General features: G+C 33.1%; 1 protein-coding gene and 2 non-coding genes across 3 annotated transcripts; 2 read left to right on the forward strand and 1 right to left on the reverse strand.

Moving 5' to 3' along the window:
* Nucleotides 1-33,378: 33,378 nt before the first annotated feature.
* Nucleotides 33,379-116,081, reverse strand: TECRL (trans-2,3-enoyl-CoA reductase like). The gene is made up of 12 exons (XM_049790025.1): nucleotides 115,848-116,081; nucleotides 101,277-101,328; nucleotides 90,826-90,870; nucleotides 88,631-88,734; nucleotides 73,364-73,479; nucleotides 68,738-68,843; nucleotides 64,420-64,492; nucleotides 49,502-49,545; nucleotides 47,115-47,172; nucleotides 36,605-36,690; nucleotides 34,563-34,608; nucleotides 33,379-33,506 (listed from the first exon to the last, which is right to left on the reverse strand). The coding sequence occupies exons 1-12, from the start codon at nucleotides 116,079-116,081 to the stop codon at nucleotides 33,379-33,381; spliced, it is 1,092 nt and encodes a 363-aa protein (XP_049645982.1).
* LOC126033136 (U6 spliceosomal RNA) lies at nucleotides 93,191-93,297 on the forward strand. The gene has a single exon (XR_007504290.1). It is a non-coding gene; the product is annotated as a U6 spliceosomal RNA (small nuclear RNA).
* LOC126033315 (small nucleolar RNA SNORA51) lies at nucleotides 100,710-100,843 on the forward strand. Its single transcript, XR_007504423.1, has one exon. It is a non-coding gene; the product is annotated as a small nucleolar RNA SNORA51 (small nucleolar RNA).
* Nucleotides 116,082-144,179: the final 28,098 nt, after the last annotated feature.

The following is a 144,179-nucleotide window of genomic DNA, read 5'->3' on the forward strand; positions in this document are numbered from 1 at the left end:
TCTCTTTCTTTCTTTCTTTCTTTCTCTTTCTTTTTCTCTTTCTTTCTTTCTTTCTTCCTTCCTTCCTTCCTTCCTTCCTTCCTTCCTTCCTTCCTTTCTTTCTTTCTTTCTTTCTTTCTTTCTTTCTTTCTTTCTTTCTTTCTTTCTTTCTTTCTTTCTTTCTTTCTTTCTTTCTTTCTTTCTTTCTTTCTTTCTTTCTTTCTTTCTTTCTCTTTCTTTCTTTCTTCTTTCTTTTTTTTTCTTTCTTTCTTTCTCTTTCTTTCTTTCTTTCTCTTTCTTTCTTTCTGTCTTTCTTTCTTCCTTCCTTCCTTCCTTCCTTCCTTCCTTTCTTTCTTTCTTTCTTTCTTTCTTTCTTTCTTTCTTTCTTTCTTTCTTTCTTTCTTTCTTTCTTTCTTTCTTCTCTCTCTCTTTCTTTCTTTCTTTCTTTCTATCTTTCTTTTTTTTTGTTTGTTTTTTGGGCCACACCTGTTTGAGACTCAGGGGATACTCCTGGCTATACACTGAGAAATCGCTCCTTGTTAGGGGGGACCATATGGGATGCTGGGGGATTGAACTGTGGTCTGTCCTAGGCTAGCGCTTACAAAGCAGACACCTTACCTCTAGCGCCAGAGCAATATTATATATTTTCCCCTTTATGGTGAGGTGATATTCTGTGCTCAAATATTACTCCTGAAGATGCCTTTGCCCCCTTTATGGGGCCACAGAGAAAATACTGATAAGAAAGTGCAAGGCAAGGTTCCTCTTTACTTGCTTTATTATATTTGTGGTACACTTATTCAATATATTAAAAAATTATTTCAATTGAGATACATTTTTAAAGGAGGAGCCGGAGAGATAGCATGGAGGCAAAGTGTTTGCCTCGCATGCAGAAGGATGGTGGTTTGAATCCTGGCAGCCCATATGGTCCTCCGAGCCTGCCAGGAGTGATTTCTGAGCACAGAGCCAGGAGTAACCCCTGAGCTGCCGGGTGTGACCCCAAAACAAAAAAAAATTGTGTCTTTAATGAATATATTTATTTTATACTAAAACATATATTTATGTCCATACCATATTTAAAAAATTACACAGCTATAAAATCACTATATTTACAAATAATGTAAATCACAATGATTATAAAACTGAACGAAATAGCTATGAATTAATAGCCCAAAATTAAACAAAATATTACTCTTTTTATTCATTATTTTCTTTATAGATTTGCTTATAATTTGGCTAGCGCAGTAATGGCCTCACCCAATAAGGTGGGTGCTGAACCCTGCTGTGTTTTGGTCACAGAAGAGCCAGTATAAAAGACTGCTTCCTTACTCCCTGTCTACTTTTCAGCACAGGACAGCCAAGAAGACACCATTCAACACAATCTTTAGGTCAAACCTAGTAAGCGCCCCCCCCCCAATAGCTGCAAACAGAGGAGCACAAATACTCTGCTTCGCTCCCTGGACTAATGTATCTCATACCCCATGAACCCACGCATATCAAATATAAAAACCACTATATAAGGGGCTGGAAAGATAGCATGGAGGTAAGGCGTTTTTCTTGCAGTCAGAAGGATGGTGGTTCGAATTCCGGCATCCCATATGGTCCCCAGAGCCTGCCAGGAGCGATTTCTGAGTGTAGAGCCAGGAGTAACCCCTAAGAGATGCCAGGTGTAAACCAAAAACCAAACAAAATGCAAACAAACAAACAAACAAAAAAAAAACCTATGTAAGTTTTGCAATGTGGAATCAATTCCTGACAAAACCACACATAGAGAATGAAGGTGAGTTTAGATTATTAATTTGGAGGATGTCAAAGAACTTAAAACATGCATAGATCGATCTAAACAGACCACAATGATAGAACTCAAAAAACTCCAAAATCAAAAAACAGGTCTGAAAAACTCAGTAGTTGAAATGAAAACCTCAATAAAAAGCCTTTGCTGGGGATTAATAGTAACTGAAGATGGGGTCAGTGAGCCAGGAAATGAGATGAAGAACAACATCACACAGCAGAAAAGATTAGAAAAGCTCCTTAAAGAAAATGATCATGCAATGAATAAACCACTCAAAAAATGTGAAAAGATGAAAATATAAGTCGCTGATAAACTCAAAAGAAAAAAATCTGAGAAATCATTGGCGTCCCAGAGACTCAGGAAGACAATAGTAAAAGTGTTGAAGAAAGTGCAAGAAGAGGAGTAAGAAGAAGAGGGAAAAAAGATAAAGAAGAATGAAAAGAAAAAAGAAAGAAGAATGAAGAAATGGAGGAAGAAGAAAAGGAGAAAGTAGAGGAATGGGAAGAAGTAAAAGAGAAAAATAGAGGAAGAATACAAGAAAGAAGGGAAAGAAGAGAAGCATAGAGAAAAGAAGACAAGAAAAGGAAGAACGAGAATAAGAGAAAGTAGAAAATTAAGAAGAGCAGAAAGAAGAGGAAGAAGTAGAAGAGGAAGAGGAAGGAGAGGAGGAAGAATACGAAAGAAGAAAAAGAAATGAAGGGAAAAAAGGAAAATGGACTGAAGATTTATTTTTAATTTATTTTCTTATAATAGTGTCTGTTTAAGCACCATGATTATAAACACGTCTGTAGTTGGATTTCAGTTTAAAAAATTAAATATAAGTTAGTCAATGCCCTAGATCTAAAAATCTGTTCCCTTAGCAAAAAGAAATTTGATAAGAAAACCTGACTTTTTGCTAATTTCTTAATTTACATCAGTATGACACCTAGGCCCTGGCCAAAGAGGAACTACATTGCTATATTAAACTTTACCTTCATTTTGGGCTGGAGAGTTAGAATGGAGGTAGGGCATTTGTCTTGCATGCAGAAGGACGGTAGTTCGAATCCTGGCAACCCATATGGTCCCCTGAGCCTGCCAGGAGTGATTTCTGAGCTAAGAGCCAGGAGTAACCCCTGGGCGCTTCCCAGGGTGACCAAAACTCAAACGAAAAAAATTTATCTTCCTTTTATCCTCTGGGCTCCTAACTTAACTGTAGTCTATTCTCAGTTCTGTAAACCACCTGAAGCCATGTTATTGTTTTAAAGTTTAAACAATACACATTAAAAAATTTCTGTTAACAGAGATATGTTGTACTTTGCAAAGAAACGAAGTGTAAACATTCTTTTTATACATGTGACTGGCAATATACTCCTTATGAAACCCTTAGTCTAGATATTTAACTTAAAATGCTGCTTCTCCCATAAAAAAAACAGTATAGAGGGTTATATCAGTTGTTTGCAAATTTGATCAGAGTTAATCTAGAATACTGAATACTAATCAATAGGTTTCATAGGACTATACTTGTGTGTTTCATAGGTCTATACTATATTTGTGTGTTTCTGTGTATGTGTATGTCTGTGTGTGTGTATTTTGGTCACACACAGTTATACTCATACCTATGCTGGCTCTGTGTTCAGATCTCATTCCTGGTGGGTTCAGGATCTATATACAGGACCAGGCGTCAAACTCCAGTTGGCCACAGTCAAGGCCAACACCCCACCTTCTGTATATCTCTTTGGGCTACTGTATTTATTAATCATAAATATAATTTTCACATAAATAATGGTGTATGATGTCTGTAAATTTGACTAACTTCCTTTTAGAGACACTATTATTTGGGAATGTGAGATAGATTAAGTATTTATGGAAAAGTCATAAAAGACCAAGAATTAAACCTTTCAACTTACATGTTTCGAGCTAATGCTTTAATAAGAAAGCTGAAAAAATCAATAAATAAGAATTGTGAGCACAGCAATTTATTAATAAATTAATTATTAAGGCATTGGAGTTAGTACAGAAGTACAACATTTCCCTTGCAAAAGGCCCAACTGGGTTCGTTCCATTCTATTCATAGCATGGGACTGCATGGTCCCATCACCACTGCAAAAATTAATTCCTGAGTATTAGAGACAAACCCAACCCTAAACATTAATGGGTGTAGCTCCCAAGTATTAAATATGAATTTTTCTCTTATAATGAAGATATGAAATATGTGTTAGATATTCTTTTATTGACCAGAAATTGACAAATATATGTTTTGATATTTTAGTATGATACTTTATGACATATAATTTTATTGTCATTAAATATTTTAATATTTTTTTAAGTTTCTTAAACACCTTGATCATTTTCTTGCAAATCTTTTGCATAGTTATTATTCATGCCACATGGTTGGGTGGAGAGACAGCAGATTTGTATATCAAACGAATAAGCAATAACATTGATATAAATCATGCTATCTTAATAATAAACTTTAAACATATACATTTATACATTTAATTGTGTATTTTCAACTATATGACAGACACTTTCAATTTAAATGTTTATAAGCAAAGTCAATTAGTTAATTGGTACAATTTATATAAAAATCTAATTCCTAAAACACATTTTAATATTATATTTTTTCCCCTTTTTGGTGAGGTGGTATTCTGTGCTCAAAAATTACTCCTGAAGATGCCTTGGGCCCTTTTATGGGGCCAGAGAGAAAATATTGATAAGAAAGTGCAAGGCAAGGTTCCTCTTTACTTGCTGTATTATATCTGTGGTACACTTATTCAACATATTAAAAAAATTATTTCAATTAAGATACATTTTTAAAGGAGGAGCTGGAGAGATAGCATGGTGGCAAAGTGTTTGCCTCTCATGAATAAGGATAGTGGTTCGAATCCCAGCATCCTATATGGTCCCCTGAGCCTGCCAGGAGTGATTTCAGAGCACAGAGCCAAGAGTATCCCCTCAGCTGCCGGGTGTGACCCAAAAACTAAAAAAAAAAAAAAAAATTGTGACTTTTATGAATATATGTATTTTATACTAAAACATATATTTATGTCCATACCATATTTTAAAAATTACACAGCTATAAAATCACTATATTTACAAATAATGTAAATCACAATGATAATAAAACTGAACCAAACGGCTACGAATAGCCTACAATAAAACAAAATATTACTGTTTTTTCATTATTTTGTTTATAGATTTGCTTATAATGTGGCTAGCTGAAGTAAAAAAAGACGCTAGACTCAGGGGCCAGAGCTGTGAGAAGCACTAGTGCATTTGCCTTGCAAGCTGCTGATCTATGATGGACTTCGGTTCGATCCCCTGGCATGCCATATGGCCCCCTAACGAAAAGCGATTTCTGAGCTCATAGCCAGGAATAACCCCTGAATATCACAGGGTGTGGTCCAAATCTAAAAAAAAAAAAAAAACTAAAAAATAAAAATAAAAAGTAAGTTCAGGGGCCAGAACAACAGCATGGCTGGTAGGAGGACACTTGCCTACACACAACCAACCCATATTCAATCCTTGACTTTCTAAATGATCCATTGAAGTAAGTGAAAGTTGTGATACCTGATGGTAAAACAGGGTGAACCCAGAGCACAGCTCAGTGTGACCCCCACCCAAATTAACAATTTAATGAAGTAAAATTAATTGAAATATAAAATAAAAAATAAACCATAAATGCTTAACCACCTCCTCTTTCAGATAACATATAAAATATTATGACTTCCTTTATTTAATTCTGTAAAGGGTTTAACGAAAATAAATATTTTGCTCATTGAAAAATCCCAAATACAACCTGGTTGACATTCTTAATTACACAGTTATTAAACATAATAGCAAAAAATAAAAAGTACTGTGCAGAAAATTTATAACAGCTAACACCATGTACAAAGGTTATATCCAAATGGATGAAAGACCTCGATATCAGACCCAAAACCATAAGATACATAGAACAACACGTAGGCAAAACACTCCTGGACATTGAGACTAAACGTATCTTCAAAGAGGAAACTGCACTCTCCAAGAAAGGGAAAGCAGAGATTAACAGATGGGAATATATTAAACTGAGAAGCTTCTGCACATCAAAAGAAATAGCGCTCAGGATACAAAAGCCCCCCACTGAGTGGGAGAAACTATTCACCCAATAACCATCAGACAACAGAATAATCTCCCAAATATACAAGGCACTGAAAGAAATTTACAAGAAAAAAAACATCTAATCCCATCATAAAATGGGAAGAAGAAATGGACAGACACTTTGAAAAAGAAGAAATACAAATGGCCAAAAGACACATGAAAAAATGCTCCACATCACTAATCATTAGGGAGATGCAAATCAAAACAACTATGAGGTACCACCTCACATCCCAGAGATTGGCACACATCACAACGAATGAGAACAAAGAGTGTTGGCGGGGATGTGGAGAGAAAGGAACTCTTATCCACTGCTGGTGGAAATGTCATCTAGTTCAACCTTTATGGAAAGCAATATGGAGATTCCTCCAAAAACTGGAAATCGAGCTCCCATATGACCCAGCTATACCACTCCTAGGAATATAACCTAGGAACACAAAAATACAATACAAAAATCCCTTCCTTACACCTATATTCATTGCAGCACTATTTACCACATCAAGACTCTGGAAACAGCCAAGATACCCTTCAACAAATGAATGGCTAAAGAAATGGTGGTACATATACACAATGGAATATTATACAGCTGTCAGGAGAGATGAAGTCATGAAATTTTCCTATACATGGATGTACATGGAATCTATTATGCTGAGTGAAATAAGTCAGAGAGAGAGAGAAAGAGTCAGAATGGTCTCACTCATCTCTGGGTTTTAAGAAAAATGAAAGACATTCTTGCAATAATAACTTTCAGACACAAAAGAGAAAAGAGCTGGAAGTTCCAGCTCACCTCAGGAAGCTCACCACAAACAGGGATGAGTTTCGTTAGAGAAATAACTACGTTTTGAACTATTCTAATAATGAGAATGTACGAGGGAAATAAAAGCCATAGGAAATGCTGGGATTTGAACCACAGTCCATCTGCATGCAAGGCAAAAGCCCTAACTCCATGCTATCTCTCCGGCCCCAAGATCCAAGACATTTTTGTAGGTTTTATTTAGGAGCTACATGTAGAAGAACTCAGACTAATTCCTGTACTATAAGACTAAGTCATGACCATGACAGTGCTGAGAAACATGCGGTTCTGGGGTCCTTGGGAGTTGGAATATCAAGTGTGCTTGATCTACTATACCTACAGTCCAAGAATCAAGGCATTTCATAATGTTTACGAGACAAAACATTAAGTCATAGAAAACTATAGTTTTCTATTGAACAACAATTATATACAATTAACTATTTTGTAAACATAAAAGTTGAATTCATAGAATTATGTGAATTGTTTTCTCTAAATGTTTACTCTTATAAATGCCAATTTGAAAATTTATACTCAGCTTTTATCTTTGCTAGAGTTTCTATGGAAAACAAAAAAGCATGTCAGAGAGATTTGGCCTGAAATGGAGGATGTTAATGAAGCCATGGAAAAAGACAAATTCTTCATTTAATACTCATTTTAAAGTAATATTTTGTACAACACTGCAATATAATTGAGGGACTTGTATGAGTAGTTCAGTATGTTAAATATATTATACATACATGGTGGTGTACACTGAGGGTGATTAATGTAGTAGGAAATTCAAGACATGAATCATCAATAAAAGGCACATTTTTTAAAAAAATACAAAATAAAAGTTAGTAAATATGGGTGTAAACATACATACATTATATACATATTTATGTACCCTCATTTGAATCACTCAGTACATTTATGAAACTGTAGGAATTACTGACATGGGAAATTTTTTTAATATAATTTTTATTTTGATCATAGTGGCTTACATGTTGTTGACAATAATATTTTAGGTACATATTTACATAAAATCAGGGGGGATTCCCATCTCCAAATTGTCCTCCCTACCGATCCGTTTTTCTCCTACCTCCCATTTCCTCTTCCCTCACCCCCAGGGCGGCTAGAATATGTGGTCCCCTCTGTATCTAACCTACTACTTAGTAGTCTTGCATTAGTTTGGTCTTGATGCCTCCCTTGTTTCCCCCTCTAAGTGGGGCAGGGCTAGCTAGTTCAAATTGTGTGGTTTCTGACATAGGAAATTTTTAAGGTAGATCAATCGAATGTTTCTCAATAACGGTTTTAGAAGAGCGTTTGTCTAATATTAAAGAGGTGCATGTCTTGGCTTAAGCTGAAAATGAAAAACCAACATTTAGCAAAAAAGAAAAAGTGGAAAATGTATTTCATAATAATAATTGGGGATGTTTCCGCTGGTTTTACTCGGCACAGTGTGATTTCCGATCTGTTCCTCGCAGAAATTTCTACATACAATGACTGGCACCACTGGCACCACTGACAAAAGCAGGTGTGAAATTTCCTGTCCTGGTCTCATGGACCTGCCCTCAAAGTTCCCTGGTAGCTCAGGTCTGGAAGCACAGAATCAAGTAAGAAAGGTTAAAACCAGATTACCTAATCCTCCCCATCTCCTCCCCAATTCCTGACCAGGTCATGCCACCACAATCCAGACCACTACGTTGGGCACGGGAAACCATGGCATTGAGTGCTGAGCTGCCACGCGGCTTGCAGCAGCCAAGGCTGTCTCGAGTCTCCCCGTGGCTCAAGGGAGCCAGAAGTGCCAGTGGAGTGCTGTTGGATAGAGGCAGCAGCTGGCGCGCAGCAGAGGTGTGCGTGCCTGCGAACCTTTGTGGCATCTCCCAGGAGATGCTGTGATGCAGTCGCACAGTGTCGCTGCTGTTTGGGCTCCCGAGGACCATTAGGCGGTCGTGGCGGCTCTGCTTCCAGCTCTGCTGCACTAGAATCGGGTGAATATTTATATAATTGCTCTTATTTTGCTCTGTGGTCCCTGGATTCTGTAGTAAGTAGGTTTTTTCCACATGATATCTTGCATATCTTAGTGCATGAGAGGAGTTTAAGTCGAGGAATTCCTCCTTCCCATCCACCTCCTGAGGAGTTTTTTCATCCAAGATGTCTTAATTTTGATGCTACTTGTTTGATGAACTCTGGAGTGGTTCACATCAATTGCAATGGCTTTCAGAAAAAGAATCTGATGTTTTCAAATGCATTGGGGCAATCTCTCAACTCTGTCATTCCTGATCATTATAAGCAATGTTTTAGGCTGACATGTCACCACAAAGTCTTGATAGTCCATCTTCAAATTTAAGTCAGCAAGACCAATTAGAAGCTTTATGGTCTGCAGTAGACCAAACCAATTTCCTCTCACTTATGTCTAGATACATCAAACAATGGGCATCAGAACACCCACATTCGGCTACTAAGCTGTGCTTTGTTCTAGAATGGACATGGAATAAAGTGAATGTCACCAAAGAAGAATTGGACAGACTGTGTGCGCCGTTATTTGATGGCTCATGCCATATAATTGATCCACAGACTATACAGTCTATTCATTGTTGTTATTTGCTTCTGTGCCACCTTAATGCAGTTCTTAATTGTTTGTTAGCAGAGGCCAAAAGCATGACTGAGGAAGGCATAATGAGCCTGAACAATAAATGTATGTTGACTCAAATCACATGTCAGTACATACAAGTGGTTCTGTGGTTCTGTCGTTTTGAGCTTCTACCAGAGGGCTTCCATGATGCTATGCATTTAAGAAGTTTATGCTATAACTACCCTGTAATTGAGGAGTACTACACCAGTTGTCGAGAGAAGTGTGAGAGTTTTTCAAGGGGGGAAATGAATCCTGATTACCTGATCATTGATGGACTGGTTTCTCGCCTAGGAAATAGGATTGAGAATTTGTGGGAAAACGATGAAGGAAGCACTGGAAAATATCCTCCTCCAAGTCTGCATGCACTGCTTGACATATACTTACTTGATGATATTCCAGAAGCAAACAAACATGCAGTTACCATCTATTTGCTGCTAGAAATTCTGTCTTGTTTTCCAAACAAAGATGATTTTGCCATTGAATCATTTCTTAAGCATTTTGCCATTTCTTATAGCCAACTGAAACTGATTAAAGGATTGTGGTATATAGACCATAAAAATTATGAGAGGGCTTTGGAACTTCTGCTTGACCCAGCCACAGTCGAACCTTTGCCATGGCAACATACAATGATTCTTCAAGCTTTCATAAGTCACAGTGAGCACAGAATCGCCCTCAGATATATCCATTCCATGAAGCCAACGATGTCCACAGATGGTGATGTTTGCCTTCACTTCACCATTTTGACCTATAATAGGTGTGTGGTTGAGGCCTTAAATTTGCTGCAGCAACATTCTAGTAGTTTAAACAGAAAGGACTTATTAAAGCACACTTACGACATGTGCCAGGAAGTGGGCTTGCTGGAGGATTTTCTAAAGATACCGCTCAAAGACACTGAACAGGAGGATTTGGTAAGAACTTTGCAAACCAGTCCTAGAATCAAAGAATCCTCTCCTGGAGTATCTTCTCTCCCAATACCTGATGCTTCTGTTGGAACCCCAATTGCACAAGCTTCACAAAAAAGTTCTAAAGAGCTGAATATGGCTGAGTGTCCTGTGCAACAGCCTTCTCAATCTATGAGGGTGTTTCTGCAAAGCCCCACCAAAACTCCTTCGGACCTATCATCTCATTTTTTGCCAGTAAGTTCATGTGTCAAAACATCTTGGGAATCTATTACCAAGGCTAAGGAATTACATTGCCTTGAAACTCCTCTTGTGGCTAAGAAAGCTAAAATTTCGGCCACAACAGTTAATGCTTCTGGATTTGCCAAATCTAGTCCTCAATCCATTTTAAAGTCTTGTCGTCCATCAACTTTAGCATCACCCTCTTTGTCTCCTGGACCTTCTCTTGTTCCTTTACAACTGAAGGAAACTACAATTTCATTGAGGGAAGAGGGCATAACTGCACCATGTACAACTGGAGTTGCCTATGACAACAAAACTAATAGATATGTTACTATACCACCACGTTCAATTCTAAAAAAACTGACTCACTGATGACCCGAAAGAAGGTATCTTTTCCCTTAGACCATCAAGAAAATGAAAATCAAGAATTGCATGTAAGGCTACAGGATACTGCGAGCTCTTCTACTGAACTAATTGCTGATGTAACAGAAAAAGGGCAAGATGGTAATAGTAATATGGTTGAGTCTGAAGGAAGTCCTCCTAAAATGCCATGAGTTTCTGTAATAAAAAATAATGAAAATTTCTATACCAAGTGTTGACAATGTGAAAGTAGCAGTACGACTGTGGTCTTTTAGTCAGATTAGTGATATTTCATTGCTTTTTTGACAATTGACTATAACTTGGATTTTATCACTTTTTTAAGGATTGTAATCAAACTTGTATTTAAGCTGCATTTCTTCTATGGAATATGGACCTTCTTGAAATGAACTTGATAAATGAACTGTGTAATTTAAAGATCTAAATATAATTCAGTGAATTGTATTCCTTTGCATGACTTTAAATGAAAAAGTTGACAAGAGAAGAAAATGAAATCATTAAAAAACTGAATATTGCATAATGCACGATATTATGTTCCCAATAGTAAAATATTAAAATACTTATTTACCCACTGGCACCAATCCATCTAGAGTGAAAGGAAAGCAACATCGTTTTAAAAGTCTTCGGGAATATGTCTAATAGTAATAGTAATATTGGACTCAGTAAACTTTGATCTTCAGAACCTTAGACTTTACTGCATTATTAAAATGATAAGTCAATAGGTGTCTGGAAAAATGTTTTAGAAAACATGAGGTTGATGAAAACACCAAAGAGCTTTTAGTGAGGGATTAATTCCTATTGATAATATGTTTAATTGAAAATAAATTGAAAATTTTAAGTGCATTTGTCTGTGTGTTCATTTTTACGTTAATAATCCACAAATTTTCATTTTATATTAGGTGATATGTACCGCTATCTCACTGAATAATTATTGCAGTTTTTTTTAATTTTTTGAAATTTAAACCAATCTAAAATTCGGTTTTAAACTTCTTCCACAGAGTAAACAACTCAGTAATATTTTAATATTTTTCTTTGGTTGGTTTTTTGTGCTACACCAGAAATGCTCAGAGGTTACTCCTGGCTATGTGCTTAGACATCACGCCTCGCTCGGGGACCATATGGGATAATGGGGATCAAATCCGGTATATACCAGGCAGTGTGCAAGGCAATTGTTCAACTGCTGTTGTATTATGCCCTTGCATTATCTTTTTAAGTTTTTGTTTTCTTTAGTGCTTTAATTTACAAAGCTTTAAAAACAGACTTGCAAATCCAAACCTACAACCAGTGTTAGTGTATTTTGACCAAGGACACAGGTTTCCATTAATCTCATACCACCTCCTTTATAAGTACCTTTTTATTTTATTTTATTTCATTTTTTTGTTCTTTGGGTCACACCCTTTTGCTCATACCACCTCCTTTATAAATATCATTTTTATTTTATTTTATTTTATTTATTTATTTATTTTATTTCATTTTTTTGTTCTTTGTTCATACCTAGCAACACTCAGTAGTTACTCCTGTCTCTACCCTCAGAAATCGCTCCTGACAGATTCGGGGGACCATATGGGATGCCAGAATTCGAACAACTGTACTTCTGCATGCAAGCAAATGCCTTATCTCCATGCTATCACTCTGGCCCCTGCATTTTATCTCTCAGGTCCCATTTGTCAATAATCACTTATTAATTTAGCTCACAGATTACCAGGATTGTTTTCTAATTATCTAATTATTATGTTTAAAATTATCTAATGTTTTAAACATCAAACTGTCAATACATGGTCTCTAGAGTCCTAGAATAAATAGTTTTTTGTTTGTTTGTTGTTATTTATTTTTGGGCCACACCTGTTTGATGCTCAGGGGTTATTCCCGGCTATGTGCTCAGAAATTGCTCCTGGCTTGGGGAGACCATGTGGGATGTCGGGGTTCATCCTATGCTAGCGCTTGCAAGGCAGACACCTTACCTCTAGTACCACCTCTCTGGCCCCAGAATAAATAGTTTTTATACAACAAGGTTACAATGATGTTAAAATAAATGCAGTGAACATACCATACTATTTTTAAAAATATCTGAAATACGCAAGGATTTTGTGTGAAATGAAGAAATCTTAACATTCACCACTTTTTAGAAAAATAAATGCACTTAAAATAGATAAATATGGCTATTTGTTATCATGTAATCACAAATGTATATTAATAGTCTTATTTATATGTGATATTTATCCTTTTTATTGGCATTTAAATAATGTGAAGTTACAGATAAGTATTTCCAAAATTAAGTCACATGAGCAAAACGTTGGTTTTAGCAAAAATTTATTGCAATTGCACAATTTTAAAGTAAAAATCGTAGTTTATGAAAGAGTTCACCCAGTAAATATCATTTTAGGAACAGAATATTTCATCTATTTTAAAGTACTCAGTTACATTTGAACTAAAAATTTAGAATTAAAAAGAAATAAATTACTAAACTATTTTATATGTGATCCAATTCATAATTCTTAATAAAGTTATAATACCTAAGTTATTAACTATACCTATCAAAAGATTCAAAGGTGTATCCATCCTCTAGAAATTTTATTAGCAAGTAAATATCCAAAATATACTGAATATTGTGTATTAAATGAACAAAGCAGACAAAGCTACAAAAATATTAAAGTGAATACATTAACTCCTTTAAATCCTTTTCTAAAAACCTGTATTCTAAAGCTGGAGTGATAGGCATAGCAATAGGGCATTTGCTTTGCAAGCTGCTGACCAGGGAGGAACAGACCTGGACTCCATTCCCAGCATCCCATATGGGCCGCTAGCATGCCAGGAACAATTTTTGAGCACAGAGCCAGGAGTAAGTTTGAGAATGCTGGGTGTGGTCCAAAAACTAAAAATCAATAAAATAAAATAGAATAAAATAAAAACAATCTTTATTCTTCATGTACACTTATTTACTAAAATATTTCATTTTAATGTTCTATTTCAAAGATCTATTTCTGTTAATGAAAAATACACATATTTTAATATTTTCATTTACAAAATTTTATGTGTTAATAAATAGGGTTCCAATAGCTCATATATTTATGTTGATCATATTATAAATATTATCTAATGCCAATATAAAGAATGGCATTAGAAAATTGCACCTGAGCAAGAAATATGAATAAATATAGTTTTGCATACTGTGTTAATGATAAGATATATTAATTTAAAGCAATTTGCAAGATTTAAAAAATTCTGTAACTACTTTGAAATGTTTGTTTTATTATAGTGAGATCTAAATTTGTTATTTGATTTGTTTTCTTTTTGTTTGCTTGTTTGGTTTGGGGAACATATCTAGATTTATATACTGAGAAGTTACTCCTGGTTTTATGTGCATCTTAAATAAATCTTCAGTGCTTGGGAACCATTTACCATTAAATAGTATCTAATCAGGTTCTACCTTTTGTAAGACTAGGACCTAAGACTTGTATCATCTCTTTGTCCAATATTAAATTTTTATTGTCATTTGTCTTCTAGTAAATACAAGACATTAAAAAATAATTTCAAATTTCATTTTCATTCAGTTATTATTTAAAATTTATTTTTGCTTATATAGCATTGTAACACTTTCCTTGAAACTATATATTTGTTGTTATTATTTTTGTAATATTTTTTGTTTGTTTGGTTTTTGTGCTACAGCAGCAAATCTCAGAGGTTACTCCTGGCTATGCGCTTAGACATCACTCCTGGCTCGGGGACTATATGGGATGATGGGGATCAAATCTGGTATATACTGGGCAGTGTGCAAGGCAAATGTTCAACTGCTGTGCTATCATTCATGCCCTTGTATTATTTTTTAAGTTTTTATTTTCTTTAGTGCTTTAATTTACAAAGCTTTAAAAACAGACTTGCAAATCCAAACCTACAACCAGCGTTAGTGTATTTTGACCAATGACACAGGTTTCCATTAATCTCATACCACCTCCTTTATAAGTACCTTTTTTATTTTATTTTATTTCATTTTTCTGTTCTTTGGGTCACACCCAGCAATTCTCAGTAGTTACTCCTGTCTCTACGCTCAGAAATTGCTCCTGGCAGGTTCGGGAGACCATATGGGATGCCAGAATTCGAACCACTGTACTTCTGCATGTAAGCAAATGCCTTATCTCCATGCTATCACTCTGGCCCTTGCATTTTATCTCTCTGTCAATAATCACTTATTAATTTAGCTCACAGCTTACCAGGATTATGGTTTATATGTACATAATTATTTAATGTTTAAAACATCAAACTGTCAATACATGGTCTCTAAAGTCCTTAGAATAAATAGTTTTTGTTTGTTGTTGTTGTTTTTTTATTTTGGCGCCACACCCGTTTGATGCTCAGAGGTTACTCCTGGCTATGCGCTCAGAAATTGCTCCTGGCTTGGGGGGACCATATTGGACGCCTGGGGATCGAACCGTGGTCGGTCCTATGCTAGCGCTTGCATGGCAGACACCTTACCTCTAGCACCACCTCTACGGCCCCAGAATAGTTTTTATACAACAAGGATACAATGATATTAAACTAAATGTAGTGAACATACCCTACTACTTTAAAAAAATATCTAAAATATACAATGATTTTGTGTGAAATGAAGAAAACTTTACATTGACCAATTTTTTAGAAAAATAAGTGCACTTAAAATAGATAATATGGCTATTTGTTATCATGTAATCACAAATGTATATTAATAGATGTATTTATATGTGATATTTATCCTCCTCATTGGCATTTAAATAATGTGAAGTCACAGATAAGTATTTCCAAAATTAAGTCAATGAGCAAAATTTGGATTTTAGCAAAAAATATTGCTATTACACAATTTTAAAGTAAAAAATCTTAGTTTATAAAAGAATTCACCCAGTAAATGCCATTTTAGAAACAGAATACTTAAACTATTTTAAATTACTCAGTTACATTTGAACTAAAAAATTAGGATTAAAGATAAATACATTACTAAAATATTTTATATGTGATCCGATTCGTAATTCTTAATAAAGTTATAATGCCTAACATATTAACCATGGCTACCAAAATTTTCAAAGGTGTATCCATCCTCTAGAAATTTTATTAGCAAGTAAATTTCCAAAATATACTCAATATTGTGTATTAAATGAATAAAGCAGACAAAGCTACAAAAATATTAAAGTGAATACATTAAATCCTTTAAATTCTTTTCTAAAAACCTGTATTCTAAAGCTGGAGTGATAGGCATAGCGATAGGGCATTTGCTTTGCAAGCTGCTAACCAGGGAGGGACAGAGCTGTACTCCATCCCCAGCATTCCATATGTGCCTCCTAGCATGCCAGGAGCAATTTTTGAGCACAGAGCCAGGAGTAAGTTTGAGGATGCTGGGTGTGGTCCAAAAACTAAAAGTCAATAAAATATAATAGAATAAAATAAAAACAATCTTTATTTATTATGTACACTTAGCTACTAAAATATTTCATTTTAATGTTCTATTTCAAAGATCTATTTCTGTTATTGAAAAATACACATATTTTAATATTTTTATTTAGAAAACTTCATGTGTTAATAAATACTGCTTCAATAGCTCATATATTATGTCGACATTATTATAAATATTATCTAGTGCCAATGTAAAGAATGACATTAGGAAATTGCACCTGAGCAAGAAATATGAATAAATATATTTTTGTATACTGTGCTAATGATAAGATATATTGATTTGAAGCAATTTGCAAGATTTAAAAAAAATTCTGTATCTACTTTGAAATGTTTGTTTTATTATAGTGAGATCTAAATTTGTTATTGGATTTGGTTTTTTTGTTTGTTTGTTTGGTTTGGGGAACATATCTAGATTTATATACTGAGAAGTTACTCCTGGTTTTATGTGCATCTTAAATAAATCTTCAGTTCTTGGGAACTATTTACCATAAAACAGTATCTAATCAGGTTCTACCTTTTGTAAGACAAGGACCTAAGACTTGTATCATCTCTTTGTCCAATAATAAATTTTTATTGTCATTTGTCTTCTAGTAAATACAAGACATTAAAAAATAATTTCAAATTTCATTTTCATTCAGTTATTATTTAAAATTTTGCTTATATAGCATTGTAACACTTTCCTTGAAACTATATATTTGTTTTTATTTTTTTTGTTTGAAGTTCTACCTCATTCATATTACTATTTTTTTGTTAGTGTTTTAAGGAGCTACATTTGGGTGGGTTTTTGATGCATGGTGGCAACTCCCCGTTGTACTCTGGGTTTTGTGAATGCTCAGGCCCAATAGTGCTACAACAGATAATTCTCATATTACCAAATAGACCTACACATATTTTTGACCGCAATTAAACCATATCCTCTAGTCTAAATTATATCAATTTTAAAAATAAATATCAGAGGGACCAGAGCGATAGTGCATGCCTTGCTCGCAACTGACACGGGATGGACTTGTCGCCCAAGTCAGGAGAGATTTCTGAGAGCATAGCTAGGAGGAAGCCCTGAGCGTCACCAGGTGTGACCTCCCGCAAAATGTAAAAATATAAATATCAGAGTGATATACAGTGGCCAAAATGTTTGCTATGCACCTATGTTCAATAGTAAATACTCCATATAGTGCCCCTACTCCCACCGTGAGTGATCTATGAGTGTAATAAGGCCAAAAGTATGCCCTGCGCACTTCTGGGTGTGGACCCTAGAAAACAAAATAAAACGACAAAAGTAAATGTCAGTTGTTTTTGACAGAGCTTTTTTTTATTACTATTTTTGTATGAAAACCTATTTTCTAATAAAAATCAACCTAATTTATTATTTTAAAAAGTTTAAAATTGTCAAAAATTGTTAGGTGGTCATGAAAAAATTGAATAAAACATATACAATAAAAAGTGAGCATAAAAGTAAAATATATTCTTACTTTAAAGGTCAATATAGTATACTAGTAGAAAACCAAATTAATCATTTTGAGTAGTAATAGTTATGTTAAAAAATACACAAGCTAATATGAACAGTCATCAGATATGTACAATAATTCACTAATTTATAGAAATACTATATACAAAACACTTTCACTATGTTATGTGTAGAATTCAACAAGAGACACTTCCTGAAGGGACGGAGAGACCAAACAATCTAGCTATCTAGGAAACTAATTTTTAGACAGTAAGAGAAGTAAAAGCAAATGTCACAATTTTATAGTTGCTTTATAAGTCCAATTGTATCCAATTGATGGTATCCAATTGATGTTAAGGAGATTGATATCTTTAACTATTTGGTCCTTTGTAAATTTTAAATCATATCATAGTTACAAAATTTTATATCTAATATTAAAACATACAAATATATTTTGTTCACCATTAAGTTAGAAATTTTGTTCAAGTCACATCTTTGTTGTAAATTTATCAAGAGAGTAAAGTATGTATATACAACTGTAATTTACTAATTAAAAATGGTATTTTTCATGTTATTAGTAAACATAAAGTTTGATTTGCCCCAAACATTCTTACTGTATTTTATTTTAGTTGAATATTTAAATGTTATTTAAATATATATTTAATAATTATTATAATAATATTATCCCTTTATTATATTATTTTTAATTATCTCATCATAATTATATTAATATAGTTACATTATATTTATATATAATATGATATATACTCATATATAATATATTATGCTATAATATAATTAACATAAAATAATATAATATAAATTATAATATAATTATATTATCCCTTTATAAGAGATAATTGGTATCCCTTTAAATATTATTTTTCTCTGTTACTAAACTTAATATCAATAAATAGACTTGGATCTGATTATACTTCTAATATTTTAAAATATGTTTTTTTATCAGTGATAAAGATAGTAGCTGGTCAACTACTTATAGATGAGTGAACTCAGACCTCTCTTTAATATCATGCACAAAGGTGAAATCAAAATGAATTAAAGATCTTAATATTAGACCTGAAACCATACAATACATAGAAGAAAATGTAGACAATAAAATCAATGACATCAGACTAAAAGCATTTTCAAAGTGAAATACCACTGTCCAAGTATGTGGAAGCAAAAGTAAACATATGGTACTATGTTAAACTTAGAAACTTCTGCACTTCGAAGAAAACAGTGACTAGGTTACAAAGGCTACCATGGAATGCGAGAAATGTTCACCCAATACATATCTGTGAAGGGGTTAATATCTAGGACATAAAAATTACTACATACAGATAATAACAATAACACACACACACACACAAATCTAACCCTATCCAAAAACAAAAACTAGGTAGAAAAAAATAGACAAACATTTTCTCAAAAAAAATATAGATGACCAAAAGTCACATGAAAAATGCTTCACATCACTAATCAGCAGGCAGATGCAAATCAAAACAATGAGTTATATTCTCATAGCACAGATACTGGTACCCTCTACAAACATAATAAAAATAAAAGCATTGCTGCCTGGCATGGATCTGGGAAGAAAGGGGCTGGCTCTCACTCACTGTGGGTTGGAATGCTGACTAGTCCAGCCTTTCTGGAAAACAATATTCATATTCCTCATAAGAATAGAAAGGGAACTCCCATATGATTCACTCCTAGGAATATACTCGAACAACAACCAAAATAATTAAAAAAATAAGAAATAACCCTTGCACTCCTATGTTCACTGCAGCATTATTTATATTAGTCAGAATCTGGAAATAACTCAGATGTCTGACACTACATGAATTTCTAAAGAATCTGTGGTATATTTACACAATGTTATACTATTTGTTATTAGGATAAATGAAGTCATAAAAAATTTTTATCACGGATCGACATGGATATTATTGTGCTGAAAGAAATGAGGCAGAGGAAATGGAATAGACATACAATTATCTTACTCCTCTCTGGGATATAAAAAAAATAATACAGTATGGTGGTGACATCCATAGGCAATCACGATAACCAGGTCGACCAGTCCATGGTAGGATGCTAGCCAAAAGGAGTGGTGAGTGAAGTTTAAAGAATAGAAGGGTCTTCTATGACAACAATGGCTTGAACTTATTACTCTAGAGAAGGACTGAGTGTTGAAAGGGTATAAAATAACCTGCATAATACCACTTTATTATCATTAGTGTAAATAGCAGTGTCAAAAAGGAAGGGGAAAAGAAAGAGAAAACATCAAATAACTCCCCCAGAGATATAAAGGTATTGGTAGGTGAAAGGGAAACTGGGAATATTGGTGCCTTGAACTTTGCACTATGAAAGGTTGGTGTACATCTATGACTAAAACCCAACTAAACACAATTCTGCAGCCATGGTGCTTAAATAAAGCACTTACACAGAAACATAGAGAGATACATAGATGACAGCTATATAGCTAGATAGAAGATACATAGTGATAAAGAGATTATATATTTAGATAGATGTTAATATAGAGAGATAGTTCGTTCTTTTTAAAATAATATCTTTATTTAAGCACCATGATTCAAACATATTTGTAGTTGGGTTTTAATCATTCTATTTGACTGTAATATAAATATTATAGAAGTGAATATATACAATTTTGGGAAAAAAACAGTATTAATTAGACTATTATTCAAAACAAAGATATTCAAATAATTATTATATTCATACTTAAATAATCATTAGATGCTAGCATTGGGTTGTTAGAGCTGAGAGCAGTGCATTCCATACAAAATTTGCAAAGGCACCACATCAACAAGCTCTGTGTTCATTTCAAAGTCAAAGTACGGGAAACAAAGATAATTTTTTTAGCAAGGCAAAAGGATTGTGAGGGTAAACGTGAGATCCCCATCATTTGTTTATCTTTGTATGTTTCACGTGATCTGAGATTCCTGTCTCTTGGAACTGTCCCTTCACTGCTCTTTTTACTGTTGTTGTTGTTTTGCTATTGTGGTGGTAGTTTTTGTGTATTTTTTTTTTGGTGCCATAACCATTGGTGCTCAGGTTGTATTCCTGGCTCTGTACACAAGAACCACTCCTGCTGTGCACAGAGTACCAAGGATCCAATTCCTCTCTGAGGCATACAAGGCAATGCTCAGCCTGCTGTATCATTGCTTTGGACCCGTGCTGCTCTTGTGTTAACTTTTCATGAAAAATGTTATATTTTCAACAAACCAAACATGTTGCTTCTGTGTATGTCAATATATACCATTCTCCAACCAAAGTGTATATATATGAGTGTGTAAAAACATTCTCAATGTTGTTCTATTATTATACTGATTTTATAATTAGTTCACTGAGTAAAATATATCTTTTCCATAAACACACATACATATAAATTTAAAAAATTAAAATATTATAAATTATAATTATAAAAATTAAAAATAATAATTACCTGTGATTTTAGATTTTCAGAGATTTGGGGAATATTATTTTATCTTATAAGTGGAATATTCCATAAAGATAAAAGAAATCAATAAAAAGTAATGTTTGTGTTTGTGTTTTTTTGAGTCCACATCCTCTGTGCTTAGGCCTTTGTGCAGGGGCCCAAGGAGAGAGCCCAGATCAGCCTGATATAAAACAAGTGCCTTACACATTGTAATATCTCCATGACCCCAAATAAATATGTTTTAAATATGATAATTAAAGGTACTGCGAAGTATGGCAGTATGTATCTAGTTCTCACTTCATAAATAAAATATATTTTAATATTTATATATTTAATATTCCATTCTTTATATTCCATGTACTTCAGGAAATAAAAAAATTGCTTAGAAAATATGGATTTTTATTTTTATTTATTTATTTATTTATTTATTTATTTATTTATTTATTTATTTATTTATTTTGGTTTTTGGGCCACACCCGGTGTTGCTCAGGGGTGACTCCTGGCTGTCTGCTCAGAAATAGCTCCTGGCAGGCATAGGGGACCATATGGGACACCGGGATTCGAACCAATCACCTTTGGTCCTGGATTGGCTACTTGCAAGGCAAACGCCACAGTGCTATCTCTCCGGGCCCGGATTTTTATATTATTTTATCAATTCTCTTTGACTTTTTAGTTTTATTTTGTTTTTGGACACATTCTCCTCAGTGTTTAGTCCTCATGGGGTTCACAGGATTATATGTGGTGCCAGAGATCTAACCTACAGGGCAATATACAGAGCAAGTGTTTTACAAACTGAACTAACTTTGTTTCATGAGCTTTTTCTTTAGTGTGTAGATGTTTTTAAACAGAGGTACATCTGAGAATTTTCAGCCATTATTGCATACATCTGTGCCTTGTATGAAATAGAGGCTTATAAGATACAAAATTTATGTCTATAAATATATTTCTAACTTATGTGCAGTCAAATTTAAAAATTAAGTGACATTTCAGTAGAACTATTTGTAAAATTCTAGACTAAAAACTTACTTTTATTTAAATTTAATTTATTTAATAATTATGCCAATGTGGTTCGTTATATTTATCTTTTGGACTTGCACAACTTTTGCTCTAAGGATTTTATAAATTAATATACATGCAGAAAATAAGTAATTTAGGTTTAATTTGTTTCAAATTGTACTATATTTCTAAACAACTGTAGATGAAATAGTATTTTCATTAAAATGTTGAGAGCTAATAACTTAATTAAGGAAGGTTTTTGACTTCCTTCATTTAATTTCCTAAGGGGTTTAATGAAAAATAATATTTTTCACATTGAAAATTCTCAAATACAATCTGATTGACATTCTTAATTAAATAGGTATTAAACATAAATAGCAAATAATAAAATAGTACTGAGCAGAAAATTTATAACAAACATGGTGATTTGTTTGTTTCAAATGCTAGGAAGCAAAGATATAAAAAGATAACAAAAATGTTATTTATGAACATTCATTTTTGATCTTTGTAATGTGAGCATAATATAGATGTTTATTGAATATCATTATAATATAATAAATATTATGTGCTGTCCCTTTGCAGATAATATTTTTGCAGCAAATACATTATTTTTTTACTTTATGTGTATTTTTATGAATATTTAATGCTAGCTAGATTATAATTGGAATATTTCCTTAAATTTTATTTTTCAACTATTTATACATAGATTTAATCTATGTGATTTACACAAACATAATCCAGAATTCTTAATTTATTTAAGTATTAGGAAAAAAAGTACAATGTTATCAATAAAAATAAATTTAAATTTTTACGTTATTTATGTTTTGTATCGGTAATATCTGAAGAATTTATATGGTTAATCACAAAAGCAAATATACAAGAAAATTAGTATTGTTCTTAAAATGAAGAATACATTATATCACCATATATTCCAAAGTACAGTAATAAGTAAAGTACAATTTAAATGGTTCTAAAGTCACTTAAATTATGCTAGATATATGGGAATATACAAATTAACTAAAAATTAAAATTTCTAACAAAATCATTTTCTGTACTAGCAGCTTTATTTCTTCACTTTATATGAAGGGTATGTATAACTCTACATTATATTTACCTCTTTACATAACTATAATAAAAATATTTTTATTAATTTAAGCATCTGCACATAAAAATAAATGTGATACCTCAATAAAAAATTACATTTTATGTAAGAATATGAAGATAATGCCAATATTATTAATCATTCAATTATTGTCAAAACTATGAAACATTCTTCATTTTTGCACAACATGTCTCTTTAGGCATTAAATAGAATACAATATTTCATTTTAATTTATATATATGAAAATTAGATATTAAATATATACTTATATTAAGTATAATTTAATAAAGTTATGCATAATCATAAAACATGTAATTATAATAATTATGTATATGTGTTATAATATATGCTGTATATTAAATAATATATAAATATATAATATCTGACATATATGAATATTTATAAATCTATTTATATACAAAGTATGATTTAATAAAATTAAATTGCACAAAATTCTGTTGATATCCACAATCTTTATTTTCAAATTTAAGCTAAATTGTGGTGTATGCCACTGCATGACTCTAAGAAGTATGACTATTACTATATTCCAATAAAATGCATTATATTTAAAAATAATTGAATATGACAATGTTAGATAGTGAGCCCACTAGGCAATATTAGGTCTGATGCCTGCTATCTTTGCTTTATGCAAGCACTTTATACTCTTAACAGTTTTGGAAAATAGAGAAAGAATGAAAAAGAAGGAAAAAAAGAGAAAAAAGAAAAAGAAAAAAGAAAAAAATGAAAGAGAGAAAAGCAAGCAAGTAAGAAAAAACAAAGAAAGAAGAAAGAAGAAAAAAGAGGAAGGAGAGAGGAAGAAAATATGGTAGAAAGGAACAAAGAAACAAGTGAAAGAAAGGAAGAGAAAAAATGAAAAAAGAAAAATGAAATAGGGATTTTTTGGACAATTAAGTGTTTTTTAAAATAAGGAACTGCTTTGTAAATTTATTATTCACACTTTCTCCAAAGTGCCTCATATAAATCAAGAGCCAAGACATTTTTTGTTTGTTTTAGTTTTTAGGTCACACCCAGCAGCACTCAGGGATCAGAAATCACTCCTGGGAGGCTTGGGGGACCATATGAAATGCTGGGATTTGAACGATCATCCATCTGCATGCAAGGCAAAAGCCCTACCTCCATGCTATATCTTAGGCCCCAACACCAAGACATTTTTGTATGTTTTATTTCAGAGCCACATGTAGAAGTACTCAGACTAATTCCTGCACTATAAGACAGGGTTTCTACTTCCCTCATTCAGTCACATTTTGTTATGATAGTACTCATAATTATTTCTGTGACTGCACTAAACAAGCCCTGTGGTGAGCTTCATGTCGGGAGCTGAACCCTCCAGTCCTCCTTTATTTTGTCTCTGAGAATCATTACACAAATGATTTTCATTTTTCTCAAAATCCATAGATGAGACCATTCTGTGTTTATCTCTCTCCCTCTGATTTATTTCACTCATCATAATAGATTCCATATACATCCATGTATAGGAAAATTTCATGACTTCATCTCTTCTGATGGCTGCATAATATTCCATTGTATATATGTGCCATAGTTTCTTTATCCATTCATCTATTGAGGGGTGTCTAGGCTGTTTCCAGAGCCTGGCTATTGTAAATATTCCTGCAATGAATATAGGTGTGAGAAGGGGAATTTTGTATTGTATTTTTGTGTTCCTAAGATATATCCCTAGGAGTGGTATAGCTGGATCGTATGGGACTCAACTTACAACTTTTGGAGATATCTCCATATCACTTTCCAAAAAAAAAAAAAAAAGGAATACAAATGGCTAAAAGGCACATGAAAAAATGCTCCACATCACTAATCATCAGGGAGATGCAAATCAAAACAACTATGAGGTACTACCTCACACCACAGAGATTGGCATGCATCAGAAAGAATGAGAACAAGCAGTGCTGGCTGGGTTGTGGAGAGAAAGGAACTCTTATTCACTGGCAGGGTTGTGGAGAGAAAGGGACTCTTATTCACTGCTGGTGGGAATGCCATCTAGTCCAACCTTTGTGAAAAGTAATATTGATATTTCTTATAAATTAGAAAGTGAACTTCCATATGATTCACTCCAAGGCTATACTTGAGCAACAAGAAAAATAAAAAACCATAAAAAGAATTTTAAAAAACACAATAAAAAATCCTTTTCACTCCTATCTCCACTGCAGCATTATTTATAAAAGTCAGAAAATAGAAACAACTCAGGTGCCTAACACTACATGAGTGTCTAAAGAATCTGTGATATATCAACAGGGTGGAATACTATCCTGCTATAAGGGTGAAAAAAGTCATGAAATTTGTTTATCATGGATAGGCATGAGTTAATTATTCTGTTGAATGAAATGAATCAGAGGAAAAGGGATAGTCATACAATTATCTCACTCCTCTATGAGATATAAAAAAACAGTTTGGGTAAACATGGGTATTATTATAATAATAATATTTGTTTTGACCAAAGTAGATTACAAATCTTTCACAGTATTATTTTAGGTACATATTGACATTGAATCAAGGGAATTCCCACCACCAAAGCTGTCTTCCCTCCATCCCCATTCCCAGCATTCATCCCATATCCCCCTTCCTTCTTATCCCCTTCCTTACCACCTGGGCTGGTAGTATAAGTGGTCCCCTCTGTTTCTAGCTTGTTGTAGAAATGGTATCAATTCTGTTGTCACTGGCTTTGGATTTGGTGTTTAAGTCCAATCATTTTTATTAGTACTTAGTGATCATACAACTGTTTGGTCTTGGAACCCTCCATTATTTCCCCCTCAATTTGAGATGTGGAACAAGATGGTTCAAGTTGTGCAGTTCTGTTTGAAGAAAAGAAAAAATAAATAAATGGGGTAAAAATCAAACAAGCAAAAATGGGCAGAGTCCTTCTAAAGGCTGTAAATGTCAATTAGAGAGAAGAAAGGGGAAAAGGAAGAGAAACACAACAATACAAGAAGAAAAATCAAACTAAATAACCAGAAAGCACCACAGCAATAAAGACAGCTACCACACAATGACAATGGTCCTGAAATAAAAACAAAACAAAGTACAGAAAAACGAAAACAACAACAAAAGAAAACCAATAAAAAATTATTTTATGCTGCTTCTTTTTTTCCCCCTGCACAGGCACATTAAACATTGGGTAAATTAGAAAGGGAATTCCCTTGGCCTAAGAGATACAGGGTTTCTCCGTCTTTGAAGTATACTGTCATGGGAATAAAGACTGCCCTCTATCATGTTCATTTACTCTTCTCTAGGACCTTTTGTGGTGTATAGAAAGCCTCTGCTCCATCATGGCTGATAAAATTAAACCTCTGTATCTAGAGATCTTGGTCTCTGCACAGGTCAAAGAATAGAGCCTATGAAGTCGTCTTTCTTTATGTTATAGAAGTTCTGTTCCATCATTGTTGCTTTAATCAGACTTCTGTAGTTGGTGGTCTTGGTTTTTGGACTGATCCTAGGATGAAGCCTAGGATAGAGTCTTTCATTTTGTTTCCAGAAGACCTGTTCAGTTGTAGTTGTCTTAGCCAGACCTCTGGCATTAGAGACCTTGGTTGTTGTACAGATTGTAGGCCAAAGCCTAGGCTAAGTCTTTTTTATTGGTCCCAGGATAAGTTCTCTCCCCATCATGGTGTCACAGTCAGTCTTCTGTAGATAGTGATCTTGGCTTTTGCACAGATCTAAGTATGGTGAGGTAAAACAACCTGCCCTTAGATCAAGTTGTTACCATTTCTTCATTATCAGAATATCATCTCAAAACTGGCGCATTGTTGGTGTCAGAGCAGTATTAAGAATGTCCCTGAGGGAGTTTTGTTCCTTGAGCCGTTGTGGAAAGCTGTATCTGTTCTTTGTCTGGGATCTAGGGATCAGGGTTGGACAGTTGCTGTCTAATCACATGGAGTCTAAGTTGGGTTCACATGACATATGTTGAAGGTGGGAGTCACTCGGTTTTTATTATTTCTTTCCTTCTGCTTGTGTGTGAGTTCCATTCTTGTTGATTTTTGAAATATTTAAGGTGTTCCTTTAGGTTGCTGATTTTGTCATTTTCCTCTTTTTCAATGTAGTCCTGTATTGCTATGATTTTCCTCCTAATTACAGCATTTTCTGTGTCACATAGATTTTGGGAATATGTTTCTTTATGAAGACTTATCTCAATGAATCTTTTTATTTCTTCCATGTTTTCCTTTTTGATCTAGCTTTGTTGAGAGGCATGTTGTTTAGTCTCCTGGTGTTAGATATTCTACACATTTTCTTTTTACACTCAATCTTTAATTCTGTTGTAATATGGTCTGTAAGGGTGCTTGGTATAATTTTTATATTTGTGACTTTATAAGTTAGTTTTGTGTCCTATAATACTGTCTATCCCAGAGAAGGTTTAATGAGCACTTGAATATAATGCATATTCAGCTTTTTGAGGATGGAAAGCCTTGTATAGATTCATCAATCCTAGTTCTTCTAGTTTCATATTTAGGGCTTTTACGACTTTGCTAGTGTTCTGCCTAGTGAACCTGTCTAGTGGTGATAATGGTCTGTTGAAATCTACTACTATCACATCTCTGTTCATATATTTCTCTAGGTTTGTGACCAGAAACTTTACATATTTTGGTGTCTCTCTATTTGGTACATAAATGTAGATAAGCATTAGCAGTTTTTGCTCTAATGTTTGCTGATCAGAAAGTAATATTCATCTTTGTCTCTGTGTACTTTGTTGCAATTGAATTCAATTTGGTTTGACATAGTAGGACTTTCTCAGCATTTGCTTTGTTTTGTTTCTCAGCTGCTTGCATAATTGTTTACCACCCTTTTACTATGAACCTGTCTATATCAAACTTTTAAGTGTGCTACTGAAAGCAGCAGATATCAGGGCTTATTTTTTTCTAATCAAACCCTCTACTTTGTGCCATTTGATAAGAGAATTTAGTTAATTGAAATTTAAGGAAATTATTGAGAGAAAGGGTTTTTGCATTTAATTGTGTAGGGTTGTCATTGTTACAACTGGTGATTTTGTTTGTGTAACTGATCTCTGAGTAGTTCATTTATATTTGTTTGGTTAGCACAAATATTAGAGTTTTTGTTATTTTGTCTAAGAATGTTTTTATCCAACCCTTTCAAGAAAATGAGAGTTTAGCTGGGTGGTTAACTCTAAGTTGAAAGTTTCTTTCATTCAGTATTGTTTATATGTCATTTCATTCTTTTCTTGCTTGAATACTTTCAAATGGAAGATTTGGTTTGATTCTTATGTGTTTTCCTTTATACTTGAATTTTTATTCTGTGCTACAGATTTACAGAGTCCATTTATCTGTTTTTTGCCATTTGGATTACTAAATACCTTGGTGTTGCCTATTAGGGTCTATTTTGTTTAGCATGCTTTTTGCCTTTTGGATGTGAAAAGAAACATCTTTCCTAAGGTTGAGGGATTCTCTGGTATTATCTACCTCACTACTTGTTCTTTTCCTTTCCTGTTTTCTTCACCTTCCGGATTCCTATAATTAAGAGGTCATTTTTCTGTTGTTTTTTATTATGTACATTACATTTTATTCCAGGGTTTTGCGCCTCGTTTGTTTTTTTTGAGATCTTTATCACTGCAGACTTGTAATTTGTCTTCAAGTTCGTCTGTGCAAATCTTTACCTGTATAATTTTACTATTATGGCTTGATAAAAATGCTTTTTAGTTCCTTCAATATCTTTTGTATTGATTCTTTCATATTCTGAAATAGTTCATCTTTGTGTTGCTTAAATTTTCCATCTAAAGATTTCTTAATTTTGTATGCTAGTGTCTCCTTGATTTCTATCACTAATGCATTAGTTTGTTTATAGGTTCTCATCTACAAAGTTCAGACTTTTTGGTAAACTTGTAGATTTGCCAGAATTTCTCTCCATAATCCCCACAGTAGATTTCTTCCTTAGTTTACCCATTGACCTTTACAATTAGTGGTTTGAAGTGATGGAGTAAGAGAGTGTTTAAGAAAGTGATCTATGGAAATGTTTGTATTAAATATATCTTGAATTATATATTTTAGAGGTTATTTTTTAAATTAACAACATTATCTAAGTATGATGAAAATATTTCATACTAGTTTATTGACTTTTTTATTTGGTCTATGAGGTTTATATTTTCTATTTTTTTTGGGGGGAGGGGGGTTGGGCCAAACCTATTGACAAATAAGATTTACTCCTGGATATGCCCTCAGAAATTACTTCTGGCTTTGGGAACCATGTGGGATGACAGGGATAGAACTCAAATCTGTCCTGGGTTAGCTCTGTGCAAGGCAAATAACTTACTTCTGTGATATAACTCTTTTTGTTATTGCTATTTATTGCTTTTTTGGGCCACAAAAACAAATATGAAAATTCTTCAAAAAACTGGATATTGTGCACCCATATGATCCAGCTATACTATTGCTAGGAACATAAAAACACAATACAAAAATGCCTTTAGCATACCTATATTCATTGTAGTGTTATTTACAATAGACAGAATCTGGAAACAACCCAGATAACCCAGATGCACTAGATAAAAGAAACTGTGGTACATATACACAATGGGATACTATACAGTTAACTGGAAAATTGAAATCATGAAATTTTCTTATACATGGTTGGGCATGAAAACATTTTATTGATTGAAATAAGTCAGAGGGAGAGATATAGACTCAGAATATTCTCACACATCTTTAGGATTTAAAAAAATGAAAGACGGTATTTGTAATACTACCCAGAGACAATAAAGTTGAGGGCTCTAAGTACTGGCCCATGATATGAAGCTTACCACAAAGAGTGTTGAATGCACTTAGAGAAATAACTACATTAACAACAACCATAACAATGTTAATGAGTGAGAGAAGAAGAATGCCTATCTCAAATTCAGTGGGGAAGTTGTATAGGAGGGGGATGGGAGCACTGGTGGTGGAAAGATTTCACTGTTTAAGGGGAGTGTTCTTTTTTATAACTGAAACCCAACAACAAACAGGTATGTTATCATGGTGCTTAAATAAATATATTATAAAAAAATAAGTAGTGTACTAAACTGTTTGTATAGGAGGTGGTTAGATTTGTATCTAATTTTGAGGTTTTATTTTTTTTTTTTTGTCAAGTGAGTTAATCTGAGTATAACAGAGGTATGCAATCTACTTAATTACTTTTTTTCTTCTGTTTTTGAGGTCTGTAAATTATCTAAGGGAATGAATTGTTAGTTCGAGCTGCCTAGACACGTATGGTTTGGGGACAGTGCAGTGGTTGAGCAAAGATAGCAGAGCTGATCAAGTTGCTGGAAGTTTGCCTCCAGGAACTGCTTTGGAAACCCAGACAGTGGCTTGCAGGTGAGGGGTTTGGGGTGGTGTCTGGTGTATTGAGAGGGGTTCCCAGTGGTCCCAGAGGTGCCCCAAGTCGAGCTGAGATTGCATAGTTTGAAAACTTGGCAGCAGATGGGCAGAGCTCAACTTATTGACTTTTAATAAAATTTTATTGATCATGGGTAATTGATTACATAGATATATTAAATGTATGTTTTTACTGCATTGTGACTTTAAAAACCTAACTCAATTTGATACCAATTTGCTAAAACTATCATAAGGGCATTGCCTCTTTAACATATATTTAAGAGCACATATATTTAGGGAAATGATAATATTTAAATATTTTTTAATAATATTTAAAAACAGTACTTTTGTTCTGTTTAAATATACTCATATTTTAAAAAGATCAGGGCATATTCTTATACACATCCAAATGTTCGTTGGTATTAAGGGAGAAATAATGAAAAAAAATTTAAAAAATCATTTCACTTTAAAAACTTAAAGAATGTTAAATAACATACTTTTCTCCTTCAAAAATAAATTGGGGCCAGAGCTGTAAGGCATTCTGCCTTGCCTGTGCTAGCTGAGGATAGACTGTGGTTCCATCCCCTGGTGTCCCCATATGGCCCCCAAGCCAGGAGCGATTTCTGAGCACATAGTCAGGAGTAACTACTGAGTGTCACCGGGTGTGGCCCAAAAAAGAATGTTCAATAAAGTGACTTTTGATCTCAGATTTGAAACAATTATATTAAAGCAATAAATGTCTCAAAATATTTTGTTATTATTTAAGGAGGATATCATGCCTTGTATTAGAAGTAATGAGAAACTCATTTTGATCTTAATATGGGCAGCATTTCAGCAAGGAGTTGAATAAACATAAAATAATTGATACTTCTCTTAACATAGTGAACAATGCAGAAAGTAAATTATTAAGAGTTTTATAAAATTAAACAATTTCTATAACAAATTTAAAATAATCCATTGATATTTTTATTATATGGGAAATTGCATTATAAAATTTTAATAAACTAAAATGTTATTTGCAAGTAATACCTAAAAATACTTGAATATTTGTTTCATTAGTCATAGGTATAATTTCTATTTTTCATTTATCTTGAATTCATTAGTCAGTTTAGTTATTGTCAAACATTTAATATTTTTACTCATTAAAATTTGTGTTATTAGAAGGTCGGTCTCGATACCTAATGAGTTAAGAACTGAGAGTAAAGAGCATTAAATAAGGATGAATAGTGGATCGAGATTGGGAGTGAATGATAGTAGGATTTCTGAATGGGGGGAGAATGGATAGTATATAGGAAGATCTATATACACTTTAGGCATGGGTTGTTTACTATTTAGATTTGGCACTGAGAGGAGTCCTCTGTCTATGTATTCATGCCCGGCAAATATAATACTGATCTATTCTTAAGTTGTTTTTAGATGTCTGACCCTAATAGGATGGGTATCAGCTCCTAAGGAATTGTTGAATTAAGATAATAATTAGCTTAGGTACATCTTAGGAAATAGAGGAAGGGAGACCAAAAGATAAGAGAGAGGAGAAAAGAAAAATAATTAAATACAGTAAAAATAAATCTGTGCAAAAACCAAGACCACAAATCACAGACGACTGATTAAAACAACAGTGATGGAACAGAATTTCTAGAACCATAAAGAAAGACTCTATCCTGGGCTTCCTCCTATGTCCTGTGCAAGTATCAAGATCTCTAGTTGCAGACAAATGATTTTATCAACCATGACCAAGCAGAAAGTTTCTTGGCACCATAAAAATACCTACGGGAGTGAAAGAGTATTTACAGAACCTGTAGTTATTCCCATGACAGTATGCTTCAAGGGCAGAGAAACCCTCTATCTATTAGGCCAAGGGAATTTCCTTTCTAATCTCCCCAACATTACTTGTGCCTATGCAAAAAAAAAAAAAAAAAAAAAAACACAATTTTATTTTATTATATTTTTATTTTGGAATAGTGGTTATTTTTTGGTTGTTGTCTTTATTACTGTGATGCTTTTTGATTTTTTTTGTCATTGTACTTTTGCTATTTTTTGCTTTTCTTATTTTTCTAGGGTTTTTTTTTGTATTTTTTGTGTGTTTTTGTTATGTCTTTCTTCCTTTTTCCCTTCCTTTTCTTAAATTGATATTTATAACCTTAGATGGACCTCTTCTAGTTATTTCTTGTTTTGTTTTTGCTTGTTTTTCTCTTCAAACAGAACCACACAGCTTGAATCATCTTGTTCTGCTTCATAAATTAAGGGGGGGGGGATGGTGTCAACACCAAACATTTGTATAAACATTGAGTAGAAATTTAAAAAAATGATCAGACATAGGAGCCAAATCCAAAGCTAAAGACAATAGAATCAATTACCCAATCTACAACAAGCTAGACACAGAGGGGAACACTTATACTAGCAGCCGGGGGGTGGGGGGATGCATGCTGGGAATGCCGGGAATAGGGGTGGAGGGAGGACAACACTGGTGGAGGGAATGCCTCTGATTCAATGTCACTATGTACCTAAAATATTACTGTGAAAGATTTTTAATTGACTTTGGTCACAATATAAATTATTTTAAAAAATTGAGTCATTAAATTCTGTTGGGGGGATAGGCCACACCTGGTGGCGCTCAGGGATTTCTTCTGGCTCTGTGCTCAGAAATCTCTCCTGGCAGTGTCAGGGACTTTATGGGATACCAAGAATCAAGTCCAGGCCCATCTCGGGTCGGTCCCATGCAAGGCAAATGCCCTACAGCTGTACTATCATCCTGAATCAATTGTTACTAATTTTTGGAATGTAACTATCAAACATCACGGATAGGTATTTTTAAATATTTTATTCATTTTTCATATATGAATAATAACATGTTACAATAGAAATGGAATTACTGATGATTTCCAATACATATATGAATTAAACTTCTTCAGATAAATCTTATGCTTCTTTTGCGCCCACAAAGACATCTGGATGCTCATCAGCAGTGTAAAAATACCAACTGAAAAATAGATTATTATTATTTTACAATTTGTGGTTCTAGCAACTTATATTTAAAATATTGTTTTCACCTAAAATATGTCTAAAATACGTCATATTTCACATAAAATATATGTAAAAAACTTTCACCCAATTTTCCATAAATGTATTTATTATTATATAAAGATGTACATTGATCACATGGTTGACTTATTGAAAAAATTACGAGGCAAAAATTACCCATATTTTTGATATATACCCTACAATATTATATAAAAGAAATTTTTTCTCTACTTCTTAATCAGAATATCCATCAGCATAGAAAATACCTCTCTGCAAATAGACAAACTATGACTCAAAAATGTACTGGAGTTCGGGGCCGGGCGGTGGCGCTAATGGTAAGGTGCCTGCCTTGCCTGCGCTAGCCTCGGACGGACCGCGGTTCGATCCCCCGGCGTCCCATATGGTCCCCCAAGCCAGGAGCGACTTCTGAGCGCATAGCCAGGAGTAACCCCTGAGCATCACCGGGTGTGGCCCAAAAACCCAAAAAAAAAAAAAAAAAAATGTACTGGAGTTCAACTAGAAACTAGAAGAGTTCAAATGAGTATTATAAATATGCCTTCTAGTTCAGGACATCTTTGCAACTTTTTTCTATGTGTGTCATGTCCCGTATTCAATAATATATATTCATACTCTCTGCCTCCCTTTACATGTACTCAGACACTTGATGATACAGCATATCTCTGAGTACATATAAAAGATAATAAGTGAAGTGCATTACTATCACTACTTAGAAGAGCTCCTTGTTTAATATTTAACTTTTAATTTAATTTTATTATCAGTAATTGTTATATTTAATTTTGCTTAATTTATATCAAGCTTTAATAAGATAAAAATACAAAACAAAGGGTTGTTGGATATACTTTAAAACTGTTGACAAATTCAAAATAAAACTGTATACAAATAGCAAAAAATTCTGCAAATTTGTTAGAGGTTAGTATCATATAAATTGTGTCCTCAAAAACAACCTTCCAATATGTGTATTTACTTAATATTATCATCAATAAACCTAAGTTACCTGGAAGTGTCTGTGTCATGATAGTGAAACTTATCCAAGATCCAATCTGTTGAATAAGCATAACAATATAAATAGCCATAAATAATCTTTAATTTTTCAAGTTAAGTAGAAAATATAAATGTTTAATTTTAGTATAAATATTGTTGGTAGATGGGGCCAGAGCTATAGCACATATGGAAGGCATTTGCCTTACATGTGACCACCCCAAGTTCAATACCCATTACCCCAAATGGTCCCAAGCACTGACAAAAATGATCAAAGAGGAAAATTATAGGTAGAAAAAGAGTCCTTAAAGTTATCAATTAAAAATAGAAATTTCCAAGAGTCAGTATTAATTTAATGTGAGAGTGACACAAATTTTCTAAGAAAAACTTTGGTTAAAAAATTGAAAATGTTATTTTGTTTGGTGTGTTGGTTTGTTTTTGGACCACATCTGGTAGGACTCAAGGGTTCTCCTGGCTCTTCACTCAGAAACCGCTCCTTGCACAGAGTGGGGGTGGGGGGCATATGGGATACCAGGGATTGAACCCATGTCCGTCCTGGGTTTAGCTGAGTGCAAGGCAAATGCACTACTGCTGTGCTAACACTCTGGCCCTTGAACATGTTTTGGACCAAAGTTGTGTACAGTGGATAACACATTTGCCTTGCACAGAACAGAATGAGATTTGATCTCAAACACCCGAGATGGTCACCTGAGTCCAGAAACAAGAGTTAAAAACAAAACAAAATAAAACGGTTTATATATTAGAAAAAAGTCAAACATTTTTGGGCTGTTTTTAGGGGAGTTGGGGAGAACACCAGATGCGCTTAAGAAATACTCCAGGCTCTGGGCCCAGAAATTATTCCTGCCCTCTGGGTTCAGAAAATGTAACTGGTAGCTTGGAGTACAATATCTTGTGTCAGGGATCATCAAACTATGTTCAGCCATTTACAAAGTGCTGTACTATCCCAACCTTTATTCTGGGTACTATGTCTAAAACCCTAAATATTTTACACTACGATAATAAAATATTGTTTGGCTATAATATATATGCAAGTAATTTTCTTTAGAAATAACAGTTGTATACATGGATGTACATGGAATCTATTATGCTGAGTGAAATAAGTCAGAGAGAGAGAGAAAAACGCAGAATGGTCTCACTCATCTATGGGTTTTAAGAAAAATGAAAGACACCCTGGTAATAATAATTTTCAGACACAAAAGAGAAAAGAGCTGGAAGTTCCAGCTCACCTCAGGAAGCTCACCACAAAGAGTGATGAGTTTAGTTAGAGAAATAACTACATTTTGAACTGTCCTAATATTGAGAATGTATGAGGGAAATGTAGAGCCTGTTTAGGGTACAGGCGGGGGTTGGGTGGGGAGGAGGGAGATTTGGGACTTGGGTGATGGGAATGTTGCACTGGTGATGGGTGGTGTTCCTTTTATGACTGAAACCCAAACACAATCATGTATGTAATCAAGGTGTTTAAATAAAAAAAAAATTATGCATTAAAAAAAAAAAAAAGAAAATAAAGGGTAATGAAGGTACTGGAGAAAAAAAAAAAAAAAAAGAAATAACAGTTGGTAAAAAAAAAAGAAATAACAGTTGGTATACCCAAAATTTTATGTTAGAAATATAATCTATGACTAGATCATTTGTGTCGTAGGTGTGAAGTCTTAAATGTGCCCCTATGATCATATAGCCCAAAAATACTTCAGATTTTTTGGAGACATTACATAGTAAATTAGACAGTTTTCCTTACTTGAATCCTGCTGAGTCAAATTTAGGCATATCATATGGTTCATTGATTCTCACTAGGAATGATCAATGCTCAAAAAAATAAAAACAGTGGTTAGCCCTGAGCATCATTGGTGTGGTCCAAAACATAAAACAAAATCTCAAAACCTTTTCAGTTATAATTTGAAATACAATATATATAATTAACTATTTATCTGACTATAAACATACATGTGTAAAAAAAGTACCTATCTGTAATGTATAAACATATACTCATTTATATAATCAAATAAAGTTCACTTATATGCATAAAAAATAGCATACCTCATAGGTGTAATTAGGACATGAAACCAGAAAAAACATCCACGTGAAGGGGTTGTAATTTGGACATGGAAGACAGGCATTATTTCCTTTTAGAAAGGAAAACAAAATGTCAATGGGTTAAATGTTGTAAATATGATTAATAAATAAATATATGATCATAAATCATGTACCACATTGTTATATCAAATGCTGTCACACATTGACAATTTATAATTTATTTAAAATAACCAAATTTCAATGTCTTCTATCACTGAGGAATAATCCTTTCACTTTTGACCTTAATTGATTGCCATGTTCAGATGAAACAAATGCACAACTCATCTGACCATTGTTTTAACATCATCAAAAACAATGCTCAATGTAAGAAGTACAAAACTGCAATTTTACATCTCACTACAGAAAAGGGCGAAGACTAAAGCAAGAGTACAAGAGTACAGGAGTTACAGCAAATACCTGAGATTTTGTTCAATTTCACATTACATATCTTATGAGTCACCAGATGTAGCTCTTGGATCCTATGTTACTGCAGGCTGAGGTCCCAATTATCTCTGGGTAGCCCGATTGGTATTATTTTATAGCTATATTAGGCAGATAACATATCTTATTTGGCATTATCAGAGTAACATGTATGTACACAAATATGGTCATATTAGTCAATATAGTCAATAAAAGTAGTCATATTGAATTAACAGTTACCAAATCACTACAGGGCCAGTGTAGCACCTCACCCTTAGTTGTTCACATCGAATTATCAAGCCATTGGCTGAGAATTATATGCAGGTCACTTAGGAAAATTTGTAAAGGATGGCCTTCGAACAAAGAGATTCAAAATGTCTTGCAGATCTCTCCCAGCTAAGTAAGCATCATATAAATATAGAAATTTTTGATCTATTTAGTCCACAACTCTGCAACATTTAAGTAGAACAAAAGCTGTAAAGCAGAAAATTACAACACTCTGAAGTTTTAAAGAATTCACTCCTCCTGTCTCTGGTTTTATCATGAAGTTATATACAATTTGTTAGGGATGACTAAATAGACTGTTGTGTGTTTGATGTCCAAAATATTTGTGATAGACAATTATTTCTTATAATTTCATAAAATATAGATGAGCTAAAAATCTTTTTCTAGGTATAATAATTGACCATGCTGTCATTAATTTTTATTATAATATGAATTTCATTAGAAGTTTTTTAAGTAGATAAATAAGATACATTAAAATATACTTACAATACATTATGTGATGGAAATGGCATAAATTGAAACATCAGTAGAATAAAATTGGTACTAAATTATGAAATAAGGGGCTGAAGTGATAGCACAGTGGTAGAGCATTTGCCTTACAAGCAGCTGACCCAGGACTTGGGTTCAATCCCCAGCTGTCCCATATAATCCTATTAGCCAGGCGTGATTTCTGACTGCATAGTCAGGAGTAACACTGAGTGTCACAGGGTGTGCACCCCCCAAAAAAAGAAAATTGAAATTAGTAATTATAAAATTTGTAATATGATCATATAATCTCACATAGTTCAATCAAGAAAATGTTTATATCACAGATATAGCCACATTTAAAATTCCTGAAGGATACATAGCAAGACTGAATTGGAGTTTCATTCAGGGATGATTTATATAGGATGGAGGCATACACAAAAATAACTTTAGAGTATTTTAGTCACAAATGAGGCTTCAAAACAAGTTAATGAGTATTATTCCAAAGGGGAGAATATAAAAGAAACATTTCAAAGCCTTCAAAAAAATCATCACAACAAAATAAACAAAAATTCTGTGATGTAAGACTGACAGTGTATTTATTAGTGGGTACAAAGTGTGAAGATCTTCATACAGATGTAGATGATAATAAGAATATCTATGAGAAAATGTAATGGAGTTAGATAATAAGACTCAGTAGATGACAGTTGGCATCTGTTGTTCATGCCTCATGAATTACTTTTCCTTTGCATGTAAATGCTGTGTGAATGCCCTATGGCAAGGAGAGGTGCTGGTTATTTTGTTCAGCATATTTGGTTATCTTATGAGGATAGATATAGCAGCACTATTCATGTATCTTTACATCTAAAATTGAAGAACCATTATCTGATGCAAGAAAGCACCAACCTCACTATATGTAAGGAGAGGTAGCGATAATCAAAGCACCTAATGAAAGAGTAGAATTATTCACAACTGACATTCATATTGGAATCTTACCAGAAATAGTTTGTACTCATTTCTTTTTTTTTTTTTTTGTGATTTTTGGGTCACACCTGGCAGTGCTCAGGGGTTATTCCTGACTCCATGCTCAGAAATTGCTCCTGGCAGGCATGGGGGGACCATATGGGACGCCGGGATTCGAACCGATGACCTTCTGCATGAAAGGCAAACGTCTTACCTCCATGCTATCTCTCCGGCCCCGTACTCATTTCTTACTGGAAGAAGAATCAGAAGATTGAGAACCTATTTCTTATTAGACAAATATCCTGACACTGATATTACACTTCCCTTCATATAGAATGACATATTTTTACTCACATTCTTCCTACATCATAGATGCAAATAATGTATATGTGTAGAACAAAGTCCACCTAAATATAAGTGACATCAGTACATTCCGATCATATTACACTAACCAAAACCCTTCATAATTGTTTTGCACTTTCGTTAACTCATTCTGTATGATCTGTATCCCAGCTTAGAGTGTACCACTAACCATGGACAGGGGCCAAATCCATGCCCAAAGTGTGTCCTTTAGTAAATACTTTGCTTTCTATCTCACAACTGAACTCTTTCATGTGACAAAGACAACAACTGATATCCGGAGTGAGGCTTATCACAACTATTTCTTCTAACCCAAAAGAGCAAACCAAATTATGCTAACCAAATTTCTGGGGCTCTTTTCATTCCCAGGCTCCAGGATTGTGGGAATGAACTATCAACCTTGAATATTAAGGTGTGGGGTGTAGACCAGCTTGGGTTTTGCAGAATTGGCTGGTCAGTACCCATTAACAAGTAAAAACTACCCATTAACAAGTAAAAACCCACTTGGATCATCATTGATTCTAGAAGCACCATGACACGGGCTTTTATGTAATATTGGAATAAATTTATAACTTGATATCAGGGTGTTGTATTATACCTCCTCTGTTTTGAAAAAGGCACTAAAAATTTCAGATAAAGATTCAATACTTCTGAATGACAGTCTTCAAATACTTTGTCGTTAAGTCTTTAGTATTTTTAATTCTTAGTTCTACAAAACTGTATCAGGATTCACACAATATTTGAACTATTATTAGTGTTTATTCATGATACACTCTTACTTTTCAAAGATAAATTTAAAGCCCTAAGAGTAAATAAGAGAGGGAACTTGATTTGCATGGCACTGCTCTGGATTTGATCCCTAATACCCTTAAAAGCCCCCAAAACCCTCTATCAGGAGTGATTCCAGAGCATAGAACAAGGAATGAGCTCTACAATTTGACCCCAAAACAAACTAAACAGGATACTTTGTTCAAAAAAAGTAGTATTCTAATCAAATCAACAGGATTTTATAGTAGAGTACAATCTACATAAGACTCCCTTGACCTCTGATTGAGCTTTGCTTAAAGAATATTTTTAACATTTAGCTAGTAACTTTGATTATTTTATTTTTATTTATTTTGGTTTGTCTGTTTTCATCTTTATTTTGGAGAACACACCAAGTTGTGCTCAAAGGTTATTCTGAATCTGTGCTCACAGACAATTGTAGTGCTCAGAAAGACATATGTGCTACCACTGATGAAACCAAAGACATTCCTGCGCAAGGTATAGTAAGTGTCTACCCACTTACTCTCTTTTTTTTTGTGTGTCTGAAATCTCTCTTTTTTCCTAATCCACAATTGTGCATACCCACCATTGTAGAAAAAATATTCATTTATATAGGATATTGTCATGTTTATTAAATAAATAATACTAAATTGACAAATCATTGAAAGTATTTGCTGATTTTTTTTTTAAAAAGACACATACTTTAGTTAATATGTGAGAGAAGTAACACAAGAAATATGCTGTTTTCTCTTACAATATACAAAGAAGATGATAGTTGGATAAGTACTTTCTAGTGTGAAAAAGTGAACTTGGTGAATCGAAATATTGAAATTTAAGACTAAAAGTAAAATATTTAGTTTGACATATAATTAATAAGACTTTATATATGAGAACTCCAAATATAGAAGCTGAAGTAAAGTCATTTTAAATTTCAGCTCTAAACATAGTGATTTTGAGCCAGATTGTACTGCTTTCAGGATGGACCATCATATAGAAGAAAACCAGTTGGAGAAGGCATGACTTAAGACATAGAAGCAAAGGTCATTAAGTTATGTCTTACAGAGTCATAGAATTTACAGCTTAAAAACATTATTTTAAAAAAAGCAAATAATCAAATAAAAACAAGACAAGCCCTCTCATTCTTCCAGAACATAGTACATTTAGATTCTTCTCTTCAATAAATCTATAAAACATATATTATTTCTCTTCAAGGGCAATATATATTTCAACAAATAAACAAAACTTGGCATGTGTATACATAGGGATGTATGAAAATTAAGAATATAAAGATAAAGGGCCAGAACAGTAGTGCAAGAGGTAAGGTGTCTGTCAGCATTGACAGTGGTTCAATCTCCTGGTGTCCCATTTGTTCCCCCAAGCCAGGAGCGATTTCTGAGTGGACAGCCAGGTCTAACCCCTGAGCATTATTGGTTGTGGCCCAAAACAAACAAATAAAAAAATAATAAGATAATCTCTTATCCAATAAAAATAGCCCCACTAAATTTTATTGGAAGGCAAATACACTGTGGTGCACACATTCACCAATGAATATAACCAATAATAATTTCCAAAACTCAAAATATATAAAGCAAAAGCACAAAAAGAATGGATTATAATCAAATAATGAAGAGTCAGAAATGTAAGAGAATGCATCTCTGTAATAATGTACCATGTTTTAGTATAGTTTTGCTGTGGGAATTTAATAGAACATGGTTTCTTAAAGAGATAAAAATCAGCCTTACCACAAAATATAAATTTAAAGAAACATACATTACAAAGTCAGATGTAAAATATTTATAATAACATCTTTTTCACCATTCCTTATGTAAGCAAAAGACTGTTGTTGGGTTTTTTTTTTGTTTTTTTGTTTGTTTGTTTGTTTTGTTTTTTAGGTCACACAGGCAGTAGTGCTCAGGGGTTACACCTGGCTCTACACTCAGAAATTGCTCCCGGCAGGCTTGGGGGATCATATGGGATGCCGGGATTTGAACCACCGTCCTTCTGAATGCAAGGCAAATGTCCTACCTCCATGCTATCTCTCCGGCTGTTTTCCTCTTTTACTACTAAAATCAATTAATACTAAATGAGAAATATGTCCCAAAATTTACCAACACTAAGATATAATACCACACAATTAAATTAAGTGATAAATAAAAAGCCTTCAGATGTTGCAGACACAATGATCACATGAATTAATAAAGGAAAATATTATTGGCATTTAATTTCTCAAAAGCCACATACAATTGAACTATAGTAAGTATAGATAATGGAAAGAAAATTTACACACAACATTTTAAGTAATGTGGCACTTGGAAACATGATCATGTAAAACTTTAGTTTCAAATATTGAAACCATGCTCCAGAAAGCTGAAGAATTTTAAAAATAATTAATTTGTTAGAGTCCAGGTTAAATTTGAAATATTTATAACCTTACCTCTATTTTAGTGTGTTAATAGGACTGCATCATATTTTGATTCTAAACATATGTATTATGACTACCAGAAAATTTTCAATGGACCTTCAAATATATAAATATAAATCATATAAATATGATTCATGTATTTGTAAAATTGATACTAAGAAACAGCCAAACTCTTAATAACATGTATTACTACAATACAAATTATAACAAAACACAAAATATTTTGTTTGTTTTCATTGTCATGATATAAGTTATATTTTCAAATTATATTACAATTATTTAATATAAATCTACTTACCTATTTTTTTACTTTTTTATACTTTTATTGTGACCAATGTGAATTACAAGTCTTTCACAATAATAATTAAGGTACATAGTGTAATTGAATCAGGGCATTCCCACCACCAACGTTGTCCTCCCTCTAATCCTGTTCCCAGGACCCCCCTATTTTGTTCCCCAGACTCTGAGTATAATTGGTCTCCTCTGTGTATAGCTTATTGATGATTAGGTATCGATTCTGTTGTCGTTGACTTTGGGTTTGGTGTTTAAGTCTGATCATTTTTATTTCTGCTCATTGCTCATACGACTGTTTGATTCTAGTACCTTCCATTTTCCCCCTCAATTTATGAGGTAGTACAAGATGATTCGAATTATATGGTGATATTTTGAAAAAAAAGAAAAGGAGAAAAACAAACTGGGAGAAGTTGGTCTAGAGATTAAAAATATCAATTTAAAAAAGAAAAACATAACAAAAACAAACAACAGCAAAATAAACAAAAGACCCAAACCAGCAACTAAAAAAAAAAGCACCACATCAACAAATACAACAACCAATCAATAACTGCAAGACTGAAAGAAAAAAAAAATAAGAAAAGACAAAATGAAGGAGGGCTGGTGTGGCAAGGTTTTTGTGTTTTCTTTTTTTAATTTTTTTTTAATTTTTATATAATTTTTATTTTGACCAAAGTGAGTTACAAATCTTGCACAGTGATATTTTAGGCATTGAATCAGGGACATTCCCATCACCAGTGTTGTACTCCCTCTACCCCATTCTCAGCATTCATCCCATATTCCCCTCTTATGGCCCCTGGGCTGTTAGTATAAGTGTGTTTAGCTTGCTGTAGATTGGGTTGCTGTAGATTCTGTTGTCATTGGCTTTGGATTTGGTGTTTAAATCTGATCATTTTTTTATTTCTATTCAATTTTCATGCAACTGTTAGATCTTGGTATCCTCTATTATTTTCCCCTCAACTTATGAGGCAGAACAAGCTATGTGGGTCTGTCTGAAGTAAAGAAAAGAAAAAGAAAAAAGAAAGGGGCAAAAATCAAACAAGCTAAAATTGGAAGGAATCCTTCTAGAGTCTATAAATACCAATCTAAGATAAGAAAGGAAAAAAGGTAGAAAAACAACAATAATACAAAAAACTCAAATGACAAAAAATAAATCAAACAATAAAACCTGAAAAAGCACCACAGCAATAAAGACAACCACCAAACAAAAACCATGGTCCAAAATCAAAACAAAACAAAGCAAAAATACAAATGAAAAACAAAACAACAATAAACACATAATTTGTGCTTCTTTTATTTTCTTTTGCATAGCACAGTAAATATTGGGGAGATTAGAAAGGGAATTGCCTTGGCCTAAGAGATACAGAGTTTCTTTGCCCTTGAAGTATATTGTCAGAGGAATAACTACAGGCTCCATGCATGTTCTTTAACTCTCCCTTAGGTCCTTTTGTGGTGTTGGAAACTTTCCACTCAGTTGTGGATGATCATATTAGGCCTCTGTAACTAGAGATCTTGGTATTTGCATAGGTCAAAGGATGGAGCCTAGGATGGAGATTTTTCTTTATGGTTCTAAAAGTTCTGTTCCATCAATGTTGTTTTAATCAGTCTTCTGTAGTTAATGGTCTTGGATTCTGCACCTATCCTAGGACAAAGCCTAGTATATAGTCATTCATTATGTTTCCAGAAGTTCAGATTGGTTGCAATTGTCTCAGTCAGACCTCTGGAATTAGAGATCTTGGTTGTTGAACAAAGTCTTGACTCTATAGGGTATTTTTATTGGTCCCAGGATAAATACTGCCCAGTCATGATTGTCACAGTCAGTCTTCTGTAGTTCGCAAGCCTGGATTTTGCACAGATCAAAGGATAATGTGTCTTCTGATTTCATCTTATCTTTAGGTGGTAAGGTAAGACAATCTGTTCTTAGACCAAGTTGTTGCCATTTCCTCAATGTCAGGAAGTCATATCAAAACCGATGAATGTTGATGTCAGAGCAGTATTAAGAATGTCTCAAAGGGGGACCAATAAAAACAGCCCTAGTCTAGGCCTTGGCCTATGATCTGTACAACAACCAAGATGTCTAATTCTAGAGATCTGACTAAGACAACTGCAACTGAACAGGTTTTCTAGAAACAATTAAAAACTCTATCCTAAGTTTCATCCTAGGATCAGTACAAAAACCAAGACCACCAACTACAGAAGACTGATTAAAACAACTGTGATGGAACAGAACTTCTAGAACCATAAAGAAAAATTTCATGATAGGCTCTATTCTTTGACCTGTGCAGATACCAAAATCTCTAGATACAGAGGTCTGATTTAACATCCATCAGGGCCGTGGTTATTGTGTGGTGGTTGTCTTTATTGCTGTAGTGCGTTTTGGATTTTTTTGTTTGATTTTACTTTTTGTATTGTTGATGTGTTTCTCTTCCTTTTTACCTTTTTCTCTTAAATTAATATTTATAGTCTCTAGAATGACTCTGCCCATATTTTGCTTGTTTGATTTTTACCCCCATTTTATTTTTTCTTTTCCTCAAATAGAACCACTTAACTTGAACCATCTTTACCACATCTCAAATTGAGGGGGAAACAATGGAAGGTACCAAAACCAAACAGTTGTATGATAACTAAGTAGTAATAAAAATGATCAGACTTAAACACCAAACCTAATCTCGACAACAGAATGAATACCCAATCTACAAAAAGCTAGACACAGAGGGGACCACTTATATAAGCAGCCGGAGGTTACAAAAAGGGAGAGGAATATGGGATGCATGCTGGGAACTGGGGTGAAGGGAGGACATCTTTGGTGGTGGGAATTCGAATTCCCCTGATTCAATGTCAATATGTACCTAAAGTATTATTGCAAAATAATATGTAATCCAATTTGATCATAATAAAAATTATTATTATAATAAATAAATTTAAGGTCGTATCAAAAAAAAGAATGTTCCAGAAGGAGTTTGGTTCCTAGAGCTGTTGCACAAAACTGTGTCGGTTCTACGTCTAAGATCTAGGGTTGGAAAGTCGCTATCAAATCATCTGGAGTCTAAGTTGGATCCACATGACATATGTTCAAGGTGGGAGATTCCCCTGTATTGTAAAATGTATGAGTTCTTATTCCTTGTAGATAAGAGCTTGTTTTTATATGTAAAAATATGCCTGTGCAAAAAGAAATGGTGCTATATTATATTGCTGGTGTATTCTGGGAGTGAGTGTTTCAGGCTCCATCATCTATGTGCCCTGGTTTTGACCTTTTATCCCAGGCAAAACTTTTACTTGTAGGTTTTTGTACCAAGCAGAACCAAAAAAGGTGAAGTTAAGGAAAAAAAAACACGATAAAAATATAACTATATATACTCACACACATATATATATAGGAAAAAGTAAATAAAAATGAGTTTAAATAAAGTAATTATGGTCATCACTCTTAAGAAGATAAGCTGCTATCACAATGTTATGTAATATACATCTTTAAATTAGAGTTTATGCTTGCTTATAAATATACTAATGGCATTTTTGCAATATTTATAAAACATGCAAAATTACTTATAGGCTTTTATTTTAAACTATAGTAGTCTGCAAAAAATGCAATGTAAAAATATCTTAAAATTATGTTAAAATTTAAAGTAGTTTAAAAGATAAACATATAGCTTTATATTCTTAGATATAATACCTAGATAATCATCATTTCTCTAAAAACTTATAATGAATTTTGCCTTATGTACAATAAGCAGTTGTGACTCTTTGTTTACCAATGAACTTAAATAAAGCAATTGGTTCATAAAAATATCATGAGGATTATGTGTTAGTTACTTAGATTCTCAACGTTTTTAAAAATAGTCTTCAGCAGACTCCTAAATTTTGGGAGAGAATTTAAAATTCTCTCACTAAATTTGTATTTATGTGCTAATACATTTTTTAAAAATGTATAAAGTACAATAATTAGAATGCAGTATAAGGAACAATTAAAAATAGAGAGGGTTATATCCGTTCTTGGCATTTAGATCAAGATCAAGTTAAACTAAGATTCTGAATATCAATCAATAGGTTTCATTTGACTATACTTGGTGTGTTTCTGTGTATGTGTACGTGTGTGTGTGTATGTGTGTGTGTGCCACACCAAGTAATGCTCAGAGCTATCTTGGCTTTGTGTTCAGATCTCATTCCTGGTGGGTTCTGTAATTATATGTGGTGCCAGGGACCAACCTCTACTTAGACACATTCAAGGTAAACACCCCTCTTGCTGTATATATCTTTGGACGGTTGTATTTATTAATCATAAATATGGTATGTGATTTATTTGTGCTGTGGACAAAATTCCTTTTAGATAAACTATTATTTGAGAATGTGAGATAGTATAAGTAGCATGGAAAATCATAAAAGACCAAGAAGTAAACCATACAGTTTAAAGTTTTCCAGCTATTGCTACTTTTCTTTTGAGCTTTCTAAGACTTTTTCTAATAGTATGTCCAAAATGTACTCAGAAATACAGGAATTACTAACCTGTGTGGTTGGAACGAGACAGCACCACATTGATGAAATGGTTTCCAGCTTCACAAATCTGCAAAACATTTGAATCTTTTAGAGTGTCTTATATTCATTTCTTAAAATGGTGTAGCCCACTTCCTGTGTTCTTCTTGTCACACAAGTCACATCTCCCAAAGTTACTTAAATCATATTCCCTAAGTCACTTAGGTCATGTTCCCAGGTCACAGAGTCAAGTCTTCCTGGTCAGATAGGTCAGGTCCTCAGACCTGATAAGTTGCAGGATATCGGGCCAGTGAGGTACTAGCATTCCTTTTGTGGGAGCTTCCAGAGCAGGTAAATCCCATTAATTATGTGACTGTCTAAATACTCATACTCCTTGATAATAAAGGGTGGTAGTCATCATCGTCTCACTGTAGTGGCTCTTCTTCTTGAGGCCTTCATAGACATCTCTGATCCCTGTTTTACACTCTGTCTTGACTGGCCTAACAAAGTCCAGAAAGTGTTCATGACCTAACACCCCTGGCCTACAACCTTGACATCAATAACAGAATTCTAAATAGATAAGTTCACTAATGCCATGGCACTGACTTACTCCAAAGACAGTTCTTATATCACCCTGACAACCGGACAACAGCAACAGTCTGATTTTAGGGCAGGGTTCTCTGCATTGCTAACTGATGGTGAAACAGAACCAGAAAACACAACACATCACTTGGTCTTTGACACAGGACCTGTATCTATAACACAGGACCAGGACCTATAACTACAGAAACCTGACACCAACAACTGTGAGGCTGAAGAACTGACCACCGAGAATAACTAGGATGTTAGACAACCTAGTATACCTGGAGCCTGGAGTTGGTCTTATGCCAAAATACTTTGGGGGTAAGATCTCCCTGTTTTTTAGGCCAAAGTTTTTTCTTTTCAAAATCTTCTATATTTTACTGTGTCTGTGCAAAGGAAAACTGCATCCACACACACACATTTTTTTTTAGTTCATCTCCCATCTCTAAAGTAAAAAAGCAAATGTCCTAAAGGCACAAAACCTTCGGCTATTGTATTCACGACTTTATTGGTAATACAATAATTTTCACAGATATAACTGCTATTGCACTCTCTCAGACCCTGCTTTTTCCATTTTTTAATTCTCTATTCTCTTTCTATTTCTTAATAATATTGCTTCCTATCATTCTAAAACAAATGTAGTATGATCAGTTATGTCAACTATGAGATACATTTTCTTTAAATAAAAAAGAAGATATGTTCAGGGGCCAGAGCATAGTATAGCCAGTAGAAGGACACTTGTCCTGCACACAACCCACCCAAATTTAATCTCTAACATCCTATATTTTCCCTTGAGTGCAACACTTTTATACCTGAATGTAAAACAGGGAGTAAATCCAGAGAACAGCTGGTGTGATCAAAAAGAAACTTTTAATGAAGTAAAATTCACTAAAATATAGATTTTAATAAAATTATAAATGCATGGGGCCGGCACGGTGGCGCTACAGGTAAGATGGCTGCCTTGCCAGTGACCACGGTTTGATCCCCCAAGCCAGGAGCGACTTCTGAGTGCTTAGCCAGGAGTAACCCCTAAGCATCACTGGGTGTGGCCCAAAAACTAAAAAAAAAAATATATATATATATGTATATAAATACTTATCCAGCTCCTCTTCAGATTACATATTAAGTAATATTAAGAAAACATTTAATAAAAATATAGACATGTATAAAATCATATATGCATATATGTAATAGCATATATAATGTGAATAATAACATTTATTTACATCTCTACAGAGGTACATCTGAAAATTTTCTTCAATTATAGTACATGTCTATGCCTTGTATAAAATTGAGGTTTATAAAGTACAAAATTTTGTCTACAAAATATTACATTGCTAACAGATATGTAGTCAAATTTAAAAATCAAGGGATATTTAAGTAGAATTATTTGTAAAACACTAGACTAAAAATTAGAAAAGAATTATCTTATGTTGTACATATTTTTATTTTTAACTAAATTTAGTTAAATTAATAATTACGCCAATGTGCTTCTTTTATTTTTATCTATTGGTCTTATACAAATTTACTCTAAGGGTTTTATAAATTGTTAAATATTCAGACAATGAAGAAAATAATAGCTATAAATATTTTTAATTTTACTACATTTCAAATAAGTCTACACAGCTTTGGTTGAGATAACATTTTGATGAAAAGTTTGAGAGATAAATACTGATTACTTAATTAAGGGAAGTTTTTAGATTTTCTTCATTTAATTCCATAAGAATTTTGATAAAAAACAATTATCATTTTTTACATTGAAAATTCTCAAATACAATGTTTGGCATTTTTAATCACACAATCAAACCATAAATAGCAGATAATAAAAATCTACATACCAGAAAATTTATAGCAGACACTGTAATTTGTCTGTTTCCAAACGCTAGAAGGCAAAATAAAAGATACCAATGATGTTATTTATGAACACTCATTTTGGATTGTGGTAATGTAGCAAAATACAGGAAATGTTTATTGAATATCATTATTATATGACCAGTATTATTATGCATTGTCCCTTTGCAGATTATACTTTTGCAGCAAATATGCTATTTTTTATTTTATGTGTATTTTTATGATTATGTAATGCTAGCTGACTACATTTGAAAAATATTCTTAATTTTATTTTCGAATTATTTGAAGGTAGATTTAATCTATTTAATTTTCAATAAGATAATCAAGTATTCTTTATTGTTTTTGATGGTTTGTAATTTTTATTGAAACAATTGTGATCTACAGAGTCCTTCATAATTTAATTATATATATATATATATATATATATATATATATATATATATATATAATGTTTCAGGGCTCTTTTCAATAACAGTGTAAACCTCCCTTCATCACTGGACACAGAGTGAATCCTATTCCCACCACCTTCTGGTACCCAACCATTCTTTATTCTTTTCCTTTTAGTTTTATATAAAAATGCAGGATAATGTGATAAAATAGAGTAATCCGTGTCCCAAGGTTCTATGAAAAATGCAGGAGCCTCAACTTAAAAGATAAGAGATAAAAATGTACTATAAAATGGTGTGTGTTTGGCAGTTGTTGTTGTTTGCATAGGGACAGCATAATATATGGAAAATAGACAGAGAAAAACCTTTGCCCTAAAAACAATGAGACTTTACTCATGAAACATCCTGATAAGACCAATAACAGGCTCTCTAGGCATATGAGGTTGTCCAACCCCAAAATCTGTTTTGTTGTTGATGTTGTTGTTGTTATTGTTTTGGGGAGTTTTGGGTTTTTGGGTCACACCCAGCAGCATTCAAGGATTATTCCTGGCTCTACGCTCAGAAATCACTCCTGGCAGACTCTGGGTACCAGATGGAACGCTGGGACGCTGGGACGCCTTCTGCATGCAAGGCAAATTCTCCAGCTCTATACTATTTCTCTAGCCCCAATTTCTCTGTTTTTCAAGTGTTCGGAGAAAAAGAACAATGTTATCTATAATAATAAATATAATTTAACATTTTTTGTACAGGTAATATCTGAAAGGTTCCTATGTTTTAACACAATATCAAATATACTGTTATACTGGGGAATTAGTATTGTCCTTATAATAAAGAATACATTGTATGTATTACTGTATATTACAAATTATAGGAATAGTAATAACCAAAGTAGGATTTCAAATTTCTGGTCACTTTACTTATGATAAATAAAACACATATTAACTAAAATAGAATTTTCTAATAAATTAAATATTAGCAGCTTCCTTTCTTCACTTAATATGTAGAGTATTGTAACTCTACATTACCTTGACTTATTTACATAAATATACTGAAAATTGTATTAATCCATTTAAATATCTGCACATAGAAATAAACATGATTCCTTAATTAAACATACATTTTAAGAATGTGAATATTATTCCAATATGAATAATCATTCATTTATTTTCAAAGCTATGAAACACTCTATTTTGATGCAAAATGTCTCTCTTTAGGCACTAAATAGAATGTATTGGGGGTTTCCCCAGCAAGCTTCTTCAGCAGGGATCTATGTAGGATTTTTCATGAATTAAGTCTTTGTGCAGCATTCCCTAGAGCACACTCTGACTGTGGCTTTTTCATCCATTATTGTTACACCCCACTCAGGAAGGGCACACATCAGAAGTGTTTTTTAGCCTTCTTAAGTGTAGTGCACTCCTGAATAGAAATTATTTGCCAAAAAGGCCCGCTTAGAGTAGTCAAATCAGTTGACCCTTTGCGTGGATTGTTTGGCTATAATTCTAAACATGGCTGTGACTATCTCTCTCTTTATTTTTGACCATTATTAGAAATCAGGCCTCAGTATTTCTAACAAAGGAGAAAAGTGCCAAAGCCCGCCAAAAGTCTCCTGTTGAGCTCTCTTGTGATCTTTTTCTCTCCCCCCATTTCCTTAAAGGTATCTGGTTTTCTTTTACCTGTCTCTTCACATGCTAATTCTAGCTTTGATCTCATTGGTTCATCCCCTTTTCCTTTCTCCCTGGCTATGCCCAAAAATCCGTCTATATATAGGCCCAATAAAGCCTCTGGCCTCTCTCTCTGGCCTCTACCTCCTGTTTTCACCATGTGTGGTCTCATTTATTTCATACTTCATAATTCATATTTCATATTCATCCCCTTCTTGCTTCTGCTTGATTCCCAGTGGAAAAATGAACCCACTTAGGTTTGCTTAGGCACTTTTATCTTATCAGGATAAAAGGTCCGCAGCACATTATGGCCCCACATTTCTCAAAACATTTAAAAAATATTTAGTAACTTTAAATTATTTAGGAAGATCTCTAAATTCTAGGATGTTTTATTTATGAAGATGGGCCCTTTTGGAGATGTCTAAAATATATCAACAATTTCAGTTTCTATTTTTACCTTATAGGATAACATACGATTTTCAATGGAAAAATATTGATTAATCAGTAAATAATGAATTTAGATATTATTTTCTCTATGAAGATCTTTTAAAATTTAGAGTAGAAAACAAAACTGGTGGTGGAAATGCCCCTGATTCATTGTCACGATGTACCGTAAAGATACTGTGAAAGATTCGTAATTCATTTTGGTCACAAAAAAATTATTTTAAAAATGTATAGTATCATAGCCTAGTAAAATGTTATGCATTTAATAACCATACCTTATTATAAGTATTTCTTTATTGAGTTCTAAATCTAGTAATAAATTATCATTAGCATGCTAAATTACATCCTTTGATCTTGACAAAGATATACAGAGTTCCTTGAATTGAAATTTCAAAAACATTTAGTAATTTTTTGTTAGTTCATATATTATAAAATAAAGGAAGGTATTTAGTTCTATTTACTTTAAATTTATAAGAACTAGAACTATCCCAGAAATTTTATCACAAATCTTGAAATGCAACACTTTATCTAAGTGTGCTGTAAAAACAGTGTAAACCATGACAATAGAATTTTCTACAAAAGAAGATAAAAAGACTGAAAGAAAGAGAAAGAGAGGGAGGGAGGAAGGTTGAAAAGAAAACGAGAGACAAAAAACAAGAGGCAAAACGGGAAAAGGAAGAAAAGAAGGAAGAGGGAGAGATGGATGGAAGGGTGAATGATCTAAAAAGAAATAAAAAGAGTGGGAGTAGAAAAAAAGGAAAATAGAGAAAAAAGAAAGAAAGAAAGAAAGAAAGAAAGAAAGAAAGAAAGAAAGAAAGAAAGAAAGAAAGAAAGAAAGAAAGAAAGAAACAAAGAAACAAAGAAACAAAGAAAAAAGAAGGAAAGAGAAAAAGAGAAAGAAGAAACAGAAAGAAAAAAAGAAGAAAGAAAGAAGAAAGAAACAAAGAAGAAAGAAAGAAGAAAGAAAGAAAGAAAGAAAGAAAGAAAAGAAAGAAAGAAAGAAAGAAAAGAAAGAAAGAAAGAAAGAAAGAAAGAAGAAAGAAAGAAAGAAAGAAGGAAGGAAGGAAGGAAGGAAGGAAGGAAGGAAGGAAGGAAGGAAGGAAGGAAGGAAGGAAGGAAGGAAGAAAGAAAGGAAGAAAGAAAGGGAAGGAAGGAAAGGAAAGGAAGGAAAGGAAAGGAAAAGAAAGGAAAGGAAAGGAAGGAAAGGAAAGGAAAGGAGAGGAGAGGAGAGGAGAGGAGAGGAGAGGAGAGGAGAGGAGAGGAGAGGAGAGGAAAGGAAAGGAAAGGAAAGAGGAAAGGAAAGAGGAAAGGAAAAGGAAAGAAAGAAAGGAAAGGAAGAAAGAAAGAAAGGAAAGGAAGAAAGGAAAGAAAGAAAGAAAGAAAGAAAGAAAGAAAGAAAGAAAGAAAGAAAGAAAGAAAGAAGAAAGAAAGAAAGAAAGAAAGAAAGAAAGAAAGAAAGAAAGAAAGAAAGAAAAGAAAGAAAGAAAGAAAGAAAGAAGAAAGAAAGAAAGAAAGAAAGAAAGAAAGAAAATGAAGAAATAAATAATAGGAAAAAAGAAAAATGGGAATACTGTGAAAGTTGTTTTTCTTTAAAACATTTATGTTTTATTGCTAATAAGTAACTGATCATTCAGATTGATTATCCACACTTTCTTCACATTACTCTATGAATCTAGAGCCAAGACATTTTTGTATGTTTTACTTTGATGCTACATATAGAAGTGCTCAGATTTATTCTTGCTCTATAATTAAGACCATGACAGTGCTGGAGAGACATGTGGTTATGGGATCCTTGGGAGGCGTGATAGCAAGTGTTCTTTATATGATATTTCTGAAGTCCAAGAAAAAACGCCTTAAAAAAAGTTTTCAAGAGAGAGCATAGGTGGGGGTTGGGAGGGGAGGAGGTATATTTGGGTCATTGGTGATAGGAAAGTTACACTGTTGATGGGGGGGTGTCATCTTATACGACTGAAACCCAACCACAATCATGTTTGTAACCAAGGTGTTTAAATAAAAATATTATAAAAAAACGTTTTCAAGAAGGAATATTATGTCTCAGAAAACCTATTGTTTTTATATTGAATCATAATTATATGCAATTATCTACTTTGTATACATAAAGATTGAATTTATACAATTACGTAGATTGTTTTCATAGTTTGCTATTATAATCGCCAATTTGAAAATTTACAATCAGCTTCCATTTTTGCTAGAATATTTATTGAAATAAATTAACCAAACCAAATCAGACAAATTTGGACTTTTGTGTTTACATAAAACTGAAAATAAAGGAGGGAGGACAGGTTCTGACAGACCCAGTCACTACTATTAACTGTTCACAAGGGTTAAGGCAAGCAGAGGGACCTACACCTTCGATGACAGAAGGGAAGAGACCTACAGACAGGCTTTGAGCGGTGGGTCACCACATTAACAGAGATTAAGGGCTGTGGCTGCGAAAGAAAGTCACCATTGGCAGGTAACAGGAGGGGAGGAAGGAGGAGACCTGTGGGAGGGCCAAAACTCAGTGACTGCCACCAGCATACCTGCTTAGGGACACACTCCAGAGAAGGGATCCAGCCCATACCACAGATGACAAAGAAGAGCTGAGACCGAAGGCAGATCACCTATGCCAAGCCACCAAATTCAAAGAAATATGGGTAAAAATAAGAAAGACAACTAGCAGCAAGGGATAAGAGAGCAATCCTAGAAAGTTTCCAAGTCCACCAAAACGCATAAACCCATCAATGAATACGTAAAAGTGGCAATGAAAACCATTGACAATAGAAATCCAAAAATATCGAGCCAACAAGTTCAAGAAATCTATAAAATGAACAAATCAAAAAACTCAAAGAAGAACTTTTACAGAAGATGAGATATCCATACAAATGGAATTAAAGGAAATAAAAAATGTTCTTAGCAAGCCATAATAGCAGAATTACACAGGGAAAGTCACATAGAATAACTTGAATAAAAACTACAAACCAAAAATGAAAAAGAAGCCAATAAGGAAATAAGAGATAAAGTTTTGGAAGAAAATGTTGGCTATTTAATGAACAAAGACAAAAGAAATAATCTAAAGATTGTGGAAATACCAGAAGGGGAAGAAAAGGGAAAGGGGAAGAAAAGTGGAGAAGGAAACAATAAAAGAAAACATTTCCACTCTCTGGAAATAGGCTCCAGTGCATATCCAAGCAGCAAAAAGAGTTTCTAATAAAATAGATTCTAATAAACCAACAACAAAGGCAAATGGCAAAAAATGGCACAAAAAAAAAAACCAAAAAAAAAAAAGATGAATTTCTTACAGCAATAAGGGAGAAAAAAGATCTCAAGTAAGAAGGAATATAAGAATCAAACCAGATCTCCCATTTGAAACAATTCAAGCAAGAAGATAGTGAAATGACATATTGAAACTGCTGAATTAAAGAAACTTCCCAACCTAGAGTCCACACCGGCAAAACTCTCATTCATATGGGAGGTAGAACTAAAAACATTCTCAGAGAGAAAAGAGCTAACACTATTCACGCTAACCAAACTAAGTCTAACTGAACTACTCAGAGTTGAATTACAAAAACCAAACATCTAATTGTAATAACAACCACCTTACATAATACAACTGTATAACAGCCCTCTCTATCAATAATCTCCTTATATGTCGTGGACTAAACACTCCCCATTAAAAGACACATAGTAAGGAGTTAGATTAGAAAACAAAAAACCAGACTTTCTTGCAGGCAGAAACACACCTAAAATCACAGGATAATCACAGGCTTAGAATGAAAGAAAATAAAAGAATGAAAAGCATATTGCTCAAGCCAATGAAAAACAACACAAAAAAAAGCAGGGCCAGGTCATTCTTATATCAGACCAAATTGCATTGAACCTTAATAAAGTAATCAGAGATAAAGACAGTTACTACTTATCAGGGGAACAATAGAGCAAGAAGTACTACCTCAGTCAACATTTATGCACCAATTGCAGAGTCAGCAAAATATGTTAGGCTTTCAAAACTGAAGAAACATATGAAAAGAAATGTGATAGTAGTAGGAGACGTCAACACACCACTATCACCACTAAACAGACCTATGAGGCAAAAAAAACTAGCTAAAAACATTAGAATCCTAATCAGAAACTAGAAGAACTAGGGGCTAATGGGTTTAATATAGCGCTCTCTCCACCCCCAGAAAGAAGAATACTCATTCTTCTCAAGTGCACATGGAAACCGTCTCTATAATAGAACAATGCCTTAGAATATAAATCTAACTTGCACAAAGTCACAAATATAAGGAATAACTTAGAAGCACCTGTCAGATCACTATGCAACAGAAATTAAGATTGACTGTAAAAAGAAACAGTGGAGAAAATCCAACACCTGGAGATTAAACAACATACTGTTCAACAACAGCTGGATCAAAGAGAAAATCAAGGAAAAAATAAAAAGATTCCTTGAGATGAATGATAATGAGAAGACAAACTGTCAATATCGAGTGGAACACAAGCAAGAGCTGTAATTAGGGGGGAAACTCATAGCAATACAATCCTGTTAGGAAAGAGGAAAATGACAAAATCAACAGTTTCAAGGGACACCTTAAGGATCTAGAAAAACAGCAGCAAAGAAATGCAAACACAGCCAGAAGACAAGAAATATTAAAAACTAGAGCAGAAATAAACAACATAAAAACTAAAAAAAAAAAAATCAATGCGACCAGGAGTTGATTTTTTAAAAGAATAAAAATTATAGACAAACCTCTGATAAGGCTCACCAAAAAATAAATAAATAAAATAAAAAGAAAAGAAAACACCCAAATGAATAGGATCATGAATTAAAGGAGAGAGAGATTACAAAAAAAACAAACAAGAAATCCAAGACATCATGAGGACTTATTATGAACAACTGTACTCAGCTTAGAGAACCCAGAAGAAACTGACAGATTTCTGGAAAAATATCATCTGAGATGAGATAAGGAACATATAGAAAGCCTAAACAGGCCAATCACATCTAAGGAAATTGAATCAGTAATTAAGAAACTCCCGAAAAGCAAATGTATAGGTCCAGATGGTTTTATATGTGAGTTATATCAAACATTCAGAGAATAATAACTACCATTGACCATCAGGCTCTTCCAAAACATTGAAAAGGCAGAAATCCTTCCTAACTCCTTTTATAGGCTAATATTACACTCATTCTCAAAGATGGCAAGGACACTGCCAAGAAAGAAAACTACAGACCAATCTCACAAATGAACATAAATGCAAAAATCCACAACAAAATCTTAGCAAACCAAATACAATAATACATCAAAAAGATTATACACCATGACCAAATAGATTTCATCCCAGGGATGCAAGGATGGTTCAACATACACAAATCAGTCAACATCATACACTGTTAATATTACACTCATTCCCAAAGATGGCATAGACACTGCCAAGAAAGAAAACTACAGACCAATCTCACTTATGAATATAAATGCAAAAATCCACAACAAAATCTTAGCAAACCAAATACAACAATACATCAAAAAAGATCATACACCATGTCCAAGTAGATTTCATCCCAGGGATGTAAGGATGGCTCAACATACACAAATCAGTCAACATTATACATCACATCAACAACAAGAAAAACAAAATCACATGAGTATATAAATCAATTCAGAGAATGCATTTGACAAAATCCAACACCCATTCATGATGAAAACACTCAGCAAAAGAGGGCAAAAGGAACCATCCTCAAGATAGTTACAGCCAATATTTCCTTAATGGAGAAAGGCAGCAAGCATTTCCACTATGGTCAGGAACTAGGCAAGACTTTCCACTGTCATATTTCTTATTCAACATAGTTTTATTAGCCCTAAAAATAGCAATTGACAAGAGGAGTGAATCAAAGAATCCAAATGGGAAAAGAGTAAGTAAACATATATCTTTTTGCAGATGATAGGATGATATACATTAAAAACCCAAGAGTCCACAGTAAAACTCCTAGATACAATTAATCAATGCAGCAAAGTGGCTGACTACAAAGCCAATACACAAAAGACAGTAGAATTCCTCTATAAAATAGCAAAGTAGAGAAGAGAGTTCAAGAAGTCTATTCCATTTAAAATAGTATCCAAAAATCTCAAATACCTAGAAACCTACCTTACAAGAGAAGTGAAGAATCTATACCATGAAAACTGCAAAGCACTCCAGAAAGAAATTGAAGAGGACCTAAGGAAATGGAATGACATCCTATGCTCATGGGTAGGTAGTATCAACATAAACAAAATGGCTCTCTTACTAAACTTTTATATATATTCATTGCAATTTCTATCCAAATTCAGACATCATTTTTAAGGACTTAGAACAATCAATTATAAAATTCATCTGCAACCACAAAAGACCCAGACTAGCCAAATACATACTGAAAAACATGAGGCTGGGTGGCATCTCTTTACTTAACCTGAAGCTTTATTATAAAGCCATAGTGATCAAAATAGCATGGTACTGGAACAAAGATAGAGTCTCAGATCAGTGTGTTAGAATAGAATATCCAGGGATATACCCACAAATATACAGTTAACTAATATTTGACAAAAGAGCCAAGAATTTGAAACAGAACAAAGACAATTTCTTCAACAAATGTATTGGAAAAAGTGCATAACCACCTGCAAAAACATAAAGATTGATCCATACCCCCACTTTACACAAAAGTCAACTCAAAATGGACTAAAGACCTTGAAATTAGACTCAAATCTATAAAGTTCATTGAGGAAAAAAATAGAACACTTCAAGATCTATACATCAAAAAAGTCTTTGAGGATATAATGCCAATGGATAGAACTTTAGCATCAAACCTAAATAATTGGGACTACATCACACTAAAAAGTTTCTACATGACAAAAGAAATCCTGTCAAAGCTAGAAGACAGTTAATAAAATGGGAAAAATAATTTTGCACACAACACATCAGTTAAAGGGTTTATATCTAGGATATACAAATCACTCGGAAAAGTGAGCTCCAAAAAAATAATAAAGCCATAGAGAAATGGGGAGGAGAAATTAATAGACACTTTTCCTAAGAAGACCAGAAGTGGACAATAAACAAATGAAAATATGCTCACCATCACTCATTGTTTGGGAAATCCAAATCAAGACAACAATGAGGTACCACCTTACACCAGTGAGGGTGGCACACATCAAAAATAATAAGACCAGGGGCTGGTCAGAGAGCACAGCAGTAAGGCATTTGCCTTAGATACAGAAGGACGGTGGTTCGAATCCTGGCATCCCATATGGTCCCCAGGGCCTGCCAGGAGCAATATCTGAGCATAGAGCCAGGAGTAACCCCTGAGCGCTGCCAGGTGTGACCCGAAAACCACCACCACAACAAAAATATTTAAAAGAAATAATAAGACCAATCTCTGTTGGCAGGGATATGGGAATAAAGGAACTCTCATCCACTGCTGTGGGAATGCTGCCTGATCCAATCCCTATGGAAAACAGTATGGAGAGTGCTCAGTAAACACAGAATTGAGTTGCTATATGACTCAGCAATTGCACTCCTGGATTTCTAGCCCCAAACGGAAGGACATTTATCCCAAAGTATGTATGCACTCCACTATTTATCACAGCATTCAGCACAATAGCCAAGATTTCAAACCCACCTCAATTCCCAACAACAGATAAGTGGATCATGAAGATGTGGTATCTATATACAAGGAAATACTGCATAGCAGTTAGAAATTATACAATCATGCATTTTGCAGCAACATAGATGATCTAGAATATATTAAGTTGAATGAAGTAAGCCAGGAAAAAAGGATAAATAAGAATGATAGCACTTATCTGAGGGATCTAGAATATATACCATTTATACATATAATACTTCATGAACAAATACAATGTTCTAATATGGTAGAAGCTCCAAGCACCGTAGTTGTCAGCATTTAGTGAGAAAAAGTGTTCAAATCAAGTGGAAGAGGGACAAAGCCTCGACTATTCATTATACCATAAAAAACCCAGCAACAATGGAAACAGAGGCTAAGAGTGAAGAGGTATGCAATGATCCTCTATCTACAAAGGTCGATATTAAGTCCTAAGGTATTTAATCCACAGAACCAGGTGAAGAATAGGATGGGAAGTCAGAGACTCTAGCTGTAGTGATTACTAACAGTATGTTTAAATGCCCTAATTATACCAGGTATAAAAGTAACCCTTCAGCTTCTTTGTCCACAGTGATTCTTGGAAACAAAGGGTGGACACTCTAATTTTACACCTCAGTGGTCAGTCATACAGATTACCATGTACAGTGTTCATTATGATAATATCTTGATAAAATAATCTACCCATTTACTTTTGTTTATGTCTTTTATTAGGATCATTCTAAAGCATATGATCATTCAGACCACTGAAACAGTCAATGGTCTACCACAGACTTAAGTTACAGGTCCTACTCATCGAATGTATTTGCAAATTACCATTTCCTTTCTCTTTCTTTCTCTCTCTTTCTCTTTTCCCTACCTCTTTCCTTCTCCCCTTTCTTCTTATTATTCTTCATTAACTTGTGTAGGTTAAATAAAACCCATGATGTTCCTTTCTTTCCAGGAAAGGAACCATGATACCTAAGATACACTGGGCAGTACTAAATAAGTTCTTATAGTCTTATAGTCCTTATTACCACATTGCTTAGTACTCTAGTAATGAAAACTATGTGTGTCCTAAAATGTTCCAGCCAATATCTTACCCTGAAACTTTCATTTAGCAATGTCCACCCTCATTAGTGATGAAGTGCCTAGAAATTGGAAAACCTTCCAACTCTGATGCATCAGAAAAATTTTTTAACTTATTTCTACTGTATTTACTTATTTTTCTCTTCTTATTATCTTTTGTTCTCTCTTTCTCTTTCTTCTAATCTATATCTAAGTAAATTATTTATCTTTACTTAATTCAATTATTTCTTAAGAGCTCAGACCCATCCTATGAGAGTCAGGCATCTAACAACAACTTAAGAGTAGATCAATAATGTCTTTATTTATGGGGGCATGAATTTATAGACAGTGGACTCTTTTCTGAATACCAAACCCAAATTATAAACAATCCATTTCTAAAGTGTATATAGTGCCTCCTATATACTATCCCTCCTCACCCCTTTCAGGAATCCTTCTATCCTTTCACCCCCTATCATGATCTGATATCCCTCCTTATTTAACTCTCTTTACCCTCAGTTCTTAACTCATTAAGTGCCTAGACCAACCTCCTGCCCCAATAAGCCATCACCTGGCTCCCAAGTGAAACGACACCTTCTCAGCCCCACATCTTGTGCCCTGGTAAGAAATTTCAACCAACATTCCCGCTGTGTGTGTCATGCTGTGTGTGTCATGCTGTGTGGCCCTAATTACCTACCTTCAATCCAAATGTAGACTGTTTCATGATACCAGATTCAGCCCCAGAAGAACCCCAGAACAAGTACTCTACCTGATTCCTTTCTGTTGCAAACCATGTATCAAACTCAACCAGACCAGGGTATGTGATGAAAATGTGCCCTGGATTTCTCTCCCAAGGATATCTCAAAAGACAATGAGAAAACCTATATTTCCTTTATATGTTTAATTCCTCTATACTAATACTTAGGAGTCTATTAACTCCCAAATGTAAGGTAGCCTCATATCAATTCATTTTTCTTCAATTATTTTATATAAATTTATATTTATATATTTCCACTATAATATATATAAATACATATGCTAAGTTTTCTTTAAATTTAACTGTTTTGATTCTTCTTGGTATGAAAACCTACAAGAAAATGTCTTACTGAGATAAAAGCTCAGATCAAACCAGGACACAGAGATTGTGTAGCCTGACATTCTTACCCCCAAATGCACCAACAATACAACATGACACCATTCCTTTTTTTCAAAGGCATACTAAAAATGTAAAATTTTATATACAGAAACAAATTCTTATCTACTAGTGATAAGAACCCATGCATTTTTAATACAGGGGCATCTCCCACCCTGAAGATGTGTCATGTGGACCAAACTTAGACTTCATGAGATCATTCAGCAGCCATCTGATCCTGAGCCCTAGAGCCCAGACAGAGAATGGATAAAGTTCCCTACAATAGCTCCAGGAACCAAATTACCTCTGGGAAATCTCCTAATACCACTCTAGCACCAACTTGTGCCAGTTTTGATATGACACCCTGAAAACTAGGAAATGACACAACTTGATCCAAGAGCTGTTTGTACTATCTAATAACCAAATGGTAAGATAAAATCAGAAGACACGTCATCCTTTGGTCTATGCAAAAATCAAGATTACCAACTACAGAAGACTGACTTTGACGGGCATGACTGGACAGAAAGACTCTAGCCTAGTCTTCTACCTATCATTTGTACAATAACCAAAATCTCTAATCTCAGAGGTCTGACTTTGACAACTAAGACAGAGCAGTTCTAGAAACATAATGAAAGACTACCCTAGACTTCCTCCTAGATTCTGTGCAAAAACCAAGACCACTAGTTACAGAAGAATGATTACAATGACATTGATAGAACAGAACTGCTAGAACCTTAAAGAAAGATGCTATCCTAGGTTTCATCCTAAGACTTGTGCAAATATGAAGATCTCAAGTTAGAGGCCTGATTCTACCATCCACAACTGAGCAGAAAGTTTCATGGCACCATAAAAAGTTCTTGGGGTGTGAAAATGAGCATGTATGGATCCTGTAGTTATTCACATGTAAGTATGTTTCAAGGGAGAGAAACCTTGTATCTTCTAGGCCAAGACAATTCCCTTACTAATTTCCCAATGTTTATTATGTCTATGCAAAAACAAAACCCAAAACAAAACCAACAACAAAAAACATTGCCATACCAGCCCTCCTTCCTTTTTTCTTTTCTTTTCTTTTCTTTCTTTATTTTTTCATTCTCATGGTTATTGTTTGGCTATTGTATTTCTTCCTATGGTACTTTTTGGTAGTTGCTAGTTTTGGTCTTATGTTTGATTTTTGTTTCTTTATTTTGTGTTGTTTATATAGTTTTGTTATAGGTTTTTGTTGTTTTGTTTTTCTTCTTTTTTTTCTCTTTCTTCATTTTATTTTTTTAATTTTTTAATATATTATTATTTTTATTTTGACCAAAGTGGATTACAAATCTTTCACAGTAGTATTTCAGGTGCATAGTAACATTGAATCAAGGGCATTCCCACCACCAATGTTGTCCTCCTTCCACCCCTGTTCCCAGCATGCATCCCATATAGCCCATACATGTCCCCCAGGTTGCTACTATAAGTGGTCCCTTCTGTGTCTAGCCTGTTGAAGATTGGTATTGATTCTGTTGTAGTTGTCTTTGGTTTTGGTGTTCAAGTCTGGTCATTTTTATTTCTACTCAATGTTCATATGGCTGTTTGTCTTGGTGCCCTCCTTTATTCCTCCCTCAATTTGTGAGGTAGAACAAGATGGTTCAAGTTATGTGGCTCTGTTTGCAGGTAAGAAAAAAAGAAAAAAGAAAAAAAGGTAACCATTTATTTACTATAGGACTGGGGATTGGCTAAACACAGAGTAGGTGACTCATATTAATAAAGAAATTAATTTTCAACCTAAAATGTCAAGATTGATCAGGTTTAGGCAAAAGGAAAATATCAGGTTAGTATGATAAGTTGGAGATGGCCTTGTGCCTCTCATATTCTGTAGAAGTGGCCTGGCTGGGAGGGATCCTTGTCTTTTTCTCTACACTGAGATCAGGGTCCAGGTGGTGGTATATGAACACAAACTCAGATATTCCTTGTTTTCCAAAGCAAAGATATCTGCTATCCTTGTTTTTGAAGTATCCCTGATCTTTAGAATACTAGTGACAGTATTAGTAATTATTACATGTGCTCTTGTTGATTAATTACATCCTTTTGAACTCTTATTTTCTTTTTTGTTCAAACATAACTACATAACTTGAATCATCTTGTTCTGCCTCATAAATTGAGGGGGGAAAATGGATGAGACCAGAATCAAACAGGCATATGAACATTGAGTAGAAATAAAAAAGAATCAGACTTAAACATCGAACCCAAACTTAACGACAACAGAATCGAAAGACAATCTTCAACAAGCTATACACAGAGTCGATCAGTTATCCTTACAGTACAGGGGGCATAGGATATGGGGATGCTGGGAACTTGGAGGAAGGGAGGATAACACTAGTGGTGGGAACACACCTGATTTAATACCACTTTGTACCACACATATTACTGTGAAAGATTTGTAATTCACGTTGGTCATAATACAAATTTTTAAAAAAAACTGAAAAAGTATATTATTGACGAAATAGAAACAGGAATGTTCTTTAACTTTGTTCTCATATTAAAGTAATATATTTTTCACAAACTGCAATATAGTTAAGACACTTGTGTGAGTAATTTAATATGTTAAAAAGATTATACATACATGGTGGTGTATACTGTGGATGGTTAATGTAGTAGGCAATCCATGACGTGAATCCCCAATAAAAGGTACATCCCTTAAATAATTAAAAATAAAAGTTAGAAAACGTAGGTGTAAAATACATATATTTATATACATATTTATGTTCCATCATTTGAAATCACTCAATGCATTTATGAATCTCTATCATTAAAAATGTGAATTTTTTAAGCTACATCAATGGAAAGTTTCTCAGTAATGCAACATTTTTATAAGCAGGTTTGTCTATTACTAAAGAGGTGCAAGTCTTTGTTTAAGCTCAAAACGATAAGCCAACATTTAGCATAAAAAGGAATTTTGAAAGTTAATTTCAGAAAAATAATTGAAAAATTTTCTCCTGTTTTTACTCTGCACAGTGTGATTTCCAATATGCTCCTCAGAGAAATTTCTGCATACAATGTCTGGCACCACTGAAACAAACAGGTGTGAAATTCCCTGCCCTTGGTCTCATGGTTCTGCCCCCAATATTCCCTCGTAGCTCATTTCTGGACTCACAGAATGAAGTAAGAAATGTTAAAACCTGATTCCCAAATCCTCCCCGCCCTGCCCAGCCACTCCTGACCAGGTGGGCCTCGGTCAGCCCCTACTCCAGGTAATGAATATCAGGCCACGGCAGTCCAGGCCACGAAGTTGGGTGCAGGCAGCCATGACGTTGAGTTCTGAGCTGGCACGGGGCCTGCAGCGGCCACAGGCTGTCTCGAGTCTCCCCGTGGCTCGAGGGGGACGGGAAGTCCGCGTGGAGGGCAGTTGGTAGAGGCAAAGGCTGGCACATTGCAAAGGTGTGCGAGCCTGCAAACTTTTGTGGCGTCTCCCAGGAGATGCTGTGATGCAGCCGAACAGTGTCCCTGCTGTTTGGGATTCCGAGGACCACTCGGTGGATGTGGCGGCTCCGCGTCCCGCTCTGCATAGTGGAACTATGCCAGAGTTAACTGCAAGAGTAAGTAGTGGGCTTCGGCCTTTCTCAGAAGTGACTCTTCAGGCCCTGGGCCAAGATGAAGCTATGGGAGAATCTGGGCTTCAAGGAAAACTTGCTCCAGGAATAAATGGATTCGCTTACTTGACTTGTGGTCCACAACTGGAGGTCATAAACACCTTGACAGGAGAGAGGGGGATCGTCATATCGATTCCGGGGAGTGAAAGGGCAACCTGCTCTCATTCTAGCTGTCAAGGAATTCTTCTGGCAGAAGAAAAAAGGTTTGCTAGTTGGACTGGAAGACAGAGAAGGGAGCATCCTGTGTCTTTATGATATCAATATTTCAAAAGTAGTGAAATCAGTGGTGATTTCAGGAAGGGTAACAGCTATTGAACCTCTAAGTCATCAGGGAGGGCCTAGTGCAGCCACTGAGAATTTACACCTCAGTTTGCAATGGCTCTTTGGTGTGGCTGCAGTGGTCACTGATGTTGGACAAATCCTGCTGATTGACCTGTGTCTGGACGACTTGCAACATAGTCAGACCGGACTAAATGCATCGCTTCTTCAACTCATGACTGATATTCCAGATAAAGTACCACACCTCAGAGAATGTACTAGGCAAGAAGGACAGCATCTGGGTTTCAAGCTAGTAGGCCCATCAGGAACAGCCATTTCAACTCTAGTTTACATAAATCGCACAAATCAACTTGCGGTAAGGTTTGCTGATGGCTACCTAGCACTCTGGAATATGGAAAGCATGACAAGGGACTATAACACACAGTTAAAAGGTGGCAGAGTACACATATCTGCTATTACTTTCCAAGAACCTGGGAAAGATTCTAAAAATTTCTGTTATCTGTGGGCTGTTCAGTCGAGACAGGACAGTCAAAGGGATGTATTGATTTTGCATCTACTAGAGTTGGCCTTTGGCAATAAAAAATATTTGGCATCAGTACAAAGCTTATATGAGGGGTTGGACAGCTGTGAAGAAAGATACACACTGGACCTTACAGAAGGCATATTGCCTTTGACTGGCCAGACTAACAACAAATTCTTTGGGTGTCAGAGTATAGAGAAATTTTCAAATCAGGGTGATAGGAAGGAAGGCTTGAATGAAGCTTTATATCCTGACACCAATATTTCCATCTTTACCTGGCAAGTGAATACATATGGACAGGGCAAGCCTTCTGTATATTTGGGGATATTTGATATCAATAGTTGGTATAGGGCACAAATGCCTAATGCATTAAAATCAGGTGAATATCTACATAATTGCTCTTATTTTGCTCTGTGGTCCCTGGATTCTGTAGTAAGTAGGTTTTTACCACACGACATCTTGCATATCTTAGTGCATGAGAGGAGTTTAAGTCGAGGAATTCCTCCTTCCCATCCACCTCCTGAGGAGTTTTTTAATCCAAACTCTCTTCATTTTGATGCTATTTGTTTGTTGAACTCGGGAGCAGTTTGCATCACTTGCACTGGCTTTCAGAAAAACAATTTGATGTTTTCAAAGACATTGGGACCATCTCTCATTAATGTCATTCCTGATTATTATAATCAGTATCTTGAGGCTGACATGTTATCAAAAGTTCTTGATATCCAACCTTCCAATTTAAGTCAGCAAGACCAATTAGAAGCTTTATGGTCTGCAGCAGTCCAAACAAATTTCCTGGAACTTATCACTCGATGCATTAAATGGTGAGCACAAAAAGACCCAGATTCTTCCACTAAGTTGTGCTTTGCTCTTGAATGGACATGGAATAAAGTGAGTGTCACAAAAGAAGAATTGGACAGACTGTGTGCACCATTATTTGATGGCTCATGCCATGTCATCGATCCACAAAGTATACAGTCTGTCCAACGTTGTCATTTGCATCTTAGCCACCTAACTGCAGTTCTTAATTGTTTGATATTAGAGCCTAAAGAGCTATCTTTAAAAGGCCTTATTAACCTGAGCAATAAACATCTTTTTACCAAACTCACATGTCAGTACATTAGGGTGATTCTTTGGTTCTGTCATGCCGAACTTCTACCTGAGGGCTTCCATGATGTGTGCATTTAACAAGTTTATGGTATAACTACCCTGCAATTCGGGACTACTACAACAGTTGTCGACAGAAGTGTGAGAGTTTATCAAGAGGGGAATGGAACCCTGATTGCCTTATCATTGATGACATAGTTTCTCTCCTAGGAAATAGAATTGATAATTTGTGGAAATGCGATGAAGGACTTTCTGCATTATTAAAATTATAACTAAATGTCTGAATAAAAGTTTTTGAAAACATGGATTTCATGTAAATGCTAATAAGATTTTAGTAATGGATGAATTCTTTTGAAAATATGTTTAAATTTGAAAATAAATTGAAATAAACTGAAATTTTCAAGTGCATAAGTCTGTGTGTTTATTTCTACTTTAATATTTAAAATGCTTTTCATTTTCTTTAAGATGATTTGTTTACATATTTCATTTCATAATTGTCACTATTTCTATAGTCTAAAATTGGTTTATAAACGTTTCCCACAACTGTAGACAGCATACTAATACATTATTTTTATTTATTTTTGTTTTCTTTAGTACTTTATTTTACAAAGCTTTAAAAACAAACTTGCAACTTCAAACCTACCAGTGTTAGTGTATTTTCACCAATGTTACAGGAGTCCATTAATCTCATATCACTTCATTTGTAAATTCGTGTTTAAGGAATAATTTTAGTTTAACTCATAAGCTTATCAGAGTGTTAGGTTTTGATGTACATAATTATTTCATGTTTAAAACATTTATTGTCAAATACATTTTTCTCTAGAGTCCATACAATAAATGACTTTTACACAACACTGATACAATTTTTTTAAACTTTATGTAGTTATCATACCCAATTATTTGAAATAAAATTGTCTGAAAATCCACAATGATTGTGTGGAATAATCAATAAAACTTCACATTCACAACTTTTTACAAAAAATTCAAACTAAAAAAATATATATTAGTAATCTGTCATCATTTAATCACATGTATATTTATAGAAGTATTTATATGAGATATATCCTCATTGACATTTAAATAATGTGAAGTCACAGATAAGTATTTTTAAAATTAATTATCACATGAGCATATTGTGTGTTATAGCAAAAAGTTATTGTAATTGCACAATTTAAAAGTAAAACTTTTGTACAGTTTACTGGTTGACAGTAACATCAGTGAAAGTTCATCTAATGTTATTTTAGAAGAATATTTAAAATATTTTAAGCTACACATTTACATTTGAACCGAAAAATCTAGGATTAAAGGGAAATAAAAAACTAAAATATTTTATATATCATCCAATATTTATTTCTCAATAATTAAAATTAAAATATTATTAATCATACCTTTATCAAATTTTTCATAGGTGTATGTCCTCCAGAAACTTTGTGAACAAATATGGTTTCCAAAATATATCGAATATAGTGTATACAATGAAAAAGACAGGCCAAACTAAAAAATAAAAGTAAAAATATTAAATTCTCTTCTAAAATCTTAAATTCTTTTATGCTTTCTTAATTACAGAAATATTCATTTCAAATTGCTATTTCAAAGATCTATTTCTGTTCATGAAAATATACATATTTTGAATAACTTTATTTGGAAAAGTTTGTATGTTCTAAACAATAAAAACTACTGCTTTAATAGTTTATACATTTATTTTGATCACATTATAAATATTCTCTAAAGCCAATTTTAAATATTGGTATTAGATAATCACACCTGAGCAAGAAATATGAATAAATATATATTTTTGCAATGTGTTTATAATAAAACATATCAGTGTTGAGGCAAGTTGCAAGATTTAAAAATATTCAATACCACATAACTTGAAACATCTTATTCTGCCTCACAAATTGAGGGAGAAATAATGGAGGCACCAAGACCAAACAGTCGAATGAACATTGAGTAGAAATAAAAAATGATTAGACTTATACACCAAATCCAAAGCCAACTACAACAGGATACCCAATTTAGATCAAGCTAGGCAAAGAAGTGACCACTTATACTAGCAGCCCGGGGGACAAGGGAGTGGCGATATGGGGTGCATGCTCGGAACAGGGGTAGAGGGAGGACAACATTTGTGGTAGGAATGCCCCAATTCAATGTCACTATGTACCTGAAATACTACTGTGAATGATTTGTAATCCACTTTGGTCTAAATAAAAATTATTAATAAAAACATTAATCAAAAATTTTTAAAAATTAAAAAAAATCAAAGGAAAGTATGTTCAGAAAAAATATTCAAAATATTTTGGGGGTTAGTGTCAGATTTAGCTATATATATTTAAGAGGATACTCTTGGCTCTGTACCCAGGATTTTGTGCTGTACCCAGGATTTTGTGCTGAGTGCTCAGTGATAAATAAATTCTGGCAGTAGTTGGGAACTATTTATCATAAAGTTTATCTAATCAGGTTCTACCATTTGCAAGGCAAATACCTAAAATATTTTCCCGATAATAACATTTTTATTGGCATTTTATTTTTGATTTATGGGCCACACTCAGTGACATTCAGGGGTTACTCCTGGCTATGTCCTCAGAAATCACTCCTGGCTTAGGGGACCATATGGGACGCCAGGGGATCAAAGCACAGTCCGTGCAAGGCTAGCACAGGCAAGGCAGATGCCTTACCATTTGCACCACTGCTCTGGCCCCTTTTATTGACATTTTGTCTTCTAGTAAATCCCATACATGAAAAAATAATTTCAAATTTTATTTTGATTCAGGTTAGAATTTTTAATTTATTTTTGCTTATTTAGCTTTACAATACTTTCTTTGAAACTATATTTTTTCTATTATTTATGTTCGAATTTCTACATCATTCATATTACTATTTTGTGTTATTGTTTTAAGGAGCTACATTTAGGTGGGTTGTGATGCATGATAGCAACTGACATTGTCCTTTGGGCCTTATGGTGCTGAGGTCCAGGAGAACTTCAACAGCTAATTCTCATGTTACCAAACTGAACTTCAGGACCTTGCAAATGCTACACTTATATATAATACCAACTAATCCATATTATTAACTAAATTATATCAATTTTAAAAATAACTATCAGTTGAGTGATATTCAGTAGGCAAAATATACATAGGTTTACTCTTCAATATTTCATATTAGCCCTAAGTCCCACCAGGAGTTATCTATGAGTCTAATACAGCCAAAAGTAACCCCTGAGCACTACAGGGTTTGGCCTCAGAAAATAATAATATAAAATAAAATAAAATAAAATCAGATAGAAGTAAATGTCAGTTATTTTATAAAGGCCTATATTTTTATTTTTGTATGAGAACCTGAACCTAAAATAGATGTCCTAATTTTATAGCTGCTTTATAAATCCAACTGAAATTAAGGGGACTGATATCTCTAATTTTTTTGGTTCTTTGTAAAGTTAAAAAGTTTAAAAAAGTTTAACCAGAGTTACAAATTTTATATTAAAACATACAATTTTATTTTGCTCACCATTACATAAGAAAATTTAGTTCAAGAAGTTGACTTTATAATTATAAATTTTACCAAGAGAGTATAGTATATAAACACCTGTAACTTACTAGTTGAAAAATGCTATCTTTTACATTATTAATAAACAGCAAGTTTTTACCCCCCAAATTTTTTATTATATTTTATTTTAGTTAAGTTCTTATCAAACATAAATTATTTCTTTTTCTTGTACTATACCTACTGAATATCCATTAATAGACTTGGATAGGATATAATTTTTCAATCATTTTCAAAAATATTATCTTTTATCAAAATATTAATAATGTGAAAGAAACTGTATTCTAATTTTATATTGATACAAGGAGGACACTGCATTATATTTTTGAGACTGATTTTAAGGATATTATTTAAGCACGACACTGACAATTAGGAATATTATTAATAATTGTCTTAGAACTTTAGAAGGCACAGTAGAAGACTGGAGAAGGGTATAAAGAAGACGTTATATTTTATTGAGTTGAAGTGTCAAAGGGGTTTTTAAAGTAAGTGACTAATGAAGGAGGTGACTTAAACAGGAAAAAGTATATAAACCACTAAGATTTTCTCTTGTATTCAAGGCAGAGCATTAAACTGGGATAACCTTTTTCTAATACTGCATTTTAATACTCTAAGGGAAATGCACTCTTAATTGCAGTCAATTGAGGTCACTATTTCCCTGAGGTGAGTGACCATGGCTCTTTTGAATATATATTTCTTAATTTTCCTGATAAATTTAAGAAAATCTTTGCCAGGTCTTTTCATTTCTTGATTTTATGGTGAATAAGGCCTTAGTTTTAAGATGTCAGAGGTATGTGAGAGATAGGAATAAAATTCTGATGGTGAGTCACATGTGCATTTAAAACAAGCTTTTAATTGCTTTCAACTCTGCTATGATTCAAAGAAATTCTGGAGTATTAGCATCAAAGTGACAACTGTCTCTGACATATGAAATTCTATGTTCTCTTCATATATGTTTGCTTTAAGAGGGAATTAATTATTTTATCTGTTAGACACTTGAATCAAAAGTAGTTTCCATGTTTGTTTTATATCTGCAATGAAATTATTTCATATAAATTCAACATATTTGCTACTTAGAAACAATGTGGCACAGATATTTATCATTGAGATTTTACACAACATGCTGTGTTTATGTTTAAAAATAGTAACCAACTGTCAGCCAATTCCTTTGAGAATGCCATGTGAAATCGTGTTCTTTTTTCATATACAATGCTACATATCCAAAAGAAATTAAATGTTTAGTCTAAAATAAATTAGTGCAACCATACTATTCTTCTAAACTATCACAATCTTTTGTTTTTTGTTTTTGTTTTCAAAATAAGTTTGGTATTCCCTTCTAAGAAAAAGAAAGGCAGTCATGATCTAAAAGACTTTGAAAAATTTCCCAGTACTGACCTGGTTTTATCCAGGTCTGATTGTGCTTCTACTACATTAGCTTTCTTCCTTCTCCTACTTAGTATCAAACTGCCTTGTACCCTGAATAATTTGCATAAGAAGAGTCCTCAGATTTACTACTTAATAGCTGACTTACACATCCATTTAAAAAAAAAGAAAAAGAAAAAGGCTCAAATCATTTCTTTATACTCTTTTGTTTTGTTTTGTTTGGGGGCCACACCCGGTGATGCTCAGGGGTTACACGTGGCTATGTGGTCAGAAATTGCCCCTGGCTTGGGAGAATATATGAGACACCAGAGAATCTAACCTCTGTCCATCCTAGGCTAGCGCAGGCAAGGCAGTCGCCTTCATGCTTGCACACTGCTCCGGCCCCAAATCATTTCTTTTTAAAAAAATTATTTCAGACATGTAATTCAGGTTGGATTTATAAAAAGTTTAATACAAGTTTAATATTTCTTATAATGCTTCCATAAGGCATCTATTCCTATTCATTTCATAACAAAGAAAGTGCTATTTTAATACATACTAGAAACCATGAACTCATTAACATTTGCATATTTTCTTCTATGAAGTTAATAGTGTACTATATGTACTCTCATATCTCCTTTACTTCTCTGCTTAGCACAATAACTTTATAGTAAAATAAAATTGCTCTAAATGATAGATGAATAAATTCAATATGTATATAAAACAGTAGGAACTTTTATAGAATAAAAGGGGACAGTATTTAAATAATTTACAACTTATTTTAAATATAGTATTTAGGGTGAGGGACTAGAACCAGATTCAGCTATGTTCTAGGCATATTTCTCTCTTGTGGTATTTGAAGAATCAGGCCACCTTACGATATGCCAAAAATTGAATCAGGACCAGTCTCATGCAAGGCGACCATCTTAATTCTTGTATTCTCTCTGGCTCATTATATATGTATATGTACATATATACTGTATATATATTCATGATTATTTAAGATTATTACTTAAAATAGAATAAACCTTAATTAGGTTTAAAAACTACTTTACTGAATATCTATTTACTTTCCATTACTTTAATATGTACTTATTACAGATATTACTTACTGTACTACTGGGTGACGTAACCTTTTCGAGCTTTCTTTAATGTCATATATATATGGAGTTCTCATATAAAAGATGAGATAGATTAGCAGTGGTCCTGTGTATTCAGACAAAAATACCTGAAAATAATAAGGCAATTTATATAAATAATAAAATTATATAGCTCATGTTAAGGTTCAAATATGACAATAACATTTTTCAGATTTTAAACTTTCTGCATGAACTAATAAATAGTTATGCATCTGTTATTTTGAAAGAAGCTGAATATCTACTAATTTAAAATATTGTTTATACAGAAATTAGGATCTAAAATACTTATATATGAAATAAACCTATAGCCTGACCTATAAGTACTATAGAATGGTAAAAAGTGACTTTTGGTCAATTCAACATTTTTGGGGAAAGCGGATAGCGGATCTTAGGAGGGACATTTTATTCAACTTAAATCATCATCAGAATACAATTTAAAAATAAAGCAAAGTAAGAAGCAGATACATATTAATGAGATAGGCTTCTAAAAATTGACTATTTGCTGAAGAAAGAGAAACAGTCAAAAATTAAGACATGAATCTGCTAGATTTAAAATCTAGGAAGTCAGATATTTACAAAGAAATACATTAAAATTCAAAATTTCATAGAGATAATCTTCAATATTCATTTTTAATTTGAAAATAAATATTTATTTATACTAGATTGTAATTTATCTGGATTAAAATTTATTATTAGTTGTTCTTCTATGTAAATCTCTATTAAATTAATTTTGTTTTAAAGAGAAAAAATTATTATATCCACCAAATAAGCTTAGAATATTAAAATGTTATAAACCTTCTACATTGAGAGTGATAGTACAATGTAAAAGGAACATGCATTGCATAGTCAGGGCAGGGGGAACCAAATGGTCCCTCAAACACTGACAAGAGTGATCAGGAGTTACCTGATCCTAACTAAATATGTGGCCTAAATATGAAGGAGAAAGAAAAGAAAAAAGAGGACAAAGGTAGAGGAGAAAATTTTCATAGAGTATTGTGGAATACTCTACTTAGTATAGGTTTTATAAATTTAAAAGTGATGTTAGCAATAAGGTGTTTTAAAAATATAAATTAGGGGCCAGAGTAGTGGCACAGAGCAGTAATTCCTCTGCCTTGCCAGCACTAGCCTAGGAGGGACCGTGGATAGATCCCCCGGCATCCCATATGGTCCCCCAAGCCAGGAGCAATTTCTGAGTGCATAGCCAGGAGTAATCACTGAGCGTCACTAAGTGTGGTCCAAGAATAAACAAAAATAAATAAATTAAAATATAAATTAAAACATGTTACTGCTATTACTGTAAATTGATTAGAAACTTGGTGAGTTGCTTTTATTTAGTGGAATTCATCTCTTAAAAACACATATTTCAATCTTATTTACTTTTTTTGCAATCATTGTTTTCTAAAGTTGCAGCTGACAGTTGAGAATACATGTATATTGCACACTTACAAAACTGTCAACTATACTGATGTGCCAATCCTGATTTCTGAAAGATATTATTAGATCATGGGTCAGAGTGATAGCACAGCTGATGGACTTTTTTTGTTGTTGTTGTTTTTGTTTTTGGGCCACACCCGGCGGTGCTCAGGGGTTACTCCTGGCTGTCTGCTCAGAAATAGCTCCTGGCAGGCACGGGGGACCATATGGGACACCGGGATTCGAACCAACCACCTTTGGTCCTGGATGGGCTGCTTGCAAGGCAAACGCCGCTGTGTTATCTCTCCGGGCCCACAGCTGATGGACTTTTGTCTTGCACGATCTGACCCAGGGTTCCCCCAACCAGGAGCTATTTTTGAGCGTGTAGACAGGAGTAACCCCTGAGTGTCACTGTGAATGACCCAAAGGCCAAAAGTCAAAAAAAAAATATTCTTTTAAATTAAAAACATTAGATCATTTCAAAAAGTAATATCAATTTTTTTACCAACTGAGTTAATATTGAAGCTAAAATAACTTAATAAAGTATTTATTTTTACTTTTAGTTTAAGTAGTATGTGAGAAACAAAATGGTATTTAATGGTGGATACTATAGTTTTATTCTAACAAAACATCCTAATGAGACTAGTGAGAAAAATTAGTAAAAATTGTTTTGGATTCAGTAATATTCTGAGTCAGTCATTAAAGAATGAAAATATAAGCTTAGACCAAACAGTAAAGAAGATAACATACATGCCATCAACCAAAATAAGTCGTTAGAAAACCTCATTTTGACCCAAACTTTGTCCTCAAAATAAATAAATGAATAAATAGAGAAAAATCAAAATTTTCAAGATTTTTTCTTCTCATTTTAGGTAGTATGAGGCCACATTTGAATGTGCTCAGCATGTACACTCAGGGTGTACCCTCAGGTACTGAGAGATAATTTCTGGAAGGTTCAAGGATAAAATAGGGTTCTGGTCAAGATTGTTTAAAAAATACTCCAAGATTTTTTTGCATCTGGGATATAAAGCCTGTGGAGAGCCTCATATAAACTAAAATACTAAAAGTTCCTAATGATAGAACAAAACTAGTGGTTTGTTAACCATGAAATGTTGATAAAGCTTTTAACACATCTGAGATTAGGCTTAGAGTTAGAACATCAAATAGTTATACTCTATGGGCAATACTGAAAAAGAAATATAGCTGCATTTATAGATTTTATAAAAACCAGTCTAAATTATTTTATTATATATATAAACCAGTCTAAATTATTTTATTTTATAAAAACCAGTCTAAAAACCAGTCTACAATTATTTTCATTACTAATTATATAAGATAATCTGGACCCATTAATGCCATTAGTCATCCATCTCTTATACATAATGTTTAAAAAGTAAAATATTGTCATAGATATTCAATCATATCTATTTTCAAATAAATGCCCTTGCAATTGGTAATGCATAAACTGGTGTTTAAGAAATTAAGCTATTTTCTGTAAAATTATTGATCAAAACAAAAATTCTCCAAATAAATGAATTGAAGATACAAATACAATGATCAACAAATTATGTTAAGGTTATATGGATAATATAGGGATTGAATTTCTTCTCTTACGTGCAGCCACCCAGGTTCATCCCTGTTACCAAAAGTAATCCCTTGATCTGTCAAAAGTGATCCCTAAGAAAATAATCAAAAGTTCCAAACATGACAAACACTACAAAATTCAACACACACATCACTATCACCACCAACAAAGAATATTTTTATATCTTCAAAAAAATAAGACAAGAATATTAAATTTGCTCATATATGAAAGCTTAGAAAAGATAAATACAGAAATATATCAACTCTAGAAAAGAATAAAAGAAAAATAATCCAGAAACAAAAGGTGAAATGATTGTACTATTTTAAAATAAAAATATATAACAGATTTGTTCTTTAAGCCTTGATGTTTCATGAAGATTACCTTGCTGAAAAAAAAATCATACCCCACCCAAAAATGGGCAAAGAAATTACAGACATTTCTTCAAAAATATGTAAAAGGCACATGAAAATTGATCCATTTTATTAAACATCAGTGATATGCAAATTAAAACAATGAGGTATCATCTCACACCATAGACACTGCAACACATTTCACACACACACACACACACACACACACATACACACACAACACACCCCACAAAAAACAAAAACAATCAGTGTGGTTTGGATGCTGGGAGAAAGTGAATCTCAGTCACTGCTGGTGGGAATGTAGGCTGCTCCAGCCTTATTGGAAAACAAAAAAAAATATGGATGTTCCTCAAAAGTCTAGAGGGAGTGTACATTTGACTGCCACCCAACTGTGAACACAATTGTAACCATGGTGCTCAAATAAATACATTATTTTAAAATAAATTAAAAAAGAACAAAACAAAAACAAAAACACAACTGAAAAATACCTATAAATTAAGATCTTCTATATGATCTAGTAATATCATTACTAGGGATATTATATAGGAACCCTAAATTATAGTACAACAAATAATTTATATACAAATATGTTGATAATTTTCAACAGTCAACAGTTGGTTCTATATAAATTTTTCCACAAATACCTATACTAAAGTAGCAGAATTGATCCTAGTAACTCAATACATAAAAAACAATCCATTGGAGCCCTGTCCTACCCTTCTCTGTCTTTCCTGAACTCTGGAAGCTCTCCTCAGAGCCCTGGGAAGCGAACCCCAAAGAAACTACATTCGGAAGCTACCCAGCGAGCCAGTGAGTGAGTGAGAAATGGCTGCATGTGGGGGTTTCCAGGCAGAGTGCTGATTGCTCTACCTGCAGAGTCTCCACCCGGCTTTGCTTCTTCTGAGGAAACTGAGCACCAGAAGGGAGCCCTGTCCTACTCTTCTCTGTCTTTCCTGAACTCTGGAAGCTCTCCTCAGAGCCCTGGGAAGCGAACCCCAAAGAAACTACAGTTGGAAGCTACCCAGCGAACCAGAAACTGAACACCTGAAGGGAGCCCTGTCCTACTCTTCTCTGTCTTTCCTGAACTCTGGAAGCTCTCCTCAGAGCCCTGGGAAGTGAACCCCAAAGAAACTACATTCGGGAGCTACCCAGCGAGCCAGTGAGTGAGTAAGAAATGGCTGGATGTGGGGGTTTCCAGGCAGAGTGCTGATTGCTCTACCTGCAGAGTCTCCACCCGGCTGTGCTTCTTCTGAGGAAACTGAGCACCGGAAGGGAGCCCTGTCCTACCCTTCTCTGTCTTTCCTGAACTCTGGAAGCTCTCCTTAGAGCCCTGGGAAGCGAACCCCAAAGAAACTACATTTGGAAGCTACCCAGCGAGCCAGTGACTCTCCTCAGAGTCCTGGGAAGTGAACCCCAAAAATACAGCATTCTGAAGCTGCCCAGCGAGCAAGTGAAAACTACGCCTGACCAGTGGGGCCCTACTGTGAAAAACTGTGAGTGCTGCCTGTGTGTGTCTCTCTGCTATCCTGTTGCGTGAACCTCCTGAGAGTGGGCTGAAAAGAGGCTCCAGAAGGCACTTAGCTCCACTTCGCTATGCAGCCATGCGCTCTTTCTAAAAAAAGAACACCATCACAAGAAGAAAAAAAAACACACTAAGAACTGTGTTGGATCACAGAAGCAAGAATTTCTCTCCAGACTGTCTTCTCTGCTGCATGCTCGGGCCTAAGATTTGATCCTGTGTGAGGCTTAATCCACGGAGGACTCCACTACCTTGGAGGCAAGCCGGCCCATCCAGAAAGGGCGGAGCCAGAGAAGTGTGTTGCCTGCATCATATAACCAATGAATACCACCACAACACGTAGAAAAACCCACAATACAAGTGTGACAATGGGGAAACAACGCAGGCCAGCATCAGACATAGAGAATGAAGATGACAATTCTGATGACCAGTTAACGACCAACCAACTAATCAATCTCTCAGATAAGGACTTTAGAGTAGCAATATGGAATATACTCAAAGAACTCAAAGAAACCATGAATAGAATAGAACAGAACACTAATAAGAATCAAGAAAATATGAAGACAGAAATCACAAAACTCCAAACTAAAATAACATGTCAAATAACAGGCCTGAAAAAATCAGTAAATGAAGTGAATGACAAAATGGATAAGCTCTGGGACAGGGTATCAGAAGCTGAGAATAGACTTGGTGCTGTGGAAGATGAGATACATAACAATTCCATACAACAGGAGAGATTGGAAAAAAAAAAACTTAAAACAAATGAACAGACAATGGAGAAATTAGTCAAAGAATGGAAACAGATGAAAATAGAGGTCTATGATAAGATCAACAGAAACAACTTAAGAATCATTGGAGTCCCAGAGACCCAGAAAGAAAATTTCCAGGAAGAATCAACGGTCAAGAACATCATTAAAGAGAAACTCCCAGAGCTAAAGAATATATGTGATCAAATCCTGCATGCTCGAAGAGTACCAACCAAAAGAGACCCAAGAGAAACCCAAGAAAAACCAAGACACATCCTAGTCACAATGACAAATCCCACAGATAGAGACAGAATTCTGAAAACAGCAAGATCAAAAGGGGAAATTACATTCAAGCAAGCATCCTTGAGATTGACAGCAGACCTGTCACCAGAAACACTAAATGCCAGAAAGCAGTGGTGGGATATTGTGACAAGACTGAATGAAATGAATGCTTCACCTAGAATACTGTACCCAGCAAAACTCACTTTCCGGTTTGACGGAAGAATACATGGTTTCACAGACAAAAAACAGCTCAGAAACTTTACAGACTCAAAACCAGTCTTAAGAGAAAAACTGAAAGACCTAATCTAAGACAAGACTGACCAAAAGACACACCAAATTTCGATATAAAGATGGCATTAAATCCCAGGACAATTCTTTCTCTCAACGTCAATGGACTAAATGCACCAGTTAAGAGACACAGAGTGGCTAAATGGATCAAAAAACTCAATCCAACCTTCTGCTGCCTACAAGAAAAGCACCTGAATAGTCAGAACATAGACTCAAAATAAAAGGCTGGAGAAAAGTTATCCAAGCAAACAACACCCATAAAACAGCTGGAGTGGCCATACTAATATCAGATAATGCAAACTTTATACTCAGGAAGGTTGTAAGGGACAAAGATGGATATTTTATATTAATCAAGGGGTATGTAGAGCAGGAAGAAATAACTCTCCTAAACATATATGCACCAAATGAGGGGCCAGCAAAATATTTAAAACAACTGTTGACAAATCTGAAAAACAATATCAATAACAACACAATAATTGTGGGGGACCTCAACACTGCTTTGTCAACACTGGATAGGTCAACCAGACTGAAACCCAACAAGAATATACTAGACCTGAGGAGAGAAATGGAAGAAAGAGGCCTAGTGGATATACATAGGACACTCCATCCCCAGAAACCTGGATACACATTCTTCTCCAATGTACATGGGACATTCTCCAGGATAGACTACATGCTGGCACATAAAACATACCTCCATAATATCAAGAGGATAGAAATTTTGCAGACTACCTTTGCTGACCACAAGGTTCTGAAATTATTTGTGAATTCCAAAGGGACTCAGAAGAAAAACTTTAACACCTGGAAGTTAAACAGCCTCATACTCAATAACCAGTGGGTCCGAGATGAAATCAAGAAGGAAATCAAAAGGTTCCTGGAAACAAATGACAATCAAGACACAAACTCTCAGAACTTATGGGACACAGCAAAAGCAGTACATAGCGGAAAATTTATAGCTTTGCAAGCACACATCAGGAAGGAAGAAGGAGCTTACCTGAGTAGCTTAATGACACAGCTAATAGAACTAGAAAGTACTCAACAAAAGGACCCAAAAATAGGAAGACAGAAGGAAATAACAAAGCTGAGAGCAGAAATCAACGAAGTGGAAACCCAAAAAACAATCCGAAAGATCAACGAAAGCAGAAGTTGGTTCTTCGAAAAAATAAACAAGATTGATAGACCACTGGCAAACCTAACAAAGAAAGAGAGAGAGAGAAACTTGATAACTCGTATTAGGAATGAAAAAGGAGAGATCACTATTGATATGACAGAGATTCAAAGGGTAATCAGAAACTACTTTGAAAAACTCTACGCCACTAAAAATGAGAACCTGGAAGAAATGGATAAATTCTTGGACTCTTATAATCTTCCACGGTTGAAGGAAGAGGATGTAGCATATCTAAACACCCCCATCACCATTGATGAAATTAAAACAGTAATCAAATGTCTGCCGAAAAACAAAAGCCCAGGTCCAGATGGATTCACTAATGAATTCTATCAAACTTTCCAAGAGGAACTACTACCAATCCTGGCAAGACTCTTTCATAAAATTGAACAAGTGGAAACACTCCCAAATAGCTTTTATGAAGCCAACATCACCTTGATACCTAAACCAGACAGAGATGCTACGAAAAAAGAAAATTACAGACCAATATTGCTGATGAATGCAGATTCAAAGATCCTCAACAAAATCCTGGCAAAGAGGATTCAATACCTCATTAAGAAGATCATCCACTACGATCAAGTAGGTTTCATCCCAGGAATGCAAGGATGGTTTAACATCCGTAAGTCTATCAACATAATACACAACATCAACAACAAGAAAAATAAAAACCACATGATTATATCAATAGATGCAGAGAAAGCATTTGACAAGGTCCAACACCCATTCTTGATCAAAACTCTCAGCAAGATGGGAATGGAAGGAACCTTTCTCAATATAGTTAAGGCCATCTACCACAAGCCAGTGTCAAATATTATCCTCAATGGAGAAAAACTAAAAGCCTTCCCTCTAAATTCTGGCACAAGACAAGGCTGTCCTCTCTCACCACTCCTATTCAACATAGCACTGGAAGTACTTGCTATAGCGATTAGGCAAGAAAAGGATATCAAGGGAATCCAGATAGGAAAGGAAGAAGTCAAGCTCTCACTGTTTGCAGATGACATGATGCTCTACTTAGAAAACCCTAAAGACTCTACCAAAAAGCTTCTAGAAACAATAGACTCATATAGCAAGGTGGCAGGCTACAAAATTAACACACAAAAATCTATGGCCTTTCTATACACCAATAGTAATAAGGAAGAAATAGACATTAAGAAAACAACCCCATTCACAATAGTGCCACACAAACTCAAATATCTTGGAATCAACTTGACTAAAAATGTGAAAGACCTATACAAAGAAAACTATAAAACTCTGCTCCAAGAAATAAGAGAGGACACGCAGAAATGGAAACACATACCCTGCTCATGGATTGGCAGGATTAACATCATCAAAATGGCAATACTCTCCAAGGCGTTATACAGATTCAATGCTATCCCTCTAAAGATACCTATGACATTCTTCAAAGAGGTAGATCAGGCACTTTTGAAATTTGTTTGGAACAATAAACACCCTAGAATAGCTAAAGTAATCATTGGGAAAAAGAATATGGGAGGAATTACTTTCCCCAACTTTAAACTTTACTACAAAGCAAAAGTTATCAAAACAGCATGGTATTGGAATAAGGACAGACCCTCAGAACAGTGGAATAGGCTTGAATACTTAGAAAATGTTCCCCAGACATACAATCACTAATTTTTGATAAAGGAGCAGGAAATCCTAAATGGAACAAGGAAAGCCTCTTCAACAAGTGGTGCTGGCACAACTGGCTAGCCACTTGCAAAAAATTGAACTTAGACCCCCAGCTAACATCATGTACGAAGGTAAAATCCAAATGGATTAAAGACCTCGATATCCGACCCCAAACCATAAGATATATAGAACAACACATAGGCAAAACTCTCCAGGACATTAATCCTTCAGGCATCTTCAAGGAGGAAACTGCACTCTCCAAGCAAGTGAAAACAGAGATTAACAGATGGGAATATATTAAGTTGAGAAGCTTCTGCACCTCAAAGGAAATAGTGCCCAGGATACAAGAGCCACCCACTGAGTGGGAGAATCTATTCACCCAATACCCATCAGACAATGGGCTAATCTCCAAAATATACAAGGCACTGACAGAAATTTACAAGAAAAAAACATCTAATCCCATCAAAAAATGGGGAGAAAAATGAACAGACACTTTGACAAAGAAGAAATACAAATGGCCAAAAGACACATGAAGAAATGCTCCACATCACTAATCATCAGAGAGATGCAAATCAAAACAACGATGAGATAACACCTCACACCACAGAGAATGGCACACATCACAAAGAATGAGACCAAACAGTGCTGGCGGGGATGTGGAGAGAAAGGAACCCTTATCCACTGCTGGTGGGAATGCCGTCTAGTTCAACCTTTATGGAAAGCAATATGGAGATTCCTCCAAAAACTGGAAATCGAGCTCCCATACGATCCAGCTATACCACTCCTAGGAATATACCCTAAGAACACAAAAATACAATACAAAAATCCCTTCCTTACACCTATATTCATTGCAGCACTATTTACCATAGCAAGACTCTGGAAACAACCAAGATGCCCTTCAACAGACGAATGGCTAAAGAAACTGTGGTACATATACACAATGGAATATTATGCAGCTATCAGGAGGGATGAAGTCATGAAATTTTCCTATACAGAATCTATTATGCTGAGTGAAATAAGTCAGAGAGAGAGAGAAAAACGCAGAATGGTCTCACTCATCTATGGGTTTTAAGAAAAATGAAAGACATTCTTGCAATAATAATTTTCAGACACAAAAGAGAAAAGAGCTGGAAGTTCCAGCTCACCTCAGGAAGCTCACCACAAAGAGTGATGAGTTTAGTTAGAGAAATAACTACATTTTGAACTGTCCTAATATTGAGAATGTATGAGGGAAATGTAGAGCCTGTTTAGGGTACAGGCGGGGGTTGGGTGGGGAGGAGGGAGATTTGGGACTTGGGTGATGGGAATGTTGCACTGGTGATGGGTGGTGTTCCTTTTATGACTGAAACCCAAACACAATCATGTATGTAATCAAGGTGTTTAAATAAAAAAAAAACAATCCATTGGTAATGATCAAAGCATTCTTCATTTATTTAATTTAATATTAATCTCCAATAAAGTTAATTAATATTAATATGTAATATTGAGGGCCTGGAGAGATAGCACAGAGGTGTTTGCCTTGCAAGCAGCCCAGCCAGGACCAAAGGTGGTTGGTTCGAATCCTGGTGTCCCATATGGTCCCCCGTGCCTGCCAGGAGCTATTTCTGAGCAGACAGCCAGGAGTAACCCCTGAGCACCGCCGGGTGTGGCCCAAAATCCAAAAAAAAAAAATGTAATATTGAATCAAAACAGATCCTAATTGCCACTATCCTTAGAGAAATAGTCATTGGTTGGGACAATAGTTCAGTGGTAAAATCCTTGCATTTGTGAGGCCCTGAGTTTATTACTTGCCAAAACACTTTTGACCCCATCCTCATATACACAGCCTTGTGTCAATACTAATAGAAAAACTATCACAGAAAAAAAAGCTGATTCTGAAAAATACTGTTATTAATAATAGATTTGTAGTTACTCAAAATTGCAGAAAATAAATATTTGACTATATATAGAAACAAATGAAGTTTTCTTTATAGGAATGGGCAATTCTTTATATGATTAGTTGGTCAATGCATGAATTCTCTCTATGAGATAGAGAAATCATATAGAACTATGTGTATACTGATGAATGTATGTCAAATGAGTGAAAATAAGATCTTTAACCGATTTAATACGATTTATAATATTATCACTAATTTTTTCTATATTAACCTTTATCCTATCTAGTAATAAATTTAATTAGGGGGAGCTTCTTAATGGTATAAGATAATATACAGCTCCTTGATGAAAATAATTTGCTATATTAATTTTAAGCTTTCAAAATTAGACTAATAAAAACTTCTATTATGGGAGTACAGTTTAATATTTTATATATTCACAAGAAGCTAATGTTGAAATATACATTTTCTTGCACAGTTTATTTGAAATAATGGTGTGATTTCTAAGTATGTACATTTTTAGCAGTCAATAGAACTAACTCATTTGGAGCAAATATGGATTGATTTAAAAATACCCAGCCTATTTTCAGAATTCTTTTTTTTACCAAGATGACTTTCCCCTCAAATAAGCTATAATTTTCTAGTGCAATTGTCATAGAATTCCACCTTGGTACTTTTTCTCTCAGTGCTTATCCAGATAATGCAGCTGGAATTTTTAATAAAGTCACAGTTGAAGCCACTCACCTGACACAGCTTTTATAGACAAAATTCCATTTTTATCCTCAGGTGTTGAAGACTGAGTGTTTTAACTTAGGCAAATTAAAATCAGCCTGAATAAAAACTCTGTTAAAAAATATCCATAGCGCTGAGAGGTCTGTGCATTCTACTACTCTAGCCCCTATCCATTTTCTGATACAACAAATTAGTGCTCAAAAAACGAATAAATTGGACCTGGGTTGGCAACGTGCAAGGCAAACACCCTGTCTCTGATATCTCTCTGCCCCCACATAAGGCATTTTTAATATTACTTCCTTGTTATAAAATTGCAAATATTTGAGTACTATGTATCTTGAAATAAATCATTTTTTTTCTTTTCTTTTTTTTTGGGGGGGGGTCCACACCCGGCAGTGCTTAGGGGTTACTCTTGGCTCTCTGCTCAGAAATCGCTCCTGGCAGACTCCAGAGATCATATGGGATGTGGGGATTCGAACCACAGTCCTGCATGCAAAGCAAATGCTTTACCTCCATGCTATCTCTCTGGCCCCTGAAATAAATCATTTTCATTTAGACAACTGGAGTTCTTCTAGCTTCGTTGATATATATTCAGTTTTCTCCTCAGGCTTGACATTTTATCTGCTATTATTTCTTTGGCTAAATTGTTTCCTTCACTCTCTTTTCACTTTCAGAAAAACCTCTGTGATGATGATGTCTTTCCTACTTAGATTGGATAAATCTCAATGCATTTCACTTTTTTAATGTTTTTATTATGCCTCTTTGAATGAAATGTTTGCTAGGTTTTTATCTTTTTTAACATTACTTACTAGAATCTTAATTACATGTTTATTCAGTTATCAGAGAAGACCCTAAAACATTCGATTAATTTTATTGAATTATTTAAAAAAGAATTATCTTATTATCTACAGTTTTAATTTCTACTTTATGTATAGAAAGCTTATTTTGAGTACATTCAATTACTTTTCTGATATTTTATCCTTTCTATTTGCATTTCTTTGTGATGGCTATCTTAATTTTCTATCAGGACAAATTGTTCCACATCATTAAGTTTGGTTTCGGGACAGTTATCTATTTTATTATGATATTATATTACTTTAAGATCTCAAATGATTTGCTCTATTTCACTGCTCGCTCATTAAGTTTATTTACCACCTGAGTAATAATATTTCACTTTTATAAAAATTTAAGAATATATAAAGTATGTATATTTTAAAATTAAATAAACATAAACTATACCTACAGCAGCTTTAAGCCACTTGCTTTTTTATTATTTTCTAGCTAATGGTATAATCATTTCATGTATCTGTTTACTTATTTTCTTTTTTATTCATTTATGTTGGTTCAAGTCACTTTATGTCCACTTGAGGAACTGGAAAATTTATTTTTATGATGCTAGAATAGGGAGGAATAATTAGAACTACCTTCCCCCTTACCAATTTCCTGGAGAGGGGGTAATCTTGATCAAATGGCACTTTTTATTTTTGTAGGTTTTAGGGTTTTTGTTTATGTGTTTGTTTTTGTTTTTCTTGGTTTTTGGGCCACATCTGGTGACACTCAGAGGTTACTCCTGGCTAAGCGTTCAGAAACAGCTCCTGGCTTGGGGGACCATATGGGACTCCAGGGATCAAATTTCGTTCTGTCCTAGGTTGGCTCATAGCAAGACAAATGCCCTATATCTTGCTCCGCCCTTCCAGCCCCTCAAATGACACTTTTTAATCCCTTCTTTTAGGATACTAAATCCACCATTGCAATTTATTAGTGTTTGGCTCAGTTTATAGAATCTGCAATGATTCTAAAATACAATGTGTAGGTAATAGAGATTACAGCACTATGTCCATTATTCGACCCATGCCCTGCAATTCCCAGCTCCTCCTTTTCTTAACTGAGTTCAGTCCAAGGAACCATTTCCATATAGTCTTTATTTCCATTACCTAAGTTCTTTGGAAGATACACCATGATAATTCCATCAAAGCTTGTTTGTCACTTATCATCTTCAATTACTTGTTTACGTGGATCTTTTAATATATTTTCTGATATACTTTGTAATGTTCTCTGAGATAAATGCAGGATCACTATTATTTCTTTTTTTTTAATTTTTATTGTGACCAAAGTGCATTACAAATCTTTCACTGCATCATTTATGGTACATAGTGACAATGAATGAGGGGCATTCCCACCACCAGTGCTCTCCTCCCTCCGCCCCTATTCCCAGCAGGCATCCCACATCTCCCTCCTCTACCCCCTAGTATGCCAGTGCAACTGGTCTCCACTTTACAGTTTGTTGTAGGTTGAGCATCCATTCCACCGTCATTGGAGATAAAAAGGATAAGAAAAAGTAGTGACAACTACCAAAAAAAAAGAAAGGAGAAAAGAAAAATGGAAGAAAAAAGAAAAAAAAATGGACCAGGCAAATAAAAATAAAAATCAATCTCTAAATAATAACCACAAGTGTGAAAAAGAAAGAGAAAAGTGGAAGAACAAAGAGAAGGAAAATAAAGTCAAAAACTAATAAATCAAAACAAAACAAGAAAAATGTATGAGTGCTGAAGTGGTAGGGTTTGGCGTTCCCCCACTTTTTTTTTTTCTCCATCCTTGAAGCATACCATCATGGGATCAACTTCTGGCTCCATATATACTCATTACCCCATCCCAAAGGCTTTTTTGTGATGCCAGGAAAGTTTCCTCTCGGTTGTGTGTGAGAAAATCAAGCCACTGTAGCTAGCGATCTTGGTATTTGCGCAGGTTATAGGTCAGGGTCTAGGATAGAGTCTCTAAGTTAAGGTTCCTATCCATCGTTGTTGTGGTGCTCCGTTTTCCTTCAGTCCCTAAGTCGAAGCCTAGGATATTATGGATCCAAAGGTTCTGCTCAGTCTCTGTTGTTGTCCAAGTTGGACCTCTGCAATAAAACATCTTGTTGTTGTTGTTGTTGTTGTTGTTGTTTATGTGTCCTGGACTACACACTAGGATGGGGTTTTCCTTATTATTTCTAATTTATTCTTTATTCTTCTAAGGCCATTGGATTTATTTGCTACTACTAAAATTTTTTATTCTTCATAAATTTCTTAAACAAATTTTCCACCCAAAACCCAAAAAACTGACTAACCACTTTTATTCTTTTTTCCCTAAGATATTTAATGGATAGCTTATTTTTTAATAGTGAAAGGCTTTATTATTACCAATTACTAAAAATGGTATTTAATTGATAAAGCATATGGAAAACAAAAATGAGCCATCAATCATAGGATAAATTGATATTAAAAATGTATGTTCCTGGGCCCGGAGAGATAGCACAGCGGCGTTTGCCTTGCAAGCAGCTGATCCAGGACAAAAGGTGGTTGGTTCAAATCCCGGTGTCCCATATGGTCCCCCGTGCCTGCCAGGAGCGATTTCTGAGCAGACAGCCAGGAGTAACCCCTGAGCACCGCCGGGTGTGGCCCAAAAAAAAAAATGTATGTTCCTGTTATCAATATTTCCGGCATTCATTTATTGAATATAATTTTAACCACTATTCATACTAAGAATGAACAACTTTAAATATTATTTAGGACAATGTCTTTACATTGTAAGTTTATCAATTAATTTGCATTCGAAAATTATTCACAAATAGACATTTATGTTATATTTCATGATACTTACTGTAGTCCAATTGACCTGTGGACCTAGATCTGTAAAATACAGTGTGACAATGGAGGAAGCTGCAAAACTTTGAATGGTTATGTAGTCCTTCAGGAAAGCTCCACCTACAACAATAAAAAATTACATTTAAATACAATTTTAAGACACAATAATTGATTATTTTAACACAAAATTTAAAAAATGAAGATGAATTCAACATATAAATTTTCCAAATATGCTAAGTAAAATGTTAGCAGCCATATTTATAAAACAATTGTAATAAATTTTCAACTGCATATTTATGCAAACAATATGGAGACTATAACTAATTGTCATCACTTTGTGTCCTAAAATTTACTAGTATTCAAGAAATACTAGGCTGATATAAGGTATTTTTCTGTGTATTAATTATGGGCCACTCATGTCAGCACTCTGTTTCTATCCCTTGCTTAAGATTTTGTTTCCAATATTGCATTGGGGACCATGTGGTATTGAACATGCAAATCTGCACTCAGCTCATGCAGCTATCTCTTTAGCAATTTAAGAATATTTTAAAGCATGATTTTGGGTATAAGTCTGCATATATTTTATTGATGTCTATTTTTTTATAAAAGAAATTAGTTGCAGAAAAATTTTAATGGAATTTTTATGTCACCAGAATAACTTTTTAAAAAAGAACATTATGAATTCTACATAGAAAAATAGAAGAAAGAGAAATAATCAAATTCTACAAGAAGAAAAGTCATTAAGCTGAGATACTGGTAGAAATAAAAAACATATGCATCAATTCCAAATACATTTTTGCCAGATTGATAATATAGCATCATTCTACTGTAATATAGTACAATATAGTATGCTGGGATAGTAGTTTTACTATTTTACAAAATAGTACATTTGCCTTATATGCAGTCAAGTTGGGTTCAACTCTCAGCATTCAGATAAATCTTTTAGCAATGTCAGAAGTAATTCCTGAATACAGAACCAGGAATAACTTCTAAGCATGACCAGGTGTGATTCAGAAAGAAAAATAAAAACAAAAACAATTTTCATCTTCTAAATTAGAAAAAAACACATTTTAATTTAGGTACAACTTAGGAAAAATTGGTTCATCAAAGCAAATTTCTAGGGGCCGGCGTGCTGGCGCTAGAGGTAAGGTGTCTGCCTTGTCAACGCTAGCCTAGGACGGACTGCGGTTCCATCCTCCACATTCCATATGGTCCCCCAAGCCAGGAGCGACTTCTGAGCGCATATCCAGGGTAACCCCTGAGCGTCACTGGGTGTGGCCCAAAAACAAAAATCAAACAAAAAAAAAGCAAATTTTTGTTTTACATTCTTCTATATTAATTTTAAAAATAATTTATTTTTCTAAATAAACAATAAATAAATTTATTATTCTGTTATTTATTCTAAGCAGAGTACCAATTACATTGCAATATATTAACCAATGTGAAAAAGAATGAGTAAGAAAACATTATCGAATAGAATTGAGTCCTATTACAGTGTGTTATTTGTGTGATATCATGTATATAAACATGTACAAATATATACACATATAAAACTCACATATACGTGTGTGTTGTGTGTTGTGTTGGCACAAAGTCAAGTAGAGAGTTTAGTAACAGTGTGTCAGCTAAACTTTTAAAGCATTAACATTTAAAGTGACAGAACTTGGTCAAATTATTAGTTTGATTTTTGTAAATAATTTATACTGTGACCAATGTGTATTACAAGTCTTTCACAGTTATATTTAAGGTACATATCAACATTTTTAGTACAACAATGTTTGTTGAAAATAAGATTTGAAATTTGGGGAAATGAATCTAAATAAATAATAATACTCCTTAAAGGTATATTATTCAATTTTAACTTTATTTTATTTTATAACAGCAAAAATAGAAAACAGCTAAGAACATAAAAAACATATAAGGAGGACATAAAATGAAGTAATATGATAATAAAAGTTTCAGAAATAAAGATAGAACTCAAATCTTCCCTTCCATAGACACATGCAGTCAATTTACAAAAATGATCTATTTCAGACTAAAATTATTACTACATAAAAATAGAGTACTATCTTGACAGAAGCATCAAGGTGATTGTGCATATAGAAGAGTTATCACATTGCCTACTCTTTATTGAATAAAAAATTTCCTCAATATTAATTACAGAAGGAAGATTTCAACTTTTTTAAATGAATCAGGCCAGTTAGTTCTTACCATATTCTAATTGAAGGCCAACTCTGGATGGGTACCACTTTGGACCTATTCAATGGAAAATAGTAACATATATCAGCAAAAACTTAAACATGGTTTGAAATATGCTATTTTTATCATAAAGATTTGATCTTTGGAAGTAAATATAATAGATTTTAATATAAAAATTTCTCACTAATTATCCAATTAGTATTTTTATCTATCAGTACTATCAGTGAAACGTAGTAAACAAATAAAGCATGAGGAATTATAATGGTGGGCATTATCTGCCTTTTTTCTATCTGAAAATAGTTGTGTGGACATGCACAAAGATATATTACTTATTATAATTAAACATATTCATATGTAATTTATCTATATTTTTGGGTTTTGGCCACACTGGTTTTACTCAGGGTTATTACTGGCTCTGTTTGTGATATTGTGTGCAGGGATTTGTGTGCAGGGAAACTGCATATGAATCCACATAGGGGATCAAACCAAAGCCAAATTTGTAAAAGTCAAGTACCTTTCCCAGTATAATGTCTGCAGTCAGATTTTAGATTTTGAACTTTATTTACATATCTCTATATTTTTCCCAGTTATACTTCAAAAAAATTATTCACAATTAGTAGTATTCATATTACTAAAAAAGCATTCTAAGGAAGAGTTGCTTTATGTTGTTAAAATCTACTACTGTCAAAGCTATTATTTGTCCACTAGCAAGTTGAAAACTACAATTATTTCTTCTTTAAATTAATTTTATTTTGTTTTGGCCACATGGCAGTGCTCAGGGATCACTCCTAGATCTGATCTTTGGGATTACTCCTAAAGTGTTCTCTGGAAATATCTGGATTGCTTCTCTGGAAATATCTGGATTGCTTCTCCTCAAAAGCAATAACATAAATTTTAAATGAAAGCAAACCTGTTTTATTTTTTGAGTTTTGATTTTATAAATGATAACATTTGTCAATAAGTAAGTGAAACGATACCTATTAAACTTTCTGTGTATAAAAATAAACATTGGAAGTTAAGAAACAGTAATTTTAGCATAACACATGGAAGGGAAGAATCAAGTCCTCATGCCTAGAAACATGAATTGCTGTTCAAAGACCAGCAGTTGTATACTTCAGGAAGAGAAATAGCAGCATACCCAGAGATAAAGATGTGAAGTAGGAGTCTTACTTCTCCTGAACTGGATTTGCACAGATTATACAAACTACTTTGCCATAGATACTATTGCTAGAGCTTTATTAAAAAAGCCCTAATAAAATATGTCTAGATGGGTATTTGATGGAATTGATCTGGTTTTTTCTAACACTTTTGGAAATCAACTGTAATTAAATGCCAAGTGGGAGAATAGGTAAAGGGGGGTTTGGTCCCTATTTAAAAAAAATAATATAATAAATGGGCAAATTTTTAGTGAAGATGGTATAGAGCCAATATTAAGAAGTATATAAATTTAAAATAAAAGATAAATTGAGTATTCAACCTATTTTGTTAATAGTACAATAAATTGACTATTATATTAAATACCTATTGATCAGTTATCAATGCTAAATGTCATTTAACAGTTTTATTGAAAAAAGGAAAAATACTTTTTGATATACAGTTTAAATTTTAGTAAGAAAATAATATTTGTCAAATCATATTAATCTTTAAAATGAGCTCATTCTTACAAATATGTGTAAAGAAGTTTAACAACCTGAATTGTTCTGGTGATAAAACTAATACATGAAGATGAATAATGTTCAATAAATATGTTAATATTTCACATTATTATGGAATGAATATGCATAATTATTTTTATTATTGAAAAAATAGGTGTATTCATGAAATGAGTAATTAAATTAAAAATACACAGTACAGAATTTTAGAACTATTGTAATTTTCGGGGATTTGGGGCCATATGCAGCAGTGTTCTGGGGTTACATCTCTGGGATTATTCCTTGCTCTGCATTCAAGGATTTCTCCTGAAGACTCATGGAAACCATATGGAATGCCAAGAATAGAATCCATGCAAGTCAAATGAAAAAACTTGTACTATCTATTGGTCCCTATAATGCCAATTATAAATAAAAATATCTAATACATGCATTTAAAAATATAAAATATTAATCAATCTTGATTTTTATTATGAAAATTGATATGCATATTGATTTTATAAATATGTTTTATAGAAAGAGATAATAAAACTATATGACATAGGAAAATTTTTATTAATAAGTAAAATCACTTGCAATTTAGCAAATAATATTGCATATGTAAGCTTTATTTCTTTGAAATTTATTATTCATGAATATTTTATAGTAAATAGTGCATCTATTATGTTTGGAGACACTACACAGGAAGGAGAAGAAGCTAAGGGATAAGAGTAAAAAGATGGAAATGAGTGCTCTCTTTGGCAGCACATATACTAAAATTGGAATGTTACAGAGAAGAGTATCATGGCCCCTAAGCAAGGATGACATGCAAATTTGTGAAGCATTCTATATTAAAAAAAAGATGAAAATGACATGCTAATTATATTTTTAATTTGTACCAGTAGTAGTATTCTATTATTATATTTATAATATTATAATTATAATTCTTCCATTTTGATGACGATTATTCACACTGTTTATATATACGTATCCATCTATCTATCTATCTATCTATCTATCTATCTATATATATATATATATATCTGCCTATATAGTATAAATTTTTTCACAGATCCACATATGTATTGTATTTTCTGACATATAAGATGACTGGACATATAAGACAACCCTTTACTTTTCCTGTTAAGATATAGGGTTTGGGCTATATTTGCTGTATAAGAGTAACTCTCTTTTATTGCACACCAAAAGGAAATTTAAAAAACATAAGAGAAGGGGCCGGGCGGTGGCGCCAAAGGTAAGGTGCCTGCCTTGCCTGCGCTAGCCTCGGACGGACCGCGGTTCGATCCCCCGGCGTCCCATATGGTCCCCCAAGCCAGGAGCGACTTCTGAGCGCATAGCCAGGAGTAACCCCTGAGCGTCACTGGGTGTGGCCCAAAAACCAAAAAAAAAAAAAAAACATAAGAGAAAAAGAGTAGAATCCTCAAAGGTTAACAGTATGTGTTTAGTAAAAGCTAGACTTTGGAGTGCCGACAATTATTTTACATTTGTCATTTGTAGTGAGTGACTGTGATTTTTTTCATTGTGATCTACATTGAGAGCAGGGAGAGGGTGCTCCTCCAAGAGTAACTGGCTGAGTTGTAGAGATTAATAGGACAGCTAGAGGGAGACAGAGCACCTCCTCTGTGTCCCATAAAAGCTGAACAGAGGACTGAGCACCAGAAAGCTGCATACCAGTGATGACACCGGGAGGTTGGATAGGATGCAGCACTCAGTAACTCAGGATGCAGCACTCAGTAACTCAGCTCCTCTGCATGCCTTGAAAGATTAATAAGAACAAGCAGAGGACTGAGTGATGATGCCTGGCAGCTGGATGGGAAACTGCAGTAAGAGGGTGGCGGATCACTCATTCCTGAAGCTGGAGTAAGTTTCCGCATGCTGTATAATGGTGTATAATACAACCCCCGACTTTTAAGAAGTTTTTCATGGGTTAAATAATCGTCTTATATGCTGGGAACTACAGTAAATATAAATAAATAGAGATCAATTATCTGGTATAGACCATCTTCTAATGATACATTTATTCTGTAGGAACAGATTCAGGTTCAAATATTTCTAGCTCAACCATTTAATGCCTGGGGATTATAAATAAAACTGTTTAAAAACATAAGGACTTATGGGGCTAGAAAGCCATTGAACAGTGGTAGGGTGTTTGCCTTATACACAGCAGATCCAGGGCGGACCTTGGTTTTATCTGGTATCCCATATGGTCCCCTGAACCAGGAAAGAATCCTGAGTCCATAGTCAGGAGTAACCCCTGAGAGTCACAGGATGTGACCCCAATAACAAGCACACACACAAAACAAAACAAAACAAAACAAAACAAACAAAAACATGGTCTTAGTATTCATCGATTGATGAACCAACATAACCTCAACATTGCAGAACAGTTACAGACTTCTAATGTACATTTGAAATTACTTTAGCTACAATTTTTATTATATAGTCTTTAATAACAAATCAGAAATAGTTTTCTAAGTTTTTTATCTCATCACAATCATAAAAAATTCTATATAGCACAAAGCAACTAGAATTCAACAGGTGTGATCATCTGAATACAGTATGGTCAATGACCAGTACTTTTCAGTAATTCTAGTGACCCTTTGCAATACTTGGGATACAAATGAGTGTCAACAGCTTATACTAAACTTTAGATAAAATCAAAAAGAAAAAAAGAAAAAAAAAAAAGACTGGTTAAAGATTTGTTTTTTAAAGTAAAGTAAAATAATTTTTAATTTAAAATAATTTAGAGAGACGAGAGGGCAGATAGATACATATTCAAGAAAAGGACTTGGAGTTCTTTAGTGTGGAAAAGCAGAAAATGGCTTTTTTAAGAAGGCTAATAAACCTTTTCTTCAACTATTGGATGGTAGTTTCTGTGTACTTAAAAGGTAATATGGGTCTTGTCAAAGGGAAAGTCTTGTGCTCTGACTAGTCCTTTCCTTTTCTAATGATGTTTAGATTATTCTGTAGCTTCTCTTTTTCTGCCCTCAGAAAAGTTTGAGCATTCTCTGGCTGGTGCCTGGGTTTCTGCTTCTGAGTGTGCCTCAGTTTTTCCTTCGCCTGTCAGTTCAAGATTTGCATCTCAAATAAATTTCTTTCTGCTTTGGGGCTACTTTAAAGCTAGGAAAGTTCTTTTTTTGTGTTTGGTTTGGTTTGGTTTTGGTTTTGGTTTTTGGCCACACCCTGTAACACTCAGGGGTTACTCCTTGCTATGTGCTCAGAAATCGCTCCTAGCTTGGGGGACCTTATAGGATTCTGGGGACCCAAACATGAGCTGTACTAGGTCAGTTGCATGCAAGGCATAAATATGCCCTACAGCTGAGCCACTGCTCAGGCCCCCTGGCCACTCTTACACCAATTCTTTTGTAGGCAGATATTGGTCCAGGAGTGGCAAGAGAGGGTTTCTGTAGTTCCCAAAAAAACTTGTATTACATCCTAAGACCTCATTGTGATGTTGGGGAAGGGAGGCTTTAGGGCAGACTTCCTTATTTACCTGCCAGATTCAGTGTTTATTGAAGGTTTTTAAGATGAATGGAGATAAAAAGAAAAGTTTAATAGAGAAAGAACACAGGCTTTATAGAAATTGAAATAGAATTCAATAGACTTGAATAGATATTGAATTCAATAGAATTCAATAGAAATAGAGGAGCAAAGAACCAGACGACCAAGAAAGATACTTGTTCAAGAAAGAACACAGGGTTGAAGGACAATCCCTGGTTATTTTTCAAAGGAGATTTTTATCACTTCTTTTAAGTAGGTTTTTCTGGAATTTTTCATACATAAAAAATAATCTGTATGTTTTAACAGTGAAAACCATCCAGTATTGATTTTTTTTTTCATAATGGATTCTTTTGTAACTTTTCTTCTGAGGAGGTCCACTTTTGTCTGCCTGGGACCCTGAATTTTTGCACCTGAATGGTGGCCTCAGTTTCTCCAAGAATTTGCATCTTAAAGAATTTGTATCTCAAAGGGATGTAATCTCCATGCCTAGGACTAGTGTATATCCTCTTAAATTTTATTATTCCCCCAAAATTATCTCAGGTTTTTCTTACCTATCTGCCTACAACATCAATAACTGAGTGTTAGATGTATGATGACCATCTGACCACATGGTTGAATAAATGACATAGAATGATTAATGTCATTTGTGAAATCTGAAAAAAGAATATGATAATATACAGAGACAATAGGAATTAAGGTTATGAGAACCAGTCCATGGTAGGAAGTTTTTCACAAATAAAGAGGAGTGCAGTTAGGACAGAAAAGGGATTACTATGGCAATGATGGTTGAAAATTATCACTCTAGACAAGAACTGGGTACTGAAAGGAGATAAAATTTATATGCATGGTACCCCATCAGTAATAACACAATGTATAAAAAACAAATAAAGAGAGAGAAAGAGGGATAGAAGAAAAATGTCTGCCTCAGAAACAGGAAGGCAAAAACAGCAGTGGGTAGGAAGGAAGGGAGAATGGGGTATTGGTGGTGGGAAATGTTCACTGGTAAGAGGTATGTACACTATATGACTTAAACTAAATCATGAACAACTTTATAACTCTGAAAAAATACTCTGTTTTATGAACAAGCTTGCTAAGCAAGTTGTTTAAATAAAGAAATTAAAACACAACAAATCCTTTGCATTATACAATAAAAAAATGCCACATATTTAATAATGTATTATTATACTCTGCTTTACAGTATATATTGCATAAATGATTATTAAATTAATAACTAAAATACTGGTAGCTCACTAAAAGATGCATTAGTTAATATTTGATAAATTTAATCTTTTTTTACATTTCCACTTGTCACTTTAATAACAATATTTTTGAGTATTAATTTTGTTCTAGGCTTGACAATTTCCTTCCCTAAGATAAATAAACTGTCAAACTATTTTGAAATATGTTCAAGAAATAAAAGATTATAAATACTTTGATAATTTTTGAGAATCAGGAGAGCATCTGTGATCACATAATGCAATGCTGATAAATATTAATATAAGAGAAAAGTTTAAAAAGAGTTAACACTTGCATAAAATATTAATCAATTATTTATGCTGTTTTTAATTTTCAGTGTATATACATATACATATAGCCATGAGAAAACTTGATAAGATGTGGATATTAACATTTATTGGTATAAAATAGTACAAAGAATAAAAATTAAGCTATAATCTTATATAATCGTGTAAGGTTTATATACATTGTATATTAATTATAAAAATTGGCATTCTAATTCAAATGTACAAGGGTCTTTATGACTAAAAATGAACATGTGACATAAAATTGTTAAATTTGTATGCAGTATCCTATAAGTGTTAAATAAGTAAATATGATTCATTTAAGTTCACTCCTTTGTTGATACATCTTATCTTTAGTCCATCAAGGATGCAATAATTGTAGTATATCTTATTATTTGTGGATTAGGGATCTCATATAACCCAGTTTCTTAACTCATAGATGTGTCTCAAATCTTTTTTCATCGTGATCATGCTACCTATCTGTAAATGAGTTTTAATTGACCTATTGAATAAATTCCTAGAAGGTGTATTATCACTTAATTTCAATTGCTTTAACAAAATTCAACCTGTTGGGATTAAGCGGACTCTGCTGAGCCCCTTAAGCATGGCAGACATTTTGAGGCTTCCCTTGGTTTGCTTCAGCCTGGGAACTTAGATTGTCCCTGGCATTCATCCCCTGAGGGCTTGTTTTGGCAGAAGTGAGTCTTCCTGGGCTGGAGACTGTGGATAAAGCTGACTCTGCTGGGCTCCTTAAGTCCCCCTCTTAAGGGTTCAAAGCAGAGGAGCACTCCCCCTAGCCAATGAAGATGGCAACTTTGATGACCCAATAACGGCCAACCACCTAGTTAGACTTTCAGATTTGGAGTTAAGAGAAGGAATATGAAGGATGTTCACAGAACTCAAAGAAAGTATAGAACAGAACAGTAATAAGAATCAAGAGAATATGAGGATAGAAATCAGAAAACAAAATACATCCTGTTACAAAAAATAACTTCCAAAATTACTCCAATTTTCTTTCTAAAATTATTGACAAGCCTCATAATTTCTTTTGGAAAAATATCAAAAAGGTGAACTACTTTAAATAATAGGCAGAGAGTTTTTTTAAAAAATCCATTCTGCTACTTTCCTTTGGTTGCATTTTAATTTTTTGCTTCTTTAAGAGATCAGTGAATTCTTCAGCCTTGTCCTATAAGATTGTCTAGAAAATACATATTATTTTATACTGTAAGTGCCAAATAAATTCTTCTGTTCTATCTTTACTTTGAGTTACTCTCCTTGAACTTTTTGAAGTTTATTATTGTTTATAGTACCTATGGCCTTTTGACAGATTTATAGTATATTAACTGTCACAATAAATTATATATTTCTCCATGTGGCTAAATCAACAATAGGTCTCCTAATTCCTCCATTCTTGCTCTTGTTTGTGCGTTTTATTTTCCCAGAGCTTTCTATGAACTGTAGAGTCAACTGCACCATTAGACCAAAACATTATTGAATTGTTTAACTGTATTAATAACTGATAGATGAACCTTTCTTTTGGATATTTTCTTCATGACAGAGTTAGTATTCAACTTACATTTTAGCTGATTGTCATTTATTTCTTACTCACATTCACATACTGCAGATTAATTGCTATTACAAGAACAAATTTTATGATCAATTTTAATAATAATTTTCTATTATCTCATTTATATTGACTAATGCTTTTAAATTTATCAGCTTCATGGTATCATGACACATTACACAGGGATTAGAGTTATTGTAACCAATTTTGAATTATTGCTTCATCTTATAGAACTATTATTTTCTGCCTCAAAATCTCACTTTTCAGTGCACTGTTAAATTAAATATGGAGACTAATGAGAGCCATTTTTGGGTAACATAAACAGGTCGTATTTAGTTTCTATTCAAGTTAATAAAAATTATAACTCAATAAAATTAAGATGAAGGGCAAGATTAGGGCACATGATGGAATAGTGAATGAAGAGTAATATTTCCTGAATATAAACTCCAGCTCTATTATAGGTATGTTTATATGTAGCTTTCAACTTACCTCATTTTCTAATACAAATTTTCATCTATAAGATTAAGATTATCATAGTACTTATGAATTTTTAAATAATTTTTAAAATGTCTGTTCATTGGAATGTCTTAAGAAATTAATGACCATATTTTATAAAACGGTGACTATAGGGTCCAGAGCAGTGGTGCAGAGTGGTAAAGTGTCTGCCTTGCGGTACTAGCCTAGGACTGAGCATGGTTTGATATCCTGCTCCCACATGGTGCTCCAAACCAGGAGCAATTTCTGAGTACATAGCCAATTATAACGCCTGAGGTAACTATGTATACTGATATTGCCATTACTATTGTTATTATTTACTACTAATTATTCTAATAAAAGATAGCTAAAGTACGATATGCAATTAATATTGTGTTTGTGTTTGTGTTTTCTTTCGGTGTGTTAGGGAGGGTTCCAAAATTGTGCTTAGAAGACCTCGGACCAGGTCAACTGGATAGATGGCACAATGTGAGTTTTGCATATTGGAAATTATTAGGACTTTTCCAGTTGTGTTAGGGGTTGTAACATGTACAGATTTTTTTCTTATCATATGTACTTCCTGAATATATTCGATAGAACCAGAAAAGCTGTGTAACTCATTAAAGGTTACACTAGTCATCTAAAAATTGTCTAGCTAAGGGAAAATACTTTGTTCTGTTTCAGGGCCTTGCCTTTGAAATTGACAGTTGAAGGAAATGGCCATAATTTTACTCCATAGAACTGCCTCAGATAGCTGTGAGTGCCTTTTGATCCTGGTCCAAAAGTATGTAGAATTTGGCATGTCATGACCTAGTGTGTAAGAACACTAAAACTGGGTGTATGAATTCTATACATCAAAACAATGATGATAACAACAAAAATAGGAACAAATACTTTGCTTAAATAAATATTCTAGGGCCAGAGATATATTGGAAATAAGTTGCTTGTTTTGCACATAACCATAATGGGTTCAAACCTTGTTACTTCAAATGGTCCCTTGAGTCTTGCCAGGAGTAATCACTAGCATAAAGTCAGAAATAAGTCACGAGCACAGCTGGGTGTGACCCAAATAGTGTCCCTCATATAAATAAAGTTTTTACTTAAAAAAGAGTGGTGAAGGATTTTATGTATATATATATATATATACACATATATATATTAAAAAATCAAAAAGAAAAGAAAAGATAAGGCCTCCCAATTCTTACCACAGGCTGTGTTCTTTACACTGACTGTATAGAAAGAGGAGGTACAGTAAATGCACCCTATATACACCTCAACACAGGCCCTTTGCCTGGTCTGTATTGTGAATTTGGGGAACAAAATAAAAAATTGAAAAAAAAGAGGGGGCTGGAGCAATGGCGCAAAAGGTAGGGCATTTGCCTTGCATGTTCTAACCTAGGGCAGACAGCAGTTTGATCCCCAGTGTACCATATGGTCCCCCGAGCCAGGAGCGATTTCTGAGCGCATAGTCAGGAGTAACCCTTGAGTGTTATCTTGAGTGGCCCAAAAAGAATATCAAACTATGCTAGAGAATAAATAATTTTATATAAAGCTAAAATTATAATAGACATTTAAAGCTTGATTATGTAAGATACTAGAATATTTGTGACAAAGATGTATATTGCACATTATTTGAGTTTCAAGTAATTACAATATTTAACATAAACTTTTTGTCTTAATATTTAATAATTTCTGGGGACAGTTTTAAAACAATCTGAATAAAAAGTATGGAATTAATTTGTATATAAAACTCACATGCTTGGTGAAATTTTTGTTTAACATCATGGATAGTAAATGTTTGCATCACCTGAAAAGGAAAAGGAAATACAAATATTATAAGAAAAATTATTTTGTCATATATTTACTTAAGATTAAAATATAATTTAATATGTATAAAGTATGATTTTTTGCAAAGTAGCCACTTTGTTTTTTTCAATATTTTACATAGTATGCCTCTTTAATAACCCTGAAACTTTAATAACCCTAAAACAATGAAAAAGTATACATTTTTTTCTAAAATATTATATTCACATATGTCAAAAGATAACATTTATATCTATCAATCACATAATTGTGTGATTCATTTAAATGTTATTAAATATGATAACATGACTTATTTGGAATCAAACAGCATGACTTATGGAGAGGAATAAAGAAGATCAAGTTATTTGCTGAGTTTTCGACTTTTATAAGCATCAAGGATTGGGGCCAAGGATATTGGCATTTAAACTTTTAGTCTGAATTGTAGATGTGAATCTAGACCTAAAAGACAGAATTTACAGTGAAGAACAAAACAATTGACCTCAATGGTTAGTTATTTAACTTAATCAAAATCTTTAAATCGGTTCAACAGATATTGAATGGCTAAAGAAACTGTGGTACATATACACAATGGAATATTATGCAGCTGTCAGGAGAGATGAAGTCATAAAATTTTCCTATACATGGATGTACATGGAATCTATTATGCTGAGTGAAATAAGTCAGAGAGAGAGAGAAAGATGCAGAATGGTCTCACTCATCTATGGGTTTTAAGAAAAATGAAAGACATTCTTTCAATAATAACTTTCAGACACAAAAGAGAAAAGAGCTGGAAGTTACAGCTCACCTCATGAAGCTCACCACAAACAGGGATGAGTTTAGTTAGAGAAATGACTACGTTTTGAATTATCCTAATAATGAGAATGTACGAGGGAAATAGAAAGCCTGTCTAGAGTACAGGCGGGGGTCGGGTGGGGAGGAGGGAGATTTGAGACATTGGTGATGGGAATGTTGCACTGGTGATGGGTGGTGTTCTTTACATGACTAAAACCCAAACATAATCATGTATGTAATAAAGTTGTTTAAATAAAAAAAGTTTAAAAACATTTTAAAAATTAAAAAAAAAGAGGTAGCATGACTTTATCTAGTCTTGTGCCTAGGAGCTTAGCAGTGTGTGTGTCTGTGTGTGTGTGTGTGTGCACGTGTGTTTGTTGTATGTTTGAGATGCCTGTCTTTGAAGACAATACCTAGAAATCAAAGTTCAAAGTACACACTTACTTACATTAACAAAATAATTGACTACACAAAGTACCATGTGTTGTCAGGTTCAATTTGTGACTGGAGCAATCAATGCTATGTAATGGGGTCTATACTATTTCTCTAACCCATATTAATGATTTTTAAGTGGATCATTTAATAGTTTGTTTCAATATCTTATCTACACTGGTATTTCACCATGCACTATACCCAGCAATGCTCAGGGATTACTCCTGACTCTGTACTAATAAATAATTCTTGGGAGGCTCTGGAGACTATGATATACGAGGAATCAAACCTGTATTGATTTTGTGCAAGCCTAGTATTATTCCCACTGTATTAACTCTCTGGCACCTATTTTGGTTTTGATATACTTTTTCAATATATTTATCAAATTCTAGCTCTTTTTTTTCCGGAGGGTCACACCCATTAACATTCAGTAGTTACTCCTGGCTATGTGCTCAGAAATCACTCCTGGCTTGGGGAACCATATGGACACCCAGGGATCGAACCACAATTGGTCTTAAGTTAGCGTGTGCAAGGCAAATGCTTTACTGCTTGCAGCAACACTCAGGTCCCTCAATTTCTAGATTTTTAAAAATTATATTATTATTTAATTTATTATCATTAGTTTGGGGGCCATATTTGGTTATTCTCAGTTTTCACTCTGGCTCTGGTCTCAGAAATTACTCCTGGTGTTGCTAACAGATTATATGAGATACCCAAATTAGTCTGGTCTTCTTTTACTCAGTAAAACTTAGTTGTAACTATATGATAATATATTACTTTTGTTGTATTTCAGGGATTATCCTGTACCAAGGAGACGTAGAGTGATATAGAAAAGCAATATAATGCACAATCAGAATATTCACATTTTTCTATTAAATAAACTATCTTATATGATACTGATTCAAAGTGTTCCAAAGAATCACAAATTAGCATCAAATATTACTATGCACAAATCAGTAATAACAAAAAATAATATCAAATATATTTGAAACAATATGAGAATTAATCATTTATAAAAATGCTGAGTACATGATGGTGTGGAAATATTATACCAGAAAATTTATCTGATGTTGGATTATCAAAGACATTGGATTAGTGAAAATTACTTTTCTATAGAAACACAATAAAATGAAGTACAACGAAATGAATTGCTTTCACAATACCAGTTACCAGTTCAAATTTTGCTATATGTAGAAACATTTTTACCTATATCAAGATTTATTATGCTTTTAATTATAAAATATGTGAAATTAAATTTAGGCAAAGATATAGAAAAAAAAGATCAGCTTTGAAGATGTATATTATTAATAACTTTTCACATCAAACTACACAAGACAGAAATTACAATTATTTCTGCATCCTTGGCTGACTGCTTCCATAAATGCTACTACACAATGCTGGTCACTGAAAGTTAGTCTATTATTTTTCAAAAATCACTATATTCATTGCATGTTCACAGAAGAATTCATTCTCCAAACTAAAGTAAAATAAGAATATTTCTAATTATAGAGAACTATGAATATTTGGTGGTTAAATAACCCAGGGTCCTTTGTGAAAATAATTATTTATCTAGAAAGTTTATATTATTATACCCATAATATATTCAATGCCATATAGTTGTATATTCTCAAATGTAATTATATAGTTATATATTCTCAAATAAAATCATAGAACTGACACATTTTCATATATACAAACTTATATATGAAGACATTTTGTGTATATTTAGATCATTTATGTTGATGACAAGTTTAAATATCTAGAAAATGAGGGGTTGGAGCAATAGCACAGTGGTAGGTAGTTTGCCTAGCAAGCTGCCCATGTAGAGCCAATCTAGGTTTGATCCCCAGTATCCCATGTACAGGAGTAATTAATTAAAATGACAAGGAGTGATTAAATAATGATGAAATAATGAGGAGTGATATTAAAATGAATCAGGAATGATTAAAATGACCAGCAGTGATTAAAAAATTACAATAGCAAGAGAGAGAAGTGTTTAATTCCTCTAAAATTAATAAATAGAAAATGAGACTATATGTGTTACACAAAAGCCTGCTTTTACCCCTTATAATCCAGTTTTATAAACCAGAATACTTCAGAAAATTTTTGAAGTAACTTTTATAACATTTAGGTTATAAATTTAAGTTGCAGGTATTATAAATTAAAATTTTCATATGTTATATATTTTCTAAAAAACGTCTAAATTACATAGTTCACATTGAGATTGTATACTTTTCCTAATTAAACTAGTTCATTACATATATAGTCCTTTGAGGCAACCATTATTTTGTTAGAGTCCAATAATTTGTTTTGTTTGCTCTTTGGCTTTTTTATATGTGTTAAATAAAATAGTGTCTATATTTGTATGAATTATTTAGTTCAGCTAATTTAGTCCTCTGTGTGTATATGCTTTTTTTGTTCCACGCAAGATTATCTATCAGTATGGACTTTGGTTGTTTTATTCCAAGCTCTAAAATATTGTAAATTATGTTGTAATCAAACTCAGGCTTCATATATCCTTCAAATTAGTTTTTTCACTTTTTTTCATAGGAAATCCAACAGTGGTATAATGGAATAATTAGAAATTAATACTCTGATTTTTCGAGAATCTTCTATTTTTGTAGTGTTGTTTTGGAGCCACATCAGGTGGTTTTAGAGTTTACTCTTGGCTCTGTGCATAAAATTCCTACTGGTGGTGCTCATCGGACCATATGGCATGCTTGGGAATGAATCCTGGTTGTTCAATTTCAAGGCAAGCTCTTTACAGGCTGTTCTATACTTCCAGGACTAAATGATTGTTATTTTTATGATGAATGTGCAAATTTATATATCAACCATTTACAAGGATAGCATTTTAGCCAATTTTTTTAAATAATAGCTTTCTCACAGATACAAAATGATATTCTATTATTTGGATTTGCATGTCTTAACAATAAGAAAAAAATGTCTATTTTTCATGTGCTTGTTAGCCATTTGTATATGTTTTTGAAAGTGTCTAATCTAAAAGTCTTGTGTTTGTTTTATTTTTGTTGTTATTAAGAATTATTTATATACCTGCCTCATTAAACTCTTGTTGGACAAATGAATATAAATATCCTCACCTACTCAGTAGTGTACCTTTTTTATCATGGCATATATTATTATTTAGAATATTATTAGTTTAATTTAGCCCTGGTTTATTTTTGTCTTTGTTTCTCATTTCCATTGAGTTGAATATTCAAAATTATCATAAAGTTAATATTAATTTATTGAAGAGTTGGAGAGAAATTACAAGTGGTAGGCAATTACCTTAATACTACATACCCCAATTTACATAATGGTGTTGTCTAACCTCTAAACTTGAAATATGTAACACTTGATTAAAACTATATTGTATTTATTGTCTCACTGCATATATTATTGGTCATTAGAAATAACCATTTGGATAAAATGGTAAGAAGTGGACAACAGTTCAACAAAGTATATTGTATACATATTAATATGTTACTAATAGATTTTATGTATTACCATCTAAAACATCAACAGTTTAATAACCTAAAGTGGGACTTTAAAGATTCCTTAAAGAATTAACTAAATACATTTTATCTCCTAATGGGGACATTGATAAATTTGCAATCAGACTTTAATAACTATGCAAAAATAAAATGGAGAGTTGACAGAGAATCGCATGTTCTATAACATATTATGCAATAAAAGATTTCCACAGTTGGCTCTTATTATAAGACTATGTAAATAGTTAAAAGCATTATAATAAGGAAAACAACATTAAAAAACACTAGTCCTCTTCTTGTACTAGAATATACTTCCAAGAACAATTACCAGTAGTTTGGAAAAGATTGACAATTTACTTGAGTTTTTCGCATAATTATAATATGACATGCACTAACTATTAAAGTAGTTTCATTACCAAGTTCCATTATCACCAAAAGTCTAAGGAGACATATCTATATAATGTCAGAAAAAATTATTAAAAATAGAAGTGAATAAATACACTTTTGAATCTACATTTTATATCTATGAAAAAATCTCATATTTGTTTCTCTCACTTTGAATGCAAGAAATTTTATTTTAACAGAATTTTTTTAATAGAATGCAGGAATAATGACTTTTCTTGATGTTTATGGCTTTTTTCCCACTCTGTGTAAGGAATCAAAATAGAGTTACTTAAAGTAAAACTGAAATCAAAGATATTTTTTTAAAAAATTTTAAGAATTTTATTTTTTTCTATCTATATGAAATGAATGATCAGAGAAATTGATCCCAGGTATTTCATACATAGCCAAAATACAACCAGTAGTAATTTTTGAATGCAGAGCCAAAAGTAATCCTTGATATCACCAGATGTGTCCCTATAACCAAAAAAAAAAAGCCCAAAACAAAACAAGCAAACCCCCCAAAAAGAAAGAAAAATAAATTATCAGTCTATATTTTTAATGATTACCTCCAGATTTTTAAATTCCTGTTAAATTAAATTCAGATTATAATAAAATTTTATTAAATTAAGTTTATGAAAAATGATTATAAGACAATATTTAGTGCTACACAAAATATTAAAAATTTCACTGACAGCCAGTAAAATCATCTACTGTTATTTTCTAAATAAATTACTATTTATATTTGGAACTTAAAAAAATAAATGCTAGTAATTGAAATGTCACAAAAACACAAGACTCATGTATTTTAAATGTTTATTTTGGATTTAGTGTAATGGGAAACCACAAAAAGGCAAATAAAATAACTCACTATTTTCAGAAAATCATTTAGAACAATGAGCTTTTTAAAAAAACAGAGATGTATTTATTGTTCTAAGAGTAAAATAGTCAAATAAAATTTAGAAATACATGAGTTAAATAAATATGTATAAATATTTCATAAAATAAAATGACTGAAATCATGAGGTTATTTATATGGTGATATTTTGGTAATTCTATGGTAATTATTTAATAGTAACTCAACTGGTCTTAAATATTACTCTATAACTGTCAATTTAAAAATCTATTAATAAGATATAAATAAGATATGCTGATGGAATACTTTGAAAGTTTACTATATTAAAACTCTTAGATGGTTAGAAATTTATCTTTGCTTTCCCAAATTCTCCAGTGGTATTACTATAGCTATATGCCTTCATTTAAATCCTGAAAGGAGGAGGATATAAAGCACTTAGAAGAGATCATTTCTACTTGAAAAGACTGCCCTTTCCTGTTAGAGAAATACAAATGGTGATCCTTCAGTGTGCTGGGACTGCTTATTTCTGGAAGAGTTTTCAAAAGCCTCTCAATTTTATCAGTGGGAAAAAAATTATCTATCTGAATGCAGACAGAACCTAGTTCCTATCAATTTTAGCTGTGTGATATTAGCCTCTGTTACACTATTTACATTTGATTGTCCATCACTGTTCTGTAAACATCTGATAAGCAGGAGACATTGTTCTGTATTGTTTTTTTATACAGAAAATTATTTCTAAGTCTTATGTACTTTTTAAAACATGTATAACTGTTAACTATGTTTATAACTTTTACTAAAAGCAATTTTTAATTTACAATATAATTTTCCTATTAATGATTATTATTTTTACCTCATATTTAAATTTTTGAGGAAACAATATTTATATACTTCCAACATCTAAAAATTTTAGTAATATTTTGTTCTGTACAATATTTATATAATTTGAAAACTACTATTTAGTTTATCTGTTGAAAAATATTATCCTTTGAATAAATATAATATTTATTATTAAATTATGTATTTAAGAATAAATAAGAGTAAGATAGGGCATGTTTGAATTTTATAATCCATGTATATTTACTATAGAATAGAATAGAGACTTTCTTGAGCTGTCTTAAAAATATTGAAAATTTTTTTATGTCAGTTCTTTGAGTGCATAAATCATGTAGGACAGAGTATCTTTTAATTATTTTTCTATTTATGTACTGTGGAGATAGCACAATGGGTAAAGTGCTTGCCTTGAAAGCTGCAGACCACGTTCAGGTCTCAACCTGGCATGTGATCTCCAAAGAACTGCCAGGAGTAGATAGATCACTGAGTGCAGAGCCAGGAATAAGACCTCAGTACAGGGCCCGAAGAGATAGCACAGCGGCGTTTGCCTTGCAAGCAGCCGATCCAGGACCAAAGGTGGTTGGTTCGAATCCCGGTGTCCCATATGGTCCCCTGTGCCTGCCAGGAGCTATTTCTGAGCAGACAGCCAGGATTAACTCCTGAGCATCAGCCGGGTGTGACCAAAAACCAAAAAAAAAAAAAAAAAAAAAAAAAAAAAAGACCTCAGTACAACTTGATGTGTGTGGCCCCAAAACAAATTTAAAAATAATCTATTTATCATGGACTGATGCAATTATAAAATATAATAAAATAAATAACTTGATAAAATGCAATATGAATTAGCAAATACAGACCTCACTAAAGCATTATTGGACTGAATTCAGTCATTTATAAACACTTTCAAATTTATATTTGAGCTAAAACGTTTATTTTATAATAATTATTATTAATATTTTAAATAATAGTTCTCACTGGAATAAAAATAGTTTTACATGGAAAATGATACATGAAAAATAAATGTTAATTAGACATTTTATTATAGAATATCTAAGCAGGTAAATAAAATTTGATAAAACTTATAGAAAGGAAATTATAAAATGTGTATTGTGCTTGGCCATAATATAGAGAATGAAACAAAAATAATAAAGATGTGAAAGAAGACAATAAAAAAGCAGTCTTATTAGACCCAATAACAAATAGCAGAGAATTTATAAAGACACAATGGTGTTAATTCTTTATTGGACACTATGAACGTCTATAATATCACTGAAATATTCTTTCTTTATTGGGTTTGTATGATTTAATCTATTTTTTTAATTTGTGAATTTTCATAAATTGCCAATGTTGGCGAATATCTACATTTATTTCTGTGGTATAATAAGGTTACAGTTAACATATATTCTCAAAAGATGTCTTTGCTATAATACAAACACTAAGTTTAAGTATTAATGTGTCAAAATTAAGATGTCAGCTACTGCTTGGTGACTGAGACCAAATTGTGCAAACAACACTAGCCACATATTTCTGTGGCTATATATTGGTTTCAGTTAGAGGAATCCTAGAGTGGCTAATTAATTGTATTTGTTTTGTTTTGTTTTTGGACCACACCCAGTGATGCTCAGGGGTTACTCCTGGCTATGTGCTCAGTAATCGCCCCTGGCTTGTGGGAACCATAAGGGTAGTCAGGGGATTGTTGGTTCATTCTAGGTTAGACCACACAAGGCAAACACCCTACTGCTTGTGCCAGCTCTCTGGCCCCTAATTAAGTGTATTTTTTTTTAAATGTAAAAATGTATGATTTTCTAAGTAAACTGGTATTTTAGAAGGGATTTTTTTCAATGTGAATGGCATGCAAAACTATAGAAGACAGAGACCTTGAACAACCCCAAAGAAGTCTGGTTTGAAGGATGTAAGCAAAGTCTGTCAAAGTGTGTACAAGGAAAATAATGCAATTTATGGAGACAATGTTTGCATTAAATACACTGACTCCAATTTCTGACAAATTCATATACCGTACACTTTCCAAATATTGCTGGGACTAGTCTCCATGGAAATACATTCTGTTATCACTGAATTCTTATAATTATTTTCCTTGTTTATTTATTTATTTATTTATCTTTTTATTAAGGCATTTTTGTATTAGAATACGTCAGAATTCTTGTTCGTTTTGTTTTTGGCCATAACACAATGTTAATATCTGTAGGTATAGTCTATACGAGTCTGAGAAACATCTACTGGCTCTGTTCAAAGCCTTATTTTAATAAAAGAAAATTTATTTCAATTCACTATACTTTGGTTTCTTCCTCTGAAAAGGAAGAAATTAAAACATATTAATCTACTTATATAAAATATTTAAAAAGACATATATTAGTACATGTGTAAAAATTAAAAGTAGACATATTTACATTAAAATGAAATCTAAAATAAGTTTGATTATATGTACAAGGCAGAAAAATGAGGCTGAAAACAGAGATAATAGAGATAAGAGGCATAAGAAAAGGAGAATGAAAACAAAGAGAAGCAGAAGAGAAAATAAGATATTATCTTTCGCAGAGTCATGATATTCTGAAAATTTCCATGAAGCCATGTGAAGGTAGGTGCCATTTTAATTTTATAGAAGAACAAATCCAGACATAAATATGTTAAATATTATGCCCAAGTGAAATATTAAACTTGATAGCATCAGAAGCAAAGACTTTCTCAAAATTCTTAATTAAAATATTAAAAGTGTGGTTTTTATGCAGTCATATTGCCTTATAAATCTCTTTAGAGTGCTATGATTAAAATATATATTTTTATTATTAAAAGAAATCAAGATTATAGATTGACTTTTTTTGTAATGAGGGTTGATGCATTTTTTGAGGGGGTTGACATATAAAATAATACAAGTAATAATGCCAGAGGTAGTTTCTTAGATACAATAAAGAATAAGATGATAGGGAAAGTATTTACTGATCTCTTAAAGTTATTAAGAGTGATACTGAATCATTTTTTTAACATAAGATAAATTTCTGATATTTTATAACATGGAAGGTATACAGTGATACTACATGTAAATAATTGATTTTTAAATTGCTACTATATTTTATTATATTTTACATATCTTTGTGTTCTGATAAATGATTAAGAATAATATATAGCAATATTTTAATACCTTATGATCTTTAGTTTGCCATATTTATTTAATATTTTATTAAAATAACTAAATTAAATAAACATACTTGATATAGTTTTCTCTATTAAAAGTGATTTAGCTTTCTTGGCAAGAAATTGACTAATAGTAAATTAAATACTAATGTAAATTTAAATTCTACACATATTTTTGTGGGGCAACCAGAATCTATTTCATCATTAATAGAAATTGTTTAAGTAAATATTTTATGTGAATATCTTACAATTGCTGCAATAGTAATATTTTCTTTTTTGTTTTGTTTTGTTTTTTGGGGCCACATCTGACAGTGCTCAGGGATTACTCCTGACTCTACACTTAACTCAGAAGTCACTCCTGGCAGGCTCAGGGAACCATATGGGATGCCTGGAATTTAATCCAGGTCCGTCCCAAGTCACCTGTGTGCAAGGCAAACACCTTACTGCGGTTCTTTTACTCTGATCCCTGCAATCATAAGGGGCCGGAGTAGTGGCACAAGTGGCAGGTCATTTGCCTTATACTCGCTAACGTAGGATGGACCAAGCCATATGATCCCACAAACCAGGAGCTATTTCTGAGCTCAGAGCCAAAAGTAATCCCTAAGCACCACCGGTTGTGGCCCAAAAACCAAAATTATATATATATATATATATATATATATATATATATATATATATATGAAAAACATTAGGGGGGTATTTGGGCCACACCCAGTGATGCTCAGAGGTTACTCCTGGCTCTGAACTCAGAAATAGCTCCTGGCTTAGGGGACCTTATGGGACTCTGGGGAATCGAACCACGGTCTGTCCTAGGCTAGTGCTGACAAGGCAGATGCCTTACGACTCAGTGTCACTGTTCCGGCCCCATATATCAAAAACATTTAAAATTAGTTTTAGATTTTGGAGCCATACATAGAGCTAGAGTTCCCATGATATTACTAGTTCTGTGCTCAAGATTCATTCCCAGAACTCATTTGGGGGGGGGGGGGAAGCATACACAGCATCAGAGAATCAATCTTAGGCTAACAATGTACAAATCAAGTACCTCCTCATTGGTCCCCGCCATTTTATTTTTATTTTTGTTTCTGGGTGCATGAGCCACACTTAGTGTGCTCGGAGATTACTCTAGACTCAGGCTTTAGGGATCACTCCTGGCAGTGTCAAGTGTACTTCCCGCTATAATAACTTGTTAGCCATAAAAATTCAGTTTTGGCCCTCAAAATTCCTCTACCTAAAGTCTATCACTGCTAAACATAAGCCTTTATTTGTTGTTATTCAAAACACATATTTGTATCATAAACTTGGCTAAATGTTAGAAAAAAATAAGTATAATAAAGCTGTGAAACTAGAGGTTTTGGTATTGTAAACTAGTACTTAAACAATTTTAAAGGAAATATGTACTATGTTAGATTATAAGTTTCACTAATAAAGTGGAAATAAAAAAATATTTAGAAATATTGGTAGACTTCAAAATTTTAATTAGGCATTCAAGAAAGGACCAAGAAAAATTTATTGTTAAATAAAAACCTAAGCAGGAAATTGACTAGTGGTGAGTTACAGATTATATTATCTTATACTGTTTAATATGCCAGTTCTGGTTGTTATGTAGGAGTATTTTGAAGGTGTCAAGGATGGAAGTAGAGAGAAGCCATAAAAATTCTGGCAGTAGAGGTGATAAAATTTGTCAGTCTGGATATTTAAAGATATGACTGGGAAAATGATTGTGTGTGGGGTGTGAGATTCAAAGATGAGTCATAACTCTTCTAAGTATTTGTTTTGAGCTATTTGAGGATATGGTTCCCAATCACTGACTTGGAAGACTGGTGTATTTTATGGGAATTCAATTTTAAATATAATAAAGTTGAGTTTGAGATATTTTACATTCAACTAGATGTGGAGAGAGAACTACATATATGTATATAAAAGTAAGCAAACTTGCAAATCATGGAAAAGTTTAAGCTTTAAATTAAATCCTCATTAGCTATCATTAGGTTGATGAAATCTAAAGTTAGTAGACTGGGGCCTGAGAGTAGCACAGTTGTATGGTGTTTGCCTTGCATGCAGAAGGACGGTCATTCATATCCTGGCATCCCATATGGTCCCCCGAGCCTTCTGGGGGCGATTTCTGAGTAGCCCCTTAGTGCTGCCAGGTGTGACCCAAAAATTAAAAAAAAAAATTTAGTAGACTGAAAAAAAATAACCAATGATCTGCAAAAGTTCTGATGGCTGGTAACTTGGCAAGTCAGATAAAAGGAAGAGGAAAGGGCGAAGACAATAAAATAGGTTTTTAAAAAAAAATGTTGTTTTACTGTAGATTTCAAATAGCAAAAACTTTTAAGTAGGTAATGCTTAATGGTGGCAAGTGTTCCAGATAAAGTGAAAATTATATATATAAATTTAGTAGATTTAAGAAAGAATTTAATACCATCCCTTTGGTCATGTCAGTGTCTCCTTATTCTGAAAAGTGATGAATCTATGTAGTAAGTTTAGTATATAATAAAGAGACAAATATAAATAAAAATATGAATACGTAATATAAGTAATGAGAAATTCAAAACAAGATTGAGAAGAAAAAAAGTGAAAATAGAGTTTTAGGTTTATTTTGTGCATCTGTGTGACTAAGTAAAAGAATAAGATTCGTTGGCATTTTATTTTAATCATGGAACTTTGTTTTATGATATTTTGAGTGTTTTTTTAATTTTGAAATAAAGTAGTAATACATAGATAAGAAACCTAGTAGAATATAAGATGCCATGTAAGATATGAACATTCTACTTAAGGTATTCAAAAATGTTTATCCCATCTAAGCAATGTAACAAATTACATCAATATATAATCATCAAAACATCAAATAAAATTTTTTCAATAAAAAGACTCACATTTTCTTTTTAAAATATCTTTTTAACATTATAAGTAACTTCTCAATTTACTATCATCTAACTCCTCATTGTTACTGTTATATGCAAGGCACTCTGGTAAACTTGTTGTGTATACTATTTTTATAGGATTACAAAATAGATTTCTTTTAATATTTATTCTTTTTTCCCAGCCCCCTAATATTTATTCTAATAAGTATTCTGAGTATTAGTAATCCGATAATGAGTCTTAAAATAAATTATTATTAATGTAGCAGAGATTCAATGCAACTGTGATTAATTCCATAGTATATAACTTTTAATATTTAATGGCTTATGATACAGTACAGACTGAAATAAGTAATAAAACAATTATCTGATAATCTAGGTATAGTCACAATTAAAGACTACAATAAGAATTTATTATAAAGCTGTTAATTTGTCTGAGGAAAAATATATTGTTCAACAAACGGAATCAAAATTTTTATGTTTACAAACATGAACTGCTAGAATAATTAAGTACGTAAAGTAATTTAAATGTATTTATATTTTAAACTATCACATCAAAACAAGGCAAAACAAAATCATGATCTACACTCTGGACTTTGTAAATTTTAAATAATTTGAAACTGATTGCACAATATGGGAAGGTGAGAATTTTTTAATAAAGGGATAATCCCTCTTTGGCCTACTAAACTTACAAAAGTTTTTTCAATTGAATGCAAATATCACAAACATTCACAATTCATATATGAGTTTCCTAAGAGAAATAAATGCTTATCTCTAAAATAATGATGGCTCACTGCATGGAAAATTCTCGTTTTACTTACTTAATCTTAAAACTATAAGAATTTGTGTCTTTACTTTATTGGATATTCTTAAAAGAAGAACATTGAAATGTTTGAGGAAAATAATTAGGATACTATCACTTTCTCATTATTTTTAAATGAATTTTTAAATTCATTTAAAGTTTAAGTAAGCACATATCAGAAAGATTACAATGGCACTCTCATTTTAGAAACTTGATCTTGGGAAATTCAAACCAAATTATATACTCAGCTATCCATGTTCTTGTTCCTGCTACCTTAATTAAATTTTTTTATATTTTAAATATAGAGAATACAGAAAGATATATCAGAAACTTCTTCTGGTAAATGAAGTATAACATACATGCATGGGGTTTTTTTAATTAAATTTCTTAATGTTATATTTATTTTGTGCATAATGTTATATTTTATAATCTTAAACTTGCCATATTATCAATGAGACTACAAAATAATCTTTGCAATGAAAATGGCAAGCAATATTTTTTGGGTCACTTATTTTTTAATGACATGTATGTACACTTTATCTTTTACTTGTAAGTGATTTTTGGAACTTGACCACTTTGTTTTTCAATTTGTAAACTTTTGATAGAAGTAAAAGATATGCTTTTCAGAACCAACAAAAATAAACTTCAAATAGCTATAACAAAACTATTTTTAGTCTTTAATATAATTTTGAATTGTTGAATACCAGAAATTTTATCTCCTAACAATGGTCAATGTTAAAAAAAACTGGAATTTTCTGTTTATTAGCTGTCATTTATTGAAACAATCTATAAAGTATCCTAATAATAGTAAAGTTAGCATTTAGTTAATAAATACATTTTAAAAAAAAAGGCTTGCTAGTATTATAGTAAGAAATCAGTAACTTTGGGAAACAAGACAAATCTAAATAAATTAAAAAAAAAACTCACCTTATCCACAATACATAACAGCTTTCCTGTTTGAGCATCAAAGATTTCAATTTCAAAATGAGTAGTTTTTGAAGGTTTATTTGTTGGAATTGATTTTAAAGCACCCGCTGAATGCACAAAATGAGACTTAGAGTGAATTTTTTTCATATCATTTCTCAGTATGGATTGTGGAGCTCCTTGGGAAAATAATTCTTTCTTGGATTCTGAAACGAGGGACTTGTCCCTTTTGAGCATTGTGAAAAATACCAGGAGAATCTGTCATGACAGTAGGAGAAACTTTTAAGTGTGGTCCTATGCACTAGTTAAATACAGTTTGTGAGACCTGGTAAGGTCAAGTGACATGCCATTCCAAGAGGTCAGTTTTATTTAGCATGCTGCTAACAATGGCTGATCTTAATTCTATATATAGCACACTATTGTGATATTGCTGCTGTACTGAGGATTACTTTCCCCATGCTGGAATTATTTTTTGCTGTCTCCTTTATCTCTGTAAGAAGATATCACATTCTTAAAATGAGCACTACTGTTAGAAATTCCAAAGCAAAAAAAATAGCTTTTATGACTTTTAGATTCTACATAGCCTAATCCTTAGACATATACAATTACACATTTATATATTAATTATAGAAATAATATAAATATAAATTCACACAAGTATATATTTAAATTTGGCATGATGCTACAGAATATATTATAAATACAAAATGTGTGGCATGATATATATAAATATGAGATGCAATAAAGTTCCACAACATACAGAGAGTTGAAAGACAACAAATAAATAATGTATCAGCTTGAGAAATATGTAGAGAAGTATTATAATTTAAATAAAAGAAAAACTAATTTGCCAGTTTTAATCATTTTATATCTTTGGAAAGTCATTGCATTTTATACAATTTCAGTATTAAATATCACATCAGTGTGCCACAACTCAAATTCAAAAATAAGTAATAACAAACATAAACAATCTGAAATTTCAAGTCTTCTGAGATCAACTATTTGGCTATACAAATAATACAAACATACTTATTTAGGAAAATTATTTTTAATGAAAATAAACATTGTTAAAATTATAGAGGGGTTTATGTAGAATATGTAGATATAGTATAGAGTATAACTTTACTTTTGAAATTAAATAATGTGTACTGTATCTTTAAAATGTGTGACTATATGTGTAATCCTGTATAAGATCCCTAAAAAATATTATGGGCCTTTGTAGTAAAAGGCTGAGTACATACCTGTTCTCTCTACACTGCTGTTTCTGCTGTTGCTGGTTTCTTTATGGTATAATGTGTAGTCGAGGCTTTGTGTTGCTCCTCTTCCATTTGTTTTGGGCACTGCTCCCTAGTATATGTTGACTATTACCGTGTTTGGAGTTTCTACCCTGTTAAACCCTGTTATTTGATCATGGAGTATTGGTCGTATATATGGTGTATTTTCTAGGTACTTCAGAATAGTGCTATGATTCTGTGTTTATCTTTCATCTTCTGGCTTACTTCATTTAACGTAATATTTTCTAAATCCATCCACGTTGCTGCAAAGTCTATGATAGTATCATTTCTAATTGCTATGTAGTATTACATTGTGTATAGATACCACATCTTAATGATCCACTCATCTGTTGATGGACATGTTGGTTGGTTTCAAATCTTAGCTATTATACTGAGTGCTGCGATAAATAGTGGGGTGCACACATACTTTGGGATGAATGTCCTTCCGACTTGGGGGTAGATACCTAGGAGAGCTATTGCTGGGTCAAATGGCAGCTCAATTCTGAGTTCTTTGAGCACTCTCTAGATTTTTCCATAGGGGTTGGACTAGGGGCCATTCCCACCAGCAGTGGATGAGAGTTCCTTTCATACCACATCCCCGCCAACATAGATTGTTTCTATTATTTTTTTATGTGAGCCATCCTCACTGGTGTAAGGTGGTATCTCATTGTTGTCTTGATTTGGATTTCCCTAATGATGAGTGAAGGGGATCATGTTTTCATGTTTGTTGGCCATCTTTTGGTCTTCCTCCGAAAAGTGTCTATTCATTTCATCTCCCCATTTTTCTATCGTTTTATTTGGTTTGGGGGGGCTCAGCTTTCTGAGTGTTTTGTGTATTCCAGATATCAGCCCTTTATCTGACGTGTTGAGTGCAAAGATTGTTTCCCATTCAGATAGCTGTCTTCTTGTATTAGGGTTTCTTTCGCCATGCAGAAGCTTTTTAGTTTCATGTAGTCCCATTTCTTTATGTTTGATGCTAAAGTTCTTGCCATTGGTGCTCCATCCTCGAAGACTTTTTTGACATATAGGTCTTCGAGTGTTCTGCCTAGTTTTCCCTCAATAAACTTTATAGATTCGGGTCTGATTTCAAGGTCTTTAATTCATTTTGAGTTGACTTTAATCTTTTTTATTTATTTATCTATTTTTTTGACTTCTTTGTTTTGGTGTGGATATTGAAGTTGTCTCCATTTTTTTTTCCTTTTTGTGCTCTGTCATGATTTTATTTCAGGGCTGTGGCTATTATGTGGTGCTTGTCTTTATTGCTGTAGTGCTCACAGGATATTTTATTTGATATTTCTTTTTATATTGTTGTGGTGTTTCAATTTCTTTTTCCCTTTCCTCTCTCAAACTGAGGTTGAGAGCCTCTAAGGATTCTGTCCATTTTCAGCTTATTTGATTTTTTCCCCATTTTATTGCTCTTCTTTTCTTCAAACAAAACCACATAACTTGAACTATCTAGTTCCACCTCTCAAATAGAGGGGGCAATAATGGAGGGTACAAAGACCAAACAGTTGTATGATCAGTAAATAGTAAGCTAGACACAGAGGGGCCCACTCATTCTAGCAGCCCAGGGGGTGATGGTGGGGGATATGGGATGCAAGAAGAAAACGGGGATGGAGGGAGGACAAATTTGGTGATGGGAATTCCCCTGATTCAATGTTAATATGTACCTAAAATATTACTGTGAAAGATATGTAAGCCACTATGACCAAAATAAAAATTATATATTTAATAAAAAATGTGTGACTATATGAATGCATTGCAGTTGTAACTTGAGCTTTGTTCAGTTTTCATTATCATGTTCTTTTCTCTAGTTTCTTAAACTGTGGGTTCTTACCCCATATTCATATGTATAACTGAATACAGGTGCCATGAAAAATCTTTAAACAATTATGTTACGTGTTAATGATATATACATTGAGAAGATCTCTTGCCTTGCACATGGCTGACTCAGGTTTATTATCCAGCATCACATATGGTCCCCAGAAATTGTCAGGATTTGATCACTAAGTGCAGAGCAAAATACAAGCCATGAACCATATCGTGAGGTATAGCCAAAAAATTATAAAATGAATTGCTTTGTAAATATTTGACTTGTTTACCTATAGCACCAATGTAAAAGTTACACAGGTATAAAGGAGTCATGAGATAGTTCTCTTATGACATTAAATAAATAATTCATAATCAAAGGTGTAAGCATAATGAAACGTAATGCATAAGGAGTCAGACAAACTACTATTTGAATTTTACTTAAATAACCTGTTTCAAGACAATATATCTAAGAATATTTTGTATTATATAAAATAATACACATGTTTCCTAGCATATATTTATTACTCAACATTGTTGAAAAAGTAATCCCAAGTGAGTTAATTTTTCTCTTTAAAAATATTTTTCAACAATATCACAATAAGTAACTTATTATAACTAAGGGCATCATGAAAGAAAGAACCTCAATATAAAAACTAAACTTTTAATCTTTGCTAAATGTTATTTTATAAAGCCTGAGAGATAGTGAACTTTGGAATCAATGAATAAAAGAGAAATAATTGAGAAACCAAAAAGAATTCACTTCTTCTGAATATTTTTGTCAATTTTGAATCAATCAATTAATTTTATTTAAACACCATGGTTAAAAAGTTGTACATACTACAGTTTTTTTTATACAGATAAAGTTGTTCATGCTTGAGCTACAGTCATAAAATGTACAATAACCTTCACCACTGCACATTTTTGTCACCAAAGTTCTAAGCAACAAGTGGACCCACAACTATGTAAATAAAAATGTGTACTGAAAATGTTATTCCTTATTGGCAAGAAGACCTTGTGATCTCAAACTTTCTATTGTCATATTCAATAAAAATATAAATTTTATGTGCTTTTTATAAAATTGAATAGAAAATGCATAATAAATTAAATCTTTTTTAAAATGTGTTATAGAATATCATAATTAAATGTGCTTTCAAATTCAGAAGTATTATTTCATGCCATCACATTGTTCATCATTACAAATTATTTTTGTTTTCTATATTTTGGCATGTAAATAATTTTAATACTGGTTGGAAGAAACTAAAATTTATTCATGATAAACACATAAATATGTTCTTAAAGTTCCAACTTATTTCAATTGGTTCTCCCAAATATTATATTATCCCTTTACCCTATAAAGTGTACATGGTTCATTTTTCCCATGTTAGTGATAGATAGCAATGAGCTATGAAATGGATACTGAATAAGCAGACTAAAAATATAACTGCTCTTAGTAATACAAAAATAAATTAATTTCTGGGTTTTCAGATAAGACTTTCTTAAATAATATTTTACCTTCTGATCTTTTACAAAGCTTCTAAACTTCCTGAAATGATTGGGTAACTACTGATTTTAATATTTATACCCAAATAAAGTAGTTGAAAATTCATATGTAATTTTGAATATAATTTATTGTGAGTCAAGTATATGAGACAGAGCAGAAAAAACAGAGAAATCAATATACCAACTATGACAATTTCAGTGTTAACTTTTGAGTAACAGATTAGGATTATTAACAAAACAAAATTTATTTAAAAAATGATGTATTTATAAGAAATATTGGTGTTATAAATGATCAATTACTTATATTTTATTTATTTATAATAAATAAATAAATAATATATAATAAGAAGAAATAATGATTTAAAATAAATTTATGAAGAACTGGAAACTGACTACTTAAAAAGACAGCATATCTGAAATGTAAAATAAACCTGGAGTTAATGTTAGAGACGTGGATTTTCATTTTATCATGACCAGTTGTATGTGTAACACTGTCATTATGAGGGAAGTAAAATTATTTCTCAAATATATTTTATAAATTTAGGAGCTGAAGACATACATCAGAGTAAGGTGGTTGCTTTGCATGTGGCCGATCTATTTCAAATCCCCAGCATCCCATACGGTCCCCCAAGCCTACCTTGAGTGATTCCTGAGTGCATAACCAGATGTTCTCCTTTAGCACCACCATATGTGACAGTGAAACTAATATATATGCATATATACATGTATGTATATATTTTCATAAATTTAATTATATCAAATTAACTAAAATTTTCATTGCTTCCACATTCACTTCTACACTTGATACTATTTTATACTTCTCATTTTCACAAAGGATACATATAAATATTGTTTTTTATTATTTCAGTTTTTATGTCTGATATTATTTATAAAATTATTCTTGCTTTCATGATTTTGTGCCTTTCTTTGTTAAAATCATTTTGCAATTTTTATTTACGTTTTCTGTTTTAACTTTTGCTTCTTAATATAATTTGAGACTTTATTGCTGTTTGAAATTTTACTGAGTATATATAATTAATATTAACAGAAAGTTTCCATTAGCTGAAAGAGTCCTTGAGAATTTGTGTATGAAATTACACACAGCTTTCAGATTCTTTGGTATTGTAGGTCTTTTATTTTATAGTTTAAATAGATAAATTTTTATATTCTCTGATGTCTTTCCCTTGATGGCTCATGTACTTACCACACACTCTGTAAAGTGTGTGTGTGTGTGTGTGTGTGTGTGTGTGTGTGTGTGTGTGTGTGTGTGTGTGGGAGTTTGATCGCTACCACTGAGTTCACGGGTCACTCCTGGTCCTGCACTGAAGGATAACTTTTGGCGTGGCTAAGTTCTATATGGAATGCCGAGGATGAGCCCTGTCCATTCTACCACATGCAAGGTAAACTGTTCCTATTACTTAGTCCATGGCACAACAGTGTTGTCCAGAAAGATCTGGTACTCTAGATGGCGACAGGTATGTTGTAGGTGCTTTGTAGTCTAACTTTCCTTGCTAGTACCCCCTGTTTTATGTCATAATGATCTTCCTTTTGTTTTCCATTAACATTCACTGCTGTTTTTCCAGCCATCTGCACAAGGAAAGAGATGTGTAATCAAATTGAACATTCTTTTCTTTCTGCCTTTGGTCTGAATGTGAGTGCTGGTCAAAGAGAAATTTTCTTGTCCTTTTTTATAACTAACTCACTTATCTCCATCTTAAACTATACCCACTGCCTTACTTGGCTTCTTCTATTAAGGAAAAATGTGCCCTAAACACTTAATTGTATAGTAAAATAAAACAAAATAATCAATAAATTAATAATTTCTTTTGAAAAAGAAAAAAGTATTAAATTATCAATTGATTTAACATGATTACTTAAAATACTACCTCTTCCTCTCTTTAGAAATATCATCATCAACATCTTAGACACGTCAAATTGTGCTTTTGTAGTGTTTAAAAATGGAAATTTCTTTCTAGATTGACTGATTCATCTTTTTTCTTTGCTTATTTTTATCATTAAGAAAACATCCAACTTTTAAAATAAAAAGGTTTAGCCTCTATGTTCTAAATGAATTCCAAATTTTCCTTAAATTACATCTTTATAATTAATTAGGAAGTAGTATTGCTACAAAAATTATTGATAATCCTTTATACATGAATAACAAATGGACTTAATAACACGTGTCTAATAGTTTACTTTTACCCAAAAATTTGAAATAATAACTGTATTGTAAGTTACCTTGTCATTTGATTCTTTACAATAGTGAGTTGTCATCTCTGTCCCACTACTACAGTGGACTATTACATTACTACTACTATTTTTAATTTTATTGTGTTATAAGTAGCCATGCTGTACCCTGAAAAATAATTTAATTTGGTTGTTCTAAAATGATGTAGCTTATGTTTGACTCAGTTTTATATTAGTTTTGCATAAGTTGTGTAGGTTTTTTTAAAATTTTTTAATTAAAATTGGAGAAAGTAACACATTAGCAACATTCCTATGATTTATTTTTTATCTGAATTCTGCAAATAATGATAATTTGAGCCCTTTTAAAAATGTGAGTTTTCACAATTGGCCAATGTTCAATATTATTAGATAAGGAGAACAGTCCATTGCCTCAAGTCTAAAGATAAGGATAACTTATTCTTAGTTTACCCTTGCTCAAATAACAACTTCTTACATTGTTTGATTTGTTGATAAGTTTGAGTGTGTCTTCAGAGGATTAGCCAACTATATTTTATTTTTGGTTCTAATTGTCTGGAATGCATCCTTCCTAAATCCATGCTGCTGCTTCTCCTTCTCCTTCTCCTTCTCCTTCTCCTTCTTCCTCCTCCTCCTCCTCCTCCTCCTCCTCCTCCTTCTTCTTCTAAAGCTTATCTTGCAATGGCCAAAGCAATAGATAGCATGGTGGTAGGGCATTTGCCTTTCTCAAAGCTGACCCAGAATGGACCTGGGATTGATCCCCAGAGTCCCATATGGTCCCCCAAGCCAGAAGAAATTTCTGAAAGCATAGGCAAGAATAACCGAGCGTCACCCTCACCTGATGTGGCCCAAAAACCAAAAAAGAAAGGTGTTTTTTTTTTTTTTTTTTGCAACCTTGAGTAACATCCTTGCTTCAAGTAAAATAGTTATCTTCCACATGATATGTTCTATTTTTTTTGGGGGGGCGGCACACTCAGTGACACTCAGGGGTTACTCCTGGTTATGCGCTCAGAAATCGCTCCTGGCTTGGGGGACCATATGGAATGCCAGGGGAATCAAACCGCGGACTGTCCTGGGCTAGTTAGGGCAAGGAGCCACCTTACAGCTAGTGCCACTGCTCAGGCCCCCACCTGATAGTTTTTTTGCCTATAAAACCCTCTCTCAATTTTTCTGACCTTTCACCATTTTTCTAATTTGATTGGTCCTCGATTCTGGGGCATCAGAGTACAAGGCAATCTCTCTGTTTGTTGTACTATTTTCAAGCTCAGTATTATTTATTTTAAAAGAATTAGACTTATAGCACAAAATTACAAATTCAAAAATCTTGAGTTTGTAAGAGAAATAACATAAGCTTAAGATGTTTGACTTTCAAATGACTGACCCCAGTTCAATTGATATAGTATTATGGCATGCATATATTACCACAGTAACTCCAGTGTTCTCTCTTGAGCACAGAGCTGGTAGGCCTTTAACACTACAGTGTGTAGCTTCAAAGTATCCCACCACCCCCAAAAAGCAAATAAAAGACTGTATAAACCTGGAGTTTGAGTAATAGATCACATAGCGTATAAGATGTTTGCCTGCATGAGGCCAAATGAGTATAATCACTGTACTACTAGGTATGATTCCCAAGAACTGCCACAAATGATCAATGGACACCTCTAATTTTTGCCTCTAAACAAAAACAAACAAGCTGAAAATAAAAGAAAAAAAGAAAGAAGGAAAGAAAGATGAAAGTAGGTAAAATTATAGTCTACTTAAAAATTACCTTAAATATAGGCAAATAAATACACCAATAAATACATTTATGAATGTGTTTGATTTATATGCTTGTGTTACATATGTTTTATATATGTTTGTTCAATTTTGCTAATAAAATATTAATTTTTTAATTTCCCAATTTCTAAATAAAATTAACTGTAGGAGAGTGTCATAAAATTTGTCATCTGAATGATTAGTCATTCTCAAATATAGTTTGTGAAAATTAACTGCAATTAATGAATAGACATGGTAGAAATATATTTGTAATTATTTTTCAGTCGACAATTATGCCTACCTAAAACTCATCACAGGAATAATAAAAGTTTGCTACAGTGATGAAGATACTAAATATCTTCACTTATAAAATCTATGTATTACTAATATTTGAAAAATTAATTTGGAAACCATATAAATTACAACTCATCCATCTCCTTTAAGACATTGGTTTTGGGGGCCGGAGATATAGCATGGAGGTAAGGTGTTTGCCTTTCATGCAGGAGGTCATCGGTTCGAATCCCTGTGTCCCATATGGTCCCCTGTGCCTGCCAGGAGCAATTTCTGAGCCTGGAGCCAGGAATAACCCCTGAGCACTGCCGGGTGTGACCCAAAAATAAAACACACACACACACACACACACACAAAAAGACATTGGTTTTGGGAGCCAGTGCAGTGGCACTTCTGCACTAGCCAAGGATGGACCTCAGTTCGATCCCCCACTATCCCATATGGTTCCCCAAGCCAGGAGAGATTTGTGAGCACATAGCCAGGAGTAAACCCTGAGCATTATGTGTGATCACAAAACTAAAAAAAAAAGGGGGGAGGGCATTGTTTTTCTTTTGCCTTTTTTGGTGTTGGAAACTACAATATTGAAAAAAAAATGTTTAAGTCATCTACAATTACTGTGCGCTTTGTGTCATTCTCTTGAAGTTTGTTTGCTTAGGCCTTCCCAAAGCAAAAGTTCATGACAGAATTTTATAACATGACAGTTTATCCTTAGTACTTAAATTTCTTGAGACATATAAAATTGGCAATTTCTTTTCTATAACATCTAAACCATGATAACAGGATGCATGCTTACTGTTCATTTGTGATTTTTTAATCAGAAACTACCCTTAATAATTTAATACCTTAGTAATTTATTTTATTAAGAATCAAAACCATTAATCATGAATAATTCTCTCTGGCTAGAAGTGAAATAATATTACCTTACTATAACAGTCATCATCTGATATTACCAAGAAAATGTGTTTGAGCTATTCATTATAAGAGTAAATTATTCAAGAGGCTGGTTTAATTTTATAAGTATTTATAAAGATTTCAGTTGCTTATACATCTTGATGAGTAAAATTTTCCATAAATGAGGTCTTATATACAATTCAAAAAATTAGTTGCCAATTCTTACCGTTTACTAAAACTTTATACATAAATATTAAAGGAAAATCAATATTTCATCTATTGGAAGATTTTTAAAAGAAACAAAATTCACTTCAGGTATATCTTGTCAGTATCAACCGATTCTCAGATGATAATAGGACATTATGGGTATTTCTTTCATATTGAAAAAAATGTATAGTTTACATGTATGTTCTGTTTAAAATGGTTTTAATTGTGAATATTTACTTGCTAAAACTCTGAGTAAATTATAAAATAGATCATTATGTTATATCATTGCAGTAATCAATGAACAGAAGAACTTTGTTGAATGACAGCTAACTTAACTTTAAATTAAAAAGAATTTATCCAATCATTTGATTTTTTTTTTGGTTTTTGAGTCACATCCGGCAGCGTTCAGGGTTTACTCCTGGCTCTATGCTCAGAAATTGCTCCTGGCAGGCTCGGGGGACCATATGGATGCTGGAATTCGAACTACCGTCCTTCTGCATGCAAGGCAAGTGCTCTACCTCCATTCTATTTCTCTGGCCCCAATTTGACTATTTTATGTAAAAATTCAATGTTCTCTGTTAATGTTTGAACTTATAAATTACTTATAGTTTAGGTAGAATGGTTATAATAAATATAAACATTTGTTCTTTTGGTATCAAAATCTAAACTCTAACTCAGTTCTAAAATTCTTAGTAAATAGAGAAGACAATATTTATGTCTAAGCAACTTAGTTGCTTCCAAAAATATATGTTTATTTGATGGAATTTGGTTTTATTTTATTTTGTGGGTTTTTGTTTGTTTTTTAGGGGGGCACACCCTGAGGCATTACTCCTGACTCTTGCATAGAAATCTCTTCTGGTAGGCTCGGGGGACCATATGGGATGGAGAGATTCGAAAAACTATCTGTCCTTAACTGGCCACATACAAGGCGAACACCCTACTGCTGTGATATTGCTCAGCATGATGGAATTATTAATAAACCTAAGGAAACAAATACAGTTGGAGGTGATAGATGAATTTAGAAAAAAATATGTTGTTTCTATATTTATGGTAAAACTTGGGTGCAAATGAAATCTAAGTTAAGGACAAATCAGTCAATTTCAAATTTATTGCTATAGAAGCCAGAAAGATAGCACAGCGAAAAGGCATTTGTCTAGCATTCAGCTGATCCACGACAGACTGTGGTTCTAATCCCAGCATCCCATTTGGTCCCCCGTGCCTGAAAAGAGTGGTTTCTGAGTGCAGAACCAGGAGTAATCACTGAGTCCTGCCGGATGTGACCCAAAAACAAACAAACAAAAAACAAATTTATTGATTTAATTAAAATTTTGAAGGAGTTCTGAAGTTTAAATTGAAACCTTTTTTTAATTACAAACACAGAAGACTCTCCAATATTTACTTGAATAATTGATATAAGTAAAAACAAATGAAAAATTTAAATTTGAAGATGGTTATTAGGGTTGAAGGTGATAATACATGAGTTAAGGAATATGTACTATATATAGTTTACCTTGTTTTGATTCCTGATACTACCTGGTAATCCTAGCTTCACTGCATGTCACCTTGGAGGACCCAGAGTCTCTTACTTCTTGCTCTGTTTTACGCCAAAGTGTTATTTAATTTATACAATTTATGTAAATATATATTTAAAATGTAAAACTTTACTGTGTAGATACATTTAATTCAGACCAGCAATGTTAACATTGTAAGGATTTCACAACTTGAATGTTGTATTTGCATATTCTATAAGCATATTACAGTCTGCTACTTTTAAATGATTTGTTGTCCTCAAATTGTCTCATTTTTTTCAGGATTCCAGAATCTCTTCTATTCTTAAACTTTCTTGTTAAAATAAATAGTTCTAGCTATTTACTTGTAAAAACAGAATAACTTTAAAGGACTATTTCATGTTTTGTTCTACTCTAAATAATTTTTGTTCATGTAAGTTGATTTAAGGCTTATTATAAACTTTTACCTTTATTGAGGGGGGCATAACAATGATTTTTGGGTTATTCCTGGCTCTGCACTATGGTGGGCTTAGAGGACCATGCAAGATGCTAGGGACTGAACTCTGGTTGGTCTCAGGAAAACATCCTATCTATTATACTATCTGTCCTGCACACTTTCCTTATCTTTAAGGATTTCTTTTTTTATTTATTGGGCAAGACCCAGTTGTGCTCAAGGTTTTACTCTGCGTTGTGTTCTCTCCTATATCATTGTTGATGGTGTTCAGGGTTTGATTGCAGTTATAATCCAAGTTGGCTGCTTAAAATTCAAGAAAGTACTTGCTGTGCTTTCCATCCCTAAAGTCAATTTATTTATAAATTAACTTTCCTTCTTGTATAACAAAGGTAATAATTCCTAAATCATCTTTTTTCCTGCTTTTTATTGTTTTTGTTTCCTTAATATTTATTATTTTAACAAAACAATATGGGGCCGGAGCAGTGACATAGAGCAGTAAGGCATTTGCTTTGCCTTCACTAGCCTAGGATCCCTGGCATCTCATTTGTTGTCCCAATCCAGGAGCTATCTCAGAGCACATAGCCAGGAGAACTTCCTTAGTGTCACTAGGTGTGGCCCAAGAAACAAAGAAAAAGAAACCAATATATAGACAATAAAAAATATATATTATGAATCTATGAACAAAAACTTTTTTCTTGTTAGACCTCACAACTCCTTCAAGAGCCATTTTACTTCACTTTCTCCCTTGAACCAAATTTCTGACTAAACAATCTACAATTATTTTCTCTATTTTTTCGAAAATTTCCTGAAAACAATCAATGAAATGTTCATTCCTACTTGTTCAAACACATTAATCAAAAATGACAACTTCAATGACAAATCAAGTGCATAATTTTGAGTACATATTTTATTGGAAGTATCAGAAGCATTTGACAGAATTAATCACTTTCTTATTTTTGAAAATCTGCATTTCAGTGATTTTTATAACACCAGTTTTTCTTGACTTTCTTCTGATATCAGGCTCACTTGTATCAAATTTCTATGTGATTTTCTCACAGTTCTAGAATCAAAGTCAGTAAATGTTAAAGATTTCTGGATTTAACATATCCAAATATCAAGAAAGAGGTCCTTTTCTTGTTTCATTTCCACACAGTAGTAGAATTGTTTTTAAATATCAACCTGAACTACCCTTTGACTCAAGAGTTCTGAATCACATGGCAAGAATAAATTTCATTAAAGAGTTACCTCAAACTTAAAAAAACTGAAAAAGAAGACATTCTTTTTTATAAAATTATGCATTCAATCTACTTAAATTGTGTACTGTACTGTAGAATAGATGTCACTTACACATAAACACATAATATACTCACATACTGCCACTCTTTTTTTTCTCATTTATCCCATCTCTAGATTACTTTGATATCTCATAAAGTACATCTTCAAAAATTGAATTGTGCATACATTCCTTCACTCCCTTGGTGTTTTCCAAGAAAAAGTAATATGTTATAAGTTTATCTTAATATTGTCTGACTTATTTTACTTCTTTTTAACTTAAAGCTTCCAAATAGGTAGATGATCATGTTAAATTAAAATGAATTCATATCGGCAGTCTTCACAAATCACTGCAATATTCAAATAGCCTGGTGAATTCAATAGTGCGGAACTTACTGTACAAATATCAGTTCAATCAACACTGTTTCATATACCTAAATCTTATATCAGAATTACTTCTATATGGAATTCCCATATTAAAATAAAGTGTGTGATCTACTTTCAAGACTTTCAAGGCACTAGTACAATGGGACACCATTACTAAAATGTTTGAGCCACACAATCAAAATACTAGGTCCCCATTCATTACAACTACAAACAAGGAAGAGAATGGAAAGAATAAATTTTATAATGTTAGGATTACTTCAAGTTATGTAGAATGTAAATTGAAAGATGTTTACCTTTTATTTTCTTTGGGAGGGTCACACCCGGCTGCACTCAGTGGTTACTCTTGGCTCTGCACTCATCAGTCGCTCCTGGCAGGCTTGGGAGATCATCTGGGATGCCAGGAACTGGACTGGAGTCCATCAGGGTTGGGTATGCAAGGCAAATGCCCTACTGCTGAGCTATTACTCAGGCCTCAGATGCTTACTTTTTAACTTTAAATTGAAGTGTTCTGCATAACATTTGCTACACTCCCAACCACATTTAATCTTTCCTGACTTCATTTTCAATCTTCCTGTATGTTATAATTTTTAAATAATATTTGATGTCTTTAGTGTGCATTGAATATAGCAGGCTTTTTATTAAGGATGCTTGCACCTGAGCTTTCCTTTCTATGACTTTCCGAGCACAGGAGGGGTCATTCCACATTTTTTCTCTTCTCTGGACTAAGAAACTTTGTCATAGATTCTGCATAATTACCTTCTAAGAAGTAGATGGATGCAAGATATGCTATACCTGATGCCAGTTATTCCATAACCACATAACACAACCACATATCATAACATAACATAACCACATAACACAAGTTATTTGTTTATTCCTGAACTCTTACTAAATGTGAGACCCACAATAGAATGATATTTATTTGTTTTGATTATAATGTGCCCTACCAGGAGAACTCAATTGATGTGAAAAAATAAAAAATGTAGAATTAGATGAAAGAATGTATAAATGTGTAGAAGAATCATAAATATATTTTGGCAGGAGAAATATAATCTTTTATTAATCTACAGATAAATTAGAAGTAATTAAATAAAAATTTTAGAAACATTTGCAGTTTGAAATGAAAGATATTATGTAATTATAAGATATATTTTACAGTAATTATAGTATTACAAAATTAAAAGAATGAAACAAAATTCTAGGTAATGTATATTTATTGTGGATTTATAAGACCTCAAAAAGTTTCCAGGACTGAATTATAACAAGAATATTAAAACCGTAATTAGTATAGAAATATTAATGATACTTGATAATTGCACTTAAGTGATCAAGAATTTAAAAAATATCATTGAGATAGATATACTAGAAGATGAAATAAAAAGTAAGTGACATAAGAGTTGATATATTTCTCTTTGATAAATAATAATTCTTTCCAGATATCAATAAAGTTAAGTATTGCTGAAACACCCTGTCCTCAAACTTTATCATAAAATAAGAAGGACAAAATAACTGGGCTAGAGAGATAAAATAGAAGACAGCTTTCAGGCAGTTGAATAAGATTTTAATCCTAGGACTCCACATTGAACCCTGCCAATATGACCCATGAGCACAGAGCCAACATGGTCCATTAGCACAGGAGTAATCCAAGCTCATGTGACTGTGCACCCAAACTTAAAAAAAAAGACAATCACCTTACATATAAAGTGAAATGTCTAGTAACTGAGTTTATTTTTTCCCTTTTCACTGATAATTTTGTCAAATATTGACATTACTATGCCATTATCCATGTCTTTACAGAATTTAGGGGAAAACATTTGATCAAGCTATGCTAAATAAAAATAAAAATATATGTAGCTATTTAGAAGACAATAAATCTGAAATAAAGTTGGCTTTATAAATATTATGCTTTCCTACCAAAAGGAAATGCTATAGAGTTTAATTAATCACTTAAACTACGTGGGCTACTTTACCCACATGCATATGATACATTGGATAGAAAACACACCTTAATTTTACCATATATATTTCAATATGACTAAATATATCAAGTATTATTTTCTCTGCTTATAAATAGTATTTCACAATTATACTAAAAAGAGAGTTATAAATAAATTACAAATTAGTTTTCAGCACTCTAGCCATTCTTCAGAGATAATAAGCCTGTCACCTTGAAAACCAAACAAGATTTTTATCCAGAGTAGTTTGATTTCACAATAGCGGGGATGGATGGAAAAATGTAATGAATGAAAACTGACTAAATAAATGAGCTTCTTCATCTTCAAAGTTACACAAAAACCTCAGTCATATCAGACAAAATTTAAAATTGTGCAAGAGGCAGGGAGCTTATGATTCATTTTATTTTCATTGATTAATAGATTTCTCATTTTTTCCAGGAGAGGGCTGCAAAATTGCAATCTATGCTAGTAATTAGATAGTCTTGTTATTTTCCTATCAAAATTAAATGAACAAGTGACACCTAAGTTTAGGTGAGATAAATAAGCTGCTTTTTAGAATCTTGATAACATTTCCACTATTTTCTTTTCAATTAACATGTAAATGAAAGCTGTCTTCCAAGTGTTACAAAACAGACAACAATAAAGAAAAAGTAGCTTAGCAGATCTCAGTGTGTATGAGAAATGCAATTTTTTACAATAAAGACAAAATATATTCCTCACTTATGCAAACTCTTAAAACTGAGTATTAGATTTACTTCCAAGAATTGTAACAGCATTATTCTGTGATGATACTATAGAGAATATTTTAAGTTAAACATTTCTTTAGAGAACTTAAATAAGATCAGTTAATTTTTGTTACAATACACATAACATGGAATATTATTGAATTAAAATTACATTTTACAAATGTGTTGTAGATATACCATAGAAAATTAATTAGCTATTGGGCCAACAATGATACAGAGGTAGGTAATTTGCCCAACACACAGCTGAAATGGATTCAGTATCAATATCACATATAGCAGGGGTGGAGAACACAGGGCTCCCGGCCAAAATGAACGCGGCTCTTTGCCTCTTATCATGATTTTGTATACTGTGGCTCTTTGCCAAGTTTGGATTTTGTTCTGCTGCTTCTGAGGAGAGACCTCTGAGGAGAGATCTCCGAGCGCAGAGTCCTGCCCCTAGGCTGCGTCATCCCGTCTCCCATCCCTCGGAAACAACTGCATGGGCCAGCGAGCGGAGGGCGGAGGACCCGTGTGGCACATGATGGGTCACATCTTGTAGTTAGTTCTGAGTGTGGAGGACGCAGCACACCCTCAACATCACTGCATGATTTTGACCCTCACTCAAAATGGCAAAATGCAATATGTGTTTAATAGATTATTGTTAATATTAGATGCTTTTGTGTGAGTGTTTGTTTTGGCAGGTCACTGCATGGTGTGGCTCTCTGACTCTCACAGTTTAAAATTTTGGCTCTTTGTGTCAAACTTGTTCGCCACCCCCAAATAGGAACTTATATCCTGTGAGCACCACCAGATGTGGTCATTGGGCATAGACCTGGAATAAATACTGTGTACTATGAGTATGGTCTAAGGCTCCACCTCCTAATAGAAAATTAATTAACTACAATCTGCCACTTGTAAATGAACTTTTGCCATTGCCTATTTAAATTATTAAATGTTAAAGTTTTTATTATATAGTTATAGTAAATATTCAACTTAAATATATCCAAAAAATAAAATAATGATGTAGCTTGAATATCTCACTGAAGAACAAATAATTATTTTACATTTTTATAGTATATTAGTTGTATAGTGATACGTGCAAAAATTAGAAAAACATAAAATATTTAGACCATATTTGTAAGGAAAAAATTTGCAATAGAATGGGTATTTACTGGGCCGGAGAGATAGCATGGAGGTAAGGCGTTTGCCTTTCATGCAGAAGGTCATCGGTTCGAATCCCGGCGTCCCATATGGTCCCCCGTGCCTGCCAGGAGCAATTTCTGAGCATGGAGCCAGGAGTAACCCCTGAGCACTGCCGGTGTGACCCAAAAACCACAAAAAAAAAAAAAGAATGGGTATTTACTGGTAACCAAATACACGATGAGAACTGTTAGCAAATGAATTCAAAATCCAGCAAATTCAATGTAGTTTTATTGAGCAGAGATCTGCATTAAATATTAGAAACTAATATTCTGGATTTGATTTGTGAATTAAATGATAAAATATGTAGCATAAATAAACAGAGTATAAAATAAGTGCAAATTTACAAATGTTTACATTATTGAATATAAACTGGATATAATTTATAATATATATAATAGTTTATAATATATAAATAATACAATTTATATAATAGTATATTACATAATTATTTTATTACTAATTTTGAGACAAAATGATAGCTATCAAATGTATATTCAAGAAAACACATTTTAATGTTAAAACTAAATTTTATTAATAATTTTACAATTTAATTTTAGGAAGGAAATGTTCGTGTCTCCCAAGGGATTGTATAACTATTTTCATTTTCATTGTCTTCTGACATCATGGAGAGAATTGATTACATTCCTGAGCTAATCTCGAAGTGATAGTGTTGTAAGAAGAATGCTAACAGTAAGAGACAAAATTAGTAAATGACAGTTGCTATAGAATGGGCTTAAAGATCTGGACAAGACCAATAAACTAAAACTTGCAAAAAGAAGCACTTGACACCATTGGAATTGCAGCATTTGAAATGTTAACCTGATCCTGAGATTCTAATATGTGGCTTCCAAATTAAACACTAGATCAATTCATTCAATTGCTGTGATAAACCTTACAGAGAAGAACACACACAAAATAAGATCTATACTTATAAGGCCGGAGTGTTGGCGCTGACGGTAAGGCATCTGCCTGGCCTGCACTATCCTAGGAGAGACCGCAGTTCTAACCTCCAGTGTGTCCTCTTAGGTAAATAATATAAACCAAATAATAGGTAAGTATAGGAGGGTACTATAGAATAACAGTTAATGGAAGGTAAGAAAATAAAATAAATGGTCAAGAAATAAAAAAAAATTGGATCTAAGAAGAAGGATAATGGTCATATATAAAAAGTATGAAATTAATTTTCCTTAGAAAAATTGACCAGCTGGAGTTATAGTACAATTGATAAGACTCGCATTACATGTGGCCAAGCCAAGTTCGACCCTGGACACTCTATATGACCCCTGAGCACAATTGTTCCAAATTTTTAAAAAATGACATAAAAACCGGCATTTCTGTAAAGTTCTTTGAATATTTTATGCCTTGAAATTAATTTAGACTGATTCTTCATGAGAAAGGCTAATGGTTTAATTCATTGACAAATATATATACATCACTTAGAGTACATATACTAAAATGTCATTTTATATATAAAAAACAAACCAAAAAAATAAGTAAATTAAATAATTGTGTACACTTTACACTTAAATCAGTCATATCGTAACTAAAAATATGTATAGCAGCATTTTATCTTTAAAAGTCATAAGTAGAGGAAAGTTGATTTACAATGATTTTATTTTTTGGATAAAGTGGTATTTTTTAATGCTTTGAGATCCCTGGATAAATAAAAGTATTTCAGAGAACATTTGTACTTACTAAAGGCTTTTTATATGTCACCCACTAATCAAAATATAATAACATATTTTATGTAGTACCTCAGTTATACAATTTTTGTATGAGAAACATGAGATACTAAATGTATTGTCATTAAATTAATAAACAAAAAGTATTAATTCTCAACTCCAATTATTTTGCACAATGCACAACTTAAACTTACTTACCAAATATATTAAAGTCTGACTAAAGGTTCTACATATTGTACTATGTGAATTATTTTAAACAGAAAACTTAAAGATGAATTATTTTAATATTTATAGAATGCATAAATATGAAATTTATATATGAAGTTATAGTGTCCAATTTAAATGAAAATTTAACATGACTGACAATTTCAAAGTAATCATATTTTCATTGAAGTAATTGAACAACAGGAAAAAAATTCCATTCCAAGGAAAGAAAAGCTTTTTAAAATATATCTATAAAAGCCTTAGTTTTAGATAATTTTAGAGGATCCAATGAAGATTTAGTAGATTAAATTTTAACTTGGAGATAGAGTGTTTGCAGCAGCATGAGCTGTAAAATATCTCTTTAATAGTCAATTCTGCAAGAGTCATTGCTTACTACCTGAGAGCTGGTAGGTTTTCAAATTATAGAATTCATTTGTCACACTCCACTTAGCATATATATAACTTTCCAACAAGAAATGCCATCTTCAAGCAGTTATTTTAATGAGCGAAGGATAAAAGCTAAAGTAAGTGGCAATAGAAGGGAAACATGAACAGCAATTACACCCTGTCTCGTAAGACAGAAATAAGTATCACCTGGGGGTTCATCTCTGATTTTGCAACACTTTATTTTTGAGAGATGCATAAAACCGCTGACAAATAAATAGCATAGTAATACACACAGACATTGTTTCAGATTTATCTGTAAAAGAGATCCTTATCTTTTAAGTATTTGTTATAATTAATCTTCAATAAATTATAGGGACTAAGGAAGTGATTTTTGTAGTTCACCGAGGCAAATGTAAATGTATATGGATATGTAAGCTTTTTTTTTTACACACAGATAAAAACAAATATTTTGACATCTTAAAGTAATTATTACTAATCTCGGTTGTTTTATTCAATAATATTTAATTTAATATTTAAATATTTTTGAGATTACAAATATTTTTATAAAGCAATTTTGTTTTTCACTGGGCATTAAGTAGAATTAAAAAAATAATAAAAGTCCTGGAGGGGGCTGCTGAGATAGAATAGCACGCAGCTGATCAGGGTTCAATCCCTGGCATTTCATATGGTCTCCTGAGCACCACCAGCAGAATTCCTGAGCACAGAGCTAGGAGTAAAACCTGAGCATTGCCAGGTGTGACCCAACATTATTATCATCATCATATTCATCATCATCACAAAATTCCAGATTAAATAAAGTCAAGAACATAGTAACAGAGAAGATATGTTTTTGTTTCAAGTTGTTAAAGAAAATATTAGTGATGAAAAATAATATAAGCACAGAAGAGGAGAGATACTATGTGCTGAAATTTGACCACACCCCTGAAGACAGAGCCAGGAATCAGCCCTGATCAACACAGGTTTGAATCTCTAAAAACAAAAAGCTATAAATGTAATAGTTTAATACTTGATTAGGCATTGTCAATATTTTCTTTAATTTTGAGGCAGTGAAAATCGCCCCAAAGTAAAGTTAGAGAGTTATTTAAAATATTGTTTGGGAAGAGAGAAATGATTCAAAATGTTGGATGCATGCCATGATAATAAAGGTCTTGGGTTTAATTTATTGTCTTGCCTGGAAAGGGACCCCTGAGAACCAGTCAGGAATGTTCTTGAACATAGCCAGGAAAAGGCATAAATCTGAGGTAGGAAAAAGTAAAGTGAAACAATAATTATCTATGATGCTGAAATATTAAGTTCCATATTTTCATTGTATAATACTGTATTACACTTTATAACTTGTTTATACTTTATCAAAATATTTTCTCTACAATAACTTTATTTTCTCTCTTTGTATATCATTTCAAAACTTTTACTTATTTACTAATTATTTTCTTCATATTTTAGCATAGAGTGATAAATTCACATTATTGAGATTTCATCTTTGAGTTCAAAGTTTATAAATGAGACATGTTAAGGGTATGAGGACCTGACAAGATGAAAAGTTACTTACCAAAAGAAGAACAAAGATCCCTTAACAAAAATCCTACCTCTAATAAGATTGGGAAGAGTTTGAGGCAGCTTTCATTTTAATTACATACTTTGTGCTCTGTGTGTTCAGACATACCAAGGGAAATTGAAGAGTTTAAACTTCATGCATTTACAATAGTCAAGATCAGAAAACAAGTGATGTTGGCTAGTAGGAGAGGGACAGATATAAAATGACCTCCCTTATATGAGGCATATAAAGAAACGTAGTGAGGAACCATCAAATATAGAAAGGCAACAAAACCTTATACCTGGCCCTTAATAGAAAACATATCACTATGGGGAATAATTTGATGGGAGGACCATTGGGAAATTGATGTTAAAAAAGTTAACATTGGTGGAATATATGATGAAATTATTTATGTATAAAACACTGTTATCAAAAATTTAAATCATAGTACTAAAATTATTTAAAAACTGAAACAATGAGTGTCTACTAAATATTCATACATTTTTATAATGTAATAACTATTCCAATGATCAGGTGGAGTCAGAAATTTCACTGAAGGAAAATTCAAGCATATCTGTTCACAGTTACCAAAAAAAAACATTGAGGGAAAAATTGTGTCCATAAAAATATAGTTAATATTAGTCCCAATTTTCAAAAAGGTTTATTTTAGGCATGATGGTTTATAATTCTATTAATGATAGAGATTCGTTCATGCATTACTCATTTCAGCATTATTTTCACACCAAAGTATCCACTTCTCTCCATATTTATCTTTGTGTTTCCTGGCACCTGCCTAGTTCCCCATGCTTTCTTTGTCCTGTGAAAAACTTCCTACTAAAGACAATTTTTCAGTTTATATTGCCTTTGGACATTTGTAGTATCTACTTTTTATTTCTCATGTTCCATATATGAGAGGAATATTCTGTGTCTGTCCTTCTGACTACCGTTGAAGTAACATAATGTTATCCAAAACTGGCCACTTAGCAGAAAATTGCATGTTTAATTTATTTTTACAACTAACTAGTATTCTGTTTTTTATGTACCATTGATTATTTATCTAATTATCTGTTCTCAAACATGTGGCTTATTCTGGAATTGGATTATAGTTTATAACTATGCAATACACATAGTTGTTCAAATGTCCTAACTGAATAGAGCTTGGGTGCCCTTGGGTAGATGGCAATCTGTGAAATTGCTGGGTCAACTATAGGAAGCTCAATTCCTTTTTTTCTATTTTTATTATGATCAAAATGAATTACAAATCTTTCACAGTAATATTTAAGGCACATAGTGACAATGAATGAGGGGCATTCCCACCACCAGTGTTTTCTTCCTTCCACCTCTGTTCCCAGCATGCATCCCATATCTCCCTCCTTTTTTCCCGTAATGCTAGTGAAACTGTTCTCCACTTGTACAGCTTGTTGTAGATTGGGTATAGATTCTGTTGTCATTGACTTTGGATTTTGTGTTCAAGTCTGTTCATTTTTTTCCACAAAATGATCATATGACTGTCTGGTCTTGGTACCATCCATTTTTCCCCCTCAAGTTATGAGGTTGATCAAGGTCATTCCAGTAATGTGGTTTTGTTGGAGATATAAGAAAAGATATGGGAGAAGAAACAAAAAAACAAAAAACAAAAACAAAACAACAACCAAAAAAAGAGAAAAACTAGGAGGAGTCTCCGTCTATGTGTTATAAATATCCATTTAGAATAAGAAAGGGAAAAAAGTAACAAAACAAAACAAAAATGAAAACAAAAACAATAATGCAGTAACAACAAAATTACAAAAAGAATACAAAAAGAAAAACCAAAGCCCCACCTCCTCCCCCCAATCCTAGGCCTAAACTAAAAACTTCCTCATTGGTTCCTTTTTTATTTATTTTTTTTTAAGTGTTCAGGTTGATTTTCAAAAGGGCTAGAGTACTAGACCAATCAGTTTTCCCACGAACAATGTGTCAGTCTCAACTTTACTCCAAACCTCTGCCAACACTAGATGCTTCTTTTATTTGTAAAGTGTGCCAGTCTGACTGGCGTGAAATGATATCTTGTTTATTTTTGAGTTGCATTTCCATGTGGATATATGATTATTATACATTTCTTGGTCATCTGTATGTCTTTAAGAAAGTTTTTGTTTGGGGCTGGAGGGGTGGCACAAGCGGTAAGGCGTTTGCCTTGCACACTAGCCTAGAACTGACCAAGGTTTGATCCCCCGGTGTCCCATATGGTCCTCCAAGCCAGGAGTGATTTCTGTGCTCATAGCTAAGAGTAACCGCTGAGTGTCATAGGGAAAAGAAAGTTTTTGTTTAACTTTTATCCCCATTATTTTGATGAAATTTGTTCATTTTTTTTTTTCTTTTGGCGCCAAACCAGTTGACGCTCAGGTGTTGCTCAGCTGTTACTCCTGGCTATCCGCTCAGAAATCGCTCCTGGCTTGGGGGACCTTATGGGATGCTGGGGGATAAAACCATGGTCTGTCCTAGGTCAGTGTGTGCAAGGCAACGCCCTACTGCTCACCCTAGGGCCCTCATATTTTTCTTTTTTTTCTTTTTTTTTTTTTTCTGGTTTATGGGTCACACCCAGCAGCGCTCAGGGTTACTCCTGGATCTATGCTCAGAAATTGTTCCTGACAGGCTCGGGGGATTATATGCATATTTTTCTTTTTAAGTTTTACAATTATATATATCATAGATATTAGCCCTTTATCAGATGAGTGGTGGGCAAATATTTTCTCAAAGTCTGTATGTCGTGGTGTCCTTTTGCACTGGTCATTTCCCTTCTTCTCCTTTCTTTCTCCTTTTTTTTATCGTTTGTTTTCTTTCTTATTTCTTTTCCGTTTTCCCTTCTCTTTATTTCTCTTCTCTTTCCTTCTCTCCTTTCTTTTCTTTCTTTCTCTTTCTCTTTCTTCTCTTCCTTCTTTCCTTCCTTCATTCTCTTTCTTATTTTTTTCTTTCTTACTTTTTCTTTCTTTCTTTCTTTCTTTTTCTTTCTTTTTCCTTTTTTCTTTCTTCTTTCTTTCTTTCTCTTTCTTCTTTCCTTCCTTCCTTCCTTCCCTCCCTTCTTTCTTTCCTTTCTTTCTTTCTTTCTTTCCTTTCTTTCTTTCTTTCTTTCTTTCTTTCTTTCTTTCTTTCTTTCTTTCTTTCTTTCTTTCTTTCTTTCTTTCTTTCTTTCTTTCTTTCTTTCTTTCTTTCTTTCTTCTTTTCTTTCTTTCTTTCTTTCTTTCTTTCTTTCTTCTTTTTTTTCTTTTCTCTCTCTTTCTTTCTTTTTTCTCTTCTTTTCTTTCTTCTTTTTCTTTCTTTCTTTCTTTTTCTTTCTTTCTTTCTTTCTTTCTTTCTTTCTTTTCTTTCTTTCTTTCTTATTCTTCTTTCTTTCTTCTTTCTTTCTTTCTTTCTTTTCTTTCTTTTTCTTTTCTTTCTTCTTTCTTCTTCTTTTTTCTCTTCTTTTACTACTGACTCAGGAATTCCTATGGGTAGTGCTTAGGGGACCAGATAAAATGCCTGGGATAGAGCCCATAATAATCTTGGGCAATGCAAGTGTCCTACCAGCTAGACTATCTCTCTAGTCCCAATGTGATCATCAAATCTTTGCAGTACTGAAACTTCTTAGTTTGATGCAGCCTTATTAAAATTTATTTTTGTTACAATTTGTTTTAAATCTTTGAAGGTACTCTTAGCTTTGATGTCATCAGATGTTATGTCCATGTCTTCCTCAGTGTAGTTTATAGATTCAGGTCTGACATTTTATTAAAAATATGTATGTCAGTGACAGTGACATTTGAACTTATTTAGTGAATATATACCTTTAAGATACATATTTATATTTTTATTTTAATAGAGATTCTGAGATCTACAATGATATTTAAACATTATATTTTATTTCTGTTGGTTTTGGTGTTGGTGACCATACCACCACAACTCAGAATTATTTCTAGCTCTATGCTCAGAAATCTTTTCTGTCAGCTCAGACAACCATGGGATGGCATGATAAAATCAGGTTAGCTGCATGAGCTATACTATTGCTCATGTCCCTCAAACAGCATATTTCTTATGTGTTTTGACTCAGTCCATTAACAATGTAGCTCAAATCTTTCAATGAAGAAATATATCTAAAGTTCACAGGATTTTAAAGCTTCTTCATAATCAAAAGGTAAATTTCTATCATTCATATGCACATAAATTAAACTGTATTTAAACATTTTACATGAAAATTGTATTTATTGATAAATATAGCTTTATTTCTCTGCATTTTACTTGCAATTTCAACTTATATTAAATATATTATTTTTCATCTACAAACTTAAATATACTTTAAATATTCTCTTAACTTTTTTTATTAAATTAAAATCATTTAAAATAAGTTAATTAATGGGTTATAGTGAAGTGATGTTGATATTTTAATAATATAATATAATAAGCCTAAGGTAAATCAATATACTTTTTTTCTGAAAATAATGTTGCTTCAACAGAAATTAAATTGAAAATAGTCATACACATGTCGAAAAGTTCTTATAACACTTATAAAAAACGAAACACAAATAAAAATAATTGTGAAAGTGACATATTAAAATATCTAGATGGAACAAATCTTGGAGGGTTGTTGAGAAATAGAGCCTCATTTACTGTTGGTGGAAATGTCATATAGTTAAACCTAAATGAAAAGCAATATTTCTCAAAGAATTAAGCATACACAAGAGTGGAAGATGCTAATAATTTTTGTAGTGTTGCTATGCCCACATATGTTTCTGAAATCTAAAGTTATGAGTAAAATAAAAAGGAAATAAAGGTGTATATATAATTGAGAATATACAGCCAAGAAAGACTCCAGAAGCAAATGCCAAAAACTTTCTATTTTTGAGTCTTGCATACTGCTAATATGCTTAATCAGCAAGAAACACAGTTGTTCTTGCCTAAGGAAGTAAATATTTGACTCATCTGTTGAAAAATGAAGCGTTATTCAGCATCTGGTTGAAGAAATGCAGTGAAAAGGAGGAGGTGAGCAATAGCATCGTGAACTATAATATATCTGCATCTCATTTCAGCTACAAATTGTCCACAAGAATCACTTATGTGACTTGAAACAGAAATGAAGTTGAAAAAAGTTAATCAGCATATATAGACATATAAAATATATGCCACAAAAAATTCCAAATATAATATTGGTCCCTAAATGTTAGTCCCCAATCCAATATATATGTTAGTATTTATAAACATTGTTTTTCATAAGAAATATATGCAGTAACATTTCTTTAAGTTATGATTATTTCTTTTAGCTTAGAAAGTATCAGCAAACAAAATTGACATAATTTTTATCATTTTAAATAAAATCACAAACATTTATTAGCAAAGATGATTTATATGATATTGAGATAAGCATAAGAAAAAAAATAATCATGGTTTTCATTTAGTAGAAAAAGATAAAGAAACTTTTTTCTGGTACAAGGAACAAATTTAAATAAAAAAGAATCTGAGAAGCTAAGCATAATGCAGCAGAAACTTTATTATGCATATCTTAAATGATCTGTAAAATAAATTCTAAAATTGTTCTACTTCTCTTATTCAGATTCTTCTGAGTCATATATGTCATTGTTAATCGTCTATCTTTTTATTTAAATGATCCTAAAGCATTCTGTATTTATGGCAATTTTTATTTTCAAATTATAAATTGTACTCAGCTTAAGATACATAAATGCATTGATTTCACAATGGTATTATCTATTATAAACTGAGTTATTAGCCACTTTTACTTTCTTTTATCTTCTCTCTTCTTTTTTCTTTCTTTTTCTTTCTTTTTCTTTATTTCTCTCTTTCCTCTCTTTCTTTATCTTTTTTTGTTCTTTCATTTTGTAGCTCTGAATCATTATTTAAATCATTCCATTAAGTTATAGAGCATAAAGGTGCTGGAGCAGTGGTGCAGTGTTAGGGCATTTGCTTTGCATGCTGCTGACAAAAGATAGACTGTGGTTTGATCCCCCTGCATCCCATATGGTCCCCCAAGTCAGGAGCAATTTCTGAGCGCAGAGCCAGGTATGGCCCAAAAACCAAAAAAAAAAAAATAGAGAGATATAGAGAATATTAAACTGAGCAAAAGAAATTAGAGGGAGAATTATAGACAGAATAATCACTTAGTTGTGGTATATAACATATAATATAGTAATTCTTGTTCTATATTACTCTATTACCCCAGAAGCAGTCTAACACCAGCCATAAAAAAAGGATCCACTTTATAAAGAACTTGATCAATTATTACTGGCTGGTTGGGGCTATAAAAGTCCCTTCTCAGTGATGCTGGGGGTGAAGAGTCAGTGTGGAAAGTCTTTAGCAGTTTATAGGGTCAGTTGGAGCACCAATGTGGCAGAATGTTCTGCACTTAGCTATGGCTTTTATCCAGGATTTCAAAAGCTGTATCTCTTGGACATTTATCCTTTACGTTATTTTTCCTGTATCTTTTACTTGGCCCTCAATCTGACCTAACCCGATCCCAAACATACACACACACACACACACACACACACACAACCACACACACACACACTCTCCTCTCTCTCTCTCTCATCTCTCTCTCTCTCTCTCTTTCTCTCTCTCTCACTCTCTCTTTCTCTTCTCTCTCTCACTCTCTCTCTCTCTCCCAGTTTGTTATAGGTACTGTGGCCTATAGGTCTTATAGGTCTCATTAAAAAAGCTTGAAGTATCTTGTCACAGTTCTCACAGTTCTATTTGGCCTTCGACAAACCAAGGGCCCCCATAATCTGGCAGTGTTATCCCCTCTGGCATTTGACTCTGGAATGTAATATCCAGAGAAAATAGAGACAAGGGCCAAAATGAGCAGTTCACGGTAGAAAACATGTGACAAATAATGGGGAAGTGCAATTAGGGGAGAGAAGAGTCCACTATTGCAATGAAAATTGGATATGTTCACTTTGAAATTAACTGGATGCTAAAAGTATTTAAAGTGATATGCATTATACCCCATCAATAATAATATTGCAAACCACAGTGTCTAAAATTGAAAATAAAGAAAGGAAAAGAGAGAAATTGAGAAATTGAGACAGAGCAGAGGCAGGCAGGTAAGAGGTA

This window comes from Suncus etruscus, chromosome 16 (assembly GCF_024139225.1).
Source record: "Suncus etruscus isolate mSunEtr1 chromosome 16, mSunEtr1.pri.cur, whole genome shotgun sequence".
NCBI lineage: Eukaryota > Metazoa > Chordata > Mammalia > Eulipotyphla > Soricidae > Suncus > Suncus etruscus.

What these genes read in the sequence shown, in the direction of transcription:
- TECRL (XM_049790025.1), bottom strand. Translation starts at nt 116,081, where the DNA reads ATGCTCAAAAGGGACAAGTCCCTCGTTTCAGAATCCAAGAAAGAATTA. An exon ending in CACAGGTCAATTGGACTACA is followed by an intron (nt 73,480 to 88,630) that starts GTAAGTATCATG and finishes TATTATTTTCAG; the next exon opens with GTATTTTTGTCTGAATACAC. An exon ending in GTCTCGTTCCAACCACACAG is followed by an intron (nt 36,691 to 47,114) that starts GTTAGTAATTCC and finishes CCTTTCTAAAAG; the next exon opens with GAAATAATGCCTGTCTTCCA.